We start from the raw sequence: 128,871 nt of genomic DNA, 5'->3' as shown, positions 1-128,871 counted from the left end.
GGCGGCGGCGGCGGCGGCGGCGGCGGCTCGCCCGGCCCGAGATTCAATCTAGCGGGGCGCGGACGGCATCGGGCGCCCACGGTCTGCAAGCGGCGGCCGGAGCAGGGGCCTGCGGCCCGCGCCCCCCGCGCCGGCCCGGCTCGCCCGCTGCTCCGGCGGCGGTGGCGGTTGCGGCAGCGGCGGCGACGACGAAGGCGACGGCGGCGACGATGGCCCGGGCGCGCTCGCCCCTCCTTCCCGGCGGCGGCGGCTCTAGCCGCTCTCGGGGCCCCAGCGGGCTCAGCGACTCGCCACCGCGCTCCGACCGTCCCTCTCTTCCCCGGTCTGCTTGGCCGCTGCTTAAGAACTGACTCCAGGGTGATGTCACTGTCGCCCCACCCCCACGACCGGGCTGGTCCCCCTCCCCCTCGTCCCGCCCTCCCCGTCACTCCGCCCACCCCCTCCTTCCCTCCTCCCGAGGAGGAGACGCCACTCCAGCGGGAAGCCGAATGGCTGCTACCTGGGGCGCCGGCCGGTACCACCTCCCCAGGGACCGCGCCGCGCCTGACCGCAGCTTCACCTGGGCCTGGCCGCCGCCGAGACCGCTCCTCCTGACCTGCCCTTCATGGTTCTAGCAAAGCCACTTCCCTGGCTGCCTTCCAGCCAGCCTCGGCCCCCAGCGTCTTCTCTGTCCTTCCAGTCCCTGCCATCTCCCTGAGCCTTCTCCCGACTCCCAGCGAGGTCCTGGGCCAGTGTTGGGTACCAAGGCCTACAGCTTCCCGGCTCCCTGCGTCAAAGGGGCAGGGACTGCGCTCAGCTGGCAGGCATAGGAGAGGCTGAACCTCCAGGTGTGCTGGGGGTGGGAGGGGGATTTTGCCAGAGGCACCCCCCTGCCTCCTCCTGGCATTCCGCGAAGGAACCCTGAAAGCTGGAAGTCGGGGGCCCAGCCCTTGGGGTGACAGGTCTCAATGGATCTCCTTGGTGGCCAGAGACAAGCCTGCCTGGCAAAGCTACACTTGGTCCCCAAGGAGGAGTGGTAGGGACCCTTGCCGGCTCCAGCCTCCTGCCAGACTTGCAGGAGATACTGGCACCAACAGGGGAAGGCTGCCCCCTGGTGCCGGTCAGGGGCACAGACCCTCCCCCTAAGGCCTCAGCGGGGAGGCCCCAGCTCCCCACCTGCAGAGTTTCTCTCCCCAGGGCCGGTCCGGCCTCTCTAGCACTGGTGTTCAGCGGCTTCCCCACCAGCAGCGCAGGAGAGCCAAAAGTAGCCATGGGATGGGGAAGGAAGGGGTCACTGTCCTGGTGTGGACGTGAAGTGAGCCCCCAACCCCCAACCAGTCCCAGACTTTGATCACCAGGCTGTTGTCCCCAGATGGCTCATCCCGTTAAGCTAAACCCTCAGCCATCCGGCGGCTTTAGGAAGAAAAGCAATTCTGGCTCGAGCCAGATTGAGCCTGCTGGGTGAGGGAGGGGCAGCATCTCCACCCAGGACTGTTGGAGGAGGCCCTGGGGACCTTTGTGGGAGACCCGCGGGGTGGCCGGGGCTTAAGTTGTGTAGGGACGCAGGGGGCTTGGGGACCCTCAGGGCGGCAGGGCTGCACTGTTCCTCAGAAGACTCTAACTGGAGTTTTCTCTGGCCCAGTCTCAGAGTGAGGCTGGTCTGGAGACAGGCCACAGAGAAGTACGTGACCCCTAGATGGCCTGAAGAAGGGGGGGCACCTGGGGAGCAAGGACAAAGGGGAACCGCACTAAACCGCAGAGGAGAACCTCTGCACATCGAGAGAGAAGAGGAGCCCAGGAAGTACGCGGAGGGTCTGGTTCCCGGTTGAGGCGGGGCGGGGCGGGGCGGGCGGAGGTCACACAGGGCCCTGAGGAGCGGGGGGAAGTGAGGACGTGGCCGGTGCCGGCGACGCTTTCGAGACTTCAAGATCTTGCTCATCGAGGGAGCACGGTGGGGAGAGAAGGCGGCGACTAGAGAAGGACGTGGGCAGGCGGGGGCACTTTCGGGAAGTGGGTTAATCGCAGGGAGCGCCGAGGGAGAAAAGGGCCTTCGGGAGCCAAGGGTGGGGACTCTTCTTTCCCCTGGGAGGCGAGGCAGCTTCAAAGGCTGGTGGCAGGACTGTGAAGGAGCCGCCCGTGCAGGGAGGGGCGGGGTCAGAGGCTGCTGGGACTGGGGGCGGCTGGGCTGGAGGCTGGGAATGGCCTGTGTGAGCTCCAGGACTCCTAGGACCGAGGCCCCCACCGCTCCAGGGGGGCCTTCCTGGGTGTCTCTAGACCCACAGAGGCCTCCGTATCTGGTGGGTACAATAGGCCCCCAGAGCAGACTTGGCAGGGCCGCACCTTCCCCCCGCCCACTCCAGTCTTCCTCCAGCAGGTAACGATGCCACCTGTCCAGGAGGTGAGGCAGCCGGGGGTGGGGGTGTGTGGTGGCACCCTCACCGGAGCCGCGCTGCCTCCTGCAGGCGGCCAAGGCGAGCCGGGCTTCTGCGCGGCCCGAAGTTCACGGACCCAGCCTCGCCTCTGGCCGGGATGAATTGGCAGGAGGTGTCCAAAGTGGCAGCTGGGAGCCGGAACTCTGGCCTCTGGTGTGCTGAACCAAGCAGCCTCCGGCGGCGTCTGAGCTGATGAAGAGGGCTCCGGTCCTGGGGCAGCTCCCACGGAACGCTGACCACCAGAGGAGATCGAGAGCAGAGGCATCTTCGGCCCTCCGTGGGTTCTCAGGGCTTTGCAGAGGTCCGTCTTGCCACCCTCCCCTCCCCGGGATAAGTGGGGGTGGTGAGGGCCGGGAGGCTGCCTGCCAGGGTCTGGTGTTCCCTGCCCCGGGAGGTCCGGGGGCGGGGGGGTGTGGGGGTGGGGGTGGGGGGAGTGGGCGGGGCCTCTCCCTAAGGCGGCTCCCACCCCCACCCCAGCAGAGGGCATGGAAGGCCCCCCTCAGAGCCCGGTTAGGCTGGGGTTAGGCTGGGGTTGGACGAGGGGGAGGGGAGAAGGAGAGAGCTGGGAGGAGGGCAGGAAGGGAGTGTGAGCAGAAGGCTGTCAGGGTCCTGGGAGGCCTGGGGCTTCCAGCTGGGGATCGGACCCAATGCCTGCAGTAACTGGGGCTGCGGGGCTCACAGGGTCTCCATGGCCCGGATTAGGGGGGACGGCTGAGTGGGTGCATGGAGGGGAGGACACGCCACCCTGGGGTGGCCTGTTATCCCTGTTACCCCTGGAGGACCTTGGCAGCTGGAGCTGGGGGGGGGCCCCAAGGAGCTTTGGCATTAGAATTAGCTGGGGACAAAGGGAAGGCTGCCTGCACCGTGAAGGGCTGTGTGCTTGCAACAGCTGGGGACAGGAGAGTGGCTTGAGGCCACCCCCAGGGCTGGGGACTGGAGGCTTAGGAGAGTCCCCAGCGCCCGTGAGGGGCAACCTGGCTGCTTTGGTTCTGACCTCAGGGTGGCTGGCTGGGTCCTTCTTTCCAGCCCTTCTCTTGGCTCAGGCGGAAACTATCCCCTCCGGCAGAGGGACTGCCCGGAGCCAGGGAGGCTCCACCCAGAACTGGCTCCAAGGATATGATCCCCTTCACTGCCCACCGGCTCGTACCCACTCACCTTTGCCCCACATTTTCCTTACATAAACCTGGAAGTATTTTTGGCATTTTGGAGAGAGTCTTTGAGAAGCTAGTCTGCTCTCTTCCTGGTGTTGGCCTCCCCAAAATAAACTGCTTTCCTGTTTCACCGACACCCGTTTCTCTGTCTTGGGGTTTGTGACCTCTGGGACTCCTGAGCCAGGTGCCCCTGCAGCCCGGTGCCCTGACCGCACACTCTGTTAGAATAATCAACCAGTACTGCACCTTGTGATTAACCAAAGTCCATAGTCTTTTAAGTCGGGTTTCCTCGGCTCACCCCTAATGTCCTTTCCCGTCACATCCTAGCCGGGCTGCCTGCTCTCAACGTGACTCACCACTGTCCACGTAGACCTCGGTCACCTGGCTGGAGTCACGTTTGGTCTTGGGTTATCTCCACTTTCAACTGAATCTCTGCCTTGCCAATCTATCCTTTTTGGAAGGAAGTCACTGTGTGCAGCCCACACTTGAAGAGTAAATTATTTAGAATTTTCTGCACAGAGTTTGTTTCTCCCCCGCCCATTTATTTATTTATAATAGCTGAAGTTTATTTTATTTTATTTATTTTAAAGATTTTATTTATTCATTAGACAGAGAGAGATTACAAGAAGGCAGAGAGGCAGGCAGAGAAGGGGAAGAGAGCAGAGAGCCCAGCAATGCGGGGCTCGATCCCAGAACCCTGGGATCACAACCTGAGCTGAAGGCAGAGGCTTAACCCACTGAGCCACCCCGGCGTCTGGAAATTTATTTTGTACTTTGGCTTGCTACCCAGTACTACTTTATTATGTTGCTCAAATTGTCCCATCTTTGATAGCTGGGCGCTCTTCCCGTGGGCTCCTGTGTTCCTTTTTCATGCCCCCATCACTCTGTGTGTGAGAGCAAGAGCGAGAGCACGAGGAGCACACTTCCCTTCCTTACTTTCTGGCATTATAAACTGCTCCCGGCTCATCCTGCATATTTCGTGTCCCAGCCCTAGACTGAGCCATTTCTCCGAGGAGCCCTTTACAAGAGAAAGCTGTTAGAAACCATGGTCTTGACTCTCCTGTGCTCATTGTTGCTGGTGTGTTATTGCTTCTAGGCTCTCTTTGCTGATGGAGCAAGGAAATTTATGTGTATCCTAACACATACCTATAAACATACCTATAGATTATGTCTACATATATAACAAATTGGTAAATGTAATATATAGTTAGATACAGTCTGTGCGTCTCCAGTACACATTCCATATACACATTTTGTATATACACAAGTATCTGTATATTAAGGTAAACATCAGTTCCAACGGATGTCTCCAGCTCTGACCCATTACCACGTGGATCATTCCAGCACCTCCCTCCTCTAGCATCATCCCACTCAAACAGTGAGAAAGCGGGCTCCCAGCATCTGCCTTCCATTTACTTAATTGTTTAATTCCAGTGTGCATGCAGAGTGGTTTCGGAATTGTTAACTCTTCCCCTTGTGGGGAACAACGTTGTCAACTAGAGTTAACAATTCTGAGACCAACCCGCGCGATCACTGGCCCTTTGCCCCGGCCCCCCTTAGTGGAGCGCTGTCATACATTTGCCATACACCTAGAATGTTTGTGCCCGGTCGGCCTTCCTTCCTGAGATCCCCCAGTTTCCTAAAGGATGATTTTTACATTTGCAGATGTTAGGCTCTGCTCTTCCTGCTGTTTGCTTCTCTGGGTTGTGACTTATCCAGGGTCTCCCCCATCACAGCTCTGCACAGAGTAGCCTCATGGCCCTGAACGTCTCCTGGGCTTTCCGGAGTCAGACATTACCCCCCTCTCTCAAGCCCCCGGCAGCTGTCCATCTGTTTAGTCCATCTACAGTTTGGACTTTTCTGGAATGTTGTACAAAGGGCCTCACGTACCGTGTAGCTGTGTTCAGAGTGACTGCTTTCCTGTAGCAGTTTGCAGTATTTATTCAAGATTCGTCCTTTTCTTCTGGCTTCATAGTGCTTCCACTGTCTGGATAGGCCACATGGTTTTGTTGTTGTTGTTTTTAAGGTTTATTTATTTATTTATTTATTTATTTATTTATCTATTTGAGAGAGAGAGAGAGGAAGGAGGGGCAGAAGGAGAGGGGGAGAGAGAATCTCAAGCAGACTCCCAACTGAGCAGGGAGCCCCGACGCAGGACTCGAACCCAGGACCCTGAGATCATGACCCAAGTGGAAGGGAGATGCTTAATGACTGAGCCACCCAGACACCCCTTAAATTCCATTTCTTATGATTAGACAAGCAGGTAAGGCAGGGCCCCTGGAACCTTCTTGAGTGACGTGGGCGAATGACCGGGGAAGGTGGATGGGAACAGGAACTGGAGGGACCCTCTCAGACTTGCCAACTTTTTTTTTTTTTAAGAAATGTCACAAGCATTTATTTAATTTATTTGATAGACAAAGATTACAAGTAGGCAGAGAGGCAGGCAGAGAGAGGAGGAAGCAGGCTCCCTGCTGAGCAGAGGGCCCGATGCGGGACTCGATCCCAGGATGCTAGGATCATGACCTGGGCTAAAGGCAGAGGCTTTAACCCACTGAACTACCCAGGTGCCCCAGACTTGCCAAGTTTTGAACAGAGAGACACATGGGGGCTGAGTTCTGGAGAGATGATTTTGAAAAACCTCTTCCTGTCCTGCGGATCCTCTTACAAGACCTTGTGTCCCACCAGGGCCCACAGACCCCTGTGGAGAGAGCTTCGGCAGGCTGTCCCTGGGCCCTGGGACTCCACGAAGGCCCTGCGGCACTGGCCCGTATGGATGTGCTCCTGTCAACAGCCAAGACACTGTTCCCCCATCCCTAGTCGGCCTAGACCCCCTAGGAGGAGGGCCAGAACAGAGATGGGATGGGATGGGAAGAATCCACTCACGGTCAGGATGAAGGGTTGAGTTCAGTCACCCTGCACGTGTTTCCCTGAGCTGGGTGGGCAGAGACAATTTCTGGGAGTGGAGGTACTGATGGGGAAGACAAGGCAGAGAAGGTGGGGTTGCAATGACAGATCTTCTGAAGACGGGGCAGGCTCGGGGATGTCCTAGAGACGGGGCTAAGTGGGCAGGGCAGGCCTATTGGAGGAGGTGAACCTGGAGCTGAGACTTGATAGAGTGAGGGAGCAAGCCAGGCAGATAGCTGAGTGAAGAGCATTCTAGGAGAGAGGCAGTGAGTGCAAAGGCCGTGGGGGCAGGTGCAAAGGCCCTGGGGCAAGTGCATCTGTGGTGTGTTTGAGGGCCAGTTAGGACGCCGGTGTGGTTGGAGTTGGTCAGAGCTAGTTGAGCAAGGGGGAAAGTGGGTGAAAAGGGGCCCTCAGTCCCCTGTAAGGACTTGTGCTTCAACTCCTGGTGCCACGGAGAGCTGTGGGACGGTCTGGAGGCCGGGGGCAGTGGTCTCAATATAGGAAATGCTCTAGCTGCTCAGGGGGAAGAGACTGTGGGTAGGAGGGGGGAAGCATGGGGTTAGAGGCAGAAGGAGCCCAGTGGGGAGGCTGTTGCTGTCCTCCATTTGAGTGCTGATGGGGGAGCTCGGGCCGGGGTGACGGAAATGCCGGGAGCAGGGCTGGAGCTAGGGAAGAGACCTCAAGGCAGGCAGAGAGCCGTGTCAACAGGTGGGTGAAGAGACATCCGGGTGGAGCACACCGCTGGTGCAAAGGCCCTGGGGCCGGCCCACTCAGGCCCCCTAGGGAACAGAGCAGGCAGGAACTGGCATGAATGAGCCGGAGGGGAGGCGGTGTCCGCCCGCACCGCGGATTGCCTTACAAGGCGCCCTGCAGCGCGGAGACTGCTCTCGGCCATCGCCTGCTCGGTCGCCGGCGGCCGGCGGGGGCGCGCGCGGAGGGGGCGGGTCCGGCGGGGCGCGGGCGGGGGGCTCGGCGCGGCGGCCACTGCGCGAGGCTACGCTGCGGTTTCGGCTCCAGGTCCGCACCCGGCGCTCCCCGGCGCGGACGCGCGCGGGCGGGGGTGCGTGGGATTCCGGGCCACGGTCGCCGCAGCCCCCGCGCGTCCCCGCGCACACCTGCCAAGCCCGGCGAGGCCCACGCAGCTCGGGACGTGGGAGGCCGAGGCTGCCGAATCCCTCCCGCCCCGAGGCGCCTAGGGCCAGGCTGCGCTTAGGCGGCCGCGTGGGTGGCCGTGGCGGTGGCAGGCGGCTGGGCACGGGGGTCGCAGGTGCATCTCGGGAGGGTTGGTGGCCTGAGTGGCGCGTGCCTGTGAGCGCCGGGCCGTGGGTGGCAGGTCTAGGCCTGGGGGTATGGGGAGAGGTGTCTGTGGGCGCTGTGGATGGTGGTGGGCCTGGAGGGAATGGGGTGGAGGTGTTCGGAGCCTTCTGGAAGAAGGCCGATCGCGGCTGACTCGCTTGTGCGGAGGCAGAGGGAGTGTCTGGGTGCTGATCGCCGTCGGGGTGCCAGGGTGGGGGGCGCCGGATGGCGGCCTTGTGTCTGGGAGGGGAGGAGTGTATGCGGTGGCCTCGCTGGGAGTCGCCCACCTGGGAGTGCGGACCTGGGCGGTGGGGGAGGGGAAAGATGTATCCGGGCTGGGGGTGGTTTCCATGTTTCTCAGCGGGTAGCTGAGAGTGGCTTCGCCCAGGGAGCCTCCCTCCATCTCTCCCCGACCCCCCGCAGACATGCTGCTACTCAAGAAACAGACGGAAGACATCAGCAGCGTCTATGAGATCCGGGAGAAGCTCGGCTCGTGAGTGTGTGTGTGTCAGCAAATGTGTGTCAATGGATGTGCTGTGTCTGTGTCAGTGACTGTCTGAGAGTGGGGGCCGGATGGGTGTCCTGGGACTGGGAGGACCTTCCCCACCCCTCCCCCTCCTTTCCTCCTCTTTGCCTCTCCCCTCCCCCTCTCCGCCTCAGGGGCGCCTTCTCTGAGGTGATGCTGGCCCAGGAGCGGGGCTCCTCACACCTTGTTGCCCTCAAGTGCATCCCCAAGAAGGCCCTTCGAGGCAAGGAGGCCCTGGTGGAGAACGAGATCGCAGTTCTCCGCAGGTACGAGCCAGAACTTGGCTCAAGACCAGCACCGAGGGGTGTGGGTGCGGGTGGGGCCGGGGTCTGGGGAGAGCGCCCTGCCTTTTCTGCAGCCCCAGGAACACCTGGCCTGGGGCTCGGCCTTGCTGGACAGGACAGGGGTCGCCTGTGGTAGGGAAGAGGGGCAGAGGAAGGAGGAAGAGAAGAGAGAGGAAGGCTTTCCCAGCGCGGGGCTAGGGGCAGGACAAAGCCCTCCTGGACCCTGAGGGGCCCAGTGGGGGCCGTTGTGGCCCATCAGGGCTTGTCTCTTGCCATTGCAGGGTCAGCCACCCCAACATCGTGGCTCTGGAGGACGTCCACGAGAGCCCTTCCCACCTCTACCTGGCCATGGAGCTGTGAGGAGGGCAGGGGCCGGCTGGGGTGGCCGGGGCTGGGTGGGGAGTGGGGGCCCGATGGGTCGGGATTCGTTAAGCCCGCACTCCCCCCAGGGTGACAGGGGGCGAGCTGTTTGACCGCATCATGGAGCGTGGCTCCTACACGGAGAAAGATGCCAGCCACTTGGTGGGCCAGGTCCTCGGGGCCGTCTCCTACCTGCACAGCCTGGGCATCGTGCATCGAGACCTCAAGGTGCCTGCCCTCTAGCTACCCGTGGGGCCTTGCCCAGCCTCCCTGTGCACCAAGGGTCTGGGGGACTGGACAGTGCCCCCGCACCAGGGTCCACACCAGGGCTGACCTGGTACTTTCTCTGGTGTGTCACAGCCTGAAAACCTCCTCTATGCCACGCCCTTTGAGGACTCCAAAATCATGGTCTCCGACTTCGGCCTCTCCAAAATCCAGGCTGGCAACATGCTGGGCACTGCCTGTGGGACCCCGGGATATGTGGGTCAGTGAGGGGGGCACTCTGAGGCTCGCGGGGGGGGGACTGGGGGTGGTGGGGGGCACCGCGGGGAGTCACGTACCGGGCGCAGGGGCGGTGTTGGGTCATTCCCGGGGTTAGGCAGGTGGAGCCTGGCAGCACTGAAGGCATGGCGTGTGGGCGTGCGGGCGCGCGTCCCTGTCTCTGACCCCCAGCCCCGGAGCTCTTGGAGCAGAAACCCTACGGGAAGGCTGTGGATGTGTGGGCCCTGGGTGTCATTTCCTACATCCTGTGAGTGACCCCTGGGAAGGCTCCTCTTCTGCCTGCCTGCTCTCTGCTGGGTTGGGGGGGGGCGGGGCAGCCGGGTGATCCATGTGTGGGCGCCAGGCTGTGTGGGTACCCCCCCTTCTACGACGAGAGCGACCCTGAACTCTTCAGCCAGATCCTGAGGGCCAGCTACGAGTTTGACTCTCCCTTTTGGGATGACATCTCAGAGTCAGGTGAACTTGAAGCTGGCCCCGAGCTCAGGGGTGGGGGTGATGGAGGGAGTGTGGATGGGCCGGGCTGACCCGACCTCCCCACTACAGCCAAAGACTTCATTCGGCACCTTCTGGAGCGAGATCCCCAGAAGAGGTTCACCTGCCAGCAAGCTTTACAGCATCTTTGGTGAGTGGGACCCGTGCCGACCTGTCCCGGGGCCAGGGGGACCACACCCTCAGAGCCTCCCCCACCCGCCCCCGGCTGACCCTTGGCCTCGCCCTAGGATCTCGGGGGATGCGGCCTTTGACAAGGACATCCTGGGCTCAGTCAGTGAGCAGATCCAGAAGAATTTTGCCCGGACCCACTGGAAGGTCAGTGTGGGGACGGGTCTGTGGACCCGGCTCGAGGCTGCCCCCCCATCACCGGCCCTCAGGGGGCTAGCCTGGGCTGCCAATGGCCTCTATGGTCCTCAAAGTCTTGGGGCCATGGCCGGGGCGTAGCCTGACACCCCTCTCTCCCCACAGCGAGCATTCAACGCCACCTCCTTCCTGCGCCACATCCGCAAGCTGGGCCAGAGCCCCGAGGGCGAGGAGGCGTCGGAGCGGAGGCTGGCCCGCCACAGCCACCCTGGCCTCCAGTCTGGACAGCCCCCGAAGTGGTGATGCCCAGGTGTGCGAGTGTGGGCCCTGTACCTGCTGGGAGCTGACTCCTGAGTGAACTTGGAAGGGGGTGGGCTCCGTGTGCCCAAGAACTAAGCAGGGCGGACCCCACAGAGCAGAGGGGCCAGGGCAGACAATGGAGGCAGAGGGGAAGGAGCCGATAGGAAGGAGATGAAGGTGGAGAAGCAGATGATAGAGGCCAGTGGGGGCTGGGGACCGAGGGGACCGTGCGGACCTACGAGGTGCCCGCTGCCGAGACCCAGTGGGCACTGCTGCTAAGAGCCTTGGCTGGGAGCAGGGGGTGTGGGGCAGGCTGGGGGCCCCTCCTGACCATCTCCTTCCCCGGGCTTCTCTGTCCCTCTCCCCCCAGACGCTGTGGCCGAGTGCGTTGACTTCTGGATCCCCTTCCTATGGGTGGCCCCTTCCAGACCTCTTTCCCCACCCCCAGGACCCCGGGCTGGCCTCTGCTGGGAAGTTCGAGATGTGTGGGTGTGGTGCACAGCACTGGGGCAGGAGTGGGACTCCCCTCTGCCCTCTGTGCCTAGGGGCTGATGGGTTGTGTGCACGGGGACGCACAGGGATGCCCTCCACTGTTACCACCACACCCCCTCTAGGAACCACGGCGGCTTCCAGGGGCAGTTCCTCCTGCACCGCCGCTCTGTGCTTTGCTGACTGTGGTGGTCCCGCTTTGTGTCGTAGCCCTCCAGCCCCCCTCCAGTTTTCCCCGAATCAATAAAGACAGACAGAGCAATGGGCCAATAGTGAGCTGGAGGGAGGGGTAAGGGACAGGGATGGGGGATGCATGTGGAGGGGATGATGTCACCTGTGGGAAGGAAGCCAAGGAGGCAGGCCCACTGCCCACAGGACCCCAGCACGTGCCCTCACCCACGGCCACCTGAGCGTCTGTTCCCTCCCACCATGGCATGTAAGCTCCCAGGGGTTCAAGATTTTCCTGTCCCTGTCCCCCTCAAAGTGCCAGCAGGAGGCGGCCTGGCCAGCCAGCCACCCTAGCAGTCAGCCCACCATGAGGCTCTGGCTCCTCGGGAGAAAATGGAGGCAGCTCAAGCCTTGTGGGCAGCCGAACCGGGATCTGAGGAGTGCCATCTCCGGTCCCCTGGGAATGGGCTGCAGGGCCAGGCTGGGAAGGGCTCACGGGGAACTGGAGGCCCAGTGGAGTCTGGAGGGTGACCAGAGCCCTGGGCTGTCTCCTCCAAACTCTCCCTTCCTTCCCACACCTTTCCATGGCCCTGGCCCAACAGAGAGCATTTCCAGCCAGCACCTCCTGTGCAGAAGGCATCCTGTGCCAGAAGGCGGAGTGGGAGCTCCGTGGTTGGGAGAGGGCCCCAGCGGGAGCTCGACACCTGTCCTGCCCTGTGACTTGGCGCCCATGTGTTCCAGGGTGGGGGAGGGGAGGGCACGATGCTCCTGGGACGATGCTCCTGGGATGGGACACTGCCGTGGACACCCAGGCTGGGTTGGTGATGGCTTCTGGTGGGAATAACAGCGGCCAGTTCTCTGGTCTGCGTGGCCTCTGCCCCTGGGAACCCCATTCTGGCTGGGCCAGGCTCCAGAGTCCTGCCTTCCGGGAGCCCGAGCCTCTCCTGGCCCTGCCAGGCCTTTCTCCCTCCTCCCTCATTAGGGGAAGACCCTTAGGGCCACTTTGTAGCCCTGAGCAGAGCAGGGTTCTGGGCACGCTGGCCTCCCCTTCTTCCCCACTGCCTCCTATCCCCGCTGCTCCCTGCCAGTCCCCGCTGCAGGGCGGGACGGATCCTTGTTGATCTTTGGGACCTCAGGGCAGCCAGTGAGGCCCAAGCAGGGCTGGCTGGGGCGGACTGCGGCAGTGTTTGGGGTTGGACCCAGGGGGCCTGGCTTCCACTGAGAAGAACAGCCAGGCACGGCCTGCACAGGCACGCACACCCGCACACCCATCTGTAGCTTCCTTCTAGCTTCTTCCTGCCCCCTTCCCGCGCCCTACTGCCCTGTGCATGGTTCCCACGAGCGCCTTGTCATCTCCTGTCCCAACACGTAATGTCTTTGCACTGGACACCTGGGCCTCTGCTTTGTGCCAGCTGCTGGGCCCAGCATGCCAGGTGCCCGCCCTCGGGCAGGAGGCCCTGGAATGGAGGCGGTGAGCTTACTCGAATGATAGGAGTGACCTGCACGGGGAAGGTAGTGTGCGGGCTGCTCAGGGAGCCCCCAGCCCAGGCGCCAGAGCCGGCCTTCAACGAGTCGCGCTGGGTCCGAGACCACCAGACCGCAGCTTCGCCAGTCCCAACTGGGGTGCAATTTGGCCTCCGACCAGCAGGCGGCGCCACGATCACATCTAAAAACATCCGTCAAGCCTCCCGGTTCTTCACCACTTGTGGCAGCTTCTCAAAACCATTCCTCTCCCCGCCCCGCGCTGCCCTCCTCCCCACTGCCCCCCCGCCCCTCCAGAAATCGGGCCCTGGAGAAGTCCTTACTTGGGGGATGAGCCCTTCCCTTCCCATCTGGGAGTCCGGAGATAGGGGGACCGCCAGGGCAGGCAGAGGGGCCAGTTTGTGAGAGAAAACTCTTTGGGTCACGTAGGTGCCCGGGACATAGATCTCGCTGTCTGGGAGGGCGTGGGGGGAATGTCGAGGGAGCTTGTTGGGAGGGGAGTGCGGGCTCTGTGAGAGCATTTCGGGCTTAGGGGATCGCGGGTGAGAGGCCCAGAAGAGGGAGAGCCGGACTTTAGTCTGTGAGCCAGAGGTGAGCCACTGGCCAGTAGCTGGCGCTGAGCCTGGACGGCTGGAAGAGTTGGGCACTGCGAGTGGGGAGCGGGGTCCAGTGGCCTCTTCCCGGCTGCCAGGGACCAGTCCGGAAGCGAAAAGAAGCGGGAAGTGGGTGCCCTGGTTGTGGACCACGCAGGGTAGGTCCCATACTCTGTCTTGGAGCGAAGCTGTGGGTGGTAGGGTTTCTGGAGATGGGGACGGGGACCCTGAGCTGGGTGCGGGGTGGGGGGTCCTGGGCGCTCTTCGGGAGCCCGTGGTGAGCGGGGCGGGTTAAGGAGGTGGGTTTGGGCCCATTTACCAAGAAGGGTTCAGTGGGGTGGGTTTGGAAAAGAGATGAGGGCGGTTTTGGGGGTTGTGAGTTTGAGGTGCCTGAAGGGGCACCAAAACAGAGCAAAAGAGACTGTTTCCGGTCCTTTTCTGCAGACGTGGAGCGAGCTTCACGTTGGGCCTTGCCGGGTGCCGGGTGCCGGTTGCCGAACCCTCTTTTGGAGAGTGTCGTATGTGTAAACTTGAGCCTCTCCTTGTCATCTCCGTTTTACATGTGGGGAAACTAAGGCACAGAGAAGCCAAGTGGCCCCACAGCCTTCTGCTTCTTGACTGCTTCTGTGCAAATGAGGAGCGCTCTCTGGGAACATGAGGGTGTGTGGGGACGTGAGGAAAAGACGGGGGGTTCTTCACCCTTCTCTGGGCGAGTGCGTGCTGTCAGTGTGAGGAAGAAGGGAGAGCCCCAGGCCTCGGTTCCATTTCCTTACATTCCCTGGGAAATGGGAACCTGGAGGTCTTCCGCAGGGCCAGAGCTGCAGCGTGCGGTCTGAGCCCTAGAAAGACCTCTCTGGAGTTTCGTGTGACAGATGGGGAGGAGCTGGTGGCAGGGACACAGGTCTGGGGAGGGCCACATGGGAGGGAAGGCAAGAGACGGAGAGGGCCTGTGCCCAGGCCGCTAAAGGGGGACTGGAAAGGTGGAGATCACTTGTCAGGGGCTAAACGGAAGGCGAAGGTGGGAAGGAGTCAAACCCAGGAGTGAGATGGGCTTATTCACAAGATGACGGACCAGACAGGACTCAGCCCTTCCTGCCCCCCACTTGGTGGCACATGGCCCACGGCAGCCACCTACTCTACCCTTCAGCTTAGTCCAGGCAGCCCTGCCTCCATCCCTGTCTCAGGTGCGCAAGCCATGAAGGGTGAAGTGTTTGGAAAATAACAAATGACCCACTTTGGTTGATGGGGGGCAGTGGTGACCAGTGGCTAGAGATTGGCCTGGAAAGTGAACTTTCTCAAGAGGGCGCTGGGGAGCCATTGAAGGGTGGTGACAGGATTAGATTTTTGCTTTGAGAGGTTTCCAGGATTTTTCAACCCTATCTGGCCTTTTGTGATAAATATAAAAACCTCATCTCCAGATCTCATCTCCAGGCCCCATGGAGATTAAAAAAATTTTTTTTCAGAGGGAGACACAGAGTGCACACCTGCTTGCGTGCACAGTGGGGGGAACGGGCAGAGGGAGAGGGAGAGAATCCCAGCAGGCTACACCCTCAGCTTGGGAACTGATGCGGGGCTCGATCCCATGACCTCCAGATCATGACCCAAGCCAAAATCAAGAATTGGACGCTCAACCAGCCGAGCCACCCAGGCACCCCTAGGCCCCATGGACTTGTTGATAGTTTCTGTCATTGCCAGGGAGCCAAGCCTGCCACACATGATGCCCCGAGAAGAGGCCTGATGGCTCTTTCTCAATTTGTTCTTATAGTTCCTTTAACGATGGCTTTATGTATTTTTAAGTTGGGTTAAGTACAGATGAGTTTAGAATTGCTACATATTTCAGGAAGTTGAATATTTGATCAAAATGTGGTGGCATGCATTATTATTACTGTAATGCTTTTGCCTTATAGTCTACTTTGCCTGACAACTTTCTTTTGGTTAATATTTTTTTCTGGCATATCTTGTTTAATCCTTTTCCTTTCAGATTTCGAATTTGCTTTATTTTATGGAGATATAATTCACATGTTGTAAAATTCATCCTTTAAAATGTACAATGTATTGGTTTTTAGTATATTTACAAAAGTGTGCATCCGTCACTGTGATCTAATTCCAAAACATTTTCATCACCCCCACAAAACCCCGTAATCATTAGTGGCCACTCCCCATTTTCCCCAACACCCCTACTCCCCCAAGGCCCTGGCCACCACTGATCTACATTGGATCTACATGGATTCGCTAGTCTGGTACTTCACATAAATGGAATCATACAACATGTGACCCTTTGTGTTTGACTTCTTAGGTCTAGCATAGTGTTTTTGAGGTCATCTGTGTTATAGCGTGTAAGAGTACTTTGTTTCCTTTTTTTAATTTTTTATTTTTTTAAAGATTTTATTTATTTATTTGACAGAGAGAGATCACAAGTAGGCAGAGAGGCAGGCAGAGAGAGAGAGAGGAGGAAGCACGCTTCCTGCCGAGCAGAGAGCCCGATGTGGGGCTCGATCCCAGGACCCTGGGATCATGACCTGAGCCGAAGGCAGAGGCTTTAATCGACTGAGCCACCCAGGCGCCCCTGTTTCCTTTTTATAACTGAAGGATGTTCCATCGTGTGGGTAGACCACATTTTGTTAATCCATGTGTCCAATGACGGACATTTGTGTTGTCTCCACCTTTCGGCTACTGTGACTGATGCTGCCATGATCACTTTGATGCAGGTTTTTCTATGGACATATATTTTCAGTCATATTATTTAGTAGAATTCACCTGTGAAGACTTCTGGGCTTGGAAATTCTTTGTGGGAACATTAAATAATTTGTTATTTTATCTTTAAAAAGATTTTATTTATTCATTTGAGAGAGAGAGAGTGTGTGAGCAACAGCAGGGGAGGAGTAGAGGGAGAGGGAGAAGGCTCTCCACTGAGCAAGGAACCCGAGGCGGGGCTCGATTTGGGGACTCCGGGATCATGACCTGAGCTGAAGGCAGGCGCTTAGCTGACTGAGCCACCCAGGTGTTCCTATTATTTTAATCCCAGTTTAGTTAACAGTGTTCTATTAGTTTTAGGTGTACAATATAGAGATTCAACAATTCCATAGGCCACCCAGTGCTCATCACAAGTGCACTTCTTAATCCCTGTTGCCCATCTTACCCATCCCCCCCACCTCCCCTCGGGTAACTGTCAGTTTGTTGATAGAGCTAAAAGTCTGTTTCCTGATTTGTCTATTTTGTTTTGTTTTTGTTTCTTAAATTCCACATATGAGTGAACTCATAGGGTATTTGTCTTTCTCTGACTTATTTCACTCAGCACTATACCCTCTAGCTCCATCCACCTGGTTGCAAATGGCAAGATTTCATTCTTTTTCATGGCTAATATTCCATTGTCTATATACCACATTTTCTTTGTCCATTCATATATTGACCATTTCCATTATCTGGCTGTTGTAAACAATGCTGCTATAAACATAGGGGTGTATGTACTCCTTTGAATTAGTGTTTTTGTGTTTGGGGTAAATACCCAGTAGTATGATTGCTGGGTTGTAGGGTAGCTCTATTTTTAACTTTTTGAGGAACCTCCATGCTGTTTTCCACAGTGGCTGCACCAGCTTTCATTCCCACCAACAGTGCAAGAGGGTTCCTTTATCTCCTTATCCTCACCAACACTTGTTTCTTGTATTGTTGATTTTAGCCATTCTGACAGGTGTGAGATGATATCTCATTGTAGTTTTGATTTGCATTTCCCTGATGATTAGCGATGTTGAGTATCTTTTTATGTGTCTAATGGCCATCTGGATGCCTTCTTTGGAGAAATGTCTATTCATTTCTTCTGCTGTGGAACAATTTAAATTACTAATTCAATTTATTTGCTTATTATAAGCCTATTCAGATTTTTTATTTCTTTTAAAGTCATTTTTGGTAATTTGTTTCTAAGAATTGTCCGTTTCATCTGAATTGTCTAATTTGTTGCCATAAAGTTGTTCAAAACATTGCCTTAGAATCCTTCAAATTTCTGTAAGTCAGTAGTGATGGCCCCCTTTTCATTCTTGATATTGGTAATCTTTTTTCTTGATCAGTCTAGGTAAGATAAGTTTAGTTGATATTTTCAAAGAACAAACTTTTGTTTTCATCAGTTTTCTCTATTTTTCTTCTGTTCTCTATGTCAATCATTTCTACACCAATCTTATGTTGGTTTGCTTTGGATTTAGTTTGCTTTTCTTTTTTTAGGTTATTAAGGTAGATCACTAGGCTGTTGACTTGAGACCCTTCCTTTTTTTTGCTGTTTGAGGCATTTAAAGCTTTAAATTTCCTCCTAAGTACTGCTTTAGCTGCATCCCATAATTTTGATGTGTTGAATTTTCATTTTCATTCTGTTCAAAATATTTTATAATTTCCCTTGTAATTTTTTTCTTTGACTTGTGGGTTATTTAGAAGTGTTTTGTTCAATTTCCAAATATTTTTGAATTTCTTAGTTGTCTTTCTGTTTTTAATTTCTAATGTAATTCTGTTGTGGTCAGAGAACATATTTTATATTATCTCAGTCCTTTTACATGTATTGAAACTTGTTTTATGGTGTAAGTTATAGTCTGTCCTAGAGAATGTTCCATACATATTTGAAAAGAGTACTCTGCATTTGTTGAGTGGAATGTTCCATAGATTTTAGTTAGGTCAGGTTTGTTCATAGTGTTGTTTAAAATTTCTGTATCATGGGGGTGCCTGGGTGACTCGGTTGGTTAAGTATCTGCTTTTGGCTGAGGTCATGGTCCCAGGGTCCTGGGATCAAACCCCACATTGGGAATCCCCACTCAGTGGGGGATCTGCTTCTCTGTCTTCCTCTGTCCCTCCTCCCTGCTTGTGTTTTTTTCTCTCTCTCTCAAATAAATAAATCTTTTAAAAAGTTTTCTATATTTTACTGATGTTCTTTCTAGTTTTATCAACTATAGAAAAGTGGGGTTTTGAAATCTCCAACTGTCATAGTTGAATTGTCTCTTTCTCCTTTCCATTTTTACTTTATGTGTTGTTAGATATGTATATGTTTGTAACTGTTATATCTTCTATGTCTTCCTGATGAACTGAACTTTTTGTTATTATGAAATGTCCCTTTTTTCTTTAATAATAGCTTTGGTCTGAAAGTCCACTTTATCTGATATTAGTATAGCCACTCCAGCTCTCTTATGCTTACTATTTGCATGATATATTTTTTCTATCCTTTTAATTTTAATCTATTTTTGTCTGTGAATCTGAGATTTGTCTTCTTCTTTTTTTAAAAGATTTTATTTATTTATTTGACAGAGAGAGAGAGAGATCACAAGCAGGCAGAGAGGCAGGCAGAGAGAGAGGGAGAAGCAACCTCCCTGTTGAGCAGAGAGCCCGATGCGGGGCTCGATCCCAGGACCCTGGGATCATGACTTGAGCAGAAGGCAGAGGCTTTAACCCACTGAGCCACCCAGGTGCCCCAGATTTGTCTTCTTCAAACAATATATAGTTACTTGACTCTTGCTTTTTCTAATCTCTGATTTTTGATTGGGGTGTTTAGACCATGCACATTTAGTGTAATGATTGATGGAGTTGGGCTTACATTTGCCATTTTGCTTTTTGTTATCTGTATATCTCCATTCTTTTTTGTTCCTCTCTTCTTCTTTGACTTCCTTCTCTTGTGTTAAATATTTTTATTTACCATTTTATGTACCATTTTATTTTCTGTGTTGATTTTTTGAACTATATATTTTTTGAATTACATTACAATATACATCTTAACTAATCACAATCCATGTCACATTAATACTCAATCTTGGTAAAATGTAGAGGCTTTGCTCCAATATAGCTGCATTCTTTCCCTTCTCTTTGGCACAGCTCATGTTATGTATGTGTATGTTACATACATATAGGTTATAAACCCAATAATACATTGTTGTAATTATTGCTTTCTTTATACAATCTTATGTCCTTTAAAGAAGATAAGAGAAGAAATGAGGAAAAATATATTGAGACTTTTATATTAGCACACATATTAATCATTTTTTTCTGGTCTTCATTTCTTCCTTTGAATTCAAGTTACAAACTGGTGTCAGCCCAAGACTTCTTTTAGCATTTCCTGTAAACAATTGTACTAGCAGTGAGTCTTCTCAGTCTTTGTATATCTGGGAATGTCTCTTTCTCTCTTTCTTAAATCTTCAACTTTTAATTTTTTAAAAGATTATTTATTTATTTATTTGACACAGACAGTGAGAGAGGGAACACAAGCCAGGGAAGTGGGAGAGGGAGAAACAGGCTTCCCGCTGAGCAGGGAGCGCGGTGTGGGCCTTGATCCCAGGACCTTGGGATCATGACCTGAGCCGAAGGCAGGTGCTTAATGACTGAGCCACCCAGGCACCCCAACTTTTTTTTAAAAGACTTTATTTTTAAGCAATCTCTACACCCAGTGGGGCCTGAACTCACAACTCTGAGGTTAAGAGTCATATGCTCTACTGACTGAGCCAGCCAGGCACTCCATTTAACCATCAACTTTTAAAGGACATTTTTGCTGGATATAGAATTTTTGATTGACAGTGTTTTTTCCCCAGTTCTTTGATAATGTCATTCCACTATATTTTGGCCTCCACTGTTTCTGATCAGAAATTAACTGCTAATTTTGTTGTGGTTCCCTTCTGCATGGGTCATTTTTTTCTTATTGCTTTCAAAACAGATTATCTTTGGCTTGTACCTTTGACTATGAAGTGTCTATGATGCTCTATTTGAGTTTATATTACTTGGGATTCTTTGCACTTCTTGGGTCTGATTAATATTTCTCATAAAATTTCGGGCATTTCTGTCATTATTTCTTCAAATGTTTATTCTGCCCCTTTCTCTTCTCCTCTTCAGAGCATCTCATCACACTCATTTTAGTATGCTTGTTGTTGTTCTATGGGTCTCTGAGGCTCAATCATTTTTCTCTCTGGTTTTCAGATTGGATTATTTATTTATTAAGATTTTATGTATTTATTTGAGAGAGAGAATGAGAAAGAGAGCGAGAGCATGAGAAGAGGGAGGGTCAGAGGGAGAAGCAGACTCCCTGCCAAACAGGGAGCCCGATGTGGGACTCAATCCTGGGACTCTAGGATCATAACCTGAGCTGAAGGCGGTCATCTAACCAACTGAGCCACCCAGGTGCCCGGGATAATTTTTGTTGATCTATTTTCAAGTTCACTAATTCTTTTTTCAAACATCTTGAACCTGCTCTTGAATACCTTTAGAGAAGTTTTCATTTCAGTTATTATACTCTTCAACTCCATTATTTCCATTTAGTTATTTTTATTATTACTTTTTATCACTTTAAAGTTTTTTTTTATTTATTTGAGAGAGAGATTGAGAGAGAGAGCGCCCAAGCAGGGGGAGTGGCAGAGAGAGAAGCAGACTCCTCACTGAGCAGGGAGCCCAGTGTGGGTCTCAATCCCAGGACCCTGAGATCATGACCTGAGCCAAGGGCAGACGCTTAACCGAATAAGCCACTCAGGTGCCCCTTTATTTAAATTTTAAAAAATGATTTATTTATTTTAGAGAAAGAGAGAGTGCACACAAACAGAGGGAGGGGCAGAGGCAGAGGGAGAGAGAGAACCCTGAAGCAGACTCTCCACTGAGCATGGAGCCCAATGCAGAGCTCCATCCCATGATGCTGAGATCATGACCTGAGCTGAAACCAAGAGTCAGACACTAAACTGACTGAGCCACTCAGACACCCCTCCATTTAGTTATTTAAAAAACTAATTTCTATAATCTAATCAAGAGTGTCTTCTTGTTGATTCTTTGTTGTCCTACTTTCCTCTAACTATTTAAACAATGGTTTTCTTTAGTACTTTGAATATATTTGTATTAACTGCGTATTACGAAGTTGCATGCTCTACCAAATGAGCCAGCCAGGCGCCCCCTTGTAGCTGTTTTTGTTGTTGTTGTTGTTGGGGGGGGTAGATTATTTATTATATCCTCACTTGGCCATAGCTGGAAGTCCTGCCCTTTCAATCTACTTTTTGGGGGTGGGGTGAGGTCCTATTATTTAGGTGTGTCTCTTATAAATGCCTTATAACTGGATTTTCAAAAAATCCCGTCTTTAACTAGAAAATTTAGTCTATTTATTTTGCTTAAGTGGTGTTTGGATTAATTTCTAAACTCTTATTTTATACTTTCTACTTATTCCAATGTTTGTTTCTTTATTTTCCTCCTTGACCTCTTGGATTGAGATATTTCCTCAATATTTGGGACTTTTCCTGTACTTCTTTGGAAGTAGTACACTTTATGGTATTCACTCTAGAAAATGTAGCATGCATATTTATCTTAACAAAGCTTAAAAGTATTCAATACTGATAACGGCCATAAGGTAGTAGCAGGGTCCAGAATTCACCTTCGCGCCCTACATCACTCGAAAACTTGGCAAAATATATGAATCAATTGTTTTCAGATGGGGGACAATAGTCCCTGAAGACCCTGGAACAAATTAAGTGAGCTTCACCATCCAGGCTTTCTGACTCAAGTAGAAGAAACGTAAAACGTAACTCGTAATGATAACCAAACAATCAGCCTATGAAAACAGACCCAGGCGAGTTCCGGCTTCTGGTCAGTGCGTCATCAACAGGCAACAATCTTACATCCATCAGAGAAGTGAGGTGACGGGGCAAACCACTGCTCCAAACACTGGACAGGCAGAGTTGGAGAATCACAGCTTAGCAGAGCAGAGCTGGGCTGGGAAAACCTGAACTTTAATTGAGGGATTGCTTGAAGTTCAGGGTGGACACGTCTGAAATTTCAAAAAAAAAAAAAAAAATCCGGGGAGGGGTGGCGCTGATCTCAGGGAGGCCCCAACGCTTTTAAGAATTTTATCTCCAGGAGCCCTCCCAGGTTTGCACAGTGAAGATTGGTGAAAAGTCTCACGCTTCCGGTGGCGGGAGGGGAAAGTAGACATTTTGAAATACACCAGAGCGGTCTGGTCTTACAAGGCCCGCCCCCAGGGCAAGTTAGTGCAGCAGATCCTGACCTACTGGGGTTTTATCAGAGTCCAGCAGAGGGCAAATATCCAGGTATAGCCCCTTCTAGTCTTCCTAGCCCACCTTACAGGCCTGTATTGAAAGGACACGTCTACAGAGAGAATTCATGCTTCTGCCACACTCTTGGGCAATCCTCCCTCTGGATCACTTCATTTAAAAGTTTTAAAAAACGTATTTTTAAAACTTTGCTATTTTTATTGGGCTGTTCCAATCTAGTAAAATCTGCGTGCAAGCTAAGCAAATGAAGCTTCTAGACAAGTCCCGGAGCTGTGCTCCCAATCAGACCATTGTCCCTTAGTTCCTCCAAGAAGAAAATCCTGGAGCATCCAGTGCTCGATGTCTTTATCTTTTCAATTAAAAATTTCACCTTGTGGCTATAAATTCTTGAGGGCCAAATTTCCCTTTTTTCCCCCACTTCTATCCAGATCCAATATCAAAATAAGCAAGTACCCCCACCCCTGCTTTTGGTGGGCCATTTTTTTTCCTAGGTCACCAGTTGTATTGGTTTTATGCTGCTGCTGCCGCAATCTCAGTGGTTTAAAACAGCAACAGCGTAGGCTTCCGGGTGGCTCAGTTGGTTGAGTGACTGCCTTCGGCCCAGGTCATGATCCTGGAGTCCTGGGATCGAGTCCTGCATGGGGCTCCCAGCTCCATGGGGAGTCTGCTTCTTTCTCTGACCTCATGCTCTCTTCCCTCTCTCAGATAAATAAATACAATGTTAAAAAAAACAAACAGCAGCAGTTGATTCTCTTACAGTTCTGGAGGTCAGAAATCCAACACAGGCGTCACTGAACTGCTCCTCCAGGAGATTCGAGGGACGAGTCTGTTGTTCTGCCCTTCCCAGCTTCTAGCGGCCGCCTGCATTCCTTACTGCCTCTTCCCATCTCTCTCTGGCAATGGACCTTTGTTTCCATTGCCACGTCTCCTCCTCTCACTCTCCTGCATCCCCCTTTCCCTTGTAAAGATGCCTGGGACGATGTTCGGGCCCACCCAGGTAATCCAGGACAGGCTCCCCATCTCAAGACCCTTGCCTTAATCACGTCTGTAGTGTGCTTTTTGCCACTTAAGGTAACATATTCACAAGGGCCCAGATTTAGGATGTGGCCATCTTTGGGGGGCTGATACTCTGCCAACCATGCCCATCGAGAGCATTGCCCGTCAAGAATGCTGGCCTCATGTGGGAGCCCAGGCAACATCACCCAGCTCCCATGGGAGGCATCGGGACAGCTGTAGGAAGAGGGTGTTCAAGGAGTGGTGGCGGCCTGGGCTCCTGGTTCCTGGGTGCGGACGCTCCCTGGACAGACGCTAGCCTGGGGGCCGTCTCCTCTGGACTCAAGGACCCACACTGTGAGTGCAGAGCACTTGTTCCCACCCACCCTCCAGCTTCCCTTCCACCTCTTGCTGTGTCTCTGTGGTTGGAAATCATTGTTTTAAAGAATGATTTGAGAGAGAGTGTGCACGCACAAGTGGGTGAAGGGGCAGAGGGGGAGGGGAAGCAGAACCCCACTGAGCATGGAGTCCGACACAGGGCTCGATCTCATGACCCGGAGATCACGAGCGGCGCTGAAACCAAGAGCTAGACACTTAACCGACTGCCAGGAGGAGCCTCATTCGCAGTCCAAGGACCAAATTCCATGCTGCGTCAGCTGAAGAGCCATGAGCTTGGACGTGCAAGACTGTCCCTATCCCTCCCCAGCTCTCGTCCTCCTGTGGCTCCCGTCAGCCCACCCTGAGGCTTGGCTCTGATGCCAGGCCAAGTCTTGGGGCTCGGCTGCCAAACCCTGTGGTCAGTGCTGGGTCCCCGCTCCCTCGACCTCTCCACAGCACCAGACACTCAGCATCATTGGGGTCTGTTGTTCGGTGTGTGGCCCAGGGTGGGGGCGGCTCTGTGGGAGACTGGGCCGGCAGGCCGCGTGGGGCCTGGATGGGAAATCATGGCGCGAGGGCTGGTAGTGTGGGAGTCCCCTACCAGCCCCACGGCGGGAGGCTCTGCGCACCGGCCCCTCTCGGGAGGCCTCCCTCTCCACCTTCCCCCAAGCCCTCCAGGGTGCTCTGGAAACAAGTTCCTCTGTTCGTTTGCTATCTTACAGAAAGAGTTTATTCAGGAACAATTCAAGAAAGCAACCGTGGTGTGGATTCCCAAGCGTGAGATGCTCCCACAGCAAGGACTGGGGGCCCTGGGCCGGGTGTGTGAGCGCGGACCCATGCACACATGTGTGCATGCACACCGCCCACCAGGGGTGTGCCCTGCAGTGAATGACTCTGTGTGTGCAGCTTGGCCCCTTCCCCCGCCCCCCAGATCAACCAACTGTGGCTCTGCGGGACCCGCAGTGGCCAAACCCAGGCCTCCTTCTTCCCCTTCCCCACCCCCAGCTCTTGCCCTGAGACCCCCATCTCCCCCAGCGGCAGTGTGGCTGCCCTCGGCCACAAAGAGCCCCAGTGATCCCTGTTAAGACATCTGGGGGAAGAGGAAAAAAAAGCATCTTTTCAAACGTCAAGTGGATAAACAGGGCGCCAGATGTGTGGCCTGCAACGGCTTGGCTGCTCCCCGGGCCACACCCGCCCCTGCAGCGCTGCCCAGCAAGGAGCTGCCGGCAGGGAGAGGGGCCTCGGTGTGCATGCCCTGCAGCCAGGGCAGCTCCGAGCCCATGTCCCCGGGGAGGCCCTCAGCCCCAAGGAGCCTAAGCCCGTGGCAGAAAAGCAGGGAGGTGACCAGCTGGCGGTGAGCCCCTCCCCAGAAGCGGCCATTTGGGGACAGGGGTGGGACTGTGAGCAGGTCCCCAGAGCAGGCACCCAGAGCAGGCACACACCCTCCTGCAGGGAACAGCTCCAGGGAGGCTTGAGGCCCAGGAATGGGCAGCCACCTGGATCTGTCCCTTGGAATGGGAATCCCCCCCCCACCCCCCAAACAAAAAAGTAACAGTCGCAGAAGAGGCAGGTTCTGGAGCGTGGTTCCGCCCGAAAGCGGCGCGGGTCAGGCCGGTGGCCCTGGCCCAGCTTATAGGCACATTTAATAGGATTCCCGTGGATGTTTCAAGTGGGTAGGACAGGTCTCCCCCGCAGCCACTCTGGAGGGGCTCCTGGCTCCGGCCTCTTCCCAACAGCCCTCCCCTGAGGTATTGCGCTCCCCCCCCACCCCCTGCCTTGCTTCCGGCTGAGCCCCCTCCCACCTCCCCCCCAAGCACACGGGTGGTCAGGGGCACCCACTGGGGGGTGGAGCGGGCCCCTATGTGGGGTCCAGCTCGAAGACACCATCGCTGGTAGGGGTGGTGAAGAAGGAGGGCGGGTCGGAGGCCGAGGACTTGTGCCCCCCGCTGCTGCGCTCCCGGGCGCGCAGCTCCTCCAGCCGAAGGCTACGCTCGAAGTCCAGCAGCTGCCCCATGAAGTTGAAGTTGGGTGAGATGTTAGACTTCTTCCGCTTGACCAGGTCGTACGCATCGTTGAGGGAGAGGTGGCGCTTCTGCATGAGGTAGGCCACGGTGACGGTGACAGAGCGGCTGACGCCTGCCAGGCAGTGAACGAGCACCCCGCAGTTCTGGGACAAGGCCTCATCTAGGTGGGGGCAGAGGGGAAGGCGGGGTGACAGGCGAGCCCGGCCCAGCCCCGTTCGCGGAGCCAGGTGGCTCTGGCCACCTTTGGCCTGGGAGCCCTGTCCTGCCTGAGGAGCCCTACGGCTCTCGATGGCGGCCTCTGGGAGCTGGTTCCAGCACCGCCCAGACCCCAGCAGTGCTGGTCCAGTCTTGGGCTCTGGGGATGGGGGCTAAGGCCCGGAGGAGCCGTCCTGAAGGAGGGGCAGAGGCCTCAGAGGCAGGCCTGGTGGGGGGGGGCAGGGAGGGAGGAAGAGGATTGCAGAGCAGACTCACCGATGAATGCAATGGCCTCAGGAAAGAACTGGGACAAGTTCTGGCTCCAGTGGTCTGAGATGGGGATCTGCTTGTAGTGAAAGTCACCATTCTTCTCGAAGAGGTTCGGGAGGTTGGGGGTGACGTTGAGAATGTAGCGGATGCCCAGCTGGGCCAGGCTCTCCACGTTGGCTGAATCCCGGGCGCTGCCCAGGTAGAGGTTGGGCAGGATCTGGACAGGGAAGGAGGGCAGCAGCCCCACTGGGGGGGGTGTGGCACCCTCTGAATCCAGGCCACAGCTCATGGCGTCGCGGTCCGGCTCGGATTCGGCATCAGAGCAGTCAGAGCCCAGGCAGAGGCCACCCAGCCCCACCACTGGGCTGGGCCCCGGGGCTGTGCTGGGGCCACCTCGGCTGCTGAGGCTGGTCTCACACAGGTGGGGACACTCCGCCTGGAATCTGCTGAAGCCGCCTGGGAGGGGAGAAGGGAACAGTTCCCTGGGGAGCGGGCTACTGAGGCGGCCAAGCACCCCTGGCGGCGGGGGGCGGAATAGGGAAATAACCCCGGACAACTCCAACCCCCAATGGGGCTTGCAGATAGTCCCAAAGGGAACTTGATTCTGCAGCCTGATCCTTGCTGGTGTCCCCGTGGGCGGCAACATGGGCGGCATGACCACCCTAGCTCGGACAGCGAGTACCCACTGGGCTGCTGGAGGTGGGAACTTCTGGGCTTAGGCAGAGCTCCACCCCCCCCACCGCAAGGGGATTTTACAGCCTCGGGTCCAAGCTGAGGGGAGCACGAGGGCTTGTAGTCTAGATGGGTGGCCACCTCCCATCCAACACAACCAGGGGCACCCCAAGAGCTGGAGCCTGGGAGAGAGCCCAAGATTCTACCTGGATCAATTCAAAGTTCCAAGAAGGGAGCATCTCCTTCGTCTACAGATAACATCTATTTTCCTGGGCTGGGGGGGGGGGTGGCAGCCTGGAGATCCAACACTTGCTGCATTCTGTGCTTTCAGAATGCAGGAGGGACGACAGTCTGGGGACACCCCCCCCACGCCATGAGGAGGTGCGGAGCTGGCTCTGTTGGTTCATGGGAACCCTGTTCCTACACTAGACCTTTGGGTGTGTGTTTGGCTCATCAAGGGGCAGAGGCCTGTCTCAGCCCTGCCATGACTATGATGGGACGCATCTCTGCCTTCTTCTGCCTTCACTGCTCCTCTCTCTCTCTCTCTCGCTTTCCCCTTCCCGGTTCCGGAGCCTTTGCAGAGCGGCTGGCCTCCGGTGGCCCCTGCCTCCTTTGTGGGTGAGCAGCTCCAGGAGATGGTGACCTCAGCCCAGGCGAGGAAATTGGGAGCCTGCCCTTGGTACTCCATTCTTGAGCATCCTCTAAGCCAAGGCTGGACCGATTCTCCCCATTTTCCAGACTCAGAAACTAGAGCTCCCCAGGGTGAAGGGCTTGCCCAAGGTCGTGCTCAGGGGAGGGGACGGCACCTCCACTTTCGACGAAATAAGTCTGGTCAACTAACCTAGGAATACCCTGGGAAGGGTGGCCCTGCCCCCTCCCCCCAGCGCCCCAGGGTCCTTCCCAGGCCGGGTGCCCAGCGCCCGCGCCCGCGCCCCCGACCACACCTACCCTGCAGGTAGTACGCCAGGTAGCCTTCCTCCCGCAGCTTCTGGAGCAGAGTGCCCAGCACCGAGTCGGCCTCCCACTCCTCGGCCTCCGCCTCCCCGCGCCGGTGGCGGCCCCCGCCCTGGTCGTACAGGAGCACCGGGGCGGGCGGGGGCGGCTGCAGCGGCGGCCCGGGCAGGAGAGCGCGCACCGACAGGCTCCCCCGCCGCAGGCGGCGCAGCAGCAGCGCGGGCAGCGCCACGCTCAGCGCCCCGCCGATGCGCGCCGACTCGTACAGCTCGCGGCTTCGGCAGTCCAGCAGCAGCAGCTGGGGCCGCTGGGGCGACAGCTCCCGACGCAGCCACAGGCACGAGCGGCCCAGGCCCTCCATGGGCTCGCGGCTCCGGGCACGTCGGACCGCCGGCGCTGCGGACAGAGGGCAGACGCGCCGCGTGAGCCCGCGTTCTACGCGCCCCGCAGCCCGGGGGGCCGGAGCCGCGAAGCCCCGCCCGCATCCTTCAGAGGGACTCCTGGGGTCCCGCAGAGACACCCCTCCACCGCCCGCAGCGAGGAGGCCTCTCTGCGCCTCGGGCCCCCCAAGGAAAACGCCCAGGCAGACACTCGGGCGCGCGGCGCTGCTGCCCGCTGCGGGAAGGTAAGTGTGAGGGGTCCCCCAGAAGAGGAAGGCCCGGTGCCCAACGGGCCCTTTGAGAGTCGCGGGTCCTTTCCCGGGCCCTTCTGGGGCGGCCCAAGGGTTCGGCCACGTCCTTTCACACCCCCTTCCAGCGGCTCTCGCTCGGCCTGCCTGCGACCGCTCCCCAAGTTCGAGCCTCCGACTTTGGGGACGTGCGCGTGTGAGAGGCGGACCCAGGGAGTAGAGGTGGCGCCGAGGGGAAGGGCCCCGGCCGGCCTTCTCCGAGCTGCCCCAGCCCTGGTGGCCCCCGGGAGGAGAAAACAGGAGAGAGACCTGGAGCGTGGTCGGGCGGCGGGCGGCCGCGCGGGGACTTCCGAGCCAAGGCCAGCGCGCAAAGCGGGGCGCCGTCCCCCGGTAAGGGCGTCCCGGGGCCCGGTCTCCGGGGAAGACGGTGGCTGGCAGGGCAGGCGCGCACGTGGAAGCCCCGAGTCCCGCGCCGCTCTCAAGCAGGCTGCTTCCTGGCAGCGGGACCCAGCTTCCACCTTGGAAGCCGCTGCCTTTGGACGTGGAGTGGCCGTTTGGAGGGGCGGGGCAGTGGGGGCGGGCTCATGGGGGCCAGCGAGCCAACGGGTGCCAGCGAAGCGGTCGGGTGGGCCCCCAAGTGGCGCGCTGAGCTGGGGCTTCCACCCAAGCGGGACAGGGGCCGGGGCAGAGGCCAAGGGCAGGTCAGGGGCCCAGCAGGGGACCAGCCTCGGTTCTTCTGCCCCTCACCAGTTGGCCGCTGGAGGCAGGGGGAGGGGTAGGGCTAAGTAAGAGCCCAGAGCCCCTGTCCCAGAAGCTGCCTCCGGCCCTACTCCCTCTCCAACTCCGACTGCAGTGACCCCCATCCATACATCAGAGCCACCCACCACCTTGGGCTTTTCACTGAAATCATGGAGGGGAGGAGGAAGCAAGACCAGAAACCCGCTGCTGTCTTCTGGCCCTGAACTCAGCCCAAGGGCAAGGCGTGCAGATGACAGCTTCTGGGGAACCCCCAGGGCTTCCCCCCTGCACAGGCGTCACCCAAGGCACCCAGGAGCTCTGAGCCTCCAGTCCTAACCTGGGGTGCTCTGCTCTTACCACGCTTCTGTCCTGGGAGTTATCCCCAGCGTCTCCCCCTGCCTCCTCCCTGGTCAAGAGCCAGGTACTTTGTACTTAAATTGATCTCTTACACCTTACACCTCTGCTCCCCGCACTAGCTGAGGGCCTGCACTGGACAGCGGTTGACCAGGGTGCCGTCCCAGCTTCCAAAGCCCTCTCCCCCCGCCTCCAGGGAGACCTGCCAGCCTCAACCACCCCCCAGCCTGCTCTGCCCTGCACCAGACCTTTGTTCATCACAGGCCAGAGGCCTCTACGCCTTCCACGGACACAGGTTGGCAAACGCACAGGACATCGGGGTCCCTGCTTTCTCCATGCTCCCAGTTTAGCGGGATAGGTCAGTAATAAACAGAGAGACTGAGCAAGATAATGCTGGGTGTGATAAGTGTCCCTTCCCCGCTTAAAACCCATCGAAAGCAAACAGCAGAGTTGAAGGAAAATGTAGAGCAGATAAGATAAAGCTTGTACAAATGAATCAACAGGTTAAGACTCTGATAAACAGGCAAGGAACCAGAAAAGAACCAGAAAAGACCGCTTGAGGGAAGAAATGCAACTGGTACCGAACCGTTGGGGAAAGGTTCAAGCTCAGGTATGGAATGCGGGTAAATTTAAGAAGCAAGGTGACCCTTCCCACCTGTTGCGTTGGTAAAATGTTCTCAGAATGAGTACACCCAGTGCTGCAAGGGTTCTGTGAAATCGGCCCGCTGCTCTGTTGCTGGCTGCCGGAGGATTCTCCATCGGCCCGGCCCTTCTGGAAATTAATCAGTCCTACCCGTCCAGAGCTGCAAAGGAATCTACACCCTCTGGCCACTTCTGGGACTCTAGCCCAGGAAACTAAGTAAAACGCAAGACGTATGACAAAACCACCCAAAGGCCAGTGTTCAGGATAATCAAGGTCAGTGCCACTGATGAAGACTCCTCTCCTGAACCACGGAGTAAAAAGAGAAAACTCAGGAAGGGATATTAGGGAGAGGATGGATTACAGAGAACCAGGCCCTCCAAGGGGCCTCCAGTATTCCCCTCCTTCCCTCCCTCCCTGGCCCAGGGGGCTGCCAGCCTGGGACTCATCTCTGGCGACAGCCCACGGTGGCCTGGCCTCTGGTATGAGTCCCATTGGCTGCATCCAGGCGCTGTGTCCTCCTGCCCCCAGCCCAGACCTCCCTCCTCTGACGCCTCTTAAGATTCTGCTCCTTTTTCAGGGACCCCCCCCTCCCCCCGCCCGCCACCAGCCTTCCTGTAGTCTCCTTCCTCTGTGCTCCAGGCCTCAGTTCTCTGAAGCCGCAGTGCCTAAGAACAGCAGTTTGGGGCTCCCGAGGTGCCCAGGCAGGCTTTCTGGAGAGGGGTCCCTGGAGGAGGCCAGGGGTGTCTCTCTGGGAAGATGACAGGGGCAGGTAAGGCAACTTCGGCACCGGTGAACGGAGAGGAAGCTCGCCTCCAAGAACCCCCCCCCCCCAGTGGGCTTGTGCCAGAGCCTGGCGCTCTCGGCTCCTGAAGAGGCTGCCCTGCACCTTCCTCCTTCCGCCGGCAAGCCCACCTACGGGGGAAACCGGTGGGGGGGGCAGTATGCAGTCTCGCAAGTGAGTACTTGGTGCCCAGCGCCAGCAGCGCCCGCTGCGCCAGCAGCAGGACACACTGGAACCTGTTGCCACCTCCGCACTGCAGGGCTGAGCGCAGCCAAGCCCCCCGCCCCCAGCCGGGCGGGCCAGCACTCGGGCCCCCTGCAGCGCCAGCTCTGGGCGCCAGCCCCGCCCCGCGCCCGCTCCCGGGGCGGGCTGGGTCGGGGGAGGCAGCGCTGCGCGCCCAGGCCTCACCGAGGCCCACGCGGCGGCGGGTGGAGCCAGGCCGCGCACTCGCCGCAGGGTGGGCGCTGAGCCTGCAGCTCCAGCGCCCCGCCAGGGGCCTCCGGCCTCCACCCCGCCTGACCAGTGCCCCTCGGAGGCCTCAGGGACGCCACAGCCCATAGACCCCACGCGCGCTGCGTGCGCCCTCTGGTCACCGGAGCCTCCGGAGAGCGGCTCCCCGCCTCACCCTTCACCCCTCACCCCGAAATGCACGGTTCCCGCCGCCGGGCTGTCGCGGCCCAGTCACATGGCCAGGAGCACAACTCCCAGCGACAGCGTCCCTGCCAAATCCAGGGTCTTTTCCACCAAATCCACTTTCCGCTGGGGATGGCTTTCTGCTTTTCCTGGTCGGTCTCCTCGCTGGACTGGGAGTTCCTCCAAGGCAGGAGCGGGTGTGCGCCCGCCCCAAGCTGGCCCCAGCCCCCAGTGCAGGACCTGGCAGACGCCCGGCGGCGACGGCGCTCGCAGAAGAAATGCTTGTTAACAAAGAAGTCATGAATGAATGAAACTAATTGTTGCATGAGGGAGCCCAGGAGGGTGCTGATCCCGCTTCTCCTCTCAGAGGGTCACACACATTCCCCCGCCCCACAGACACGCACGGCAACACCCCACACAGGCCTCCCCTGGTGGCACAAGCAGACAGGCACATGGACCGCAGCGGACTCCTGTCCTCCTGGAACTGACCTACTATGTGCGGGCCTGGCAACTGGCATTTCTCTGGTCCCAGTTGGGCCCCCTCGCCTTTCCTCCCCACCCCACCCGAGCCCCACATCTAAGTACAGTACCTTGCACCCCAAGTGCCTTCTTTATCTCTTAGGGAAGAGGCCAAGCCTGTCGCTGGGGAGACTCAAGGTCCGTTTAGCGAGGCGCCCTGGAGGCCTCAGGTCGGTGAGCTGCTGCCACCCAAGGTGAGCCAGAGGCACCTGGCAGGGATGCCACCAAGTGCTGCAGCCTCTAGAGCCCAGGCTCCAGGTGTCAGGGGGTGGTGGTGGGAGGGACTGGCGGATGTGCTTGGGGGTGTTGGGGGCTGTTTGCAGTGGAGTTGGGGCAGGGTGCTGGAGGGTGTAAACCCAGCAGGTGGGCATAGGTGTTGGGGTGTATGAGTGTGCACGCTGGGGATGCACGAGCTGTGTGCCTGGGTACTGGGCCAGGCTGTGGGGCGTGGGGAGTGTCAGCTGCTGGGGCAGGCGTTAGTTTGGGGGCTTCACTCAGGGGTAGGTGGATCGCAGTGTCTCCGGGCTGGGAACGTGGGTGGGGTGTCTGTAATGAGCACATGGGGAGTTGGAAACGGTGGTGGCACGGCGAGGAGAGCTATGTTAGTGCAGATACGGCAGGGATGTATCGTGTGTGTATGTGCGCGCGTCTGTGCGTGTGTGTATGCGTGCGCGCGCGCGCGCGCGCCTGGGTGTGTACGGAGGCATGGCACGGTCTGGGATGGGTGCTCGCTTGAGTTGGGGCAGTGATGGGTGCTGGGTTATGGGCTGCTGCTGCGTACACTGCAGGGACTCGGGTCTGCGGTGCGTGGTTTGTGCGTGCAAGTGGCAGGGGATGTGCGTGGCAGAGGACAGGGAGGTGCATGGGCGGGATGCGGGGGGCGTGAGGTGGCAGGATCCAGTGGGTCTCGCAGGGGCGCGTGCGTCGGCCCCGCGGGGCGCGCGCTGCAAGACTTTGGGGTGCAGGGTGGAGGAGCTCACGTCGGAGGGGGCGGCCAGGCTGGGTGGGGGTGGGGTGGGTGGGTGCCGGGGAGCCGCGTGCTCCGCTCACCTCCGCTCACCTCCTCTCACCCCCGATCCGCTCGGCTTCCTGCGCCGGCTCCGCGCGTCGCAGCCGGGAAGTTTCCGAAGCCCAGGCGGCGGGAAGCGCCACCGCCGCTGCCGCCGAGCGCCACCGGAGCCTCAGGCGGCGGCCTCGCCTGAAGCCGAGGGGCCGCCGCCACCACCGCCGCGGCTGCGGAGGGAAACTCCAAATCCCGCCTCCGCCGCCGCCTCCTCCCCTCCCGTCGCCGTCTTCTCCGCCCCCTGCCCAGGAGGGGCAATGTCGCCGGCGGCACGCAGGGAGGGATCGGGGAGGGACCGCGGCCTGCCCAGCATCTCCCTCCACCTTCCCCGCCCCCGGCCGCCTTCCTCCCACCTGCAAGACGGTGCGCTCCGCCCGCTCCCGACCTTCTGTCGGGGGGGCTGCAGCGCCGGACCCCAACAGCCCCGCCGCGTGGGGGCCTCAAGCTGAGTGGGGTGGGAGACCCAACCTAGGCTGGACCTGGGCTGGAGGAGGGCCGCTCCAAAGAGTCTACGCTGGCTTCTACTTCCAGCCAGGGAAGCCAAGGGGCCCGTGGAGGAGCGGGCACAGCTTGGCCCCTAGGGCCACCTCCTACTGTCACACAGGAGAGGGCACAAGGTCTATCTGGCAGAACCATAAATGCCCCCCACCCCCCCCACCCCCCACTCCCAGGTCCCTCTGCACTGCCTTCTCCCATTCTCATGTCTCAGACTCTGGCTAATAATAATAGCGTTTGAGCATCAGTGCCTGGAAGGGGTGGGGCCAGGACGCTGGGGGAGGGCCTGGGAGGGGGCCTTGTCATCAGGCCCACTTTGCTTTCCTCTGCAGCAAAGGCCATGAGCATCTCTGTCCAGGACCTCGTTTTGTGCGTACACCAGTCTGGGAGGCGGAGGGGACCATTCGGTGGGCTAGCTAGGGAGACTGAGGCAGGGGCTTCCTGGAGTCCCACAATGGTGTAGCGGCAGAGCCCAGCTGGGGGCAGAAGCCCCGGCTGAGTGTAAACAGGGGACTCACTGGGCTTTTGGCCTCACTGGCTGCCGCAGGGATGAGGAGGCAGGGGCAGCACACAGGGGCTCCCTGGTGAGTAAAGGGTGACTTGGGCCCCGGGAATGTGGTTCAAGGGATGCTGAGAACCCGCACGATGCTCTGGGCTGTTGGGGGCCACCATCTGGCTGGGCCTCCAGTGCGTGTCTGCTCAGGGCCATCAGAGCCAGGCAAGGCCAGGCTGGGACGACATCAGGAGGGAGGCGGGCTGAGCTGGGATGCCAGCAGCTCCATGGAGGCGGCCTGGCGGCCTGGGCTCCCGCCTGCAGCAGTGCTGAATTCTCCTGAGTCACTTCCTGGAAAAGAGGGGAGAGAGGCAGCTTTGTCTCTGGTGCCTCAGTTTCCTCATCTGTACGGCTGGGGAGAGGGGAGGCCCTCCAAGCTTTGCTGCACTTTCAGGGCACGGTATATGAGCCCAAGCAAGGTCCTGCGGCTACCAGCCGGGCTCACCTGCCTTGTCTTCTGGCCCCTTCCCCTGCGGAGGCTCACACTGAGAACCCGCTCGCTGCTCTTGGCCCTTGGCCTTCCAGGAGGGCCTTCCCTGGGAGCCCCCGAGCCTGCTGCTGCTTTCACCTCCTCGTCAGTGGCAGGGCACCGGGGCCAGGCCCATGGCTGCACAGGGGAGCCCCCGGGGCTGTGTGTGGACCCTGCTGCTGGAGGGACCCTGCGCTTCTCTGTCAGGCCGCCACTGCTGGCCGCTCTCACGTGGGAGGCCTTGGCAGACAAATCACCAGAGGCGGAAAGCTGTGCCCTGTGGCACTAGGACCATCGTATCAGGCAAAACATGAAAACATATGGAGATGGGAAAAAGTTGGGGCTGGCTTTCATCCCCCCCCCGTCCCCCTTCCTCCCATTTGGGGAAGATCCACCTGGCTGTGCCCATGGCCCAAGGCACTCAGTCAGCCCCCTGCGCTAGAGTGACTCCGGGCTGAACACTGGAGGGGACCATTTGGATTGTATGATGCTGCCCCACAGCCCTGCAAGGCCGCCGCTCTCCAGGCGGCAGCACCCACCCAGTGCGGGAGGATGATGGCGCCCACAAGTGGCCAGGCCAGTCCGGGGAGCTCCAAAGGCATAGGTCTGCTCTGCTGGGGAAATGGGGCCTCTCTCTTCACCTCCAGAGACTTCTCCTGGCTGGCAAAGCCTGGCCTGGACCCTGTCGGGGGATAAAATGCACGGCCGTCTTGAGGGCTCGAGCGCTGATTGTGTTAGCATTGAGGTGGCTCTGCGGGCGCAGCTGGGCCTCCATCTCCCAAGCCACCCCCACGTGCGCGCTCCTGTGGGCTCCTTGCCTGCGTCTCTGGCGGCCTGACCTGGCAGCTCTAAGCCTTACTCTCTCCTCCGCACCCCGCCCCCTTATCTGCCAGAATCCCCAGCCACACTGACGGGGTGCCCCAAGAATGGCCAACCCTACCTACGTGAGATGGAGGGCCAGAGAGCTGAGCCTTGGTGGGGATGGAGAGATCCCGTGCTTGGGGGGCCGCCGCCCGCCGGCCCGCTCTGGTGCTCTGCGCACGGCCGTCCTTTGGCTGAAGACACCTGTCTCGGGCCCCACTCCCGGGCGCCCTCCCAGGCAAGCAAAGCTTGGAGGAGAGGCCTATGTCATCCGGCCCCAGCGTGGGGATCCTGTCCCCATTTGGGGGGCTCCAGCACTTGGCGCCTGGCACCTGAGGCAGACTCCTGAGAGCAGTAGCTGCGGCTGAAGCCACTTGTCTGCGTGACCCCCTACCCCACAGGCTGCCATCCCTCTGCCACCCCCTCCACTGGGTCCCAGGCCCCCCATCAGCACCCTTCTAGACCCATCTTGCAACCAGGGAGCGCATTGTAGACCCTGCTCTGGGGCGCCCCACCTGCCTGTGGGAGCTCCCAAAAGGGCCAGGGCCAGACATTTGCAACTAAATGGTCCTGTGGCCGTTCTCAGAAGCCGCACCTGCAGGCAGAAGGGTGAGAGCGAGTCGAGAGGAGGGAGAGGAGAGCTGCAACGGCAAATGGATTTCTGAGGGGCTGTGACCTTGGCAGCCTTTAACACCCGCATTCTGGGAGGGCTCAGGTTCAGGTTCAATAACCTGGTTATAAACCCCCTCTGGCCAGCTGTGCAGGCTCTCTCTCCTTGTCTTGTCCTCCGGAGAAGCAGCGCTCGGTCTAGATGCACATTACAGATGATATAATCCTTTTACCCGGGGAGAGAGCCAGATGCCCACACCCATTGGTGGACAGGCACAGGGAGGTGAGTGGGAAGAGGAGGGAGAGCGGGGATGGGAGGGAGCCCCCCCCAGCTCCCATGGTGGAGGGGCGGGGTGGGGGGGAGAGGGGGAAGCAGAGGACTTCCTGGCTTGTCCAAGGGAGGTTGAGGAATGAGTGGGGGCAGAGGAGAGGGGACCCAGAGTGGCTGGGGAGACTGGGGGTACCCAGAGCATGCAGGGAGTTGCTCCCCTGCTGTAGAAGGCCCCCCCAACCAGTTTTTCTGAGGGGAGCCTCTGTGAGTGGCCTGTCTGCCTTTCTGGCCACTTCTCTCTGTACCCCCAACCAGGAATGGGCCTCTTGAGCGAGAGCATCTCATCGAAGGGAAGAAGATAATCTGCGGGGCTGGGATGGGGGTTCCTGAGTGTGCTATGTGTCCCCACCCCCAACCTTGCTTCTTGGGGATCTGCCTCCTACCATCGTGGCATTTGGAGCACAGTCTGGCTGCTTCCACTGGCCGCTTCTGCCTTCCCCTCTCAACAGTGCGTGGCCCAACCTGGGCCCTGTTGGCTCCCAGCACCCAGACCAAGGCTGGACACCAGGCTTGCTGGGTGCTGTGCCTCTCTGTGGTCAGGGGACACCGAGCGCTCTTCTGCTCCTCTCCATAGAGACACAAGGTCTAGCCGCCCCCCCCCCAAGGCTGCAGCCTCCATGGAAGGGCCTGCCTCTGCCCTGGGGGCTTGAGTCCAGTCCCAGCCATTGATGGCTTGGGGTGCGGGTGGGCAGGAGCAGGGCCAGCTACCCTCCCAGAGCAAGGAAGGGCCCTGGAGAGCCATCCATGGGGTCTGAACTGGCAAAGAACCTTCTGCGGAGAGGGTCTGGGAGGATGGTGGCTCCAGGGTGACCCAGCCAGGCCCCTAGAGCAGGCTCACCCCAGCCGGGAGGAAAGCCTTTTCCTCTGTACCGTCCCTTGGCCTGCCCCCCTCCTCCACACAGCCCCCCGGCTCTTGCTGCCCTCTCCCCACTTTCCTGCTTGAGACGTTTGCCACAAGGAGGGCTAGGATACTTCTGCCAGCTCTGTGGGGATTTTTCCAGTCTAAATTTAGAGAGCCACTGTTTCCCCGCAATACCTGCTTCCCACGTTGGTGACTGATCAAGTCCCGAGAGCACCCAGGGCAGAGGGAGCAGTGCAGATGTGCTGCTGTATGACCACCAAGCTGCTGAGCCTCCAGCCAGCCCCTGGGCAGAGGGAGGGGGAAGAGGAGGGAGGGGGAAGGCCAGGGCCTGCCGGCGAGGATGCCAGAGGGATCCTTTGCATCCGCTCAGAGGTGAGGTCCGGGGCGGCCCACGAGAGGCTGCTGGTGGGAAGGGGCCAGCCGAGGGCCCTCGCTCAGAGTCGGGCACGCAGTCCAGCCCCCACATTGGTCCTCCCGGTGGGAGACTGTGGGAGTCCCTTGCCGATGATAGGGTACTGGTGCTCAGTCTCCCTCTGTCACTGTGTGTCCCAGTGGTGTGATGAGTCTGCTTTCGGGGCTCTCTGTCTCCTGCGGGAAGCACAGAAGGACCTCAGCCGCCACACCCAGCATGTGGTGAGGGCTCCGTCCCTGCGAGCTGGGCCCTCTCCTCCCCACCCCATGGCCAGCATCATGTCATCATCGCAGAGAGAAAGGACAGGGCCCGTGGGGACCATGAGAGTCAGGGTTCAGCCGGGGCCACTCTGGGGTCCCATTTGACTCTGCTGTCATCGACCTGCAGCAGTGGCCCGAGACTGGTCTTCTAGCAGTGGAAGCCTCTCCTCTCTGTGCCCGCACTCTGGGGGCAGCTGTTGGGGCTGTCACGGAGGGGGACCATGAAGGGGACACAGAGCCCAATTTCTCAACCTGCAAGAGTAGCTCTCGGGACCTGCTGTTGGAGAGCCGGCAAGAGCCACGGGGACTGTGACTGTGACCTTAGCCTCCCTGTTCTCCGCAGCCCCAGAGGAGAAAGGCGGTGTTGAGGATGAGGTCCCCGAGGCTATAAGCCTAAGACGAGTTCCCAATCTTCAGAGCAAACGTCCTGTGCTTCACTCTCAGTGATGGCCCCATCCACCGCCGGCCTACACAGGCTCTGCAGATGATAAGGCATAGAATTATCCAGAAACCGTCTTCAGGAAGAGGGACATGTGGTGCCCAGAATGCCGTTTCCTTCTTAGCCAAGCCTACCCTTCCCCCACGGCTCCTGTCCCTGGGGCCCTACCCCCAGCACTGGCCCCCAGCAGCCCCAACACCAGCCTTGCCTCTGCCTGGGCCCCTAGCTGGCCCTCCCAGTCTTCCCATGAGGTCCTCACCTCAGTGACCAGGCTCTCTTCGGACTCTGGCCTGGGGGCACTGCATGCTCGGCCACACCCTCCTCCCAGAGTCTAGGCCCAGTTGGCATTACTTGGCTTCCTAAGGTTGTGGCTTCCAGACATGATTCGATGCCCCCACGATTTGACCCCCTCTGGTCACACTCCAGGACCTGCGAGGTTTTCCTCCTCACTCCTCGGCCCCTGCTGACAGGTCCACTCCTGGGGCCCCGACTCTGGGCTCACGGCCTCTCTTCTGCTGTGCCAGCCCTCATCCTTAACATGGCCCACTGAGCCCCTGCTTGTCAGTGCTCGTCCTGTGACTCCAGCCCCATCTACACTTGGAACCCCACTCAGCCTGTACGATGCCTTCCTTGCTCCTGGCCACCTTCCGTCCTACAGTCCCCTGTGGCCACTCCACCCTGCACCGGTCCCTCAGAGCCCAGTCCGGTGAGAGCTTCCCACACTAAGGCCCTTCCCTGGTCAAAGCCGCCCAGTCACCTGCATCCATGCTCTCCTGTCCCCCACCACGTCTGCCCCATCGGCGGCCTGCTGATGTGCCCTATTAGCCAGACCTTCGGTGCTGTCCTGCTGGAACATTCTCCTCCTGGCCATTTGTCCCAAGTCTGTCTCAGGCATCATGGTCCTCATTCCCTTCTATGTGTTCCCACCGGATGACCTCAGCTCTTCTCCCGGGTGATGACTGACATCACACTCTCTTTCAGGGGCCACAGCACCAACTGGCATCCGGCCTTTGCCACCTGAGTGCCCCATGACCCGTCTGATGCTGATGAGTCTACCACCCAAAGAGCTTGCAAGTGTGTCACCTTTTGTCGCCGGCCAGGCCCTGCCCCCTCCTCACTGTTGGAAGATTCCAGGCTCAGCCCTACCCGCCCCCCCGCACTATGCGGAGGACGAGGATGGCATCATGCGCTCCTCCCCCAGCCCCCTTCAGTGGCCCCAAGGGGCCTTGAGGACAAAGTCCACATGCTGTAGGCCACTGGTCTCCGCTGGGGGTGGCCAGAATGTACCAGAATTTCTGTGTCCCTCTCCCTTACTCTAAATAAGCTCGCGTTCTGAGGTTCCGTGGAGGCGAACCTGTGTTTTGTGAGCCCATGGCCGCCACCCTGCCATCTGGCAAAGGCTTTGCCTGCCATGCGCACTGCCTGTCACCACTGCGAGCCCCCGTTTGCCCGGCAAGGGCATACCCTCTTCTGTTCTCTGGGACCATCTGGCCCAGGCCGTCCGTGTCCTCCCAGCTCCAGACCCCTGTGGCTCTTACCCGGGGAGCCAACTCAGTGAGTTGAGAGAGTGCTTAGAGGAGAGTGGCCATCTCATGTCGTGCCCAGAGGGGCTCTCAGATGGGCTCAAGCACGGCTTGTAGACCCCGGGAGCAAGTGGGTCCAAAAGCTTGGCTTGCTGGGTGACTTCATCCTGACTCCCGAAGAAAGCCCAAAGACCGTCTGAGTCCCGAGTCCCGGTAGCCCACGCGGGGGCGGTGATTCCCACAGCTCCCGGTTCCCGGCTTGCCAGCATTGTTTTCCCGTTTCTCAGTCAGGAGGCTCCAGGGTCCTGTAGAAGCCGCTAGCAGTGGTGGCCCAGCCGTACCCTCACCAGTGCACACGGGTGTTCTCTGCCTGCACAGCCCTAGCCTCCCCCTCCTTCTCCTCCTTCTCTCCGTCCTCCTCCTCCTCCTCGACCCCTCAGCTGGGAGCACCTCCCTCAGGTGTAATCCCTCGCCTCTGTCGCATGTCACAGGGCTTCCCCTTGCGTCCCCTGCGCCCGGCCAGCTGGCTGCCAGGAGATGCTGCAGACACCTCTGGAGGTCAGTGAACCTGGCATCCGGCCTGGGCGCAGCAGGCTCCATGAGTGTCTCCCGAATGAAAATGGTCTAGTTGCCGTGGCCGGGAAACCACGCACAGACCTTCACAGCACCCCACTCTGTGGCTGGTTCTAGGCTAGCCCACCGGGGGTCCAGAGAGGGTTGAGAACCAGACCCTGTGCCCACATGGGGCCCCCATGCCACTCCCCAGCACCAGTCCCTGCCCACTCCTCACTCCTGGGGCCTCATCTTGCCTCTAGGTGAGGACTCGGAATTCCTGGGGCAAGGCCCAGCCCCCAAACCTCTCCTCTGCTGCAGCCTTCTCCCTGGCCCCTTGGCTGCCCGCCCATCCCGCTTCTGCTGCAAGCAGCAGGCCCAGACCTAGTGGCTGTCTCTAGCCTCGTCTTTGTTTCTGCTCAGAAGTCTGAGCATGTGCTTGATGGGCACAAGCTGAGGAGGAAAGGCAGGTAGGGCAGGAGGAGGTGAGCCAGTATGTGGTCCCATCAGTGGTCCCCAAGACGCCTTTGTGACCAGGCGGCTGCAGGCCTCACTTACTGCAGAGACTGAACCCTCATGGGAGTGCTCGTCACCTGGGAGTGAAAAGACAAGCAGAGCGCACCCCTGTTAGGGACAAGGCATGGGTGTCCATGTGACTGCCCAGAATCCCACAGGACGGACCCAGAGATGTGTTTGGAGAATGTGGCTGACTTCTGGGGCTGCAGGGCCCCGGGGGAGGAGGCTAGGGGCGTGTATATCTATACGGTGTGTGTGTGTGTGTGTGTGTGTGTGTGTGTATACATACACTTCTTATGATTTAATTGGACTACATAAGCTGTAGCCAACAAAAGGGACAATAATCCAAAAGATGAAAATGTTCTAAGATAATATTAATATAGGGCTTCTTATGGGTTGAATTGTGTCCCCCCCCCCCAACTCCTGTACCTGTGGCACTTGGTGATCTCTGGTGTCCTTGGCTTGTATAGTTCTGCCTCCCTCCAGCTTCCCGCAGTGTTTTCATATGAGTCTGTGTCCCAACGTCCCCAGTCATTCCGGATTACAGCCCCCAACCCACTGTGAGGTTTTTGCTCATTCCACCTCCAAGAAGGACCCACATCTTAGAAGCAACGAGTGGTTCCTAGCTGACATTAAAACAAGGTCCTTAGTCTATTCTTAATTTATGGCATTTCTTTAAACCTTGCTGTAAAGGATAGCTTAGACACCTTAGGTTTCACTGAATCTAGATTTTAAAATCAGAAGAGTTGTCTTGAGCCCTGTGCAGGCCTACCTCAAACTGATTGAATTACTCGAAGCAACTCAGTCAAATGTGCTGAAGCTTAGTTTCTTCATCTGTAAAATGCTAGGATTATCCACCTCATAGGGATATTTTAACTTTCAATGATACAACAGAGGAGAAAGGAAGACAGAAAGGCTCTGTACTCGTTTGCCAGAGCTGTTCTAACAAGGTACCACCGACTGGAGGGCTTAGAACAGCAGACATTGACCGCCTCCCAGTTCTGGGCTGTTCTTCTGAAGGCCTAGGCAAGGCTCTGGTCCAGGTGTTTCCCCTAGCTGCTGGGGACATGCTGGCCTAGAGCGTGGAGGCATGGAAACGCTTAACCTTGCAGTTAACCTCCCACCCACACTGGACCTGCACGCTCTTGCCCTGGGGCGTGTGCGTATGTGTGTTACTGGGAGTAAAATGAGGTTGGAGTTGTAGCAGAGCCAGACACAGGGCCCCGGGCTGCCGTATCAGAGATGGGGCTGGGGGAAGGGAGCTGGCGGGAGCTGCCGCCTTTGTTCAAGACATGGAAGATGGTTCCTGAATGCCTCTGGCTTTCTGTACCTTCCAAGGCATGCGTGAGGGGAGGGCGGGCAAGGTCGGGCAGGGCGCTGTGGGCCCTGGCAGCTCAGTCCTCACCTGAGAAGCTAAGGCCTGGGACCAGCCACCCTCCCGGGCCAGTGGGATGGTGATCATTTGGCAGGTCCCTTGGAGTGGTCCTCTTCCAAGATCTGACTGTGCAGAGAGTCTCGGGGCTGCCGGGCCCCGCCTCCTTGCCTGCCTGCCACGGGGATCAGATGATTTTCCCCCATGGATGCGAAGGCAAAAGTGGATGTACATGTGTGTCTCCCCGTCTTTTCTCAGCCCCTCAGGGTACTGCTCGAGGGAAAGGGCAGAGCGTTCCACAAACCCCCGAGACTACACCTGCCAGGTGTGGAGAGAAGTGGCCGAGTCCGGGAGGAAGCAATCGCATCCGGAGCTGAATTAGACGTGGATCGGGCGGAGGTGCCCTGGGCATCGCGGGTGGGCTCTGATGCTTGGCGGGAGTGCTTGGCTGGTGAAGGTGTGTGAAGGATCCTTCCCTCGCAGGCTGGAGAACATCAGGCCTTCCTGGGGCATTCCCATGAGAAGGGAGGTGGGCTGTGGGGCCCACTGGTCTGGGGGTCACTGTGAGCCCGGGCTAGGCACAGGGAGTTGCCGGTGGTGGGGGAGAAGGCCCCAGGGGCAGCGCACCCTGCCTCCTTCCTGCCCACTCCTAGAGGCTCCTGACCTGTGCACCACGGCGATGGTGACGCACATTCCTTCTCTTCTGGTTTCAACCTTGCTTCCCCTTGACTCTGCCTCCCCGTGTGGGCAAATGCCCAGGGCTGTTGCTGTCTGGGCCCGCCCACCCCCCAGGACCCCGCCCCAGAACCCTGCTTACCCTGTTGGGCCCTTGCAGACACCTCCCACCCACACTGGCTTTTGACCTGGTCCCGTGGGGGGACCAGGGTCTGATTTGCGACCTCAGAGCTCCTGGGCACCTCCGTGTAGCAGCCCGAGCCTGGTTTAGGGCCCCGCTCTGGCCCGCGTTGGTTGGCGGAGGTGTGGGCCAAGGTTCTGAGTCAGGCACCATCTGTGCCCGCCTCTTTCCGAGAAGGTACCAGGCCCCCCCAGCTCCAGTGTGGGGGCCAGATGGGAAGAGAGATGGAGCACAGTAGCCCTGTGCTCTTGGCACTGACTGACGTGTCCACGGACTTTCAGGAGGAAGTCTCCTTCTGCCCACATGACGGCCACTGTGGCTCTGGGGCCGGTGTCCTCGGGCTGCAGGCACCGTTCTGCGGGGGTGGGGGGCTGTTCCCTGCAAAGTTGGTGCTCTGCGGGCTTCAACCTCTCCCTCCCGGGGAGCTCACTCGCGTCCCATTGGCCGCGTGGCTTCCCCCCAAACTTCTTCTCTGGGCCCCTTCCCTGCTGCAGAGTGGGCGCCTGGCGGCTGGCCTGCCCCTGGGAGGGAGTCTCTGGCCTGGCTGGGGACCCCCAGGGTGCTGAGACACCCCTGCTCCCCCTGGGCCTTGGCTACCTCGCCCGCCCCTCCTCCCTGAGCCCAGCTCAGACCAGGAGTGAAGGGAGGAGGGCGGGCCAGCTGGGGGTTCCAGGGGCTGAGGAGGAAAGCAAACCCTCAACCCTGTCAGCTCCCCACTCTTCTCCCCAGGTCCTCCTCACGTGTTTCCCCGAACAGCCCTGCTCCTCTGCCTCCCCTAGGGGGCCGACGCCTGCCGGGCCGGGCCCCTTCGCTTGTGGCCTTCGCTTGTCTCCAGGCGGTGGGGCTTTGAGCAGGATGCCCCTTGCCCCGGGACACTGTCCGTCAAGTCCCTGATCCCTGGCCACCCCGCACACACCCCCAGAGAGGGAGAAGGATGTGGGACCTTTGGGCCTCTTCATCCATTCAGCCTTTCTAGGCCTGCCAGCCCCTGAGGGGAGGGTGTGGGGCTCAGGCTAGCCTGCACGCTACAGCCCTCAGCTCCTGCCCGCGAGGCCTCACGGCCCTCCCCACCTTGTGCGTCAGAAGGAAGGAATGTTCTGTGTGCTCCTCCTGTCCACAGTTTCATGCCCCCGTGTCTGCATGCAAACCCGAGGACTTCTCGGAGAATAAACCTGTCACCCTGTCCCCGGCGTCCTCTGTTGTCCCCATCCCCAGCACAGGCCAGAGATCATAGAGCTGAGGCCTCAGACAGATGGACGGACAGGTGGGCTGTCAGGCCCGCGGGGAGGAGGGTCATGGACAAGGTCAGGCGCTGCGAGGACTGAAGCCATGAGGACCACTGGGTTTGGCGACATAGAAGAAAGACACTGGCCCCCTTGGCCAGAGCTGTGTCACAGGAGGGGTGGGTGGCGGTTGAGTGGGGAGAGGTCTGTGAGCAAGAATGTGGTGGCTGGAGGGGAGCCCTGTGGGCCCCCGTGCCTCCTTCGCCACAGCCTGGCCCTCACAGTGAGTGAGGGAGAACAGGGTGGCTGCACCTGGGCCACTTAGGGAGCGGGGAGGCTGCCGGCCCTTGTCTCCCAGGTCAGAAGCAGATCTTTCTCTCACTGTAGGAATGTCCTGGGGCTGCCCTAACAGGTCACCATGACTGGAGGGGCGGTTGGGGGGGGGGTGCTTAAAACAGTGGAAATGCCTTCCCTCACGGTTCTGGGGGGAGAAGTCTGAAATCAAAGCATTGGAGGGCCTCTGGGGCCTCGAACAGAAGACCCTTCCTGCCTCTTCCAGTTCCTGGGGTTCTGGGTGTCCTCGGGTTTAGAGATGCCACTCCTGTCCCTGCCTCTGTCTTTACACGATTTTCTCTCTAGTCCTTTCCTGTCTCTTCCAAGGCCACTGGTCACTGGATTCCAGGTCCACCCAGGTGTTCCAGAAAGATCTCATTTCCAGATCCTTCATTTCATCACATCTGCAAAGGCCCTTTGTCCTAATAAGGTCACATTCACAGGGTCCGGGCTGTGGACGTTCTCTCCCGGGGACCCCCGCTCACCCCCCCGCACGGTGTGCTGTCGGCTCAGGCACCCCACCTCTGAGGACAACGGCTCATGGGGGTTCTCAGGTGGCCCCAGCGGCTCCAAGGCTGGGCCCTACTCTGTTCATCGCCAAAGGCTGGAAGGGGCTGGCCACCAAAGCCACAGGCTCTTCCTCGGTTTCCCCGCTCTGGCCCCAGGGAGCTGAACATCCCCCTCCGCCGTGTCACCTAGCAGTTGTCCAACACGACGCCGCCTGGGAGTCGTCTCCTCGGGAGAGACAGGATGAAGCGAGGGGCAAGCAGCATGGGTGGGGCGGGGGGTTCTGTTTCCTCAGCTCCAGAAGAGGCCGGAGGGGGCGGGTATGTGGCGGCGGTGGGGGGAGCAGTGTGCAGAGCAAAGGGAGGCTACTTCGAGCCCAGGAGCATTTTGGAAAAGGGACCAGCCACATCCCGAGAGCCGGTCTGCAGGCTTCCCTCCATCCCTCCACCAGACCTTTGATCCCGAGGTTGCCCAACCGGACGCCCATCCAGCACCCGTGCCCCGGGCTTCCCGCGCGCCCCCTGCCCCGGCTCCGTTCTCCCCGCCCCCTCCGATCTCCCCATCCTTGAACATTATGCAGCGACATCAGTGCCGCTCACAGTCAAGCCATGCAAGCCATGGTTACTTTTCTTCTCCGCACAGCATTTTGTTTTCCCAGGAGTTAATAATTGTCCTTCGGCTGGCTGTTTGCTTAGCTTCCCGGGCACTTATCGCTAATTCAACCCGAGTCGCGTCCTGGTGTGTAAACGTTTTCTCAAGACATTCAAACACGCCCGACATTCTAGTAATTTCTTCTTAACCAAAATCTCTCGTGGCAGAGTGCTCTGACTGGCCGCAGGCTGTCCAGCTGCCTGCGACCCGTCCCCCGCGGGAAGCTCCCTCCGCTGGAGCCCTCTGGTCTGGCCCCCACCACAGGGGAACTGTTTCCCTCGCCTGCTCTTGGAGACCTTAGCTTACGGTCAATTTTCCTTTCCTTTCCTATTTTTTTTTTTTTAAACAATGAGCATGTGTTTCTGTACTGCTCGTGTAAGGTTTAAGAAAATATATCTAAAAAGAGCGAGGCTGGCTGGCGGGCAGGAGCCCCAGCGCTGAGGACCAGCGTGGCCTCCGCCGCTCGGTGCGGCCTTGAGCGGGCCTCTCCCTCCCGGAGTCTCGTTCCCATTATCTGTAGCAGCCCGGGTTTAGACTGGGGTTATTCATTAATCCTTCATTTCTTCATTCAACAGACATTTCTTAAGAAAACTGTTTATCGTGGAAACTGTCAACCTGCAACAAAGGTAGAGAGAATCTTACTTTGGCTCCAGCATCAGCCGTTATCAGCAACTTGCTGCTGGCTCTCATCTTTAACCCTTGTTTCCTGGAGTATTTTTCGGAATCAACTCTTCGGAAATCATTTGATTCGCAGGCAGTTGCGGCGAGCGTCGGCGCCTCGCATTTCTAGCGGATGACAGCCGGGTCAGGCCGGAGCCGCCCCGGTCGCACGCGGGTGTGCCCTCGTCCGCGCGCGCGCGCCTCTGAAATGCGGGCACAAGAGAGAACCCCGTCAGCTTGCTCTTGGGATTTCGTCTTGTGCTGAGGCCGGTGAAGTCGAAGACCTTTTCACGCCCCTGCTTGCCCCTCACGTGGCCTGTTTAGTGAAATGTTTTTTTTTTGTCAATTTTTCTAAGTACATTGTTTGCTGGATTTTGCCCATCTGGTTCATTTACAGCCCACCCCCCTTTTCCATGCAGTATTTCTTGAAACAATGAGCTCTTGACCGTGGAATGATTTTACCTTTCCGGAGATGCTATGGAGGTGCTACCCAGAATTTCCAGGTACGCCTCACCCTCACCTGACTCAAGGCCAGACTTCATTCACATCTCACCACTTTTTCTACTGATGTCTCTTTTTTTGTTCCAGGACCCCTTCCAGGACCCCACATTGCTTTTAGTCCAGAGCATTTAAAAATAAATGCTCAACATCATGTCATGTCACACAGAAACACTTACCCGTGGATTGCCCATAGATGGGGGCTTCTAAAAACAACCCTGCAATGTCATGATCTCACCTAACGACTGAAAGTAGAAATAAGACCTTAACGTTCCCTAATACACACTTTTCTTGATTGTTTCAAAGAAGCCTTCTCACGGTGGTTTGTTCAGCCTGGGCTGGGTAGACCTCGTGTGTCTTTTCTGTGCCATCTACTTGCTGGAAAAGCCAAGCCTTTCATCATGGTTACAAAAGGGTAATTTTCTGATTTGATCATTCTTCGTGCATTTCCTACTTGGAATTCAGTAATGGAAGAAATTTCCCTCATCAACTATTCGGTTGTCATGAAGCACAAGCAATCCTGGAGTAGCAGCATAGACGCACGAGCCTTCTTTCTGTTTACTCCCCTTCAGAGCAATGACTCGGTCCCCTAGCAACTTCCAGAATGCCTGGACTTTTCCATATTGAATATGCATCTGCTATTGCCATCATTTCTGCCTTTTGAGGCTCAGATGGATCCATCTGTAGCCTGGGGGAGTTCCTGCAAGGGGGCTCCCAGGTCCCCCAATGTGGCGCTTGTGGCCTGAGGCCCCCCTGCACTTCCTGCCATAGCAGAGCGCCCGGGGCTCATGCGCACGCGTCGGCCTGGTCCGGCTCCTGCTGGAGGGAGGTGGCAGAGAGACACCTCAACACTGCTGAATCCAGTCCAGATGTCCTCATAGCTCTTCTTCTCCTTAACATGTAACCCTTTAGGTATGTATGATGAAAACTCCATGTTTTTGAGACACTTGAAATACTTCTTTTTTGCACAGTTATGCCGAAACTGTCCATTTGTTTTTGTTTGTTTTTCACGCTTAGGGAATGATTTGGTCTCCTTTTTAACTTTTTTCAATTATAGAAACAATTTTTCATGAAACAATACTTGTATATTTATATCCTCCTATTTCTTTTTTTAAAAGATTTTATTTATTTATTTATTTGACAGAGAGAGAGAAAGATCACAAGTAGGCAGACAGGCAGGCAGAGAGAGAGGGGGAAGCAGGCTCCTTGCTGAGCAGAGACCCGACTCGGGGCTCGATCCCAGGACCCTGAGATCATGACCTGAGCCCAAGGCAGAGGCTTTAACCCACTGAGCCACCCAGGTGTCCCTATATCCTCCTATTTCTTATACAGATACTATGACATGCTGTGCCGTACCTCGCGTGTGGATATATGCTTACATCCTGGGGCTTTGCAGGAGGTATAGGAGCTCTCTTGGACCCATTTATCCACCTGCAGAGTGCTCTGAGAGGCCAGCCTTGCATAGCTGACTCAACTAGGCCTGTGCAGTGGGTGGTGGCTGGTTTCCAGTCATTTGTCATTACTGAGAAGTACCTACTTTCGATAGGTCTGCGAGACTCCCTCCCTCCTTTATTAGTTCAACACATGCAAGGTGCTGGCCATGTGCCAAACACTGGGCCAGGCTCCCTGGGTGTCATGATTATGATGGAGATCCCTCATTGTTTCCCCTGGGTTTGCCCATTCTTCGTGGGTGACAGATTCTTAGCTAGGCCCATGCCTGCCTGAATTAAGGCTAGTTGCAGCCACATGACCGGTTCTGGCCAGTGAGATTTAACTGGAAGTCTTATATAGCACCTTCTGGAAAACTGCTTTCAGAGACATTGGTATTCTTGTTCCTCTTATTCACTCTTTGCTCTATTCCCTGCATCATCTTCGTTCTGATGTGATGGCTGGAGCACTAGCTGCCATCTTGGATCAAGGTGGTAAAGGCTATCATCCTAGATATTAGCAAACTGGAATCATCTGGAAGGACCTTTGAACCCTAATGATTTTGTGGACTATCCATACTAGCCCTGAATGTTTTACCTCTGGACTTCGCTAACACACAAGACAAATAAAGGTCTTCTTCGGTTAAGTCCCCATTATTATTCGTTTTTTTCTCATGCGTATCCCTAAACCTAATCCCAGTGGACAGAGGGGAAAACAAAACAGATGAGGTCTCTGATATTATCTCATGGGGGAACAGCCATTTAATGACACAGCTAGTAAGTAAGTGTGTAACTGGTATTGCCAAATTGTCTATGGAAAACAAAACAAAACAAAACAAACCTACCAGGTCACCCCTCAGTATCAATGACAACAAAACCAAGACTGAGAGAAAGATTCATCTTTGATGAGCATACCTGGAATGCTGCAGTGAGAAAACCAAGAAGGAACTTTTTTACATTAGTATGCACGTAAGTTTTTTGACATTTCAAAAGATACAAGTTGATTTGTTTCCTTCAGTATTATAACCTACATGCTCTGAATGACCTTTGTGTTGAAAATAACCAAAACTGCTGAGGAAAAGATGTTAAAATCATCTTTTTAAATGCACCAGTGAGACAGTGAAAAGGTTAGGAATCCCAGGGTCCAAAAATTAAGTCAAGACAGGAACCCAGAGAGGTAAATAGAGCACTGAGGCCAACTTTTACCCTGAGGGCACTTGTGGACCCTGGTGACCTTAAGCTTCAGTTTTCATGGCCTTATGGACTGTGGGGACAGGCCACAAAGCCCAAGTCTTGCAAAATAGGAAACCTTCATCCACCTCCTCCCCCGCTGCATGAAGGTGGGACATAAAAGGTTAAGTCATCGTTGGAGAGGTGAACTAGAGACATTGACCACTACCCTTTGTCCACTAGCCTGCAAGGACAGTGGCTTATTTTCAAACCTGGCGTGAGAGGGAGGGGAGAGTATCACAAGTGAGCACCATGTGGATTTGCGGCTGGAATTGGAACAACTGGGTAGTCCATAAAGTCCTTCAACTGAGAATTTAGTTTAAAACGGTTCTGGATTGCAGGGCCTCCAGAAAATCACCAGAAACCCACACAAATGCTCTCGGAAGGAATCCACCTTCAATGTAGGTTTCAAGGTGTTCCCACTACAAAGTTCTAAGGAATAAAAACAGCCAGTCCGAAAATCTAAACACACAAGTGACAAAAGGCGGACGTGCGCCTGAGTGGCTCAATCAGTTAAGGGTCAGCCTTCAGCTCTGGTCATGATCCTGGAGTCCTGGGATGGAGTCCCACACTGCGCTCCCTGCTCAAGGGGTGTCTGCTTCTCTCTCTCCCCTGTTCTTGCTCTCTCTCTGTCACGTCACTTGCTTACACACTCTCCCAAATAAATAAATAAAATCTTTAAAAAAAAATCAACTGTAAAAGGGAACAGAGCCCCATGAGGGAGTGACAACAGAATAAAACCCCCAAAGACTTCCAATGGTGGGATTATCAGACACAGAGGATAAAAGAAGCATGTTTAATATGTTCAGAGAAATAAAAAAGATTGAAAACATAACAAAGGGCAGAACTCTACAAAAGCAACCCAATATATGTGGAAAAAAATAATACTCCTAAAAGTGAAAAATAAAACGGAGTTTAGAAATTCAATGGACTTCCATTTCTGGTAATGATGAATTAGTTAATTCATGCCTACTTCCTGATGAGGACAATTAGAAAAGATGAAAAAATAGAAAAGTCACTCACCTGAAGGCATCACAGAGAAAACAGAGGATGAGGAATATCCAGGCCAGGATGCAAAAAAGAAGAGGAACTGAAGAAGGTGAAGCCGGTGTTTAGAGCTGATTATCCTCTGACTGTGTCTGCAGGGTCTAGAATGGGTAGGTTGGAGACGGCAGAGGGCTGTCGACAGCTACATGGGGCTGGAAGGATAGGCATTAGAACCCAGGACCTGCCGAAGAAAGAGCCTGCTGAATATTCCTTGTTTTGGTTGAGACCCTAAAAAGCTGTTCCCTAGGAGTAAGGTGATCCAGAAATAGAGAGTCTCCTAGGATTTTCATTAGCTTTTTAGCCTCTCAATCCCTGAAACTGGGTTAAGATGACCCTACATTGCTCAGAGAAGCCACATTTTGCTCAGAAGCTTACAAAGCCAAGTGGAATCTTGTCTGGTAGAAGAGGACTTCACCCTCACCTTCAAGTTATTGCTACAAACATTTTTTTAATCAATTACAATGTTCAGCAAACAATAAAAACATCTTGACAGATGAGGAGAGAAGGCAATAGGAATGAAAACCAACAGTGATAACAGAGAATAGAAAAGGACCCACAGTGGCTCCAGACATTGGAATTATCAAGTATAAACTTTAAAATAGCTAGGTACACAGTGTTCAAAGATATAAATGGCAATATTGATAATTATGGCAGAAGACGAAAACTATAAAAAAGAGCCATTTGAAAATTCTAGAACTAAAAATGAGTGCAACCAAAATTAAGAAATGAATGGATGGGCATAATAGCAGCATACATGCAGCTGAAGAAAGTGTTGGACTAGAAGGTAAATCAGAAGAAACTACCCAGAATGAAGTGGGGAGACACAAAGGGATGGAAAATTTTTTTTAAAAAGAGAAGGAGATAAGGAGGATATAGTAGAATGTAACATATGTGTAAATTGAGTCCCAGAAGACAAGGAAAGAAAAAAAATGGGGTCTAAGCAATATTAGAAGACGTGATGGTGGGGCGCCTGGGTGGCTCAGTCAGTTAAGTCTCTGCCTTTGGCTCAGGTCATGATCTCAGGGTCCTGGGATCGAGCCTCATGTCAGTTCCCCACTTAATGGGAAATTTGCTTCTCTCTCTCCCTCTGCCCCTCCTTCCTTCCCCTTTATACTCTCTCTCAATAAATAAATAAGTAAATAAATAAATAAAATCTTTAAAAAAGATATGATGGCTGACAATTTTCTAAAAATGGGGAAAACCTCAGATCACAGAATTAAGGAAGGTTTAGAAACTGCAGAATAAGTGAAGAGAAATACATCAGGGTAAAACTAAAAACCAAATTCCTTGATTGTGAAATACTGAAAGCTTTATATTTGAGCTCATGTACAAGATAACGGGACTAGTTAATACCAGTTCTACTTGAGTACCTGGCCAGTGCAGTAAGGCAAGGCAAATAAAAAGAAAAGACTGAGAAATAATTTGCAGATGATATAAAGGTTTATGTAAAAAAAACCCCAAATCTAAAGATAAATTATTCAAATTAATAAGAAAATTTAGCACATTTTTTGGATACAAATCAACATATAAAATTAACAGAGACATAATTTGAAAGTGAAAAGATAACATTTATAACAGCACAAAATATATGACCATCCAGGACTGAATCTAATAAAGACACACAAAGCCATTATGTAGAAACTTATAATAGTTTGAAAGACAGTGAAGGAAAAATAAAAAACAATAAAAATATATGCTATGTTCATGGATTGGAACACATAATTTCTTTTTTAAAAAATAATTTTATTTACTTATTTGTCAGAGAGAGAGAGAGAGAGTGACAGCACAAGCAGGGGAAGCAGCAGGCAGAGCAGAAGCAGGCTCTCTGTGGAGCAGGGAGCCTGATGCGGGACTCGATCCCAGGCCCCTGGGATCACGACCTGAGCCAAAGGTAGATGCTCAACCGACTGAGCCACCCGGGAGTCCCAGGAACACATAATTTCTTTCCTTTTAACTTTATTTTTAAAATTAAATTTTTTTTTAAGTAGGCTCTATGCTGGAGCCCAATTTGGGACTTGAACTCACGATCCTGAGATCAAGACCTGAGTTGAGATCAAGAGTCAGATATTTAATCAACTGAACCAGCCAGGCCTCCCTCCTTTTAACTTTCTTTCTTTCTTTTATTTTTAAAGATTTTATTTATTTGACACACAGAGAGAGATCACAAGTAGGCAGAGAGGCAGGCAGAGAGAAGGGGGAAGCAGGCTCCCTGCTGAGCAGGGAGCTCGATGAGGGGCTCGATCCGATCCCAGGACCCTGAGATCCTGACCTGAGCTGAGGGCAGACACTTAACCCACCAAGCCACCCAGGTGGTCCTTCCTTTTAACTTTCTTAAACATAATTTTAAATTTATAAAATACTACAAGAATAGTGGAGATAGAGAAGGGAACATCTCCAACCTGATAAAAGGCATGAATGGAAAACCCATGGATAACATCATATTTAATAGTGAGAGACTGGAAACTTGCTCCCTACAAACAGAAACAAAACAAAGATGTTTGCTCTTGTCACTTCCAGTTAACAATGTACTGGACATTGTAGTCAGGGAAATTATGCAAGGAAAAGAAGTAATGTCTATCCAGATTGGAAAGGAAGAAGCAGATCTATCTCTATTAAACAGATGACATGATCTCATACAGGAAATCCAAAGGAATCCACTAAAAACTGATTAGAACTAATAAATGCATCCAATGAGGTTGCAGAAATAAAGCCAATATACAGAATGGCAAGGCTTGTACAATACCACGTTGTTGAAAGACATTAAAGAAGATCTAAATAAGCAGAAAGACACCCCATGTTCATGAATCAGATTATTAATATGAAGATGGCAACACTGTCCAAACTCATCTACAGATTCAATGTAGTGCCAATCAAAATTCCAGCTGGTGTTTTTGCAGAAACCAGTCAGCCAATCCTAAAATTCACATGGAAATGCCAGGGATCCAGAATAGCCGAAACGATGTTTAGAAAGAAGAACAAAGTTGGAAGACACACACTTCCCCATTTCAAAACTTAGTACAAAGCTACAGGAATCGAGACTGTGTGTGATTGGCATAAGGATAGATTTATAAATTACTGTAATGGTATTGAGAGTCTAGAAATAAACCTTAACATTTATCGTCAATTAATTTTTCAACAGGAAGTGCCAAAACCATTCAATGGGAGAAAGAACAGTCTTTTCAACAAGTAGTGCTGGGACAACTGGGTATCCACATGCGAAAGAATGAAGTCAAACCCCTACCTTCCACCACACACAAAAAGTAGCTCAAAACAGATCAGAGGGGGCTCCTGGGTGGCTCAGTGGGTTAAGCCTCTGCCTTTGGCTCGGGTCATGATCTCAGGGTCCTGGGATCGAGGCCCGCATCGGGCTCTGTGCTCAGCACAGAGCCTACTTCCCTTCCTCCTCTCTCTGCCTGCCTGCCTCTCTGCCTGCTTGTGATCTCTGTCTGTCAAATAAATAAATATAGTCTTCAAAACAAAACAAAACAAAACAAAACAAAACACAACAGAGACCTAAATGTAAGAACTAAGACTATGCAACTCTTAGAGGAAAAATGGTTGTAAATCTTCATGAGCCTGAATCAGACCATGTTTTCTTAGATATGAAGCCAAAAGCACAAGTGACAAAAGACAAACTAGATAAATGGCTGCAAATGATACTATCAAAAAAAGGAAAAGACAATCCACAGAATGAGGGAAAACATTTGGAAATCATGTATCAGATATGGGACTTGTATCTAGAATATATAAAGAACCCTTACAACTCCACAATAAAAAGATACATGACTCAGTTCCAACAACGGGTGGAGGATTTGAAGAGGTGTGTCTCCATAGAAGATCTCATGAGCTAAGGGCACATCAAAAGATGCTCAACATCATTAGTCATTAGGGAAATGCAAATCAAAATCATCATGAGATTTTATTCCACACCCACTAGAATGGCTGGAATCAAAAAGACGTACGAAACATACTGGTGAAGATCTAGAGAAATTGAAATCGTCATACGTTGCTGATGAACATGTAAGTGGTACAGCTGCTTTGGAAGAGCTTGGCAGTATCTCAGGATGTTAAGTACAGAGTGTCCATATGACCCAGCAATTTCACTCCTAGGGATAGTCCCAGTAGAGAAAGTGTATGGCATGTGAATTATATCTTAATTTAGCTGCTAAAAAAAGCGTAGTAGATGGATTTCTTCTATACCCTTCGTACAGATTCCCCAAATGTTGACGTTTTATGAAGTTTGTTTTATTCTCGCCTCTCTATATGTACACCCTCGCACACACCCCCACGCACCCCCCCCCCACATGCCCACACTTATTTTCTGAACCTTTCAAATCAGTTGAGACATTATGCTCCTTGATCTCTAAAAACTTCAGGGTGTATTTCCTAAGAACAAGGAACATTATCTTACTGAACCACAGTACAGTTACCCAAATCAGGAAATGAACATTGATACAATACCATAATCTACGGTCCTGATGCACAGTTTGCCAATTGTCCCAATAATGTCATTTCCCGAAAAGGAGAACCTCTGATTGCTCATGACATTCAGTTGTCATATTCTCTTGGGTCTCCTGTAATCTGGAGCAGCTCTTTGGACTTTGTGTTTTATGACATTGGCATTTTTCAAGGGCACAGGGCGGTTATTTTGCGGAGTGTCCATTTGTTTGGTTTTACCTGATGTTTTCTCACCATTAGATTCAGGTTTTGCACGTTAGATAGGAATGCCAGAGAAGTGATGTATCCTCGATCTAGAGGCACACAGTGGTGGTTTGTTCTCTTACTGGTGATAGTAGCTTTGGTTGCTATTATTTTCCTTTTGTGCGGAGGCATTTGGAGAGCATTTAAATATCCAGTTCCTCATCAAACTTTCACCCACTTCTTTTTTCATCCATTGATCAGTTTTGCTTGAATCAATCAATCATTGCTGTCTTGGTTGCCAAATGGTGATTTTCCATCATTCCTTCTACCTTTATCATTTGGCTTTCTCCTATGAGGAAGAGCTGCTTTTCTCCCCATTAACTTACTCATTCATATCAATGGAGACTCAGAGATTCCTTACCCTCTGGAAGAACAAGATGTTCTAAGCTCCTCTACACTTTCCATGTCCCCCATTCCTAGAATTAGCCATTTGTCCTAGGATCCCTAGTTCAATTTGAATGAGTAGTTGCACTTAGAAAACTTTTGCGGGGTGCCTGGGTGGCTCAGTGGGTTAAACCTTTGCCTTCAGCTCAAGTCATGGTCTCAGGGTTCTGAGATCGAGCCCTATACCAGGCTCTCTGCTCAGCGGGGAGCCTGCTTCCCTCTCTCTGTCTCTAACTGCCTCTCTGCCTACTTGTGATCTCTGTCTCTCTGTCAAATAAATAAATAAGATCTTAAAAAAAAAGAAACCTTTTGGAAAATCACACACCCCCCACACATATATGTATACATATGCACATTTATTTATTAATAAATGTAGCAGTAAAATACATGTATGTACACTTCCACACATTTCTGTTTATCTATATATTTATCTATCTATCTATCATCCATCCATCCATCCATCCATCTGTGTGGGTTCATAGTGACACCTCTAATTCCAGGCTCATTCCACCCTTCTTCCCACCCCTATTCTCTAGAGTTCAGTATTCATTTCTTTTTCTTTTTTATCTTCGTCCATTTATTTCCATTGGTATTTCATTTTTGCATAATACCCTGCAAATTTGTGATTTTATTTATTCTAGGTAATTTGAAGTTCAGATGCTCTCCATCTTCTAGTGATGCTGAGGCCATGGGTTTTGTGTGGTTTTATTTGTTCTTGTTTTTTTTTTTTTTCAATATTGATTTTTGTTTGGAAGCTATGTTGAGGGTTTTGCCATTATCTTGGTTACCCAGAATTCTCAAAAAAAATCAATGTTTTGAACATGCCAATTCCCTTCCATTTGATTTATAGATTGAATGCAATTGTAATTTAAATGCCGTTTTTAAGTGGAGCTTGACAAGGTGGTTCTCAAATTTATATGCAGGAACAAAAGGTCAAGGAGAGTTAAAATGCTCCTAAAGAGGAATTATTGTAAGAATTATTCTACAGGTACTGCATTTAAGATGGTGCAGTATTGGCAAAACGATGGGCAAATAGACCAGAGGGCCAGAAGGGAGAATGCGGAAGCAGAAAAAACACGTGCAGAAAGTCCCTTATGGCGTTTCTGACAAAGCTGGTGCCGCAGCTCAGTGGAGGAAGGGGAGGCTTTTCAGCAGGTAACGCTGGGACAACCGCTCTTGCACATGGTAAACAAGGTCTGACAGCGTCCGGTGTTGGCGATCCGGGGAACTGCAAGAAGACTTAGATCCTGCAGGTGGCCCGGGGCGCTGGTGCCATCGCTTGTCATTCCTCAGTGTCAAGTCCGAATCCGGCAAAATGAAACCATGTGTTGTTTGGGGGCACATACGAAGGTGGCGAAGCTGCAAGGAAAAGCACGGGACTGGCCTACGCACAGTTCCGGGAAGAGGTTAACCTCTGAAAGGGGTGTTGGGGGAGTGGGGGGCGGGGCATGGGGAGGGACACTCAAGGTCCTTCGCTGGTAATATCACCTTTCTCCCCCCCACCCCCCCAGCCGGGCTGCGGGGTGGGAGCACACAGGGGCTCATGGCATTGTTCCTCACTCTCACATGTCTTCTGTGTTTTCTCAGTGGGTAACAGGAACAATGTTTAACCCAGAGAGTTCGGCCGCAATGACATGCAGAGACCTCAGAAATAGCCCTCGGGCTCTGGTGCCTCAGTCCGGGGGTGCGGGCCCGGTGCTCTGACCCTCGGTCTGGGTCACAGCAGCTGACAGCAGGGGCACCTCAAATGCTTCCCACCTGCTGATCGCCCCAGCCTCGCCTCGGGGGGCTGGGGGAGGCCTCCTGCCCCCATCCCGACTCCCTAACTAACCAGTGCTCACTTTCTGGGTCCTGTTCCAGCCCCACAGCAGCCTCCCTGCCTGGGCCTCTGGAGTCAAGTGCAAGGAGTATTCATGCTGCACCCCCCCCACACTCTTCAGCAAGGCCCAGCACCCCCACTCCTGGAGGAGAGAAGACTCAAGGTTACCTCCGCAACCGGATCCACTTCCCATCCAGGCCACCCACAGCCAGTTTGCCTCGTGACCAGTTGGTCTAATTACCTGGTCACCTCCAAGCCGGGATTCGGAATTCAAATGAAGGCGTTTATTTTCACCTCTTATTCTAACGGTAACTGCAGCTTAATCAGTCCTTTAATGATCAATTTGCCCAATTAAAAAAAATGCAGCACTTGAAAGCGATTCACCAAGGGCTTCTATCTCTGTGGTGTGTTTCCAAGGGTGGTTTTGCTGCTGGGTCAGGGCGTCCCCACTCTTCTGACCCAAGTCACACGTCCAGCGGCAAAAGCGTCTCCGCACTGCGGGGTTTTCTAGAGCTGCCCAGTAGCCCCCGGACTCAGCGTGGCCTCCCTCTGGCTGTGCCCTGGAGCTCTGGCCACATGGGGGCGGGGGCACTCGCTGCAGCCCTGCCACCGCCCGCAAGGCCACCCCCAGCCACCACGCCACCAGCTTTGCCCACTGAAGGGACAAGCTCACAAAGAAAACAGGACTGTGAAACACAAACCTCACAATATGTTAATAGAACAGACTCAGGCGGAGAACAAAACAACCTCAGGAAAAGATCTTTATACCAAAAGGCAAAAGAGGAGGGGGGGGCGGGGGGGGCGGCAAACGCGCTCGCCGGGTGTCTTCCTGGCTTCTCCGGGCCTCTGGACCCGATGACTCTGCTGTTACTGGCCCTTGACCCGGACAAGTCGCACCAGCCTCCTCCTCCTTGGGAGACGGGGCAAGAACCGTGTGTCCTTCAGAGGAGGAGTTCGTCCATTTCCTGTTGGCCGTGGAGGCCCGGAGGCCCACTTTAACTGCAGGAGAAACACAGATTAAAGTGAGCTGCCCTAAGAGGAATGCTTGGTTTTCCTCCTTTTTTTTTTTTTTTTAATCCTTAAAATGCCAAAAAGTTGGGAAAAGGCCCAGGATACAGATGCAGAGCCCCTTGGATGCACCTGAAGACTGCGGGGTCGGGGTGGGCTTGGGTCAGGGCGGAGTTGGGGGGTGAGGGGGTGGGGGGTTTCTCTCCAGCCTCTGGGTAGCTTCCACTGCAGCCCTGGCTGCCTTCCTGTGGTCTCTAGATCCTTCTCTTCCTTTACTACTCTCCCCTGGAAGCCTTCCTCGAGCTCTCACTCGCCATGAGCCTCCACCATCTTTGCGGGGCAAGACCTCCTCTGCTGTCCTTCCCACAGAAGTTCCTGATGGCTTGATGGGGGGGCGGGTGATCCCCAGCCCAATGAGGATGTGGCTCAAAGAGTGTCACCTAAGGAGAAGGACCCCTTGCTGTCTTCAAAGACCCACTTCCCGGCTGCCTTCCAAGCAGGAAGTGAGGAATGGGGAGCAAAAACTCCAGGGGGAGCTGGGCTTGCGACCCTGGGAATGGGGTGCACACTGGACTCATGGGTGAGTGCCTGCATCTGCCCGTGGGGGTTTCTGGATGCTGGAGGCTTGCTGGGGGAGCTGCCCGGCTGGGCCAGGAGCCACTGAGGGTGTGCGCTGGCAAGGAAAGGATGGGGCACCCGTACCCTGGCTCCACTCCACCCTGCGGGCAGGAAGCCTGGGGCCAGGGGGCAGTTGTCCTTGCAGGGGACACTCACCTGGGGTGGGGGCTGGGGACATGGTTGGGGCCTGAAGAGGACAGGGCTTGCCAGCATTAAAGAATCCTTAGCAAAGAGGGGTCTGAGCCCACCCTGGGAAAGAGGTGACCCCCTTGGCAGGAGCCGCAGGCAAAGATGGAGTACCCTCCCCCCTTCGACCTTGGGCTGGAGACAAGGCCTTGCCTGCCTCAGCCCAGGAGGGGGGGGTTGGGAGGGAGGGGGAAGTCAGAGCACCCTGTCTCTGTTCCGGTCCATTCCAGTCCTGGGGATGGGGAGGGGGGTTTTGAATAGGATGTGAATCTGGGCTGAATTTTAATCACCCAAAGAACCAGAGAAGTAATGGTCAGGGGTGAAGGAGTGGGGGGTCGGGGGAGGCGCCAGACGCACCTGGCTAGCGTGAACAAAGCCAGTCCCGAGCTGAGCCTGCAGAAAGGTCTGGAATGGTTGGTGGGGCCCCTGGAAGTGCCAGGGGAGGGGTAGGGCTGCAGGCCCGGGTACAACCCCTGTTGCACCCTGTTCCTCCAAGCTGGGGCTGCCCTGGGGCGGAACAGGAAGGAGCGTTGCAGCCTAGAGGGCCAGGGGCCTCTCCCAGAAGGCGCAGCCAGAATAGAGGTCTGGGAGCAGTCGGGCCACACCTCCAAAGGACTCTCTATTTTCCAAAAGCCAAGCCAGGATGACCTGCAGCCCCAGGAGACATTTCTTGTAACTGAGGCTTGGGGGAGTGGTGGGCAGGGTGGGGAGACATTCAGTGTAGACAGAAAGTCACGTGGCTGTGGTTTCAGGACAAACTGGGGCAGAGGTGAGAGGGTCCCTGAGTCAGCATGGGGCCCCCTGTGGGTCTGGGGACCAGAGGGGCTCAGATCTTTGTCCGCTCTTCTGGGAGGGTGGCAGGCTGCCTGGGGTGGACATGCCTGGGCCCTTGGAAAACAGGTCTGGCTCAGGGGGGAGCTGCAGCCCTTGGGGGCCCTGGCTCAGACCTACTAGCAATTTCCCAACTCCAAATGTCAGAGCATTAACAGAGGTGGACCTCAGTCTGCTGCGCTGTGCAGGCTGGGCACCCCAAGACACTCTACCGTGGGAAAGGTGACCTAAGGGCTCTCCCCTCTTGCTATGTTTCTCCGGCCCGAAGAGCCCACTGGCTCCCCTGTCCCCAGGACGCGTGTCCTCCACCCAAACCAGCGCTCATTCTGCCAGAGCGCGTGTTAACTTTAACATTTTTATATTATTTTTCCGTGCTGTCTCTCTTCAAGGCCTCTCGATCGGTGTGCTCAAGGAGTGTGTGACACCCCGACATTTACTCTCTGCCTGGGGGATCTCTGGGACCAGGGTTTTCCCCACCCCGCTCTCTTGGCCACCGGCAGCTGCGCCAGCATCCCCGTTGCAGGAAATGGCTTCCCCGGAGCCGCTGCCTGGTAGCAGAGTGGAAACCATGGCAACGGGAAGCTGGGAGGATCTTCCCATCACCCCGCAGAAAGGGCAGCCTATTTCTGGGACCTGAGCCCAGTTATTCACTAGTTCTGCATTTTGCTGTGAATTTCAATTCTGGAGAGCTGGCATCCAGGCCGCTGGGGCTGAGTTCGAGGGGGCTGGATAAGTGACACGCTCCCCTTCTTTCTCTGAAGGGGACACAACTCCTGGCCCCACCTTCTAGGCCGTTGGTGCTGCCACAAGACTCAATTTCTACCCACACTTAGATCCCTTCTTCAGGCAGAGAAGGGGAAGATTGGTGCTTTGGAGGTCACTGGGGTGGGACGGAGCCCGCTGGGCTCCCCCTCACCGACCCCTCTCTATACTGAGACTGCTCTCGGGGCTGTCAGCAGAGGGGACTCTTTGAGCCACCTGGCTGCGGGGAGGAAGCTCTGACGTGGTGGGGGGGTGAACTGAGTTGAGTTGAGTCCCTTCCACCCAGCGAGGAGCAGGAGCTCAAGAGCGCGGGCACGTGTCCACACACACCCGTACACTCGCCAGTTGTGTGGCTTTTAGTGTAGACTCCTCTGCCCCCTAGTGGTAGGCTTCAGCCAGCACACGGGGCTCCGAGGGGCGGGCTGCCACCTCGCCTCAACTGGGATTCCTTCCAGCTTTGACCTAGGAGGGAGGTCTTTGGAGATGAAGGAGACAGATGGGAGACTGGCCCTCCGAAGCTGGGTGCGAGGAGAAAATCTCAGGGTGAGGAAAGCACCCCGGGAGGGGATCACAGCTGGATCCTACCCAGCCATTCTCCTCCTGTCCCGCTCTCTTGGGTGACTCCACTTTCTCTCATTGTCTGCCCAGACCTTTCCCCTTGGATTGCCCCAAACTGGGAACAACTCTTTGATGTCCCTCTTCCTCCTTCCCAACATCCGACTCCTCACCCATTCTGGGGGGCTCACATCCCAAATAGCATTCATTCATGTACTTCTTTTGAAAATCTTTATTTTATTTATTTATTTTTAATTTCAGTATCGCCGGCACACAATGTGACACATTAGTTTCCTGCGTACAATACAGTGGGTCAGCATCTCTGTGCGTTACACTGTGCTCAGCACGGGGAGCTACCAGCTGTCACCATACAACTAAATGGCTTTAAATAATCCACTTGAGGGAGGCATAGTTTTGGCCCTTGTGACCTTTGCCCTCCGATGTTATGCCCGTGACAACGTCACGTTGCATGGCCAAAGGGACTTTGTAGGGGTAATTAAGGCTACTAACCAGCTGACCCGAATATAAGAATATTAGCCTAGATTACAGGCTGGGTGCAATGTCGTCACAGGAACCCCGACACGCTGAACTTTCGCAGCTGAGACCAGATGGGAGTCAGAAAGAGTCAAAGATAGTGAGAAGAATGCCAGCCACCATTGCTGGCTAGAAGACCGAGAGGCCTCAAGGAGCTAGGTCCTGCCAACAACCTGAATGGAGAATCTTCGGGAGCCTCTAGATGAAAGCCGGCCCACTTGACATCTTTGTTGTGTTTTCGTTTTGTTTCAAAATTATTATAGAGTCACGGGAAGTTCCAAAGACAGTAGAGGGCCCTGTGTGGACCCTTCTCCCAGCTTTCCCAGTGGTGACAGGACTCCCCTTTCTGCCTCTATGGATTTGCCTTTTCTGGCCTTTCCGACAAATGGAATCATACAGTGTGTGACCTTTGGTGTTTGGCTTCTTTGACTAAGTATAATGTTTCCAGAGTTCATCTGCGTTGTAGCGTCTGTTCATGCTTCTCTCCTTTTCACGACCGAATAGTACTCCATCATGCGGAGGGACTGCCCTGTGCGTGTCCGTGTGTCTGTTGATGGACATATGGGTTCTTTTCACTTCTTAGCGGTCATGAATAAATCTGCTATAAGCGCTCATGGGTAAGATTTTGAGTGGCCATATGCTTTCATTTCTCTTGGGTGTATACTTAGGAGTGAAATTGCTGTGCCATATGATAACTCTGTATTTAACTTTTTGAGGAACTGCCAAACTTATCCGTAGTGACGGCACCATTTACATTCCCACCAGCAATGAACGAGGTGCCAACTTCTCCATGTCCTTGACGACATTCGTTATTCTTGTTGTTGTTATTTGTCAGGAGTCCTTTTAGTTATAGGTACCTTCGTGGGTAGGAAGTAGTATCTTGTGATTTTGATTTGCATTTCCCTAATGTCTAGTGATGCTGAGCATTTTTGTGTAAACCCAGGGCACGTGTGGACGGTCTTGAGAAGTGTCTGTTCAGACCTGTTGCCCCTTTTAGTCGTTTTATTTGTGTTTTTCTTATTGAGTTGTAATGGTTCTTTATATATTCTAGGTACAAGTCACTTGTTGGCTACATGATTTGCAGATAAGTTCTTCCATTTTATGGATCGTTTTTCGGTGGTGTCTTTTGCATCACAGAGCTGTGTATTCCAATTTATTTTTTATTATGTTGCTTGTATTATTGGTACCACAGTTAGGAAACCATTGCCTCATTCAAGGTCATGAAGATTTATGCCTAGGTTTTTTTTTTTTTTAAAGGAGTTCTATAGTTTCAACTCTTTTTTTTTTTAAAGATTTTATTTATTTATTTGCCAGGGAGAGAGCGAGCAAGGGAGTGAGCACAAGCAGGGAGAACAGCAGGCAGAGGCAGAAGCAGGCTCCCTGCTGAGCAAGGAGCCCAACGTGGGACTCCATCCCAGGCCCCTGGGATCAGGACCTGAGCCGAAGGCACACGCTTAATGACTGAGCCACCAGGGCTTCCAAAAAGTTGGAACTCTTACATTTAGGTTTACGATCCATTTTGAGTTAATTTTTGTATATGGTGTGGGGTGCTGGGGGTGGGGGTGGTCCAACTTCATTCATTTGCATGTAGCTATCTTGCCAGTCTTGTTGAAACTCAGTTGGCCATAGCAGTATGGGTTTATTTCTTGGCTCTCAATTCTATTCCATTGATCTGTGTGTCTCTTCGTGCCAGTATTGCACAGTCTTGATTCCTGTAGCTTTGTGGTAAGTTTTAAAATCAGGAAGTGTGAGTCCTCCCACTTTGTTCTTTTTGAAGATTGTCTTAGCTATTCTGAGTCCCTTGAATTCCCATATGAATTTTAGGATTGGCTTGTCAATTTCTCCAAAAAAAAAAAAAAAAAAAGAAAGAAAAGAAAAGAAAAGAAAGAAAAAGCCAGCTGGAATTTTGATAGGGATAGTGTGGAACTTGTAGATCATTTTGGAAAGTATTGTCATTGTAACAATAGGTCTTTTGATCCATAAATAAGAGATGTGTTTTTATTGACACAGATCTTTAATGTCTTTCAATAGTATACGGTTGTATAAGACTTGCCCTTCTTTTGTGATGCTTATTCCTGGGTATTTTTTTCTTTTTGATGCCATTATAAATAGAACTGTTAATTCTGGATTGTTCCCTCATAGTGTACAGAAATACAGGCAGTTTTTGTATATTGGTCTAGAATTCTGCAATTTTGCTGAACTTGTTTATTAGCTCTGACAGTTTTTTTGTGGATTCCTTTGGCTTTTCTTTATACACAATTGTGTCATCTGTGAATAGAGAGTTTTATCGCCCCCTCTCCACGGCAGACACTCTTTTGTTATCATTTGGTTGCCTTTTCTTAACACTGTAACTCTTCTAGTAGCTGCCTCTGTATCCGTAGATAAGGGATTTCCACAGCTACTTCTTCATGTAGCCATTGAGACCTTCTCTATCCACTGCCTGCCAAGAGCTGAGGGCTTGACTTTCTTGCCCAGTAAACACGCAGCAGACCCAAGATCTCTGACTGACTCCACTCGTCCTTCGCTGAGTCCTCTTCTAGGTTTAAGGAAGGGGTGCACGAAGCAAAGGACTCGGGCTCATGGAGCTCGTGGGGCGGTGCTGCCAAGTGGATGTCCCTGCGCTCCTGGACCAAAGGTGACTTCCTGTTTCAGAGCGAGTGTTCATTAACTAGGCTCATCCAATCAGAGTCTCCCTCTGGACTTTGAACCTGGAGACCGAGTTGGTCAAATGATGGTGGGCACATGGTTGAAAGTCTGGGTCGTGCTGGTCCCATGGCCAAAGATATGGGAGTGGGGAGTGAGGAAGGGGGTGGTTCTGGCCGCAAGCCTCCGTGATCCCAGCCGCAGGAAAGGCTCTGTGCGCAGTAACCCCGAGAGGGTCTGCGGGAAACAGCAAGAGGGCTAGAGTTCGAGAGGTATGGGGTCTGATGACAAAGTACGCAGGCAGGAGGGGCTGGCACAGACAACAAAACTGGTGAGGACTTCACTTTCCAACCTTGGTGGGGGGCATTTGGGATGATGAGGAAAGTGCTGTGCCAGGAGTTAAAAGCCCCACATTTGGAAGGACATCCCTGCGCGGGGTGACCTTGAGAAGCCACCCGACCTTCTTGGATTGGATTTCTTCATCTGCATTCTTTCCCTTTGTTTTATTTCTCTGTGCCCTGGGATGAATTATGCCTCCCCAGGCCTTCTTCCCTTCCACAGGGTTATGAGTGGCCCGTGCATGGGCAGCAGCTCCGGCCTCCCTGTTCTCCACAGTCTCGAGTTTATTAGCAGACATCAGGGGACAGTCTCAACCACCTGCTCCCTGACACCCCCCCACTTATGAGGTTCCTGTGGCTGACATTAACAAATGACCACAAACTGCATGGCTTAAACAACAGATATCTCTTCTCTCATGCTTCTGGAGGCCAGACATCTGAAATCAAGGTGTCTGCAGGGCTGGCCTCCCTCCGGAGGCTCTAGGACAGGATCCTTCTCTGTCTCCTAGCTTCTGGTGGCCCCAGGCATCCCCGGGCTTGTGGCCCCATCACTCTAGTCCCTGCTTCTGTCTTCAAGTGGCCCACGGGTCAGGGATGCCACCCATGAGACGGACGTGGGTCAGGATGTCCCCATCAACCTCCAGTCTGGTGGGAGGGCCTCCGGTGTGCAGAATTAGAGCGGGGCTCTCCACCCGCACCCCTAGACTGGGTGTCCCGCATCTCCAGCAGTCTGCTCAAGCTTTCCCCACCGAGCTATTTACACAGCTGGGAAGGTCTCCCTGTCTTCTCGCAACCCAGGCTGCCTGGGCCTTTCTCTAGCACAGTGTTGCCAGCCTCGCTGCAGCTGTCCTGCTGTTGCTGTCCCGCCGGCTTCCCAGCTTCTGCTCCATGGGTTTGTGAGTTCACTCGTCCACGTGGAGCCTTAGCGCTCTGAAGAACTCCCCGGCTACGTAAACGGCTCATGGTCCCTCCACCAGTGCTGCTTTGCCCCCTGACTCTCTTTGCTGGCCAGTCTTCTGGCTCTTCTTTATGAAATCCCTTCTCCCCATGGGGGGTTTTGTCCTTGATGGCACAATTGTCCATGACCTTTTTTTTTTATTGCAGCTTTATTGAGATATAATTCACATACCATAAAACCCACCCATTGAAACTGTCTAGTGCAATGGTTTTTAATATGTTCACAGAGTTGTGCAACTCTCACCACAATCCAGTTCCAGAACATTCTGATCACTTCCTTTTGAGCAGCCACTTCCATCACTCGCCCAGCCCCACAGCCAGCCCCTGGCACCCATGGATCTACATTCTGTCTCTGGATTTGTAGCGCCTGTCCATGCATATCTAGCACCGGGCGGGTTTTCAAACCCTTGTGCCGACTTCCAACATTGCAGAGGTCTGCCTTGGTCACATGCAAGCCCCCGGGGGTGTTCAGAGCTTGCTCAATCTTTCTCTTTACTGAGCCTGTTTTTACTCAAAACTTTGAAAAAGGAAATCATCTCAGGTAGTAGTAGATTAACCAAAAGCTATAATCCCCACCGTGTCTCCACTGGTCTGGCAACACCCACCTTCCTTAGTAAGACTGAGCCCTGGCCCGCCCGGTAAACAGAGCCCTGTCCAGGTAGTGTGGCTCTGGCAGGCTCGGAGAAGGCAGGGCCCCAATCAGGCTTTGGTTTCACAAAGGTTGCTTTGTCTGGAGCATGTGGGGTGGGGGAGGAGGGCAAGGCTCCAGAAAGGAGACCCTGTCTGCTTCATCCCAGCACCAGGCCCGAGCCCCGCTCATGCAGGCGCTCCATCAATGAGGGAAGGAGGCAGGGGGCCAGGAGAGTGGGGGTGAGGGATCCTCCAGAGGAAGGTGTTTGGGGCAGGAAGGAGCATGTCGTGGTCACTCTTCAGAAACAGGATTGACCTCCCACCCCAAATTTGGTTTGGCCTCGGGGACTGAGGGCACCGCCCCCGCCAAGAGGTTACAGAAAGATTCCTTAGTCACGCGCTGAGGCTTTCTGGGGATAGTCGGGCAAGTCCCCAGCCTGGCCAGAAAATGACTTGGGAGGGCACAGCGAGGAGACTGGCGGGGTTCTTTGTCATGGCTTGTGCTGGGGCAGGGGTGAGGGCTCCTGCGTGCAGTTTGAACTCCCCTCTGGTGCCAAGGAAGGGAGCACTCCAGCTTTCTCCGGAGTTTGCCCAGATGTGGGGCACAAGGGGACAGGGAGGGTGAAGCTTCAAAGCTGTCAGCACTGAGAATTTACGACAAGGAGCAACCGGTGCTGCTGGATGGAGGCAGCTTGGAAGCAGCACGTGACCTTGGTGGGCGCTGGGGTCTGAACGCGCCCCTCCTCTGAGCTCACAAGGTGTGACCCTGATGCTCCGGGCTGGGGCCACCTGATCAGGTCCTGAGGGCGGAGCCTCAGGAATGGAACCAGTACCTTATCAAAGAGACCCCGGAGAGCTTGTGTGCCCGTTCCACCGCGTGAGGCACAGTGAGAACTCCGCTTTCTGCAAACCTCGAGAGGGTTCTCACCAGAGCCCACCCATGCTGACATTCTGATCTTGGATTTCCAGCCTCCTGACATTTGAGAAAGAGATGTCTGTTGTCTATCCGTCACCTAGCCTGTGGTATTTTGCTCTAGTAGCCCGAGTGGGCTAAGATGAGGGTGGTGTGGCAAGGGCTGGGCAGGCAGCAGGCTGTGGAGTTCAGGACACATGTGGCTTCAGAGCTTGCATAGTTGAGAAGGGTGGGAGGGCAGAGGGCAGCGGAAATGGGGAGGTGATTGGGACAGCCAGTGGGGAGAGATCGGAGGCCCAGAAGGTGTTTGTGGAGAGCTGGGGAGAGGTGGGTAAGAAGGGGTGACAGTGGAGTGAGGTTCTCAGGTTGCAAGAAGGTTCTGAGGACACACAACAGGACTGGACTTAGATGAAGGGGCTCCTCATGACCACCCTAGGGCGAAGGCCACTGGGGAGGAGGTGGGCAGGGTGAGCACTTTGGAAATCCTCCCCTGTCCTTGAAGACCAGTCAGGCTTTCCAGTGGCCCGGCCTCTGTACCCTGAAGGCCCCTCCCCGTTCTCTGCTTCATCCTTTGAGCTTCGGCCTGAGCCCCAGCTAGCTCCCTGGCTCATTAGGTGAGGAGGAGGCCGGGCTGTACTCAGTGCGGAGGCACACTATAAAGGTTAGATAAGGTGGCCTTGGCAAATACCATAGAATCCCCTTCCCATAGAATTGTCCGCCCCTCCTGTATTGATCATCTTCTCCGTACAGGGCCTGGAGATAATCCCCGGGGCAAGGTCAGGGGATGGTGGGGGCGGTGAGGGGGGGCGGGAGGATGCCACCTTTGGGAGGGGTGACAGGAAGGGAGGGCCCATGCAGTGGGTGTGGCTTGATGGTGGGAGAGGAAGCCCTGCCTAGAGGTTTGCTGGCTCCCACTGGTGGCTAGTGAATTATTCATTTGTCAACCACCCTGTCCAGGCTGCTTGCCGGGAGGGTGCCCTGTGACCCAGGGTTTTTAAAAATTAATGTGTTCATTGAGTCATTCCCTTGACTCACGTTCATGGGTGCCTGTTACTTGCTGAGCCCAGATTCTTCACACCACAAAAGGCTCAGGGCAGGGAGGAGGAATTCAAGCTGTGCTGTTTAACTCGAAAGCACAGGGGGTGGAGAGGTGACAGGCAGGCCACTGGGCCAGGGCCTGGAGGGAAGAGTGAATGAGACGACTTGGGCGTGTGGATGTGTGTGCGTGTGGTGGGGGGATTGCCCGATGTGTGTGTACATTTGCATGTGAGTGTGGGGAGGGGTGTGCGTGTGGTGTGCCCCTTTGGGCTGGTGCTCTGGGTGGTCTGGGTTTCAGCCTCGGCTGGGGGACAGCAGTGACAGTGTGCTCAAGGCATGACAGGTGTTAGCACAGGGGCCTCGGGGCCCCGAGTCCCTCCATACATATGCACATGGGTACATGTGGGCAAGCACGCGTGCGTGCACACACACACACACACCCACACATGCACAGGTACTCAGCCCAGAGGGCCTGGGCCTTGCCTCAGACAGAGGGAGTTGGGAAGAGGGGTTTGGGGCAGGAATCCCTTCACTGGGCAGAGCTTGTGTGAAGACCCTTAGGCGGGAGGTTATAACTTCCAGGGAGTTGCACAAGGGTGTTGCCATGAGTGGCACAGTGGTGAGATCTGAGGCTGGTCAGTTGACAGGATGACTCCCTGAGAACTGGCATGTTAGGCTAAGGCCTCAGCCTTCTCCTGAGTGTAAGGGGTTCTGGGAGATGGGAGGCAGGGCAGAGCCCATCAGGTTTACATTTTAGGAGGCTCGCTCTGGCTGGTGGCTGGTGTTCCGGGCCAGACGGTGGCCCCCTAGGTTGTGATCCCTGGAAGCTGGGATCGGTGAAGAGTCTTGGCAGATGTGATCAAGTGAAGGGTGCAAGCTGAGATCACCCTGGATTTCCTCATTGGCTCTAAATGCAGAGACAAGTAAGAGGGTAGACACAGAGACACACAGAAGAGAAGGCCATGTGACAGCAGAGGCCTGCAGTGACATGGCCACGAGCCGAGGAACACCTGGGGCCACCAGCAGCTGGAACAAGCAAGGAAGCATTGTCCCCTGCAGAGAGAACGTGGCCCTGCCGACACTTGGATGTTAGACTTCTGGCCTCCAGAGCTGTGGGAGGATGAGTTTCTGTTGTTTTCAGTCCCTCGCTTCGTGGTCATTTTGTTACAGTGGGCACAGGAAGCCAGCCACCATGGCTGGCGTGGAGAAAAAGACTTGGGGGGAGTTGGGTTGGGAGAGGGATGGGGGAGTGGAGGAAGGAGACAAGGCAGTCCTGGGTGGGTCAGGAGGTAGAGCCATCAGGACCCTCACTGGGGTCCAGTCACCCTGGCGGAAGAGTTGGGAGCAGTGGCCTTTTCCTCTCAAAGTTCGCAGCTCTCTCAAATCATAGCAACCATCCGATGATACCGGAATGACCCGGATGACTGGGTCGTTAGTTTGGGAGTCCCTCTGGTGCTCTATATCCCTAATGCCTGACGTGGGATACCCTGCTTGTGGAAGGCACACGGACGAAGCGTCGGATGGCATCGTGAGCTGGGTATTCAACATTCATTCATTTAAGCTCCTAGTGTGCGTCAGCCTGGGAAGGTGAGCAGAAGCCAGATCACCAAGGGATGCAGAGGAAAATCCCAGAGGCAGGACCCCACAACACACTCGCTCTTCGCACATGTCCTCCGGGGCTCGTCCACCTGTCTGCAGACGCGGCAGATGCGAACGCGGGCACTGAGCCACAGGATTTCTCCCGCTGGGAGTCGCAGACCACTCACAGGCAAGCGGCCCTCGCCACGGGAGCTGGCAGTCCCCACCGGCCGTCCCACTCCTAAAGCACGCTGGGCCACCAGCCTGGAGCGACGCCCGAGTGGGACCGCAGGGACTTGCCGCTAAGATGCCTGGGGGTGCCCGTGACCTCGCTGCGCCCTAGCGACGCAGCCCAGCCAGTTCCGGCCGCGGGGGACCGGGCCGGCGGCTCTCGGGGCCGGGCGTAAGCCCCCCAGGGACGGGCCGGCGGTTCTCAAGGGCGAGGCGCGCGCCGTTCGGGGGCAGGTCGGCGTCCAGCCAGCCAGGGGCCACCCGGCCGAGTCCGCGTCTGCGCCGGCGCCGGCGCCTGCGCGGAGCCGCGGAGTCATTTCCCCCGCCGCCGCCCGCCAACCCCGGGCAGGGAGCTGGGAGGCGGGGCGGCGCGGGCAGGGGCGGGGCGGCTGGCCGCGCCCGCCGCGAGGACCCCCGGTGCCGGTGGCCGCGCGCTGGGGCCCCTTTTCCTTCTGGCGGGGGGTCCCGGGCCGCGGGCCTCATGGAGGCCGTTGGCCTGGACAGTTGCAGAGGGGGGTGCACGGCGCGGGGTGCCGAGGGGCGGCCGGCACCCGAGGCGAGGGTGCACTTCCGAGTGACGAGGTTCATCATGGAGGCAGGTAACCGCGCTGGGGAGAGGCCCGGCTTTGCGGGAACCCCCTTCCCGGAGCAGGGGACGCGCAGGACGGGCAGCGGGCGCGGCTGGACGGGGTGGGGGCGGGGAGAGGCCCGGCTCAGGGGTGCAGGCCCCTGCTTCCCGCCGCGCCCTGTGTGCTAGGCTTTGAGCTGCGAGGAGGACACACACGGTCACTACCACCTCGCGGACGGGCGCGCGGGCCCAAGGAGAGGACGTGGACAGGGACTGGCGCGAGCGACAAGGTGGTCGAATCCCAGCGCCCGCGGCTTGCTCCCCCCCGCCCCGCGCACCTTCAGGCACATCTGTCTCCCCGCGCCCTTGGTCTCGCGGAGCCTTTCGCGGGCCGCGGTTGGTGAGGCTCATGACGGGCCCCGTCGGCGAGGTCCCGTCCCAGCGAGGACCCAGGCGGGGTGCCGCTCCGGTTCTGAAAACCCTTTCCAGGCTGTGTTCACGGAGGTGTTGGGTGCCCCTGCTTCCGAGGCGAGACAATGAAGCGAATCGGATCCCGTGGAAACACTGTATCTCTCTCTGGCAATAGTATCTGCTCGGGGGCGGCCGGTTACTTTTGATCTTTGTTACTTTGTGCACAGTCTGTGCCAGCGGGCTTTGGGCGAGTCGGCTTTCAAGTTCAAGTCAGCCGTCTGGGGGAAATGATGCAGGACCATTAAGCCCAGGGATGTGTACATTTAATTTCCAGGAAGTTGCACGAGGTCCGAAGAAGGATGGCGGTGGCCTCCCACAGGCTGCCATGCATCCGCTTGGAGGGTCCATGTAAACCAGGGCAGCGTGCTGCCCTTTGAGGACTTGCTACATGAAACAGGGCTTGGAGGGGCATGTGCAGCTATGGCTCCGTATCTGACGTCTCGGGACTGAAGAGTCTCGTGTAGAAACTGCCTATGTAACTGAAGTTTAAACCTTGACGTGCTAAAAGCTCTTCCAGGTACCACTCTCCAAGGACTTCTTTATAAAATGTGTTGCATATGCCCCTGCTCTCCGTGTGAGGCCAAACACGGGTCCTCCAAAGATGGCCCCATCCTAATCCCTGAACCTGTGACCCTGTGACCCTCTGACTGTACTCCATGCAGCAAAGGAGATTTTGCAGCTGGGATTAGCATCTCCATATGGGGAAACTACCCTAGATTATTCACTGGGCCCAGGATAATCTCACCTATCACATCCTTAGAGGTAGGAGTGACTGGCAGAGTGGAAGGCCGTGGAATGAGGGAAGCAGAATTAGAAGATGCTCCCCCTGACTTTGACAAGGGGGGCAGGGACCACAAGCCAAAGACTGCAGGATGCCTGGAAGCTGGGAAGGGCAAGGAAGCATTCTCCCCTGGAGGCTCCAGAAGGAACCCACCCCCACCCTGCACACATCTTGAATTTAGCCCCCTAGGACTCATTTCAGACTTCTGACCACGAGGACTGTAAGAGAAACAGTACGTGTCATTTGTGTTTATTCACTGCAGTAGCCCCAGGGAACTAAGGCACCATGGGGAGAGGATATTGACTGTAATCTTTTTTTTTTAAGATTTTATTTATTTATTTGACAGAGATCGCAAGTAGGCAGAGAGAGAGAGAGAGAGGAAGCAGGCTCCCTGCTGAGCAGAGAGCCCAATGCGGGGCTCGATCCCAGGACCCTGGGATCGTGACCTGAGCTGACGGCAGAGGCTTTAACCCACTGAGCCACCCAGGCGCCCCTATTGACTGTAATCTTAATGACTGTTGGTTGTCCCCCACCTTCTTTCAGTCTGTTGGATGTCATTTAACCTTCTCTTGTTATCCCTGGTCACTGTGAATTTATATGGGTTCTGTTACCCAGTGCAGTGATTTCCTTAGGAGCCATCCAGAGCTGAGATGGGGTGGGCTGGGGCGTGGGGTTAAACGGTTAAATCAAACCACCACGGGTTCTGATTTTTGAGTCGTTCCCTTTTCTGTGTGTCTCTCTTCTTCCCTGGTACCTGCGGGGGGGCATAGGTTTTGCTTTTTTTCTGCTCTGCCTGCAGTTGCCTTTGGCAGTCACCCTGCTTGTTTTCCTTGCCCTTTCCAACCTGCAGGCAAGGAAACCGGGGCCGAGTATAATCGTTAGTTGTAACCCTGGGACTCTGTGGTGTCTGTTCGATGCTCAGAGGCCTTTTTCCCCTGCTGTCATCTTGGCAGGATTTTTGTTCCGTGAGCTGTGGGAGTGAGGGTGACCTCTGGTTAAATGGTTTCTGAGGCAGAAACAGACACACAACAGTGTGTGGTCCTTTCCAGAATGTTGTGCAGAGGCTGACATGCCAGGTGTGACCGGGAGGGCTTGGCAGAAGTGTGGGGTCTGCAGTGCTGCTGGAGGGGACCTGCATTGGAGCACGAACCCCAGTGGCTTGTCAGCCCCGTAGAATCGGAGAGGCCTGGCTTGAAACCTCTCAGATAGAGGACCCAGTGCAAGACCCAGCAGCCGCGGCCAGCCGGGCTCCGGGCTCCTGGTCCTGTCTGAGCAGGGCTGTACGCCCTCAGGGCCCCACTCCACAGCTGCAGCCCTGCTCGGGCAGAGGGTGAGCCCGGCCTGAGCTCTCCCGCCTGCTTTCTCTTGGTAGGAGTCAAGCTAGGGATGCAGTCCATTCCTATCGCCACTGCTTGTACCATTTACCATAAGTTCTTCTGCGAGATCAACCTGGACACCTACGACCCCTACTTGGTTGCCATGTCTTCCCTTTATTTGGCTGGCAAAGTCGAGGAACAGCACCTGCGCACTCGGGACATCATCAATGTGTCCAACAGGTAACAGCTTCCGGGCCAGGCCCTTTGGGAGGACTCACTGGTGTTCACCCAAGTGGGAGGGCAGAGAAGGGTCCCGCTGAGCCCCGACCTCCAGTGACAGTGGTCAAGCTCAGAAGGAAGGCCAGGGTGGTCCTGAGCCAGGGCGAGAAGCACGGCAGCAAAGGCAGGCGCGTTCCTGTGTCACAAATGGGGCGAGGGGACGAGAAGCCGGGGCTGGGTTGAGGGGTGTCTCAAAGGCCCGAAAGAGTGTAGGGGAGCTGGGGTCCTGGGGAGGGGAGCGTGGCTAGAACATAAGGAGCTTGGAGAGATGTGTCAAGATTTGTCTGGAGTTTTGGGCAGGTTGGATGGAACCAGTTGTTTTCTGTGGGACCCGCAGGACCTTCCCAGGCAGGGGAGGGTGTGGGCCCAGTTGGGCAATTATTTTATTAAAATGGCGTGGGAAACCGAGTCAGAATCGCTAACAAGCATCTCTTGCCTGGTGTGGGCATGGTGCTCTGTGGGCAGCCCCCGTGAGTCCAAGCAGCTGTGTTCCTATTGGGGAAGGATATGGGGGTCCGGCCAGGCTGCACTGAGACCCGGGGGGCCCAGCAGTTTGTGGAAAGTTACTGACTAGCAGTATGGTGTAACCTTTCTAGAAACTAATCATTAGGAAAGAAAACTGTTTTGTGCTGCTTCTCTTTTAATCAATAGGTAACAGAAAGAGCACTCCCTGCCCCCTAAGCATGACAGGTTCATAGTGTACCATGAAAGCCTAAGAGAAAAACTGGAGAGGGAACCAAGGGAGAGCCGCAGGAGTCCACCTGTAACTGCCAGGTCCCCGGCAGGGGGTGCTGTTAGAGGGGAAATTGTCTGGACCGCTAATTAGACAGGAGCACCCGGTGGGGTTCTGTGGGGGAAGTTGCAGAAGGATCGAGAAACTAGGAAGCCTGAGTCATTGGCAGAGAATTTTGATCACTTGAGTGTGAATCCTATTCTCTTACATCTTGGTGATCATGCGTAGGTGGGAGTGTCGTGGATATATATGGCGTAAATAAGGACAGAAGGATCTGGAACAAAGGAAAGACAGTCTGGGAACATAAAGCTGAACTACATTTATTCTTCTGTGTATAGCGACCCCATGACATGTTTTAGGACCTTCCTTGGGCCCAGAGTAGGAGTCTTGGGCGTTGCCATCCTGGGCGGTAAACCCCATCTCTGATCCCAGCGGACTGTGATGGGAAGCACGATCAGTTCAGGGTGTTAGAGCCTCCGGTTCTCCTGGAGCAGTCGCAAAGAGCTCGTCTTTACGCTGGGCATGTTGCTGAGTGATACGGGACAGCCCATGAGGGCTGAAACTGGAAGCCGGCTTTTTTCTCTGCTGGTTGCTGTTTTTGTCCTCTGTCGTAGGCCCGTAGATGAAGAGTGACTTCTAAACCCATCAGTAGAACCAGCCCCATCCACGGCAGAACCCTGGGGTTTGGGTCTGGACGCCAAGGGACTTGGGGGGCTCCCTGGGGGCACCTCCCCGGCCGCCGCGAATGCCGCTGTCTCTCCGCGCAGGTACTTTCACCCGGGCGGCGAGCCGCTGGAGCTGGACTCCCGCTTCTGGGCTCTTCGGGACAGCATAGTGCAGTGCGAGCTCCTCATGCTGAGGGTCCTGCGTTTCCAAGTCTCCTTCCAGCACCCGCACAAGGTACCTGCCAGGGGGAGTGGCAACCTTTTCTAGAGGCGTGAGCCTGTTCGTTCCTTATCCCGAGACTGCCCCCACCAAACGTTCCCAAACATGTGGGCCACGAGAGGAAGAGCAGAGTTGCAGCCAGACACCGGGGCTCCTGCCTGTGCGCCGTGACTGGCTTGTGCGGCCCCTCCTGTCCCCATTCCCCGGGTTTCCTCCGGCAGCTCTCACTTCAGCTTCTGCCTTTCGGCCTGCTTGGCTGAGGCCGTGAGCTGGGACCCGTGTGACTCTGCAGCCCTTGCTGGTCCCGTGACCCCACACAGATCGTGTGCTCAGCAAGCCACAGGGAAGCGGGGCTGCTTTCATGATGCCCCAGGGTTCCTGTCCCCCAGAGCCACTCCTCTGCCTCAGAGTTCCCATGCCGCCCAGCTGTGCTTCGAGACCCGTGAGAAGAGCTGAGTCACAGAGTTAGGCGGGCACACTTTTAACCACTAGGATCACGGAAGCCCCGGTAGAACGGGTTCTGACGGCAGCAGAAGGGATATGTGAGACCCTCGGAGCACTTGGATGTGACACTTTGGAGGCTCCAGGCCCCCATGTGGGCAGCTTGGGAGGGTGGCCTGCAGGGCAGGATGTGGGGGTTGGGACAAGGGGGTTGGGACATGGGTTGGGAATAGGATTTCATTTTGTTTTGAATTGAGGCTTGCCCTGAGGTGATTGTAGATGTGCAGGCAGTCGGAGGGAATAGCGCAGAGATCCTGCCCGAAGTGGACACTCTGTGCAGCCTCCCCGAGTGGAAACATTTCGCAGAACTCCAATGTGCCGGCAGGGGTGTCGGCACTGGGGCAACCCCACTGCCCTGCTGAGGACTCTCGGGGTGGCTGGATGGTCACCTGCACAATTTCATTCCATATGCCCCTGCGTATATCCGCGGCCACAGCTGAACTACAGAGCAACTCCCATCACCACGGCTCCTTACAGTCTCACCCCGGCCTTCTAGACGGCCTTTCTAATCCCGGAAACCCCTGGTAGAGATTTAAAATAGTCGTGTTTCCGGTCGGTCGGTCGGTCGGTCGCCTGATGCAGGGGAAGGCAGGAACCGGCTGGGCTCGGGGTCTGGGGAGGAACAGCACCTGCCAAGGGGGCTGTCGGGTGGGGGAGTGGGGCTCAGCGTTGCCCGAGCCTAGCGCCCTTCTGCTCACGTAAGGTCGGGATGGGGTCTCCGGGAGCCGATGAGCCCCCTTCCTGGCAGGCTGGAGTCGAATGCGTGTGTGTTCAGGCCTGTGCAGTGGGCTCGTCAGTGTGTTCATGGGTCGGGTGGTTCAGCAAAGCAGCTGTCTTCCCAGAGCCGGGACAGATAGCTGAGCTGAAAAGCCGTTCTGAGTCTGCAGCCCAGCACTCCCGGAAAGCATGGTCGCCAGTCTTAGTCCGGAAAGTGGGCGTCCTGTCCCCCAGCAGCCCTTGGCCTGAGGCTGGGCACATGGGCGCTGCATTCTGTTTGGAAGACGAGGACGCTATTTCCAGAGCTTATGTTGAGTTGGGCAAGGGGATACGCAGAATGGTTTCTTTCCTTTTTTTTTTTTTTTTAAGATTTTATTTATTTACTTGACAGAGAGATCACAAGTAGGCAGAGAGAGAGAGAGGAGGAAGCAGGCTTCCCGCTGAGCAGAGAGCCCGATGCGGGGCTCAATCCCAGGACGCTGGGATCATGACCTGAGCCGAAGGCAGAGGCTACCCACTGAGCCACCCAGGCGCCCCCCCCCCTTTTTTTAAAGATTTTATTTATTTACTTGACAGAGAGAGAGCAGAATGGTTTCTGACGGCGGCTAGAGCAGGGCCAGGTGACGGAGAGGGACTGTGGTAGGGGTGGCCATCGCAAGAGGCTCGCGCAAGTTCCAGGAGCTGGGCCGGGAGTTGAGCGTGGGTGGGCACCCGGGCCCAGGGCCGGAGGGAGAGACCATTTCAGGCAGAGGGAGCCACGAATGCCAAGCCCGGAGGGGTTAGCGAGCTCAGCCTGTTTAAACGTGGTGGGAAGGTGGGGCAGCACAGGGCTTGGAGGCCAGTGGAAGGCACTGGGGCTTTTTTCTAAGGGACCCAGGGAGCTGTTGGAGGGCTTGAACAGAGAGATGACTCGATCCAGTTTGTGTTTTATTCCTATTGAGACAGCTTAGGGGCAGAGCGGCTGGTGGGCGGTGGGGTGGGGGCACAGTGCCTCCCAGCAAGGAGTCAGGTGTCCTGGGGGCTGGAGCCCCAAAGGCCCATTGGCTGACTGGTGTGTCTTTGCAGTACCTGCTCCACTACCTGATTTCCCTCAAGAACTGGCTGAACCGTTACAGCTGGCAGCGGACCCCCATTTCCGTCACTGCCTGGGCCCTGCTGCGGGACAGCTACCACGGGGGGCTGTGCCTCCGGTTCCGGGCTCAGCACATAGCCGTGGCAGTGCTCCACCTGGCCCTGCAGGCCTATGGGGTGGAGGTGCCCGCCGAGGCCGAGGCCGAGAAGCCATGGTGGCAGGTGAGGTGACTGCTCAGTCTGCTGGTGTGTCCCCCTTTCCTTCGCCTGAGGACTCGTCCATGTTTCTTTGTAGGCACTGTCGAGGAAGGAAGATACGGGCTGCTTAGCAATACTGATGCTTGAACACACGCTGTCATGATTGTCTAAGGCAGGGGCTCTCCCCCTTGGCACCGTGGACGTCTGGGGCTGGATCGTTTTCCATGGCGACACCATCCTGTGCTGCCCGGCAGACGCCCCAGTCGTGACCATCAGAGATGTCTTCAGACCTTACCGAGTGTCCCAGGGTGGGGGTCAGCCCCGGCTGTTGAATTGAGTGGGAGCTTGCCACGGATCTGAGGTTTCGTAAACTTGGATTCACATCGGAAGAAGTATAGGGGATCCTCTGAAAAGATGGGTTCATCATGGACAGGCAGATAGACGATAGATGGACCGGTAGCTGACAGGATAGAGGGGCGGACAGACAGATAGATGGATGATAGAAGATGGATCGGCGGGTGGATGGCTAGATGGCAGACGACGAGGCTGAAGGTCACAAGATGGGCCGGCCTCCCACAGCACGGTTGGTAGAGCACGAGTCTGGGGGAAGGGCTACCCTCGAGCTTCCCTGAGGAGGCCCCAGTTTCTCACAGTGGAATTTTGAGACCATTTCTGGTTTTCCCTTCCTCGCGCTAGACCCGAGTCTGGTTTGCTCTTCCTTTCGTGTAACACCTCGTAGTCCGGCCTGGCCCTGGAGGAAGGTCTCTGTGAGCGCTGCCCGCAGTCCCTGAGGGTTTCCCCTCTTTGGGCGCCCTCCCTCCCTGGGCAACCTCCCTGGTCAATCACCAGTGGCCAGAAGTCTTCTAAAAGGTGTCCTCTGTTTCCCGAAGAGAGGGGGCCCTCCTGGGTCTGCTCCTGGCATCCCTGCCCTTCCTGGACCTCGTGGCTCCCATGGTGGCCTTCCTTTCCCGGCATTCCTCCCCCGGCGGGCCCTCTGCGGAGACCCGGCTCTTCCCGCTGTTCGTTCCCTTATCCTTCACTGTCTGTCCAACCCCTGCAGCTACCCAAGGTAGCAAGCGCCGGGAGGTCAGGCATTTTGTCTGCTCTATCAGCCGCCCTAGGCCCGGTGCCTAGACCTGGCACATAGTAGGTGCTTGTGTGTCTTCGAGCAGACACGTCTGTGGCCCTGATCTCAGGTGAGACACACGTGCTCTCACAGCATGGGGTTGAAAGGGGTCTGCGTAGACAGAAAGTAGTGCTCTGTGCTGGGGTTTCTTGGGGACTTCCAGATCGTGTGACCATAGTGTCCCGGCTCTATGGGTGGTGGCAGAAGGGGCTGCCACTTCCTGGCCCCGCTCTCCAGGGGCGTGTGGTAGGCATGGCAGCCCCTGCCATCTTGGCTGCTTGGATCTGCGATTTCATCCCTCTTCCCCATGGTCTGGCTCTCCTCTGTGTGTCTGCCTTTCTGCTCTCCTTTCCTTTACCCTGCTCCTGAGCGACCCTGGTCACCCCCTCACCGCCTCTGCCTCCCACTCTCTGCCCTTAGCAGGGGAGGTGCTGGGAGCAGCCGCCGCAGACCTGCTTTCCGGGCAGCACCGGCTTACAAGTGATTGTTAAGACTGGGAAGGGGTGGGGGGAAACTTCACCTTTTCCGCCTGGCTCTGGGCCATATGCACCAGGAGCATCCAGAATTGGGGGGCCTTTTGGGCTTGTGATGTGCAAGGACCAGTTGCCTTACGAGAAATGGCTCTGGATGATGCCTCCCTCACTGCCCCCCTGCCAAACGCCTGCCCGCCCATGTGGCCGTGGATGCGGATGTCTGAGTGGGGAAATACTTTTCCTCCTTGTTCGCTCTCCTCCTTGCTCGCCACTCCCTGCAGCAACCGCCTCTCTGTTGTCGTCCCTTGTCCCCTGGGGGCTGGGGTTTTGCCATGGTGGCCAGGAGCCTTGGGAGGAGAGCATGAGTGCGTCTCACCAGAAGCCTGCGGGTACTTGAGGGTGAGAGGGGTCGGCCTTTGTGCCAAGCTTTGTGTGGCCTCCGGGTGGACGAGGCACTGACTCTGGAGCGGGGGTTGAGCACCGTTCTGTGGAACAGATGGGCCACGTTGTGAATGTGCATTCCTCCGGGGTGGACTCTCAGATTGCCTCCACCTTTTGGCCTGGGACTACTTTTTAAATCTTTTCTTGGCTTGAGGTCCCCAGGAACGCACAAGGAGTGAACCTTGGCAAGCAAGCCCAAGCCTGTATTTTGGAAGCATTGATTTTCCACCTAGAGTCTGGGGCGGGAGGGCCGATCTTTACGGCCAGGGTTTGGGATTTTCGGGCCACAGTTCCCTACCTGTAGCAGTCGTTTACGGAGGGCCCCGGATTTCTTTGGTGGCTGTGGAGGGGGTGGGCTCACATCTAGTTTTTGCCCTGGCTTGACCCAAGGTCTTGACCCTACTGGTACCTTGGTTCCCCAGGCAGCAACCCCTGGGCCCAGGAGGCCACAGCATCTAACCGAGATCTCCTTGTTTTGCTTTTTATTTCCCATGTCATCAGGGGCCCCCGAGAGCACCCGCAGGCTCGATGCTTCTTTCGCAGAACTCAGAAGAGCCGTACAGCGGCTCCTGGTCACGGCCATTGTGGTCAGTGACAGTGGAAGCGCACAGTTCGGAATCGGCAAGGATGCGAGGAGCGTAGGGCGGGGGGCCGGGACAGACCAGGCGGGGGCGTGGGCTGGGCCGTTTCTCCCGCGGCCTGGAGTGACAGCCTGCCCCGGGCTCCGCCACCAGGGACGCCTCCCTGAGTGGTGCTGTCAGGGGACTTGAGATCGGGGTCGGTCCCATGGGCCTGGAGCTCCCGTGGGGCTGACCTCGGATGCTCATCTCTGCCCCCTGTCCCCTCCCCGGAGGTGAACCTAAGAGGTGTGGTCCAGCTCCGCCCCCGGGGGGACTGAGACCCTCTCATGGGGCAGGACATCCTGGGTGCCAGAGATCCTTTCCCCGGGACTGGGCAGGGACCAAAACTTCCTTGGGAACATGTGGATCCTGGGGGCCAGAGATCCTTTCCCCGGGACTGGGCAGGGACCAAAACTTCCTTGGGAACATGTGGCGTTCACTCTGAGCTGCACACCCCTCTTGGTTTGGGCCCCTAGGGGTTCACCTAATGATTTTATAAGCTCCGCAGCACAGTCAGGAGCCTGGCTAGTCTAGGCTGTGTGCTCCAGATGCAGGTGTGCTCCAGGGCCAGCCCGGGGTGGAGTGCCGTTCAATGGTTTAGCCTGTTTACTTCTGGAAATGAACCCCTGGCCCAACTCTGTCACCAGCCCCCTGTCCTGTCTGCACATATGATCCCCGAGGCCTTTTCCATCTGGAGTGGTCTCTGCTTTGTGGTCAGCAAGGCTGGAAGCGGACGGGCTTTGCGGAGAGCTGCCGTCATCTCTGATCGCCAAGCCTCTGTGCCATCCCCTATGCAGTGCGGTTCAGCGATTAGTGGCGGGTACCTTGTTTCTCACAGAGGGAGTCTAATCAGAACCTGTTTTCCTTCTCCTTTCTAGGTGTTTAGTGACGACCTTACCAAGCCAATCATTGATAACATTGTGTCTGATCTCATTCAGATTTATACCATGGACACAGAGATCCCCTAAGGCCCTGGTCCAGGCCTGCCCCACGAAGCCCGGGATGCTCGGCTGCCTGGGGACGGCATCACCACGTCGCTGTGACGGCTGGTCCCCAGAGGACCAGCTGGGAGGACTGGTTTTATGCTGCTGGAGACGAGCTGGTGAAGGCGATGACCTGCTGCCACTCTGATTCTCATGCTGACTGTCCCCGGCAGCTGTGGTCCAGACGGTGATGGGCACTGTGCCTCCTGCGGGCAGGCCGGGGTGCACCAGGGGAAGGGCCCCCCAGGCATCCGTGTCTGCTTCTGTCCTTTGAGAGGACGCTGACTGCAGTTGAGGTGTGACGTCATTGGAAGCAAAATCAAAGAGCAAGACGAGACTGACTGTACCCTTGGGGATTTTTTAAAGCCAGATTTATAGGAAGTATGAATGTGCAACACAGATGGAATTTTATTTTGTATAATAAAAGATGATACAAATCGTCGGAGACGCCCTGTCTTTGCTCTGTGGCCCAGGCTGCTCTGGGGGCTCTCCAGCCTCGGTTTCCCCAGAAGTGCTCTCCCTGGATGGAATTGCCCCTTGTGCCTACACTGCTTTCTGAGGCCCTGGTGTCCGAGTGTGTGCTCACATCCTGGTGGTGTTCCCGAAGGAGTCCCCATGTCCTCACTCCTCCACTGGGACATCTGCAGAACTTGGCGCCCGTCCCATTCAGTGAGCGAGCATCAGTTTTGGAGAGAGGGACTGGGGAGCATCACTTGGGTTCCCCAAACCCAGATCTGACCAAAATGTAACTAGAAAGTACTTGACAGTTTTTTCTTAAGTGTGAAGCCAGGGAGTCTGGACGGAGAGCCTGGAGAACCTTGGCCACGACACACTGCTGACCCACTCAAAGGGCAGTTCTTCCAGAAGACCTGCTTTTGGGTGCGTTAGAGAAACAGAGCAGCCTAGGTTGTTGTGGGAGCTGGCCGGAATGCCGGGGTCCATCCGGCTGCTGCCGAATGCTTGTCTCCAGTGGAGGAGACACACAGAGGTGTCCCACACTGGTCACAAGTCAGGCAGCCTGGCTTGCTTGAGTTTGCTTAGCAACCATCTTCTTCGTCTTCAGGATGAGAGATCGGAATAAATGTCCACTCTTCTACTATGTCCTTTCCATATCTCTTCGCCCAGCGCAACCGGGAGCTCTTTGAGGACAAGGCTGGTGCTCGGAGCCGGGGCTCTGAGTGCGGAGCGGGTGGCGAGGAGTTAGGCCTCTCTCTGGGAGCAGCTCTCGCTCTCACTGCTCCTTTCTGTCTTCGCTATTTAAAGAGGACCTTGTCTGCCTCGTGCACTTCCTCCCCACAGGCTGGGCCCCTGCGTCGCCCCCTGGACCCCAGCCTCGCCTGTCCCGCCCTGACCCGGCGCTGCCCTTGGCCAGTGCCTGTTGCTGGTCTGAATGGAATTGGGTAACAGATGTTTCACTTTTGGATTCTCTGTCTTCTCTCCCCTGACCAGATCACAGGCTCTTATAGAAGCTTCCATTTCTTCGGCTCTCTTAAGGTTGAGCCTCCAGAGAGGCAGCCTGCCCCCACACACTTGATGCGAGGTCATTTGCTCAGCTCTCAGAAAGCAGAGCGCCCTGCCCTGGTGGGAGGGCTGGGTGAAGGGTATGGGAGAACCCTCTGGAGAGTTCTCTCCAGATGCGCTTGTTCCCGTCTGTTTGCTCCCCACCCCTGGTCCCAGGACTTACCAGAAAGAAGGGAAGATGGCTGGCTAAAGCTCTCCGGGGATTTGGTGAACATCCCCGCCCCCGGCTTGAGGGCCCTGTTTCCGAACCGGGAAAGAGTGGCTCCGGAGGCTCTGGTCTGGGGTTCGGGGCAGGCTCTGGAGATCCCGTAGCTCTAGGTTTCCTTTTATGAGGACTGCATAGCAGGCCCCTTCTTTTCTTTCTATGGGACTCAGTTTTCCACTTTGTATATAGAGCAGGTTGGACCAAATGATCCCAGACTGGGATTGCTGATCACTTGTTTCATTTTTTATTTTATTTTTTTCTGATTGCTATTTTAAAATCCCTTAACCCACCCTTGTGCCTATCGTGCTGCTTGGTGGGACTTGCAGGCCTCGCATGCTGGCCTCCGGGCCTGTCCTGTCAGCACTTACCCCGTGGGGGTTGTCTCTGTTTCCCTGATGCAGCTGGGGCCAGGAGCTCCCCCTTCTGCGTCATCGTCATCGGGAGGGAGACGGAGGAAAGGCGCTGGTCAGCAGTGAAGGATGGTGATGAGACTTCCTAAAACCCAAAGCTTCCAGGAGCTTCTTAGTCCAGAGCACATCTTAATTACTGTAAAGTGATAAACGGGTGGAAGGAGGGGGCAATCCGGGTTCTATGAGGAACTTGGCTGGTCTCTTCCTTTCCAGCCACGGTTGAGTGAATGGTGTCCCTGAAAGGATGTGTCTATGTCCCAACTCCTGGAACGTGGGGATGGGTCCTTGTTTGAGAATAGGTTCTCTGTAGCTATTGTCAGTATGAGGTGAAATCCTATGGGGGTAGGCTGGGTCTGGATCCGAGACGACTGGTGTCCTTCTAAGATGCAGCGGTGACCTGTGCAGAGGGAGGAGGCGGCGGGCCGGCGATGGCAGGAGGAGTGGTGCCCACCAGCCAGGGCAGGCCAAGGACTGTGGCGACCCCAGCCGCTGGAAGACTCAAGGAAGGATCAGCCCCCAGAGCCTTCGGGAGGGGGAGGGCCGCCCTGCCCACACCTGGATTCCTGCCTTCTGGCCCCCGGAGCAGGGGGGGTGGGTGATGGCCTTGTTATTTTAGGCCCCTGCCCTGCTGCCCCCCTCCCCGCCACCACCATTGTCAACTCCTACCGGGCCTTCCTCAGACTCCTGGGCTGCACCTTTGCTCCCAGGGGTGCTCCTGGGTGGTGAACTGTTGGCCAGCTTTGTGCAAGGATGGGTGCTGTAGTGCTGCCCAATTGTCTCCCATGGCAGAAATTAGCGATGTGGGGGGGTGCGCAACACCCTCTGTAAGGTGCCAGCTCCCTGCGCAAGGCGTGGAGCCCCCATCTAGACTTGCTTGGCCTTACGGTTCAAGGTGGACTCCTACCTCCGTGAAGCAAGGGCTCTTTGCTATTTGTTTGTCTGCTGTTTGCTGTTACTGGTCTTTCTGCCTTTTTTAGACATATGGGCTCTGGTGGTTGGGAGGGAACTTGGAAGCCATTTTTCTCCTTTCTTGGCAGCTTCCCTGGAAAAGGCATCCACCGGCGTTGCCAAGTTTGAAGGGGTGATGTGTGGAGTGGCGAAATGGAAACACAGGCAAAGGCGATGTGGGTAGTCTTGGCCTGGTTGCCGTGGTGGTCATTTGCAAGTTCTGGACCAGAGCTGCCTTTGTGGTTCTGCTGGCAGAGTAGAGGGGCTGGGTCGCAGGGCACAGTTGTCCCCAGCTGTAGGCGTGTGAAGGGATGGAGAGGGGAATGACCTGGCGAGCAAGTAAATGACAGAAATAATTGGTTTTCTTTCCCCGGCTTTGCCTTAAAGAGGAATTCTGATTACACCCTTTGTGTGCTGCTGGTGGTGGTGGGGTTTCAAATGGTGCAGCCGCTTTGGAAAACAGTTTGGCAGCTCCTCAAAAAATTAAACCCAGCATTACCAGATGACCCAGCAATCGCACTTCTGGATGGAGACCCAAAAGCAGGGTCTCAACCAGGTGTTTGTACACCCGTGTTTGCGGCAGCGTGATTCACAGTAGCCCAAAGGTAGAAGCGATCCAGGTGTCCCCTGGTGGATGAGTGGTTAAAGAAAATACGGTCTAGCCATACAATGGAATGTTCTTCAGCTTTAAAAAGGCAGGAAATTCTGACACAGGCTACAGACACGGATGAAGCTTGAGGACGCGGTGCTGAGCGACATCAGCCAGTTTCAGTTACTGTCTGCCTGCACTGCTGCGGGTTTCCGAGAGCGGTCAGACCCCAGGAGACAGAAAGGCTGGCGGGGCATGGGACAAGGAATTAGTGTCCAATGTGAGCAGATTTCAGTTTGGGGAGATAAAAGTGCTCTGCAGACGGATGGGGGTGGGGGGGATGGCTGCACAGCACCGTGAAAGTACTTCATGTCATTGCTTAAAACGGGAGCATGACTTTTATGGTGTATGTATTTTGCCGCAGTCAAAAGAAAAAAAAATGTGCATTTGGGTTGGTGGCTCCTGCCCTCACCTTCCTTGGAGGACGCCGGCCTGGACCTTCAGGTGAGGCCCCTCTGGGTCCAGACAGTTATACGACCGCCATGCAAACCTTCGCTAACAGTGCCTCTGACCCCCACAGGGCAGGCGAGCCCTTTCTTCCTTCCAGAAGGGTGGACCAGTGACTGCACACCCGGGGAAGAGCTCTACCATCCCTGGGGCTCATCTCAGTGGTGGCGAAGCGGATGAAGACACCTCCTTTTCATTGCAAATGGGAATTCACCAACTAATAAATCACACATGTTACCCAGACTGGGACTGTAGGAGCCTTTCATTTTTTTTTTTTTTAATACACAGAAATTTTGGTCTATCCTTTAAATTAGGAAATTCAACTACAGACTTTAATTTATTATGCATCTGGTCTTCCTTATTAAGATAATTTTTGTTCATCTTTATAACAGGCAGATAAGAATGTAAAACATATTTAATAACTGAACACAGCTGACCAAGCCATTCCGTATAATATGCTCGATAGAGGGGGGCTTCCTCACAAGAAAGGTCCCTTAGCCAGAGCGACAATCGGAGGTCACAGCGACCCTTCCTTTTCTGAACCCCACACCCCGAGGAAAGGCAACCTAGGGACTAAACAATGGACACACACAGGAGGCAACTTTGTACAGCAGCAGTGAGGGCGGTTGGTCTATGCTGACCGTTCGTTCTACTGAGGTGTCTCTAACAGGGAATGAAAAGAAGCCCATGAGCAGAGCATACGCCCCTTATCTTCTTCAGTTGAAAGATTTCCAATTTTATTTCTAGTTTATGAACATACAGACCCTCAACAGATTGAGTTGCCCTTTTTGTTGTTTGAACAAGGACATTAGGGAACAATTTACAAATGGGTAACATTCTCAATGTGCCCTTTGGAATAAAGGGATGGCTTTAAGTTATCTGTAGCTGGCATTTTAAGTTGGATTTTCTTGTCTAATTGGAACTCCTTTGCCTGAGATTTGACTACTCCTGCTCAGCCTCAGGCCCAAGTGAGAGGCACAGGTCGGGCCTCAACCGCCTCTGGGCAAAACACGAGACAGCTGCGTTCCGCAGGTAAAGCATCCTCTGCGTTTTCTGCATTTCCCTCCCTGGTTAGTGTGCATTCAGGGGAAACTGAGGCTTGGCACCAGGAGTGCCCATACGGCAGGGAGAGGTCCCCGAGGGAACCGTCTGGGGAGCCCAGGCCCAGCTCTCCCGCCGCCAGTGCTCCGCCGGCATGGCAAAGCTCACCTCCTCAGCCTTCTGGGCTCATTGGGCTGAGCCACAGGGGTCCCCAGGGGCTCTGCTCCCGCGTCGGCTTCCCCCATGTCCCTGTGGGTGGCTGTACACACAGAGCCACGCCTGTGTGGGTCATAGTTGTCCTTGAGTGAGTGCTTTGGCAGGTGGTGACTGAGAACTGATCCCAGTCACTTGACGGACCTCTCGGCCCAACTTCTTGGTTGCGGTCGCATCAGCTCCTCTCGGGTTTGGACAGTACCTCTTCTTCTGCCACTTTCTGCCTGACTCTTGGTGCTCTCCCCACCCCCATCCCACCTCCGGACCTGGCTCTCCTGGGGCTGCTCCGGGTTCTGGGTTCTCCCGAGGGGGCGGCAGCTGGGCGTGGACAAAGAAAGCCCGCCAGCCAGAATTCAGGACTTGGAGTTGAAACCGAAGGGCATGGGAAGCAAAACTCCCCTTTCCACCTACCGGAGGGGATCATTCTCATCAGTACTTTGGTATTTTCCTTTTAAATAAAAAATTCCACTGAAAGGGTCCCGCTCCCATAGGCAGGGGTCTGAAAGCGTGAAAGTTCCAATTCTAACCGCCCCGGCCTCGGCCTCGTGTCTCTCTCCCTGACCTTCTCAGGAATCTGCACAGCAACACTCCCAGGATCCGTGCGGGAGGGAGGACCGGGTTGGAGCACGGAGGCTGGGTGGAAGGTGGAGGGTAGCGGTGGGGGGGGCAAGCAACTGAAAAGATACTCTCGGAGTCCCGTTCCCTGAAAAAACCCTGCCACAGTAAATAATGAAATTTCCAAAATGAAAACACCTGATAAGAGGAATGGAAATATCATGCTGATAAATAGCTCCTTATTCTTTAAATATGCATCGGGTCATATATGTACGTATATGTCTATACGCACACACAGCTACGCACACACGCACACACATGCAGACCGCACGTGTGTCCTGGGGGAGGGGCGTTCGGTGGTGCAGGTCCGTTTGTGGGCGGCTCCCGGCGGGGAGGCGGGGGGGCTGGCCGGGCATCCTGCGCGAACTTGTCGGTCCGCTCACTCGGGTGGGTGCGATGCAAGGCCCCATCAGCCGAGCGCAGCCCCCCGCCCCACCGCACAGCCCGAACGGCGAACGTCTGGTGGAATTGTAGTGTTCGTTTAAAAAAAAATGCTTCGATAGAAAAAAGGGAAACGCAGCTCTGCTCACGCTCTAGTTTCTCCCTCCTCCTCCTCAGTGCCAGGTAGGAAGCCTCGGGTGGAGCGACCCCCGCGAGTGCCGCGCGATCACCCCTGCAGCCGCCTTGGCCGTGCCCTCCTCGCAGGCCCGTGCTGGCCGGCTGCGAGCGCGTGTGTGCGGTGCGCGCTGAGAGCAGTTCCCCTAGAGGGACGTCTCCACGCTGTGGAGCGGGCTCCCGGGTCTGGAAGAAAACGCTGACGAGGTAGCTGACTTGGTGCCGTGCGTGGTCAGGTAGATGCCGCTGTCTATGGCGTTGTTGTTCTGGTTGGGGGCCGGGGGCGGGGGGGCCCGCAGGCGCTCCTCATTCTCGTCCACATCCGTGTCATCGATGAGCGGGATGTTGTGGGTGTAGTCATTGATCAGAAACTCGGGCGTCGCCATGAAGTTATGAATGGAGGTCTTGGATTCCGGTTTCTCCAGGCCTTCGTAGAGCGAGCTACGGAATGCTTTCACCACCCGGATCTGGAGTGGGAGGTGGGAGGACAGGGGCACAAGGTGGGAGCAGGGAGGGAGGGTGGGAGCAAGACAGGAAGGGAGGAAGGAGGGAAGGGAGGAAGGAGACAGTCAGTGGCGCTGGTGCTGGCAAGTCCCACCCACGTCAGTGGTCCTTCCACCGGAACGGAGCAACTGGGGCCGCTCTGCCTGGTCGCGCTAAGGGGTCCCGGGACTGGGTCCACGTCTTGTCATCTGATCCACACGCAGGACAACTGGCAGTGGCTTTCTCTAGGCCAACCTGGGCGGGTATTTCGGAGCTCGAGAGCGATCAGTGTGTGAGACTCTGGGCTGTTACCTCCCCTTTGCCAGCCCTGGGAAGGAGAGGACCAGCTGAGGGGGCCCTTGGGCGCTCTGGCAAATCTGAATTCCAATTTGGTGGAACAGGAAGATGATTCAAAACAGGGAGAATGCTGGAGCGTGGCCTCTCCGCTTCCTCCTACCAGAAAGTCCGCAGAACTTTCTGATAAGAGAAAGTCCCCAGTCTGTGGGCACTTTGCTGGCCTTTCTCAAGCGGGTCTCCCTTCCTGGCTTCTCTATAGACCTCTTCTCTGTCCCTCTGGCTCTCGTGACTGTCACCAGCCCCCATCGTGCCCAAACCCACATGGCCATCAGTCTTCCTGCTGCTATGTTCAGGGGCGACTTCTGTGTCTCCGCTTTATTTCATTTCTCAGGGCACCCAACACAGCTGACGACCCTCCGTCTGGAAACTCCTCCCGGCTTCCCTGAATTGCCACTGCTGGCCCTACTCCTATGTCACTGGATGCTCAGGCCCTGTCTCCCCCACTTCTCCTTCCCCTGTCTCATGGCGCCCGAGAGCCCCAGCACTGCTTCATTCGCCCTGGCCCATCTCCCGGCCCTGACCGCCTCCAGTAAAAATGGCTCCACTTTTGACTGCACCCACTAAGCCCGTCCTGCTTGGATGCCCGGAGCCAACGCAACCGTGCCTCATGCCTCCGTCAGGCCCCTGCCTGCGGCTGGGCGCCTCTGGTTGGTTGTCATTTCCCTCCGCAGACACTTTGGCCTTCGTTGCCCCTCCACCCGTTCTCACCCTGCGCACTCCTCCTCCTCTTCAATTTCTAAGCCACATAACTTCTTTCAGTCCCTGGAATCTGCCATATTCTCCCTCTTTTCTACATCTCGCTTCCTGGCTGCTCCACTGGCATTGACAGATGTCGCGTCAGCATAACTCTCCACAGGAAGAGCTTCCCACAGTGCCCTGGTCCCCAGCTACGGGGACCCTTGTCCCAAGCCGAACTCAGGCCCCCTTTGCCCCCCACCCCCCCAGCCAGATCTTGCTCCCGGATCTTCGCTCCCCTCAGTCTCTTCGATCCCACCTTCACTTATATGAGTATTCACGTCACCAGGTCTACGAGCCACGGAGCTGAGGCCTCCCTTCGTTCCCTCCCTGGTCCCCCTCCACCTGGGCTCCCTCTTGATTCTAGAAGCTCAAGTCAACGGGAAGGCCTTTGCTGGGCCCCGCGTGAGCCAGCAGCAAAGCCAGCTCTTCCCTGTGTGAGTGGGTGGACATAGCATCAGTCCCACAGTCATTTCCACGTCAAAGTTTCTAGGACTTGGCTTTCTTGGTTTCGACTAGGTTTTGGCCAACTGTGGCCCACGGGCTAACACAGGCTCTCAGCCCCACAGCCACGGCCATTCATTTCTGCATTGTCTCTGGCTTCTCCGAGATCCCAGGGCAGAGCTGGGTCATTGCAACACAGACCTGGCCTTTATAAGAGAAATTTGCTGCCCCCCCCCCCAAATGCTGTCACCTAAATGGTGACATTTAGACCATGAATCACACTGCTGACAACAAATCCCCTTGGACCTTCCAGGGCCTGGGTCCCGGCGCTGTCCGTGCGCGGCCAAGCACAGGGCTGCGAAATCATTTTAAGCCCCGTGAGCCTCGCAGCCCTGTGAGTGCAGAAAGCCAGTCAGAGGGCTCCATGAAACTGGGACTTCCTAACTCCAAATCTTACATCTGGCTAGGACTGTCTCTGAATTCGGTGAAGTCACACCTTCTGGATTACAGATGGCCAACAATTCGCCCTCAGATTCTTAACTCTCCCAGACTGGCTTCTGAGAAAGGGGTAACCCAGAAGTTGACGTGAGAATCGTTCATATTTTTAATGAAAGGAAATTATTTTGTCATTGCTGATGTGGCCTCATTATTTGGGCCTTTTCTGAGGCCAGCACTTAGTGGGGGGCTCCCAGGATGTTTGCTGCAGCTGGCGCGCCAGTGCTGGAGAAGCTGCTCCTGCTGTCGGCAGCACCCCTCAAGCCACAAAAAGGACAGCAAGCCGGATCCTGCTGCCCTTGACCCTGGGCGCCGTTGTGGTAAGTTTGGCAGCAATGATCTGATGATCCCGGCTACACCCTTTCCTCTAGCTGAGCCTGTCCCCTCCTTTGGACCTGGGTCACAAAGTCAGACCCATCTTCAGGACTCCCTGTGCCTGGCTGAACTCCAAAGTCTTTGTCCAAAAAGGGCAGCCAGCCGTTCCCTCTCCAGCTTCTGCAGCTCTGGAATGTTCCCTCAGGGTGCTCCTCCCACGTTTAATCAGACTCACTTTAATGATGGTCTTGTCACTGGTCTGGTCCTGTTGACAGAGACAGAGCATGGCACAGCCGTCACTCAGTACCCAAAGCGGGCCCAGGGCTGCTCACGCAGACCTGTGTCATCCCAAGTCTCTTTCAGGTCCCACTTTCCCGCATTCAAGCCTCGGGCTGTTAACAGATTGCTTGGTATTGGGAGTTCGATGGGGTGTGTTCAGGCCACCCAACCCTGAAGGGCACCGCGACCTCCTGAGATGGGTTTGGTGAGAACCGGCAAATATTTCGAGAAGAGATGCCCGCCCCGGAGACCCGAGCTCACACACGGGGGGCTTCGGAACGCCCCCACGGCAGAGTTCAGGGGGTCCCAGCAAAAGAGTGACCAAGGCTGAGCGGAAGGAGCACCTCCTCAAGCTGCAGGGGGAGTCCCTCGGGCCATCTCTCCATCTCTGCCACTCCCCAAGGGACCTTGCCACCCTCAAGGCTGTCAGGTCCAGCTTATATACACACCCTTCGTGCCCCCTATGTCTGCAGCCAGCCACACCCCTTCCCCGCACTCCCTGCTGTCCCTCACGTCCCTTGGGTGGCAGACGGGTCTATCAGATTGCGGGAGGCTGAAGGTCAGCCCCAGTCTTCCCATCCTCGTGCAGGGCTCTGGCCAAACCACAGAGGCGCCTCGATTCCCGACCCCAGAGCCCTGCCTCAGCATGTCCCATGGCCCCCAGGTCCCCACCCTCTTCATAACGGGGCCCTCTCTGCCTCTCACAACCCCCAAGGGCAGAGACCCCAACTGCCTGCTCTCGCGGTCCTCCCTGGCTCCCGCCTGTGTGGCTCACATCTCTGGGGTCCCTCGCAACCTCCCTCCTCTCTGACTGGTGAATCACACCCACCCTCCCCAACCTGGCTCAGGTGGGGGCCTCCAAGCATTCCAGCAGGCAATGGGGCTGCCCTGGGTCCACTCCGTGCAGTAAAGGAGTTCACCGAACTGAACCCCCCCCCGCCAAAAAAGTCCATTTTACTTAAGAGTAAAAGAAAGACAGGAAAAGCACTTTCCAATAAAGATGCCTCCCTCGGGTTGTAGCCAAGGCATCTGGGAGAGCCGAGGAGGATCGGGTCAGGCTGGGGCGGGAGGGCTCTCCCACAGCTTCCTGTCCCACCCCGACGGAGGCTTGTTGTGCCCCCCATTTCCCAATGTCCGAGAGGCAGCCCTGCTTGCTCCTGCACTGCCTGGGCACCTCACCCCTGCACCCACTCAAGGATGTTGTCCCCTCCCTTGCCTAGCTTACTCATTTGTCTTATGTTAAAAGAGACTCTCTTGGGGCCACAGGTTCTTTCCTGACCCCCTGCTCCCCAGGGACCTCCCCATCTGGGAATGCAGTGCTCTTCATGCCACACCCCTGCTTCCCGGCTCAGATGGTTCTCGGCCCTCGCCCCATCTCACGTCTGAGGGCCCCAGGGCTCATCTTTGGACATTTTCTCTCCTTCCTCTACAGCCACACATTTCCTAACTGATCTCGTCAGCCAAGGTCTTAACTACCATCTGTCTGCTAGTGAGTCCCACACCTCTATCTCCAGACTTGGGGCTCTGCCGGCCACCTTCCCTTCACCCTCCACCCTACGCCTCCTCCCTGTCTCCCCGCCCCTGCCCTTTACCTCTGCAGTCTATTCTCTGCAGAGCAGCCCAAGCAATCCTTTCAAACAAAAGCCAGAACTTGTCACACCCTTCGGAGGGTCTAAAGACCCTTCATTTAGAGATGTCTCCTGCAAAGTCAGGGCCTGCCTCAGGCCATCTTCTTTCTCATTCCTCTTTACTGCCCCAGGCCTTGGCTTCCTGACTGTATGAATACCGAACACCGGCACACTCCTGCCTCAGGGCCTTTGCACAAGCGGTTCCCTCTGCTGGGAAGGCTCCTTGCCACTGAGCCTCACGGCTCCCCCTCGCCTTTTCTGTTCACAGTCTCAGCCCTCCCATCTCCCGCTGTGGCTCACCTTCAATTCACCCCCACCCCCACCATTATTCTCTCCTCTATCTCCTTTCCATAGGCCTCCGAAAACTGGAGTCTGTCCCATTCGCTGACCTCCCCAGCTCCCAGCACCCAGCACAGTGCCTGCAGCCAGCAAGAGCTCAGCGGGCAGCTACCGAAAGTGCCTCCGACCAGCTAGCTCAAGTCTTCCCCAGCCGCGTCACAGCTGCCCTTTCCCCTGTCTAGACTGTGCATCTGCCAGAGTGTCCCATGTGAACCTTTTCTCTGTCCTCAGAACTCGGCTCACACATCGATCCTTTGGGAGGCTGTCCCAGACAACCTTTCTCTAAAACAGCACCCCCCACCTTTCTTTTGCTCTGCTTTCTTCTCTTCTGCGGCTTGTGACCATCTACACTTAACATGAGCTTACTTCTCCGTTCTTTGCTGCCCACCCTCTGCCCTCACAAGTAAGCGCTGGCCGGCCTTCCCCGGAGCCCTGAGCTCCGTCAACGGGGACAGGGTGGGTGAGGCTTCGAAGCCACAGCCCTGCTCCAGCGGCCCAGAGCCAAAGCAGAAGGGATGCCTGTGCCACACTCTGCAACAGGACTGCACTCCTGAGGGGTGCGTGGGGCAAGGGCAGAGGGGCTGAAGGTCACGGCTGAAAGTGGTTGTGCTCCACTTTTGTTCTGACCTCCCGTGCTCAAGTTTGCAAGGCAGGCGGTGATGAGGGTGGGGAGGGGGTGTGACAAACTGGGAGGCAAGTGAAGGACCCAGGAACCACCCACCCAAGTAAAGAAATGCAAAAAGGGAAGGAAAAGAAAAGAAGAGGAAAAGAAAAGCCAAGGCTCCTGAACAATGATGACAACAGAAACTGTGCTTGACAACCTTTTGGCCTTTTCTCCTCAGTACCGTGGGACCAGCAGGCTGGGGGTGGGGAGGGGTCATCATGCTTCCCACCCTCTGCTTCTGTCTCACTGCTACTACCTCCAAGCCCCCTCATGCTTGATGGGCATGCCTGTCTCTGTACCAGACACTAATCCAGAATCTTCTGCGGGAGGGAGGGGACTTTCTGCTCTCCCGGCATTCAGGCTTTGGGTTTATAGCAAATTCTGAACATAGCAGCTGGGGAGAGCCAGGGGAACCGCTTTCCAGGAACTTTGGGGTTCCTAGGTCCCAAACCATCCCTGTGGGCATGAGAGTGGCTCAGGGCTTGATCGCGACACAAAGAGGTGTGCAGAGACAGACCCACAATCCAAGAGGAAGCTTTCCTTTCCTCACCATGGAATTAGGAAATGTAAAAATGCAAAGTCCAGAGCTGGCCCTTGCACTGAGGCTCGAACCCCAGACCAGCGAAGCACGGACTCCATGCCTGTTAGCAAAAGTCACGAATGCTAACGGCCAGCAAGCTCTGCGGAGATCACCTCCCATCCTGCGGGAACGCACCTGTGCCAGGACCGGGAGAGCCCAGGCTCCTCCGCTGATTGCAACATTCTGTGGCCCTGGGCGGACCCAGGCATGGGCCGAGTCCTGGGCCTCTAAGGTGGCCGGCCTTGCGTTTTGTCCTGGCCACGTCCCGCTGTGGGGCCGTGAGTAAGGCCTGAGCTTCCTGGGCTCTGGCTGCCACCCTGGGAGTCGGCCTGGAAGTGCCTACCGGGCGGGGCTCGGAGCAGGGGTTCTGGGGTCTGCCATAGGCGGTGAGCCAGCATGTGCTTTGGGAATTAGCCGGAAGGCCCTTCTCTGTTGTAGGGCCCACGGTTGCAGGAAGGCTTGGGCCAGGCAGGGTTGATGCCCTTCCTAACGTGGAAACAATGCTGTCAGATCGCTGACGAGCAGCGCCTGCGCTGTCCTCGGGAGCACAAGTGGAGAGGCCTGGCTGGAAATCAACGAGCTTCCCGAGGAAGGTACCAGCGCCGGCGAGCAAGACTGCCTTGGCTGTGCAAGGCTCCTTCCTCCGTGGGGCTGGTTTAATTCCGGGAGCGGCTGCCCTGCCGGTGTGTGCGGAGCCTGCTGCCCCGGGCTCCAGGACAGGGTGCCCAAGGAGACTGTCGGGGCTTACCTGGCATCGGCTTTGCCAAGTTGGATGGAAGGCTTTCTGGTTGCAGAAGGCGATTAAAATAGAGCAACGGCTATGATCTGTTTCTGGCACGGTCAGTCAGAGCTCAGCGGCCCAGAGGGAGCCCTTCTGGCCGCATCTGACCAAACTCGCTGCCTGCCCTGGGCCCTGTCACCTGGCTGGTTCAGGAGCCCTCTCTGTTCCAGTATGGAGGCCCAGGCCTATGGCAGGAGGGCCCTGATGAGATGGGGGAGGCCCTGGGGCAAGCTGGGGGGAGCAGGCTTTGGAAGCGTGGCACGGGAGGGGGCGCTGGGGCATGACTATGTGTCTCCGCTCAGCCCCCAGGAGGCAGCCATCTGGCACCCAGCTTGCTGCTTGGGGATAAACCTGAGGGAACACAGTACCCCATCTCAGGCCACACCTTTGGACCCTCCAGCCAGGGGGACGGGCCAAGCTTCTCACAGCTCTAGTGGCAGGGGCAGCGGGGGTGGGAGGGGGTGGACAGGATCACGGTCCCTGTTAGTTTTCACGAGACCAGAGTGCTGATTAAGTGAGCCACCCACAGGGCCTGGCCTCTAGGGGATAAGCTGAGGTCCCACGCCAGGAGGTGATGGCCATGAAGGGCAGGTGCGACACCCCAGCTAAGAATGGAAAGGCTGAGGGAGCCATCCTGGGGCTGCAAGGTCCCTATGTGTGGCCAGAGAAATGGGTGCCGTGTGGGGCTCCCAAATCCAGGGTGAGCAAAGACATGTGGGTGTGGGAAGCCTTGTGGGGGTCGGGGTTCGGCTGGAAAGGGTGTGTGGGTGTGAGTGTGGGTGTGCTGAGCCCCAAAGACCTCTCCTCTCTAACCCTCCCTGGTCACCCCTCTGGGGAGCTCTCCTTTCCCTCCGGTTTTGAGGATGTCCTCCTGCCACCTCTTAGCATTGGTGCCACGGCAGGGACCTATGCTGGTGAACAGCGTTACCGCTCTCTCTGGCCCCGGGGCTCCGTGTATGCACCCTGCGCTGGGTCCTCTGCCTAGAGAGCCCGGTGGTCTCGGTGGAAGTGATGTCAGACCAGAGGCCCTGGTGTGTTGGAGAGATTTGCTCCAGCGTGTGGGTGAGAGCCAGACTGGCTGGACTGGGGGCGAAGAGGATAGGAGCCTTCTCAAAAGAGCTGGGGTTTTCCTTGGGAAAACCTCGTGGCCTGTCACCACTGCACCCTCTACCAAGCTGCCTCGTGGCTCAGCTCGGGGCTCTTTTGCGATTTGCACCTTGCCTTCCTTCTGGTCAGGTCCAAGAGAGGGTGAGGGCCAGTGGCTCCCCGGCCCCCTGTGCCAGGCCTTCTCCTATTTTGTACAGTGAGGGCGCTGGGCTGAATGATTTCTCTAGGTCCTCACTGCTTGGATGGGGGGGGCAGTTTGGAGTTCCAAACCATCTGTCCCACAGTGATGCTGGCAGGAAGTGGTTTTGGTTGGTGGCTTCCGGAAGCAGGCATGTCCCCTGGTGCTGCCAGGTCCTCCAACCAGCAACTTCCTGCACTGTGTGTGTGTGTGTGTGTGTGTGTGTGTGTGTGTTGGGGGGAGGGGGGTCCTTTCTGAGGTGCTGCCACTCAAATGGGATGAGCCCTGAGGCTGGCCCTGTGAGCTGGGACCTTGGGACCCCCTTGCTGCCACACCAGCGCCTTCCTCAGATACCTTCCTCTCACCGGGGCCCTGTCATCTGTTCCTCACCCAGCAGCAGGGGGTGCGGATGGGACAGTGGCCCCTTTACTGGTCAGGCACTAGCTCTATCCCCCTGGAGAGGCTCATGACCCGTGGGAAGGGTGGTGTCTCTCGAGATGTTCTTACCAGGCACTGTTGGGCTCCCCAAAGTGGGAAGTAGGGTGACAGATGGCTGCAGAAGGAAGGAAGGTGCTAGGAAGAGAGGAGAGAAAGAGTCTACTGCCAGGGAGGAAGGCCAAGGAATTCCGAGGGAGCCAAGAGATAGTGGGCCTCGCCAGGTTCCCAGAGGGGAGGCCCGGGCAGGCCCTGGAGTGGAGAAGGCTTGAGTGGAGAAGGCCTGAGGGGCATGAGGAGTGGGGGCTCTGTCAGCTGCCTCCCCTCTTGAGTCAACAGACAGCTGACAGACAGACAGACAGACAGACAGGAAGTGCAGAGAGAGATGGCAAAGAAACGTGTGGAAAAAGTCAAGGGAGAGGGAGGGACGGGGCATGTCGTTTTGTGCTCCTTGGGCAGACTCACGCCCCCTCTTGTCCCTTCATTTCCAGGAAGGAAGGTGCTGCTGCCTCAGCCAGGCCCTAGCTGAGGGGCTCTCGAGAGACCGGGGAGCACTTCTGTTCTTAATTGCCTGTAGCTGAACCTCCCACAGACCCCCTGGGTGGAGTGGTGGCAAGACCCCTCTGGGACAAGGCCAGAGCTTTCCAGCCTACCGGTGATGGCGGATGGTCAGTATCTGTGGCCCAGGTGGGGAGGCCCAGTGAGTGTGCAAGGCAGCTGGAGGTGTGTGAGGCCTGCGGTCCGGGGAAGGGGTGCGTGTGTGCGCATCTACATGCTGTTTCCGAAGGGGACAGGAGGTCCGGCGGGGGCGGGTGTGGCCCACGTCCCTTCCTGAAGGGGCAGAGTGGCCTGAAACGACAGTGTGAGCAAGAGGAGGGCCCCACGGGGGACCTCTCACCAGTTCCTAAAAAAAGAAAAAAAGAAAAGAGGAAGAAAAATAAAAAAGGGGGGGGAGGTAAAGACAAGACAAAAGCAAAAAAGGGAAAGAGAAGAAATCAAGCAAAAAGAAAATCCCAGAGTCTGGTGAGGGAAAAAGGCACAGTTAACGGCTGCTGTCTGTGGGGAAGTGATGTGTTCACGGAGGTGAGAGGTGCCGGGTCTCACTGGAAGGAAAGGAAAGAGGTAGCGTTGAACCATCCCAGAAGGGGCTCTGGGCTCATACTGGAAGGTTTACTGTTTGATCTTTACAAGAAGCAGGAGGCCCTGGGAGGGAGCAAGGGCCACACCGTTCCCTGCATTCTCGCTTGCTAGGGAAGCCATGGGGTGGCGGGTTCGGGGCTCTGGTATTCGTTCTTTACTCTTCGCAAAAAGATGTGAACAGTCATGGAAGTTTCTACCTCTCTTAGGACAGCCTTTGGGTTCCCTTTAAAACGTGACCAACATGGTGGAAAGTTTTCATTGGAACAGAGAAGGGAATCTACTTCTCCCCGCTTCTCAGATGAAGGAGGAGAGAGAACGTGGACCGGATCGGGCTAAGACCTTCCAATCCTGAGGCCTGTTCAGGAAAGAGCAAGGGTGTTTTGGGAACAAGTGGAAATGTGGCAGAGACACCTCTCGTACCACGGGCTCAGGGCCAAGGCAGGAGCAACCGGCTGCCACCAAGCCCACCAGGGGACATGAGGCCCTGGCCTCCCGAAGCCCACATCTGGTCTACTGCCTTTGGAGACCAGCCTCAAGGAGGGTTCTGGAAGCTGCCATGTGAGTCCCGAGCAGGCGGTCTGGAGTGTTCTGCCTCCCCCTCCGGCCCTGCGAGGCAGCCCTGAGCCCGCAGGCCTCCCTTCTGCCCCACGGAACCCCGGCCAAGGCCCCTCCCCGACAGCAGACACCACCAGAAGCGGCCCGAGTTCGTGAAGAACCATCGGCAAATGCAGGCAAGTTCGAGAAAAGAAAACCAAGGACAGAAGGAGCACTGAATGAAACCAAAAAACCAAACAAAGGAAAGAACGGAAGGTCCAGCAGTGCCATGGAGTCACTCCGTTTCATAAGGGAACAACATGGCTCCGGAGAGACGCGCCGTCGGGGCGGGACGGAGCGGGCGGCGCGGAGGGAAGCTCCGTGACCATGAGCGGAGGCCGCAAGACCGGAGAGAAGAGAGGGAAGAGGCGGGGAGGCTTTTCCTCCCCAGAGATGCCATTTATGAGAGAAAAGGGGACTCAAGACTCACTCCCAGCGGCACTGGTGGGATGGGCGGCGGAGAGAATTACGTGAGTAGGGGCAGAAAGATTGGTTACGTCATGGAGCTGGCCGAGGACCGAAGACCGCCGGCGCACGGCGCCCTGAAATGAACCGCTTCTCTTGAAGGTACTCACTACCTCCATCTGTGGGAGAGAAAACGAGATAAAGTTTGGCTTGCACTGCTGTCCCGGCGACCGCACGGGGGTGGGGCTGGGTGAGGACGGGGGAGGGGGGCACGCGGGAGAGGGGGACACGTAGGGACAGAGAAGCCTCATCTAGGTCACCCCGCTCCCCGGGAGCTGCCAGTGCTTCTGACGGGGCCGTGGTCAAGGCTGAGGCCGGCCTCTGTGTCGCCACCAAGAGAGGGAGGCTTTGCTGAGCGGATCATGAGCACCCGGGACACCAGGGGTGGGGGGCTGGAGAGCCATCAGGGGCCACAGTGCAACCCTTGTAGAAAGAGCCATTTGTGGTCACCCTGTGCTCACTGCAAGCCACTTGTCAACAAGCATGTGTGTCTGGCGACACTCCGTTCCCCTAGGTCAGGACATGTCCACCCAACAGACCGGAGGAGTAGGGCACACTCCCTCCTGTTAGGACGAGTGTCCCTGCGGCTCTACTCATCGAGGATGTGGGGACGGGGGCCCTTCCCCAGCCCCTCCTCGGCTGACAGCGCTCCAAGCAACAGTCCACTGCTTCTCACTATGCTGGCCTGCCCTGCCTCGTGCGGAGCTGTGGCCATCGCCCCTTCCAAGTGATCAAGGGAGCTCCCCTGCGGGCAGCCTCAGGGGAAGAAGGGACTTAAAAAGAGAGCAGGGAGATTTTGCAAAAGCACCTGCTCTGTCGTATCAGGCATGGCAGGAAGGAGAGCAGAGCGACCGGAGGGTCCTGTGAGCAAAGATGGCTTTTGCTTTGTCCCCTGCCCTCGAAGCTTCCCAGCTGTCGAAAGGGAACTGGGTCTATGGGTGGTGAAAACCATGTGGTGAACTCGCGAGGAGTCCCAGTGTCTTCTGACTTCCTGACCCCATCTTTCACTGGCCTGGAGCTCTGGGGGGTGAGTCAGACCTGTGGCTGAATGTTTCTTCCTTGGAGACTGTGTGCCCAGGTTGTGGGAGGCCAGCCCAGCATGGCACACTTTTGGCTTCCTCTTTGGGAATGCCTTGCAGGGATGCAGTTGACGGCGGGGAGAGGGGGTGGCGGGGGGCGGAATCTTTTGACCTTAGAAGGTGGATCTGACTTCAGGAAAGTGTCATATGGTTCACAGGATGACATGAGCAGCAAAGCAGATATGCAATTCTGGCTCCTGATGCACGCTGGCTACCTACTCTCACCTTTGTGGGACTGCTAGTTTCAGCAGGGGTCTGACACGGGGCCAGGCTTCGTGGAAGCAGGCAGCTCGAGTGCTCAGACTTCCCTCACCCCAACCAAAATGAACATGTGCATCATTTCGACTCCGAGACACGCGGTGGAAAACACTTTCGCCCTCTGCCGCCGCCGAGCTCCACCGAGACCCATGCATAAGGCGCACTGAGCGGCCACAGGGGGCTGGCACAGTGTCTTCTGTGCCCCAATGTGCTGGAGGAAGGGGACCCGTGCCGCATGCCACCCTCTCTTTGGAGGGGGGGCGCCTCTCCTCCCTAGATGGCCAAAAGGTCTCTAAAGACTGTCTCGAGAGGGCATTCCTAATGGCAGCAAAGGCCACAAGGGAAGGAAAAGATGCTTTTCCTGCCCCTGATTTGGCCTCTCCTCCCAGTGTCCCGATGGGATGATGGTATCAGGCAAAATACCTCAAAATTGCTCCCCAGCCCCCCAAATCTCAGGTGCTGCTGGAGCTTCTCACTCATTCATAACCGCGTTCTGACCGCTTCGACGAGCTCCGTGTGCTCGGTTTTAAGGACTCTTTTTTATTTGGGAATGCCCCATTGCTATGTTAGTATGAAAGGATGGTGACAGCAGGTAGTAGGCTCTACACAATGCCTTCACTTAGCAACATGAAAAGCCATGCTGGCCTCCGCAGTCTGGGAAGCGACTCTGTTGTTCGCAAAATTCAGACATCTAGGGCAACTCCCTTGGCTTGGGGTGCACATACGAGCTGGGGGACTTTATTTCTGTTTTTCAAGCAGGTATTTTGAATCAAAAAGAACAGATGCTCTTAAATTAGCAAAAGTAGCTAATTGGTTCAGCGTTCTTGAGGAGCATGAATTTATGCTACTGGATCAGTGGACAGAGACGCTCACTGGGTGAGCTGGGGTGAGGCCCCGTCTCTCTGGGCCCCACTTCATCGTGTACAAGGTAGTGACCTGACTAGCCAGTGTCTATATGGGCGGTGATAATCAGAATGGCCTGGAACTCCAAGACTCCGAGTGAGGAGACCTGCTCCACTAGCCAGGCAGCCAGGCAGCCCGAGAGCCCCCAGGCACACGGAAGACGCTGACACACAGCTGGCCAGACCCGCCGACCCACCCCCAGCTGCCTCACCCTGGGCAGGGCTGCTATCTCAGCGGCTGGAAAAGCGACCACCACCTTGGGCGGTGCTGCTCCACACCCTGCTCCAGCTATCTCAGGCTGGCTCTCCGCTCCGCAGCTGGACGGGAGCATGACAGACAAGAGCCCATGGGGCCAGGATGGGGTGGGCATGGACTCACAGTTGGGTGTGAGGCAGTGAGGGGACACCTGGACATCTGGCTAAGAAGTTATTCCTGCCCCTCCCCTGGGCACTCAGGGTTCCATTCGGACCTGAGAGAGTCTTCCCTGGCCATGCTGGCCTAGGGGCTCAGGACGCGAAGAGGGATGAGCTCAAGAGCTGGCGAGAAGCCCCTTCAACATGTACTCTTTGGAGGCCACCTTACCTGCCCCTACTGTATCCCAAAGCGCTGGGAGCAACCCAGGACACTGCAGCTTTGGAAAGTTCCCCGGGGGACTCGGCTCCTCCCTGACTCCAGTGCCCTGGGCTGAGAGCCCTGATGGCTGCGTGGGGCCTACGGGGGCGGGAGGGGGTGGACTCTGAGAAGGCTTCACGAGGTGGTGCTGCGGGAGGAGGAGACACCCCAAAGGAACACAGGGAGAGCTGGGGAGCCCCGGGCTGATGGGTGACCAGTACAGAGGCAGAGCGAATGCGCATCTGGAAAAGCAGCAGGGGTGACAGGGCCACAGGGAGAGTGGGATTAAGCTAAGAGGCAAGGGCTTGAAGGCCATGGTCAGGATTCTGGACTTGACACTTAAGACACGAAGAGAGGATACAGGGGCCATGGTGTGGATGGGGTCATTGGAGGGGCGAGCAGAACAGAGGCTGGAGAAGCAGGTGGGAGGCTGAGAGCGTGTGGTGGGAGCTGAGGCTGGGCCCTGGGGACGAAAGAAGTGGCGGGGGCTGCCGAGCCTGAGCTCCATGAGGCTTCCGGGGATGGTACAGCAACAACTGGCAAGCTTGCACGCAGGGGCGTCAGACCCCAGGCAGGGTAGGCACTGGCTATGGAGGGCAATTCGGGCGAATTGAGTAAAAGGTTCTCTGCGATGAGCCTGTGTGCCAGGCTGGAGGCAGATCTGGAGAGAGGTGTGCTCTCAGGTCACGTCCCAGGCCCAGCAGCCCCCTGTGGGAGTCTGGGGGAGGGCGGGGCTAAGTGCACGGGCGTGTTCTTCCCACTGGTAGGACTCCCGGGAAGGAAAAGCAGTTGCGCCTAGGTCTGGGGCATGGGGTTGGGGGTCTTGGACAGAACACGGAGAAAGACCGGAGGTGGGGCTTTGGGAGGCACGGGAGTGGCAGAGAGTGACAGATGTCCCTGGGGGCTCGGGTGGCAGAGACAATGGGGCTCTTCCTTCCTTTCCTATGGTCCAGTGGCCCCGGGTCTGTTGGGTTTTCGGCATGCGAGGCTGAGGAGCAGACAGGGGGACGGAGGGGACAGCAAGGTACCAGAGAGAGCAGGGCTGCACTTAGGGAAGGGCGCTGGGAAGAAGCCTTGATGCAGGATGGAGGGATGATCTGCATGCGGGAGCTAGGAGCAGGTCTTGTAGGCCTTGGCCACCACTGCCTCTGGGACGCTGTGGGCAGAGCCCACGCTGTGGTGGGATCACCAGTGAGTGTGTGCAAAGGATGTAAAAAGCCAGCGAGGACAGAACATTCTGGCAAGAAGGTAGTCGGGAAGGGTTTGCTCGTGAAGCCTTGGAGGTCGCCCGTGGTCGAGTGGTCCTTGTGACCGTCTGATTTTACCGAGGCCTTGGGCTGCACCAGTTCTGATGCGTGGCCACTGAAATACACAGAAAGGCCCCAGTCTGTGGCCGGGGTTTGTTCGCATGGCGCTCACAATGAGCCCGCGATGGGGAGCTCACCAAAGACTCTTTGTAACCGGCAGCTGTCTCCTCCCAAGAACGTCACCTCCCTGTGGCCGGGCTGTTCCCAGTAAACCAGGCAAGGCCCACAGCTACGCAGACAGTGGGCGGTCTGTGCCCTCTAAGAAGCAGCGACTGGTCACAACACACACCTTTAGCTGACGCCTGTCCCCAGCACAGGGAGGGTTTCCTGGGCTCTGAGTCAGGCCGTCACAGTCCCGTGCCCACCAGCAGGTGCACTTGGGGATGGCCCTTGTCCCTGTGGCAGCAAGACCTAAGGATTTCCCTGCTGGTAGGGGGCTCGTCTCACCCACTCTGTGCCCCTAGCTTGCTTGCCGCCCTCTCAGCGTGGGAAAGGCAGAGCCTCCGAGCGGTGCGGCGGCTTACCTGCGTCTGAATTCGATTGAGGCCGCGGAACCAGAGGATCTGGCCTCGGCGGAGCTCCCGTTCAGCGTGGTCGATCTCTTCGTCGCCTTCGGCCAGCTCCTCGTCAGGCAGCTCATCCTTCCCAGGCCCGTGCCCTGCTTCCTTCAGGCACTTGAGCTGGCTGGTGGGGATGGTGGCGATGACCTGGGGGACGAGAGGTGAGGGACAGCAGAGACAGGAGGCGGTCAGAGCAGGGCTGGTCCCTTCACTGTGGGAGCTCTGCTGGGGCCGGCAAGGGACCCAAACCGCCCACCTCCTCGTGGCAGAGATTGAGGCCAGTATCGATGCTGCATGGCTTCTTCAGTGTCTCTTCCCTGCAGGCAGACCTAGGCAGGGACAGACAGACAGACACACACACACACACACACACACACACGCACACGCGTCCTTTTTTTGCTCCCTGAGGCTGTGTGCCTGAATCAGCTTTGCCTGGGGCCAAATGCCATTCTCCACAGACGCCCAGAGTCTCCCTGGGGCTGAGCTGGGCCACACTCTCAGCTTCGTGTCCAAGGGGACGGGGGTGTGCAGAGACCGAGGTCAGCCCCGCAGGAGCTCCAGGCTGATGGAACCAACCCCGTGCTCAAGTCCCCCGACAGCACGGTTCAGGGAGGCTTCCCTGGTGGTGGAGCCCGGGGCCTGGAGCAGGCTGTCACCCCTGGCCTCGGGAGAAATGGCCCTGCCAGCCAGGGGCCCGGAAGCTCCCACCTGGTCTCTCTGGGCCCGGCCCTGCATAGGCTCGATCTTGGACTTCCAGCCTCCACAGCTGTTTGAGCCCCGTCTGTGCTGTTTTGTTGTGTCCAAAGTGACAGAGACACAGGGCAAAGTGGGTCATGGTCTTGACCTCTGGCTCTAGAGCCCTCGGAAGCCTCTCGTGTGCCTGTGGCCAGGGCTGTCTCTTCCTAACGCAATCTTTGGCTGCCGTGAGCCTTCCTTGGCTCGTGGCTTTAACTGCCAAGGCCTTGATGTGTCTGACCCTTGCTTTCCATCCTCTCAAAGCCTGTCTTCATTTTCCTCGATGCTTTCTCTTTGCCCCTTGGACGATGCAGCTGGGTGTTGCTTACTTCCAGCTGTATGGAAATTTCCCAAGCCCCCTGCCCCCAGGTTAGGGGACAAGGTTTGGCTTCTCTCACGAAAAGGGGAGAGGTGGATGATTTTGCTGGGGCTTACTGACATCCCAGCCACAGCCTTTTGCCTTTTCTCTGCTGACACTGTCACCTGCCTGGGTCACTGCTTTCCCAAGCATGGGCCTCGGGGCACCCCGAACCCCCACATCATGGCCGCCACTGGTGCTGTGGTGGGGACAGGTAACGGTTGGGGCTGGGAAAGGAGGACAAGGCAGATACTCACCTGTCCCCAGACCAGCTCCCCGACACCAACGAACAGGCACCAGAGCCACTGCTCCGTAGACAGGGGGGAGCAGCTGAAAGGCTTTCCGCCGAACTGGACGATGACAATCTGCAGGGTGGGATGGGAGGGAGGCAGGTCCAGCTGTGGGCCCCTCCTCCAGCCCTCAGGGACCACATTTCCCCCTTCTAGAAACATCTGCCCAGCTGGCCTTGCCTGGGCCTCCTGCTGCCTTGTTGCGCCTTCCTGGGGAAGAACCTCCCTGTCCGGGATGAGTTTCGTCAATACAGACCAACCAATCCAGAGCCCGTGCTCCAAGCGCCCCCGTTACTGTGCTCTCCTTCCCAGGCCGCTGCTCCTGCTCTGATTACTCAGTGCCAGGACCCAGACCACCTGAAACCCAGGTGTCCTCCAGAAATTACTCATCCTCAGCCAGCTCACCGCACGGAAGTTTCTCCCCTAGAAACCACAGTAAAGGCTCCCAGCTCCCCCTCTGTCTCCTGACTGACCCGGGGCTCCCCTGGGTGGACCCCGCCATGGCACGGCAGAGAGCTGTGAGGGGCAACTATCCTGGCCTGTTGCCATCACTAGACCTCATGTTTTCTATTAATAGCCCCTGTTTTTGAATGCTCGGCTTCTCCCAAAGGGTTGGCTGTCTAGCCTATCCACAGCACAGCCACAGGCCGAGGCCGGTTTGTCGGTACCGGGGAGAGAAAGCATGTCCAAAGGAAACTTCTGGAGTTCTGGTGGCCTCCCACCAAGGAATCAGATGCTGGAAACGGGAGTGGCAGACTCAGAGGGTACTACAAGGAGGCTCGTTTGTTCTGAGTAAGGCCCACTGAGGCTCTCTGGAACCTGGCAGGTGAAGCCAGGGCAACGCCACGATGTCTTGAAAGTGGGGACAGAGGATATGGGGTCACAGGCAATGCTGGCAGGGGCTGGGAAAGCAGGAGGGGCAGAGGCACCTCTGAGTGGGACCGGCAGGCCGCTGGCTGGGGCGGGGCACGGTCCCCTGCTCTCCCATCTGCTGTAAGAGGAGGGTCGCTCCTCCTACCTGAATCGCAAAGGTGCCGAGGACAATGGTGCAGAAGATGGGGTTGCTGAAGATGCCGTGAAAGACGTTCCGTTCGCCGTGGATCTTCCGGGCGTTGATCTCGTTGAAGAGTTGCATCATGACAAAGGTGTTGAAGATGATGGTGTAGTGCTCCGAGGGCGGAGAGTGCAGGGGTGCATTCCTCCCACTGTCGATGTCAAAGAAGAGCTCCCCTGCAAGCCAACGGGTACATGGCGGGAGCTGAGCCCCGAGCAGACACTGCTTCCAGCTGGTGCCGCCTGAGGGATGCTGGGGCGGGTGGTGGGCGTGGGCTGGGGAGGCATCCAAGGCTGTGGGCTGGCCCTCCTCGGCCCCGTCCCTAAGCGTGGGCAGCCAGGCGGAGGCCCTCAGGCAGGGCACAAGCGGCTTCTGTTCCCAAGAAATCAGAGAACAGCCCACTGACAGGAACATTTTCCCCACCCCTGACCCAGACATTTGCAGTCCCGCCCCACTGTGACCCCTGTCCCTCAGCAAGCACTGTCCTGGAGGGCGGCCCTGGTAGCTCACCGGAGTGCCCTGACATAAGGGAGAGGGACCACGAACAGGCAGACCAACAGACCCCGCCCTGGTGCGAAAGAGAGAAACTGCCAGATACAGCAGCAGCAGCAGAGCTGCCATTGGTGACGCCCTGGGCCTCCCCCGACTTCCCGGACGGCCTTCTCTTCCTGCCCTTGCCCCCTTCTTGCTTCCTGACCCTCAGTCCTCCTCCCCCCTTGTCCTCTCTCCATCTGTGTTCCCCTCCCTTCCTGTATCCCCCTTCAGCTTTCTCCTCCTCCTTGTCCCCATCCATCCTCCCCCTTGGGTCTCCCTCCTCTTCCTTTTCTTTAGTCCTCCTCTCGTCCTTTTCCCTCCTTTGCTCTGGCCTCTCCTTCCTCTTCTCTGTCTTCCTTCCTCTGCTTCACCTCCTGCTGCTGCTCTCGCTCCTATCCGTCCTCTTCCCTCCATCTCCCGCCACCTCTCTTTTCTCCTGATCCTCCTCTTCCCACAGCTTCCAGCACAGCACTCTTGTCATTGTCCCCTGGAGAAATGGTCGTGGGATGCGTGGAGGGATGGGTGAAGGCTGAGACACGCTGTCTGCTCTATGGAGCTGTGGACAGTTTCTCAGAGGCTCGGGGGGCCTGTGACCCCTCGCTGGGGCGCACGCAGAGAGTGATGGCAGGGAGGGGTCCTCACGGGGACCTAGGTTCCTGGTGATCATCCGCCCCTTGCACCACTAGATGCGACGCCCCAGGGCGGACTTACCGACGAACAGCAGTGTGAAGATGATGGCGAGCTGGTACACCGCGTGGCCCAGGATGTTCTTCATCATGGTGCGCGAGATCAGGGGCTTGTCCCGGCCATACGGTTTCCGCAGCAGCAGCGCCTCGGTGGGCGGCTCCGTCGCCAGGGCCAGAGAGGCAAACGTGTCCATGATCAAGTTCACCCACAGCATCTGCACAGCTTTGAGAGGAGAGTCCTGTGGAGAGGAGGCAGTCACCCTCACGTGGACCCATGGCTCCTGGGCAGACACTTAGCCTGGGGGCTGTGTCACTGGCACGATGTGCAGTGAATCCGACCTTCCCAGAAAACTGTGACATCCCTATCCCTGTTGTTACGGTTCATAACACGTTTTCTGATTCCTGCTCTTAAAATGTGGCCGGTCTCCTTTCTCCCACCTGGTAGCAGTGACCCAGGAGGTGGGCTCCCAGCCATCAGCGGGATGTTCACAAGCCCGTGTGTTGCCCCAGACTGCGATGGGTGCTCTCTTGAGCTCCTACACCCAGGGGGTATGCCCTGCACCTTTCTTCTCATCACCTCCGAGTCGGTTAGAAATAAGCCTCACAGGAGGGCCACATACTGTGATTCCATTCCTACGAAACTTCCAGAAGTGACAGATCCACAGAGCCAGAGAGTAGGTGAGTGGATGTCAGGAGCTGGGGGAAAGGAGAGGGCGTATCAGCTTTGGTGGGCACGACACTGCGAATGCACCAAGTGTCACTGAACCACGTACTTCCAAATGGCCGTTACAGCGCCCGGTATGTGATGTGAATTTTATCTCCATTAAAAGAACCTTTCAAAGGGAGACAAATTCCGGACACTCACTAATGGAGAGAATTGGACTGTGGAACACAGGGAAGAGGGGCACCTGGGTGGCTCCATCGTTAAGCGTCTGCCTGCAGCTCAGGTCATGATCCCGGGGTCCTGGGATCGAGCCCTGCATCGGGCTCCCTGCTTGGCGGGGAGCCTGCTTCTCCCTCTCCCACTCCCCCTGCTTGTGTTTCCTCTCTCGCTGAGTCTCTCTGTCAAATAAATAAAATCTTTAAAAAAAAGAGAGAGAGAGAAAACGGGGAAGAGGCTCCTCCAAGGGTTCAAACACGGCGTTCCCGTGGGAGCAGCACTCGCCCTCTGGGAGAATCAAAAGGTCCACAGAAAGCCCTGTACACGCATGTTCATGACAACGTTATTCATAGTCACCAAAAGGTGGAAATGACCCGAATGCCCACTGATGGAGGAAGGGACAAACGAAACACGCTCTCTCCAAACAATGGCGCTTTATTCTGCCATCGAAAGGAACAAAGTGCCGCTCCGTGCTGTGCCATGGATGGACCTTGAGAACACGATGCTGAGTGAGAGGTGCCAGACGCAAAAGACCACATGTTATTTGATTCCATCTGAATGGAATGTTCCAGAATGGGCACGTCTGTAAAGTGAGAAAGTAGTTCCATGGGGGCCTGGGACTGGGGGAAGGGGAGTGACTGCTACTGGGGATGGGGTCTTCTCAGGGTCGATGAAAATGTTCAGGACCCACGGTGAACGTATGAAATGCGACCGAAGTGTGTCTACTCTCAAATGGTGAAGTTTTCAGTATGTGATTTTTATTTCAATTACGAAAAAAAAAAAAAAAGCGCGCCACAAAGGAAAGGCCTGGCTCTCGCAGCGAGCCCCCTGGCAGGCACTCATCGGCCTGCACACTCCTGGGAGTGGGGTCTCCCGGGCTCGATCTCCATGCCAGGCTCCAGATGCCCAAGGCAGGAGGGGTCCGGGAAACCGGCTGCCTCCTGCAGGCCCCCTGGGCTTGCGGGAGGGAGAGCCCAGGGTCCTCCTCGGGCGCAGCGGTCCCCAGTGCCCACCTGAGTAATGCAGGCACCCGTGAAGGCCACAATCACGGCCACCACGTTGACGGTCAGCTGGAACTGCAGGAATTTGGAGATGCTGTCATAGACGTTGCGGCCCCACATGACGGCCTTGACGATGCTGGTGAAGTTGTCATCGGTCAGGATGATGTCTGAGGCCTCCTTGGCCACGTCAGTCCCTGCGATACCCTGGGTGGGGGGGTCACACACACAGTGTCCATGGGCCCCTTCCCCAGCCCCCGTGATCACTCAACCCACCGGGGCCTGCTGCCCGACTTGGCTTCCAAACAAGGCTCCGCACCAGCTAGAAACAGATCTTATTACATCCAGCCAGACTTCCTACTCCAAGCAGCAGGTCGTCTCAGGGCGAGGGAAGGGGCTTTGCTGATAAGCAAAGAGGGAGCTGCCACCAGGGCCACCAATGTGGCCTCACATACAAGGCCTGGCCGCCACTGCATGGTCACTGACCAGGCTTCTGTCCAGGGTCAGTCTGCTACAGAAGGAGCTCCCGGAGGCCTGGGGTGGGGGGGCGCCTTCGGCAACCCAGCTCAGGGCTCAGGGTGCCAGCGGGTGGCGATTTGGTCACCTTCTGGGCCCCAGACTCTGGGAAGGACTGGCCTGGGCCCCTAGCGCCTGTCCACAGTGGGCTACCGTCAGTGTGGCAGAGCACAGGTACTCTTTAGTTGTGGGGAAAGGGGCCACTGGATTTCCGCACAGCTCGCTGTAGAAGACTCTGGGGCCGAGGCCGGCCACCTGAGCAGCAGGGCTGGGATTTACAGAGAGACACGAGGCCCTACCTGGTATGCTAAGCCAGGTCGGTGCTGGGTGGCTTACCATGGCAAAGCCCACGTCTGCCTTTTTGAGGGCTGGCCCATCGTTGGTGCCATCCCCCGTCACGGCCACCACCTGCCGCTGCTCACCAGTATTGCTGTCGATGATCCCTGGAATGCAGAGTGGGGCGTCTGTGCCCTGGGTTTCTGCCTGGGGGCTGGAACCAGTCAACCAATGCTGGTTGATTCCTGGTTGACTCGGGAAACCCTTCGAGACTGTGACTGGGCCAAGTGCCCCCAGTCCTCCGTGCTTTGGCCGCCTTCATGGTGAACTCCCTGGGCCTTGAGCAGCAGTCCTGCTCCCCTCCATCCCACCCTGGCCCACCACCTAGCGAGATGATACCCGGGGGTGGGACTGGGTGGAGGACAGGGGCTCAGCCCTCTGTGGCTTGGAGAATTGTCTCCCTCTCCTGGGCCTCAGTTTCCCCATCTGTTACATCGAGAGGCCATCCTCTACTGGCATCTTCCACTCATGCTGTTAGCCCAGAGAAGCCAAGGGGTGGGTCCTGGCATGTCAGCCGTCATTAGCCCCACTTCCCTGATGGGGAGACTGAGGTTTGGCATGTCCGTAGCCCGGGACCCCACTTCCTAGGCAGGCCCTGGAGCTGGGCGTTGGGAGTCTGGGGGCCGACCACAGCCAGCCAGGGGCATGGCACCCCGTGCGGGGGAAGGGGTAGGGGCGGGCCAGCGTGGGCAAGCTCCATTACCTTTGACCAGAGTATGCTTGTCGGTGGGAGACGATCGGGCGAGGACCCTCAGCTTGGGCCACACCTTGTCCAGACGCTCCTGTTCTATCTGGGAGAGGGAAGCACATAGATGTTGCAACGCCTGGATTGGGGGTGCTGAGCAGAGGTGGGGGGAGAGATCGCCAGAACCCGGGACTGAGTGGGGAGGGCAGCAGGGCCGGGAACTACCTCGCCCTTCTCGTTGCGGATGCGCCGATTGAACTCCTTCCCCTCCAGGCACAGGAAGTCCTCTCCAGGCTGGATGATGCCGCACTTGGCCGCAATGGCCCGGGCTGTGTTGATGTTGTCCCCGGTCACCATGCGGACTGTAATGCCAGCGCGCTGGCATTTGCGGATAGCTTCGGGGACCTGGAAGAGACAAGGCCGTTGTAACAAGACACACCTGTGTCTAGGCTGTCCCCTCTCCATCCAGATGTGCAGCGCCCTTACCCAACCATGCTCCCTCTGAAGGGGACCTGTGGGGAAAGGGGGTTTGTCTGCTCTCCTGCCTGGTCCACACTGGGCCGAGCGCCTCCTTCATTCTCTCAGCACCCCTCCCTACCCCTGGGTGCCTCGTCCATTGGGCTGGGCCCCAGGACCAGCAACGACTGGGACCCAGGCCCGGATGTCTCCAGTAAGGGGCGCCTTTAGAGTCGTGTGAAATGGAGACCCAGGGCTGCTGAGCCCCGTCAGCTCTGGAAGAATGAGAAAGGAACCTGTGTCCCCAGCTACCCTGCCAGATGGCAAAGCTGACGGCAGGCCTGTCCCTTTGGGATCCTGACTTGGGGCAGGCTCCTGGCTATCAGCTGGCTTGTGGCCACACTCTGGGCCCCTCTCACTTGTCCCCCTTCCATCCTGCTCCTTCGCCCAATATAAACCCCGAGACGCTTAGAGCCATAGGTCTCACAGGATAAGGTACTGTCCCTACTCGTTAGTGGACATGAAGCAAGTGGAGGGGGTGCGGCTGGGGGTGGTGGTGTAGAAACAGCGGCGGTCAGGGTCCTGGGAGTACGGGAACGCTGGCCTCTGGGGTCTGTGGCACATTCTGACACCCAGCCCCCTAGGAGCAGCACGGAACACCAGCCAGGGGCCTGCAGCCATGCAGGGGTGTGGGGGGGGGGCGGTGGTGAGCAGCTCTGTTCAGAAGGGAAAGGCCGCCAGGTCTGCGAAGGGCAACGCGGCTCTGCAACTCCAATTCATTGTGCAGACGCAGGCCTCCTCCTCTGTGCCTCAGTTTCTTCCTATCCCAGTGCTCTCCTAGGCTACTCGCCACGCTGTCCCCCTTAGCTAGACCTGTCCCTCTGGCTACTGCTTCCTCCCAGGCAGGCTTCCAGTCTCCTCGGAACACAGGGATGCACCATCACCGACGGCCCACAGCCACCATCCGGATGTAGCAAGCACTGACTTTTGAATCGACGGTCTTTGGTACCTGAGCCAGTGTGTGAATGCAGACCGTCTCCGGAAGGAGGGCCCAGAAGCTTCTCCTTGCTGCTGTCAGCAGCCCTAAGGGTGGCTCATGCACATTCATGTTTCCAGGCTAATCAGTGGGATCAGGGCGGCCCCTCCCTGCCTCACCCTCTTCCTGTGGGAAGATCCACTCCGGGGATCTCCCGTCTTTATGGAGCAACAGGCCTCCCCACCGTTCCTTTGCTCTACGGCCTGTTCAGCTGCTGCCCGGTTTCTCCGTTCCCTCTGCAGAAGAGCTCTTGGTAAAGACATCTACACAGGTCAGCTTCCGGCCTAGACCCTTCCTCCATGTCCTTTGAAGGCTCCTGCCCCCATCTGTCCTAGCTGTGCCCTCACATAAGGATGCTTCTGGAATCTCTCTCCTGCCAGGACCTTCCTTCCGCTTTGAGCACTCCACTCCCACTTGACGTCTCCATGGGGAGGTCCTGAGCCTCACTCGGCCCCAACCAAATCCTTGAACGAGGACTGCCCCTGCCCCTCAAACCTGCGTCCCCTCGGACTCCCAGCCCAGTGATGGCTCAGCCATCCACCTGCGTCTCTGAACCAGAGCCCTGGGAGTCGTGCCTGACTCTCCCCTCTCCCTCGCCACTCCCTCCAGTCCATTAGTCCTGCGAGGGTCACAGCCCTCGAGGTTCTACTGGCGCCGTCTCTCACCTGCTGGAGGCAGAGCTTGAGACAGGCCTAGAGGCTCCGGATGGGGGCAAGGGCGCGACGGTGAGGGGGATCACATGTGCCGGGGACGTCTGATCTGGAGGACCCCGAGGCCCTGCCCTGGCCCACCTTTCCTGACCTTTCTGGACTCCAGCAGGAAGTAGTGTGTAGCAGGGAAGGCGGGAGAACGGGGCCATGCTGTGGAGGCCCGATGGGAAGAAGGGCTGTCCCTCCACCCGTCCAACAACCTGGGCTGCTCTCGAACGAGTGGGTGGCTACCTCGGGCCGCACGGGGTCCTCGATGCCCACGACGGCTATGCAGGTAAGGTCGCCCACGACCTCGTTTTCATTGTCCCAGTCGGGCTCCTGAGCAGCAGAGAAGTCCCGGTAGGCAATACATATGGTGCGGAGGCCGTCGCAAGCCATGGGCTCAATGATCTTCTTCACCATGTCGTCCCGGTCCCGAGGGCGAAAGCCGCGCAACTCACCGTTGCTGTTTAAGATGTTGGTGCACCTGGGGCGGAGACACAGCAATGCGAGTTGGCATGAGTGAGGCAAGGGGAGCTGGACCAACTGAGAGTCTGAGTCCTCCAACCTGTGGGGCAGGGAGGCTACTCTGGGAGGGAGGCATTCTTCTTTTGTGGGGCCCAGTGCCCGTCATCCCCTACCCCCCACCCCCCACCCCCATCCCAGCCACTTCACGTTCTTCCCAGAACCTCAGAATGGGACTTGATTTGGGAATACAGTTGTTGCAGAGCTAGGATGAGGTCATACTGGTTTACAGTGGGCCCTTAATCCCATGACTGGTGTCCTTATAAAAAGAGAAGAGGACACATCAGAGACATAGACATGCAGGAGGACAAGGCAACGCGAAGATGCGGGCAGAGATGGGGGTGACAAAGCTATAGGCCAAAGGACTCGCCAACTGCTGGCCATTGACAGAAGCTGCAAGAGACAAGGAAGGACCCTCCCCTGGTTTCTGGAGCCCAGAACTGTGAGAAAATGGGTTTCTCAGGAGCCTGGGTGGCTCAGTTGTTAAGTGTCTGCCTTTGGGTCCTGGGATCAAGCCCTGTATGAGGCTCCCTGCTCAGTGGGAAGCCTGCCTCTCCATCTCCCACTCCTCTTGCTTGTGTTCCCTCTCTCACTGTGTCTCTCTCTGTCAAATAAATAAATAAAATCTTAAAAAAAAAGAAAAGAAAACAGGTTTCTCTGTTTTTAAGCTGTCAGGTTTGTGGTCCTTGGTCCCGGAATCCCCAGGAACTGGAAACTCACAGACTTGGGTAGGCGAGGAGAGCGCCTTTTTGTGGATTCACTCATGGAAGTCTCACAACATTCCCAGGAGAGAGGGAAGTATTCATGTTGTGTCCGTGTAGGAGGGAACGGAGGCTCTGGCAGGGGAGTGACTTGACGTTCACATGCCAGCAAAGAGCAGAGCCAGGGCCCAACTACAGAAACCAGGCTTTTAGCCCGAGAAGAAGGGAAGCACGGAAAGAAGATTGAGACCTCCTGATCCAGCTGGGATGCGGATGGATGGCTTCAGGGAGGAGGTGGCCTTTGCCCCTGGGGAGTCTGTGCCTGGGCACACTTTTGAGGGAGAACATTTGAGTCTTAGCAGGTGACTCGGCAGGAAGGGTGGACTTGGGGGGTGGGGTACTTGGAGGCTTTATTGAGATATAAGTCACAGAGCTGTGCCACCGTCACCACCGCCAATTTTAGAACATCTTCATTACCTCTAACAGAAACCCCACGCAAGTGACACAAGAAATTAAGAGATAAACTGAACTTCATCGCTGGAAGACACTGGTGAATGCGGGGATGAATCAAGAGAGTAAAAAGAAAAAAAAATCCAATTGGCAGAGTGAAAAGACAGCTCCTGGGGTGAGAGTGGATATTTACAAACCAGGCGTGTTACGGACCGAGTGTCCGGCATAATCGAGAGCTCTTGCAGCTCAGCATAAAAAACCCAAAAACAACGAAACAACAAAGATGAGCAGAGGAATAGCTTTTTCTCCAATATCACCGGTCGTCAGGGAAGTGCAGACACAAGCACCGGGAGACCCAAGTTCGCATCCACTGGGATGGCTGTAATAATGATCATCATATCGATAATAGTGATCGTAATTATCAACAGAGAATAACACATGTTGGTGGCTCCTGAGAAGGTAAAACTCTGTTCCCACAGGACCCAGTGCTTCTAGTCCTGGGAATAGGCCCATGAGCCTTGAAAACACATATTCATACAAAAACGTGTCCACCCCTGTTCATGGTAGCGAGTGTCCACGACAGGCATATCCACGGAGAAAGGAGATGAGTGGCTGTCAGGGGCTGGGGAGGGGAGGTGGGAGTGGCTGTTTAACAGGGACAGGGTTTCCTTTCGGGGGGGTGATGGTATCTCTGGGAATATATTCCGTACGTTTTAAAGCGATTAAAGCGGCCCATCTGACGTCCCGTCTACTTTACCGCGATAGCGACCCCGGCAGCCCGCATCGTGGGGCTGGCTGCCAGCCCGTGGGGTGCCCGGCCCTAGACTGGCCCTCGGCGCCCGCTCACTTTTTCAGCAGGATCTCCGAGGCGCCCTTGCTGAAGAGGCGGAAGCCGCCGTCGGGCGTGCGGATGACCGTGCTCATGGACTTGCGCACGGAGTTGAAGGTGTAGACTTTGTAAAGCTTATCTTCCGGAATCTGCTCCCGCACAGGCTGGAAGTCCCGCTTCAGGTCCAGGACAAAACCCAGCAGAGCACACTCCGTCTTATTGCCCACTTGGCGTGGGAGGGCGCCTTCTTTCTCTGGAGGCTACGAGGCAAGGAGGAGCTGCATGGCACAAGGGGGCCCGAGTCTACCCTCCCTGCCACCCCTAGGGCCCCCCTCCCCGCCTGGCTGCGGCCACCTTGTCTCTAGAGACACCTTGTCTGGCAGGGAGCTGAGGACAGCTTCCATGGGGACTAGATGGGCAGGCTTCCCACCATGCACTGGGCTTGGAAGGGGTTTCTAGATGCTGCATGTTTTGCCCAGCAGCCAGCACAGGAGTCAAGAAATGAGGTGGAGGCCAAGCAACACCCCAGAGACCACTGTAGTTCTGCCACAGGTTCTCAGGAGAGCAGAGGGAGGCTCTGGGGACAGCTCCTGCTGCAATTTCGGGCCTGGCCCCTTCCTCCATCCCACCCCAGCTTGGCCCAGCCGGCTGCTCGCTCTCTGCTCACTAGTATTTTGGTGGTGTAGGCACTGTTGATGGAGATGGCGTGGACCAGCAGGTCGAGGATCTTGGGGGTCAGGGTACTGGGGGCTGGAACTTCTTTGTAGTGGGTGTCCCCGAGGTAGGACTGGACCACGGTCATACGGTTGGTGGTGAGTGTGCCCGTCTTGTCTGAGCAGATGGCAGTGGCATTGCCCATGGTCTCACAGGCATCCAGGTGGCGGACCAGGTTGTTGTCCCTCATCATTTTCTGTGAAGGGAACAGATAGGAGCTTGGGTAGCCAGCTGGCCTCGGAAAGGTTGGCCCACAGGGTAGGGGAGCAAGGGGTCGTCAGCATGTCATGTGTGACTCTGTTCTGCCCTGCTGGCTTTCTGCGTGGCACTGACAGCCCGGGGGGGGGGGGCTCAGATGGCTGCCACATGTCCTTGCTGCTGGGCTGGTGGGCTGACGGCAGTGCCCAAAGACATAGCTTGGACTGGTTGCAGGCTGGGAGGACTCTCATCAGATAGCCCAAGCAATCAACACTGGGAAGCCGCTCTCCCCAGAGCGCAAGTGGGGCCTCCCTGCTGCCCGGGACAAACCCTCTACCTGTAGCTTAACCTAACCTAACCTTAACCTTAACCTAACCCTCTCAGATCATCCCCAGTCTGTGCTATCTTCCACCCACTGTCTCCCAGTGTCCTCAGCCCTCTCCTGATCACCCACTTCTGCAAGTGACACCTGCACCCTCAAATTCCTGCCCTCGTCCCACTGATGTCAGGTCCGTCCCACTGCGCCTCCCCTTCCCCTGACTGATCCCAAACTTTCTCCAGTCCATGTCACGCCAAGCTGCTGAATGGCTTCCAAGTCCACTTTCTGGCTCTGTATCCGGGCATCAAGGGGTTCTCATTGCAATTGCGTTTATTATTATTACCTTGACGGAGTAAGCTAAGGAGATGGTGACAGCCAGAGGCAGGCCCTCCGGGACGGCCACGACCAGCACCGTGACGCCAATAATGAAAAACTTCACGAAGTACTGCACGTAGACGGGCGTGCACTCGGCCAGCCACGCCCGGCCGTCCACGACAAAGGTCTCGATTACAAAGTAGAGGACCAGGATGATGACAGTGATGGCGGACATCACCAGTCCTGCGGGGGCGGGGGTGCAGGGGCCACAGGGGCCACAGGGGGTGGGGTTGGGATGGGGAGTGAGTGGGGTGAGGGAGGGAGAGAGCAAGAGCGAGGGAGGTGTAAGGGAGGCCGTCAGCTCCGGCTGACGCACCCCTCCCATGGCCCAGCCATGCGGAGGTCTGGAACCCATGCTCTCTGACTGGGGGCTGCTGTAGACCCTGATGGCCACAGCTGGCCCTGGCGGGTCCCCCAAAGGCCTGGCCCACAGGACCCATAACAGCCCTTTCCCGCTCCCGCTTGCTCTCTGCGGCCCCGCCTCGCTCGCACCCCATGGCGGCCGCACCTGCTTTCCCGATCTGCACGGCCAGCTTGGTGAGCTTGCCCTGCAGGACCGACTTCTCCTTCTTGGGCACGCTGGCTTTCTTCTTCTCCCGTTCCTCCATCTCCCCGCCCTCTGCGCTCTTCAGGGGCTGCATTTCCATGGCAACCGCCCCATCCTGCTTCTTAGCTGTACACGGAGGAAGCCCATATCCGAAGTTAGGGCCGGGGGTGGGGGGCGGGTGGTGGGCAGCGACAAAGGAAAGCTGCGCTCCCTGAGAGGAAACAGGGCTGGGGGGGGGGGGTTTCTCTGTTTTCTGAGTGTGACATAGCCCAGGGCTCTCTCCTCTCCCTCCTGTCCCCAGCAGCCCAGGCCCTCCTGACCGGGGTGGGAGGCTCTGGCGCTGTCCTTGCCGGGGCAGACGTGGTTCTCCGGGGGCCTCCCAGGGGAAAGAAGACAGACACAAGCACGAGTAACTTGAGCACACAGACAGGGTGGCCGGTCCCATAAGGCCCCAAATCTTGATACCTGACAGCAGAGGCCTGGGGCCCTGGGAACGTTCCAGAACCTTGAGCTGACCCACTAGCCCACTGGTGTCTGTTCTCCCAGCAGCCTCTGGAGCGGGCATATTGACTTCCCTCAGGACCCCCGCTCACCATACACGACCCCTGTTCTCTCCTCACGGAGCCTTTGCTACTGTCCTCTAGATGCCTCTCCACTTTCGGTCTGGAGCAGGTGGCCTGTCCATGCCCCACCTCGAGGGGGCACCCAACCCCACCACTCATCCTTCTCTGTCACTACCCCTGTCCCCACACAATGGAGCTCTCGGTGCTCCTGACACCACCTCCGTATGCCTCCCGCCATGTCACGCTGTCAGCTGCTCCGTAATGCTTCCGGTCTTCCCACCCGTGCCTTCTCCCCGTGGCTGCCTGAGACCCTTTACCGCTGGCTGCTTTCCCCAGGGGCCTCAAGCCAGAGCCCACGGCCTCAGTGATACTCAGTCCCCGGCCAGCGACGGCCCCTCTCCACCCCGGCCTGGGACCGTGGCCGTCAGGCTGACCCCCCGACCCAACCTGAGCTCTCCTCTGAACTCCAGGTTCTTTGTCGGACCCTGTCTTGGTCTCTGGGTCCCCGGGTCCCAAAAGGCACCGGAGTCTTGCCCCTGGGTCTGTGTCTCTGAACTGTGACCTTGCTTCGGCCACCTTGGCTTCCCCAGTACCTGCGCCTGACCGTGGACAGCCCCCGTCCCATCGCGGAGTCTCAGCGTCTACCAGGCTGAGGGGAAAATGGGCGTCAGATGGCCACCCATCACCCTGCCTCAAAGGTCCGGCTGAACTGGGACACCCACAGGCCTAAGCCTCAGTCGCCTGGCCAGGAAGCCAGCTCGAAGGCGATTCCCGTGGGCTTCTGGCCTCACTCAATTGCTCTCCGGGTGCTGCTCCCAGAACTGAAGCGGGCGGCCCCCCACCCTGGGCCACACCCTCCGCCGCCCCACCCTGCCCGCAGGGCACGCATTACCTTTGGTTTGGCTACTCTCCATCGCCCCGTCCTGCTGCTTGCCTACAATGGAAGAGGAACGACAGACACGAAGCCTTGAGAACATCCGTGTGGTCCTGGCACACACACACGGGACGACGGGGCACAGGGACACAGACAGTGAGGCCAGAGAGCACGGTGGAAAGCGGGGAGAGAGTGAGGAAGTCTCCGGGCCCCCTATTACCCTCTGATGCCCCATCACCACCTCTTGGGAAATGGGCGCCACACTCGGCTTCCTGACTGAGGCCCCAGCCCTCCAGTGAATGCCCTCCACCCTGTGCCAGCCCCGGACAAACTGTGGGCCATGTGTGACCCGGCAATGGGAGGCTTCTAGAAAGCCTACCACCATGTGGAGCTGGAGCCGCCAGCTGTCTCATCCCAGCTCTGCCACCTTGAGCAGGGCCCCCAAGCTTCGATGTGCACTTGCCCCCAAGAAGAAGCCCGAGCACTTTACCTCGGGGTCCCAGCGGCTAGCTCTATGAGTGCTTTGGAGGGACAAAGCAGCGAGACTCTAGAAACCTGCCAGCTTCAGGTGCCCGCCTGGCACCCGGGTGCTGGGCACCTAGTCCTGGAGGAAGCGACACGGTGTGGGACGCGCTGGGTCCCAGGTGGACCTGTGGGGGTGGCCGTCCGTGAACCTGCAGGGTGGCCGCCGCAAAGCCTGCAGCTGGGTGCTGGGGACTGGGGCAGTGAGTGGCTTCCAAGGCCAAGATGAAGAATGCTGGTGGGGAGTTTGCCCACACCCAGCTGGGCTGCGTTGTAGGTTGGGCCCTCTGTGAGGGTGGGGAGGTTCCGAAGGGAAAGAGATTTCTGGGGGCAGAGGAGATGCCTGTAGACACACGGTGACCATACAGAGCAGTGAGGAGTCGTTGTTGAAAACTCTGGGGCCGTGAGGGCCCACAGAAAGGTCAGAGGCTGCAGACAGGACCCAGGGAGGCCTCTAGAGGAGGGAGGGGGTGTGGGATGAGCACTACAGGAAGAGGAAGACAGAAGCCAAGGGAGGGGAGGAGGGGCAGGAGGACATCCCAAGCAGAAGGGTGACTAAGAGTCAAGGCTGAAAGGCAAGAAGCAGGTCGGAGGGGAGCAGGTGGGCCGGGAGCGCTGGGCTGATAGACAAAGTCGAGCGGCAGCGAAGGTGAGGGTGCGGGCCAGGGAAACGCACTGGGAGTGGCTGCTGGAGTGGCTGAGCCTTGGGCTGAGACCTTGATGGGGAATTGTGGGTGCTGCTGCCCCTCCCCAGACCCTGGCCAGCTCTGCTCCCCTCCTGGGCCCCCGTCAGAATTCCCCTCCTCCAGGAAGCCTGCTGGTGAAGGTGCTCGGCCTAGGGGAGCTGACGGAGAGGGGACAGAGGAGCCAGAGCCAGGGCGGGAGCTGGGGTCCCTGGGGTCCCTGGGGCCCCTGGGGGGTTTTGTCAAGGTTGGAGAGGAGGGGCCCAGAACTCAGTCCTGAAGACCACCGACATTTGAGGGACAGAGCTGGCGGGGGGGAGCCCATGAAGGAGGGGAGAAGAAGCACCCCGCCAACCAGTCATCACGGTGTCGATGGAGGGACCCCAGGCAGTGAGCTTGGCTTCCCGGGAGGGAGGGTGGGGACTCCAGCCCAGCCCCAACGGAGGCCTAGGGCTGACTGCCCTACCCGCTTGCCTGCCGAGGGACCCTAGTGAGCTCACCATGGGCAGCAACTAGGCTGAGCCCTGCAGGGAGAAGAGGCTTGGTGTGGCAAAGGTGGGCAGGGCCCATGGAAGCTTCTAGGCAATGGCTGGTCATCTGTCTCCTCTCTCACTGCCTCCAGGAGCCGGGCAGCCTAGGGCTGGGGACACCAGCACATCCTTCCTTGCTGACTTGCCCCTTTGTTGCCTGTTTTCTGGCTCTGGGGGCCCTAACTGACTGAGCGGGCCTGGTGGCCGCAGGCTTCCAGCATGTGCTCTCCCCACACATGTGCAGGTTCTTCGTACTTCTTGTGGGCCTGAGTGAATTCTCTCCGAGGCACACATCTAGAAACTTCCGCTCCCCACCTGGTTTGACTGCAGGAGCAGCCTGAGGGGAAACCCAGGTTAGAGCAAGGTGAGTTGTAAGCTGGTGCCCGTCCTAATCAAAGAAGATGGTGGGGTCCTGACTCTGGGACTGGGACTCTGGCGTGGCAGTGGCACTGAGGACAGCCATGCCTGGGGCACATAGCAGTGGTGAGAGGAGGCAGCAGGATGGCCATGTCCTGGGGAAGGCTTCTGGGGAGTCCAGTCCATTCTGCTTGGGAACATTCTACCTCTGGCTGTATGACCCCCTTTTCCCTGGCTGCCATGTTGGTGGGGGCCCTTAGCACCTTACTGGTGGCGCCCTCCCAAGCCAAGGTGGCTGGCCCCTGTCCCTCCAACCCCATCCCTGCCCAGCCAGGACACTTCCCCCACCCTGGCACACACTTCCCAAAGCCTTCGGGGAATAGCTGCCCTTACACAGAACTGGGGGGCCCGCCAACTTGCTGGCTCTGGGACAATGACCCCAGGAGAGGGGTCCCCAAAAGGAATCAGAAGAGGGGGTATTACCTCCCACCCCTGAGGGCTGGCTCTCCCGGGAGCTGGAGTAGGGGATTAGGCCAGCAAGATATAAAAGAAGAAAGAGCAGGTTGCAGAGACAGAGGGCCAGCCCCCGCTGGCACTGGGAACTGGAGGTCACCGCTTCCTTACCTTTCTTATCCTTCTTCTCTTCTTCCTCTCCACCGGCTCCAAGCAAGGTAAAGATGATGCCTGTCTGGGAGTTCACACCAACGGCAGTCACCACCATTCTTCCAGAACCTTCCATGACATGAGTACCTGGCAACACAGGGGAACCAGGACAGAGATTTACTCTGCTGGTAGGAGGCATGCTGAACACCTACAGGTTCTCTCGCAGGAATCCCAGAAGCAGGGACTCAGCGTTTGGAGGCCCCTGGGGGCTATGTTGACTCTAAGACTGGGCTGAAGCCTCATCCCTGGCTCGGAGGGGACCTGGAGGCCCCACAGGAGCAGCTGCTTTGCCCAGAGGCCTAAGATGAGGTCCTCTCAGGGCCCACCTGGGGCCTCCAGCCTCTCAGTCCTGCTTCACACTGCATTTGCCACAGGGATAAAGCCCGGGCTAAGCCCAAACCTTCTGGAAAGGGAACGCTACCCCCACTGGCTCTTCTTGAGTGTTTGGGCTGGGGAGGAGCACAGCACTGTGCTGACCCAGAGCCAGGCCTCGTCTCTGGGGGCTGTGGTCAGGAGATCAGGGGCTCTTCAGGGCTGGGAGGACCCCCTTCCTGTCCCAGTGGCTGGAGCTGCCCCATCATGCCTCCCACAGTCCGCTCTGGCCCCTTCAGACCAGAAGGGCTACTCAGGAGGCCCCGGTTGAGGGGGTGGCAGGCCCAGGTGGCCTCCAAGGCCGTGCGGCGCTGAGCTGGTCCAGGAGGCGGCCTGGCCGGTGCCCGGAGGCCTCACCTGAGAGCAGCATAGGGTCTTTGTCCACTGATTTGCGCACGTGGTCCGACTCGCCGGTCAGGGAGCTCTCGTCGATCTTGAGGTCGTTGCCTTGGATGAGCACGCCGTCGGCAGGCAGCAGGTCTCCTAGGGCCAGCCGGGCAGCCGGAACCACAGGCTGGGTGTGGATCCAGGCAGCTCCCTCCCTGCTGCCTCCCTCCTGCCCTACGACGGGAGGTCTCGAACCCAGTGTGTGGGGCCCGCTTCTCTCAGTCTCCTCCTTTCTGGGGAAGACTCACCCAACCCAGCCCCGTCGTCCTGCCCTTCTGGGGCTCTGTCTCCAGCTTGAACTCAGCCCCTGCGCCCCCACAGGTGAAGGCCCACGTGCTCCTTGGCGGGGGGGGGGTGGGGGTGGTGGGCGGGGGAAGGCCCACCCTGGAGGCACTCACCGTACTTGACCTGTGCAATGTCCCCCACCACCAGGGCGGCCACGGGGACCTGCAGCAGCTGGCCATCCCGGATGACTGAGAACCGCTGCTCCTGCTCGATGCGGCTCTGCAGGCCCCGGAACTGCCTCTCCTTGCTCCAGTCGTTGAAGGCCGTGACCAGCACCACGCAGCTGACCGATAGCAGGATGGCGGCTCCCTCGATCCAGCCGGCCTCGGCCTCCCCTTCATCTTCCGCCCCGGCTGACACGTTCCCACATGCTGCGCCAGAGGATGGCAGGGAAGGATGGGGTGGCCGGGAGAGTCGTGCTCTGGTCCCTTGGCTCAGGTCCCGGCCCTGCCCTCCCGTCAGGCCGCCTCTCCCCGCTCACCTTCGCTCTCCTCTCCTGGCGGCGCGTAGAAGGAAAGGCCCAAGGAGACGACGGCGGCCACTTCCAGGATGATGAGCGTCACGTCCTGCAGGGCCTCCCACACCAGCTGCAGGAAGGTCTTGGGTTGCTTGGGGGGGAGGAAGTTCTGCCCGTAGATCTGCCTGCGCTTCTCCAAGTCGTTGGCGTTGTTGGCCAGGCCTGGGGGTGCGGGAATGGAGAGCAGGGACTTGGAAGGAGGATGGGTGAGACCGGCAGCACGAGGCCCTGCCCATTCCTGCCCCGCTCGCCCACAGCGCCCAGCCCTGGCTCCGGCCCGAGAGCTCCTGGAAAGCGGACGGGCCCTCTGAGGGCACGTATGTGTGAGGGTGGCCACTCCAGTTGCCCGGACACAACATACAATGGTGTGGGGCCCCTAGTGGGCCTGAGGGCCAGATCCTCCCCTCATAGGCCCGGGGATGTGGATGGGGTACATTGGGTGCCTTCAGAACGGACAATGACAGCCAACATGGGGAGCGGACAGAGGGGACCCAGCTGGGCCTGGGATGGGAACAGCCAAGGCTTTCCCAGTGGTGCAGGGCTTGGTAAGAGACTGGGCTGGAGGGAACGGGGGTGCTGTGAGTGGGCCGATGTGTTCATACCAACCCTCCAGGGTTCAGAGGAGGAAAGGGCCTCGTACCCATGAGTCAGAACTCTTATTGGCAACCCAGGACTCCTGTGCTGTCCTGGGCACTTAACTCCAGGCCAGGATGGCAGGAGCCTCACAGAGGCTAAGCCACCCAGAGGGGGGCACAGCCAAACTACATGTGCTGGACACAGAGCGTTTATCATCTGACCCGATCTGGGGGAGGGTGGGCTCCAGCCGCCCAAAGATCTTGTCTGTTTCTCCCACGCTGCTGAGCAGGGACCTGGCACCCATGGCACATCCCATCCCTGCCCTTCACTGTGTCCCGCAGCTCAGAGCACCTACTGCCTCCTATGGGACTGCACATGTGGCAGGTGGGAACATCTATAAGGCTAATGGGACTGTCAGTGATTCGTGCTGATGCCATGGTGTCCCCTGGCCACCAGGCGGAGGACGAGAAAGGTCAAGGATGACAAAGCCAGTCCCAGTGGGGACCCCTTGTGGCCGGAGCAGATAATGCATGGTGGAGGAGGGCTTGAGGGGCTGAGAGGGGCCTGATCTAGACTTTCAGAGTGCTGGGAGACCCCTCCACATCCCAGACAAGCTACTGTGTTGGGGCTGGGATGGAGGACTCAGAATCAACACCTGCAAAGGGGTGAGCTCTGGCATTTGGAAGCTGGGCCCTTAACTTACTTTCCATTCTTGGGACACTCCACTTTCTACCCACGCCTGCACTGAGTCTTCTGGGCCTCTCTGCCTCTAGAGCTACCAGAAACTTCCATGTAGGACTGACATCCAGGTCACCTCCCAAGGCCAGATACCCACTAGGCCACCTTTCCCTGAGGTAAGCAGATGGGATACAGTCACCTGGGCCTGCCCCGCAAGTGTCCAGCCCCACACTGACACCTAGTGGACAGATGGCTGCTTACAGTTCTCAGTCCTGAGGAGTTGTGACTCCTTTGGCCTCCTGAGGGGGCAGGGAGCAACCAGCAGGGCAGATGGGGGTGGGGGTCCCCACCCTATGAGGTGCTCCCAGCTGGCTTGGGAAGGCGCACGGGACCTGGCCCCCAGGTGACTTGAAAGCAAGGAAGTGCTAAGTGGAATGCAGAAGACCTTGGGAGGAAGGACGGTGGGTGTCCACTGGGCGGGGACATATGACTTTGGGGGAGGGGCAGGGTGGGACCCCCCCCCCCCGGGCCGAGGCACAAGGCCTGACAAGAGCCTGGCATCTCCCCAGCTGGTGATGATCACACGCTGTGCCCCCCACCTAGCAGAGCCGCAGCTGTCCCTGCCCTTCTTCCTGGGGCCTCATGGTGCCTGGGCCCTGCCAGGGCTCAAGCTTCTGGAGGCTGCAACTTTCCAACGGGGTGTCTGGGAGAAGCTCAGGACCTCAGCTCCTAGGGGCTGGGGTCCTAGCTGAGGGCCTGTGCCCCACTCCTGACTGAGGCCTCTGTCTTTAAGCTACAAGACATATGACATGTGGGGTAAGTACTAGGGAGGCACTATGAACCCTGGCTCTCCTAGACCCCCAGGATATCCACGATCCCAGCCTGAGAAAGGGCACGGGTCCCCATGGCCCTGTAACTCTGCATCCTGCCTACCTCGCCCGGCATGGCTTATCCCCTACAGAAGCCAGGACCTTGGGGCCCCTTCCCCAGGAGCAAGCTTGCTCCAGTCCTTCCTCCTTCCCCCCCCCTTCTTCTCTCCCTCCCACCGTCAGTCTGTTCCTTGGCCTTGAGCTGCCCTTGATGCTCTACCAATGCTTCTCTCTCCCTTGCTCTACACGAGCCCAAGGCTGTGGTCTTCCTGCCGGGCTCAGGGGTCCCGGCAGCTGCTCAGGTGCTCACGTGGGCACCAGAAGGAAGGCGTAGCCCCTCTCATTCTAAGCATGTGCCTGACCAGCAGGCCCCCAACGGTGGCCCAGGGCCAGAGCACTGGGGCGGGAGCCGGCTGGTTGGCATGGACACAGATGAGCGCCCTACCCAGAGCTGAGGCCAGATGCCATCGGAATTGGATTAGGCCCACATCGTGTGGTTCCTGCATAATCTGCCCTCTCCTTTCCATGACTGCTGGTAAAGGCCAGGCAGGGGAAGGGCTGGGCCCCGGGTCCCTCCAGGGGGCTTACCACTGAGCTTGGCCCAAGACCCAGGTTCCCTGGCTTCTGGAATCCTCTTGGATAGTGACAAAGGCTGAGTCCCTTGATGTGCTTATGGCCAGGAATGGCTGGAATCTCCTCTCCTCCACCACACACCTCCCTAGACTCCACAAAGCACCAATCTGCCAGCACACCTTGACAGGGGATTGATGTGGGGGCCTGGGGATGTAGTTTTGGGAGAGGCCACTGTGTCTGGGCAGGAGTGCGGACATCTGGAGGAGCATTCCGGGGCCAAGGCAGCAGGTGCGGTGGGAGCTGGGGCTCCCGGGCTTGGGGATGGGAGGGGTAGTCATCACAGTGCTCATGCTTCGTGGTGGAGATCAGGCCTGGCTGGATCCCTCTGCTGCGGCCAGGCCGCCCACCTGGGCGCTTGCCCTTCTCCATGCCTGCCCCTCCACAGGCACCGGGCAAGCTCCGGAGAGCGCTGTGGCAGAATCAGGCAGGTTCCCAGGGGCCTTGACATTTTAAATATTTAACAAGGCCTGACAGGCAGAGGAAAGAGCTGCCAGCTGAAGCCCATCTGCTTCCTTTTATCTGGGAGAGGCCATAGCCCTTGCGGCTAAATGGCCCTCCACCCCAGCCTCCCCCCTAGTCCCAAATCCTGGTTGGGAGGGGTAAGGAGGAGGGAAGGAGAGAGATCCCTCTGGCCCTGAGCCAAGCCATCTGCCCCGGTAACACAACACACCAGGCTGGGTCCCTTTAGAGCACAAGCAAGGGAGATCCAGGCGGCCCTGGGAAGGCCACTGAGGCTGGGAGTTCCTGGCCTGGCTGGGTGGGAACACTCTCGCCTGGCCCTTGGGCCCACCATGTCCTGGGTGGGCCATCTCTGCCCCCTGCTCCAGCCCATGTGGCCCCACAGATGGATAGGGCCAGGGAGCAGGGGACGAGGATGACCAGGGCCTGGGGTAGACAAAGGTGTGACAGCTGCGATCGATCAGCGTTGGTGAACAGGCCTGGCACTGGGTTGGGATGGCCCTAGCAGTCCTGCCAGGGAGGAGCCAGCCAGGGCAGAAAAACACCGGAACTCCTGGAGTCTGGGGCCAAACCTGGCTCCTGGGGGTCCCAGCCTCCCGGCAGACCAGGCAGGCAGGGCTGGGAAAGGCTGGTGCAGGGCAGGCCAGAGCTTGGCCTCCAGAGCAGGGGGGAAAGGGCTCCAGGGCAGCGGCAGGGACCCAAGATGGCCACTGGGCTTCTGCCTCTGGAACCTTCTAGAGGAGGTTCCTCAGCCTCCTTAAGCTCCCTGCACCAGCTCCCCTCAGATCCATACTGCCTCAGGCTTGCCTTTCTATGGGACGGCCGGTGGCCAACAGCAACTGTGCTCAGCACTCTGCTCCCCTCGTTTTCCAGAGACATCCCCCCTACACCCCTGCCTCTTCCTGTGCCCCTTAACTGGACATAGGGCTAAGCACACAGGGCACCTGGGACATACAGACAGGGGCCCTGTCTTCCTCCTCCTCTGCGCTGGGAGGCTGTCCCACCCCATTTCAGAAGAGCTTCTGGGGTTCCAGCTGGGGGCCCAGCCCGCATGCGCATGCCGACACCGTGCTGTCCTCTTCCTTCCCCTTCTCTGTTGCTCGATGGCTGTTTAATCCAAAGAGGCGACAGCAAGGAGCTGCTGATTACGGAGGGGCTCAGGCCACAGCTCCTCGAGGACCCCCGGTGCGCAGAGGATGACCTCCTCGCCCCACACAGAGCATCTCTTGCTGGGGGGTGGGGTGGGGCACAGTTGCTATGGGAGGGCACAGTCAGGGTCAGGAGCGCCACCTTGGCCAGGCCTGCCCTGGGGAGGGGGTACAGAACATCTTCAGGACGCCCCTTGAAGACAGGGGCGGGGGTGTCAGATGGCCCATGGCCCTACGTCCCTGGCACACACGTGGCCTGCGCTGGGGCTCTGCTGGCAGTCTTACCCTCTGTGGGCGAGGTCTTCAGCCTCCTGCAAAGCCCACTGACATCCCCGTAGGCTTCTTGGACCTTCTGCAGCGCTTCAGCCCCTCGGAGCTCCATGAGGGAACGCAGCTCTGCCAGGGTACACCCGAAGCCACCTGCTTGGGGGGCCTCCCGCTGTTGCTGGGGTTTGGGGTGGAACTCGATGGAACTGTTGGCCATGTCGCCCATCCTGCCTGCTGTGCTGGGAGGACGGGGTGCCCGACCTCTTCACAGGTGTACTAGGGGCGGGCGGCCGCCAGGCGTCCCAAGGTCTGGGTGAAGTGTTGTGGAGGGAGCTGTGGTGGGGACGTGGCTGAACACGGACACCTGGAGAGAGGTGAGAAGCCAGGGGCGAAGTTGAGACAAAACTGAGGTCCACTCTTCCAGAATTCTCTGCAGATCTGCACTCAGCCTGAGCCATGAGTTGCTGATTGCGAAATTCGCCTCCGAGGCTGGGCTGGTGGCCCTCATGCCCTGCCAGGCCCACCTGGCAGGCCAACCCCTAGTCCTTCCCGGCATGAG

At 56.9% G+C, this 128,871-nt stretch overlaps 4 protein-coding genes across 17 annotated transcripts; 2 read left to right on the top strand and 2 right to left on the bottom strand.

Annotated features, from left to right (window-relative positions):
- The first annotated feature begins 7,410 nt into the window (after nt 1-7,410).
- On the top strand, nt 7,411-11,301 carry PNCK (pregnancy up-regulated nonubiquitous CaM kinase). Of its 7 annotated transcripts, none has more exons than XM_032846372.1 (12): nt 7,411-7,483; nt 8,186-8,255; nt 8,423-8,554; nt 8,854-8,928; nt 9,022-9,160; nt 9,293-9,416; nt 9,605-9,680; nt 9,777-9,889; nt 9,977-10,055; nt 10,153-10,240; nt 10,394-10,539; nt 10,896-11,301. In XM_032846372.1, exons 2-11 carry the CDS (start codon nt 8,188-8,190, stop codon nt 10,529-10,531), a joined length of 1,032 nt encoding a protein of 343 aa, XP_032702263.1. In that variant the 5' UTR covers nt 7,411-7,483; nt 8,186-8,187; the 3' UTR covers nt 10,532-10,539; nt 10,896-11,301. The 7 variants fall into 7 exon arrangements, with proteins under 7 accessions (XP_032702263.1, XP_032702261.1, XP_032702266.1 ...); XM_032846370.1 differs by having other exon boundaries at nt 7,422-7,483; nt 8,124-8,255; XM_032846375.1 differs by lacking the exon at nt 7,411-7,483 and adding an exon at nt 7,512-7,733 and having other exon boundaries at nt 8,124-8,255; nt 9,828-9,889.
- A 13,897-nt stretch (nt 11,302-25,198) lies between these two features.
- Nucleotides 25,199-33,252, bottom strand: DUSP9 (dual specificity phosphatase 9). 4 transcript variants are annotated; one of them, XM_032846368.1, is made up of 4 exons: nt 33,089-33,252; nt 27,737-28,138; nt 26,123-26,572; nt 25,199-25,811 (listed from the first exon to the last, which is right to left on the bottom strand). In XM_032846368.1, exons 2-4 carry the CDS (start codon nt 28,101-28,103, stop codon nt 25,486-25,488), a joined length of 1,143 nt encoding a protein of 380 aa, XP_032702259.1. In that variant the 5' UTR covers nt 28,104-28,138; nt 33,089-33,252; the 3' UTR covers nt 25,199-25,485. The 4 variants fall into 4 exon arrangements, with proteins under 4 accessions (XP_032702259.1, XP_032702258.1, XP_032702257.1 ...); XM_032846367.1 differs by lacking the exon at nt 33,089-33,252 and adding an exon at nt 31,526-31,766; XM_032846366.1 differs by lacking the exon at nt 33,089-33,252 and adding an exon at nt 30,118-30,164.
- A 37,642-nt stretch (nt 33,253-70,894) lies between these two features.
- CCNQ (cyclin Q) lies at nt 70,895-82,118 on the top strand. Of its 3 annotated transcripts, XM_032846318.1 has the most exons (6): nt 71,001-71,112; nt 71,827-72,069; nt 73,706-73,889; nt 75,429-75,561; nt 77,830-78,057; nt 81,572-82,118. In XM_032846318.1, exons 3-6 carry the CDS (start codon nt 73,720-73,722, stop codon nt 81,659-81,661), a joined length of 621 nt encoding a protein of 206 aa, XP_032702209.1. In that variant the 5' UTR covers nt 71,001-71,112; nt 71,827-72,069; nt 73,706-73,719; the 3' UTR covers nt 81,662-82,118. The 3 variants fall into 3 exon arrangements, with proteins under 3 accessions (XP_032702207.1, XP_032702208.1, XP_032702209.1); XM_032846316.1 differs by lacking the exon at nt 71,827-72,069 and having other exon boundaries at nt 70,895-71,112; XM_032846317.1 differs by lacking the exon at nt 71,827-72,069 and having other exon boundaries at nt 70,898-71,112; nt 81,632-82,118.
- A 6,016-nt stretch (nt 82,119-88,134) lies between these two features.
- On the bottom strand, nt 88,135-128,577 carry ATP2B3 (ATPase plasma membrane Ca2+ transporting 3). Of its 3 annotated transcripts, none has more exons than XM_032846307.1 (21): nt 128,331-128,577; nt 123,647-123,844; nt 123,279-123,536; nt 122,851-122,976; nt 122,083-122,208; nt 119,385-119,426; nt 117,891-118,055; nt 117,351-117,565; nt 116,444-116,686; nt 115,795-116,036; nt 113,524-113,758; nt 111,316-111,495; nt 111,109-111,196; nt 110,406-110,512; nt 109,569-109,760; nt 107,701-107,914; nt 106,420-106,631; nt 105,369-105,476; nt 103,983-104,165; nt 99,305-99,418; nt 88,135-88,747 (listed from the first exon to the last, which is right to left on the bottom strand). In XM_032846307.1, the coding sequence occupies exons 1-21, from the start codon at nt 128,536-128,538 to the stop codon at nt 88,427-88,429; spliced, it is 3,777 nt and encodes a 1,258-aa protein (XP_032702198.1). In that variant the 5' UTR covers nt 128,539-128,577; the 3' UTR covers nt 88,135-88,426. The 3 variants fall into 3 exon arrangements, with proteins under 3 accessions (XP_032702198.1, XP_032702196.1, XP_032702197.1); XM_032846306.1 differs by having other exon boundaries at nt 88,615-88,747; nt 99,265-99,418; XM_032846305.1 differs by lacking the exon at nt 99,305-99,418.
- Nucleotides 128,578-128,871: the final 294 nt, after the last annotated feature.

The sequence above is a fragment of the Lontra canadensis genome, unplaced genomic scaffold (assembly GCF_010015895.1).
Source record: "Lontra canadensis isolate GAN:19392208 unplaced genomic scaffold, GSC_riverotter_1.0 scaffold174, whole genome shotgun sequence".
NCBI lineage: Eukaryota > Metazoa > Chordata > Mammalia > Carnivora > Mustelidae > Lontra > Lontra canadensis.
This window is presented reverse-complemented; position numbering and strand designations above follow the sequence as displayed.

Coding starts and splice junctions, on each gene's coding strand:
- CCNQ (XM_032846316.1), top strand. CDS start 70,995: ATGGAGGCCGTTGGCCTGGACAGTTGCAGAGGGGGGTGCACGGCGCGG. Junction 71,113..73,705: donor GAGGTTCATCATGGAGGCAG/GTAACCGCGCTG, acceptor TTCTCTTGGTAG/GAGTCAAGCTAGGGATGCAG. Junction 73,890..75,428: donor ATCATCAATGTGTCCAACAG/GTAACAGCTTCC, acceptor CTCTCCGCGCAG/GTACTTTCACCCGGGCGGCG.
- PNCK (XM_032846372.1), top strand. CDS start 8,188: ATGCTGCTACTCAAGAAACAGACGGAAGACATCAGCAGCGTCTATGAG. Junction 8,555..8,853: donor GAGATCGCAGTTCTCCGCAG/GTACGAGCCAGA, acceptor TTGCCATTGCAG/GGTCAGCCACCCCAACATCG. Junction 9,161..9,292: donor TCGTGCATCGAGACCTCAAG/GTGCCTGCCCTC, acceptor GGTGTGTCACAG/CCTGAAAACCTCCTCTATGC.
- DUSP9 (XM_032846368.1), bottom strand. CDS start 28,103: ATGGAGGGCCTGGGCCGCTCGTGCCTGTGGCTGCGTCGGGAGCTGTCG. Junction 26,573..27,736: donor CCTGGCGTACTACCTGCAGG/GTAGGTGTGGTC, acceptor CTCCCCTCCCAG/GCGGCTTCAGCAGATTCCAG. Junction 25,812..26,122: donor TGAGGCCATTGCATTCATCG/GTGAGTCTGCTC, acceptor GCCCCCACCTAG/ATGAGGCCTTGTCCCAGAAC.
- ATP2B3 (XM_032846307.1), bottom strand. CDS start 128,538: ATGGGCGACATGGCCAACAGTTCCATCGAGTTCCACCCCAAACCCCAG. Junction 119,427..122,082: donor AGAGAAGAAGGATAAGAAAG/GTAAGGAAGCGG, acceptor CTTCCATTGTAG/GCAAGCAGCAGGACGGGGCG. Junction 105,477..106,419: donor TCGGCACCTTTGCGATTCAG/GTAGGAGGAGCG, acceptor CCCACCCTGCAG/ATTGTCATCGTCCAGTTCGG.